This window comes from Coregonus lavaretus (genome assembly GCF_964263955.1).
Source record: "Coregonus lavaretus genome assembly, chromosome: 15".
Classification (NCBI taxonomy): domain Eukaryota; kingdom Metazoa; phylum Chordata; class Actinopteri; order Salmoniformes; family Salmonidae; genus Coregonus; species Coregonus lavaretus.
Window position 1 is genome coordinate 35,007,186 of NC_140002.1, and position 144,179 is coordinate 35,151,364.

General features: G+C 44.3%; 3 protein-coding genes and 1 pseudogene across 4 annotated transcripts in view; all 4 read right to left on the minus strand.

Moving 5' to 3' along the window:
* LOC311142135 (neurofibromin-like) overlaps positions 1 to 31,566 on the minus strand; it is an 87,235-nt gene extending 55,669 nt beyond the window's left edge. Inside the window, 31 exon segments of the mRNA XM_084177721.1 lie at positions 3,990 to 4,148; positions 5,361 to 5,423; positions 5,732 to 5,867; positions 6,175 to 6,278; positions 6,516 to 6,677; positions 6,920 to 7,131; positions 7,424 to 7,605; positions 7,746 to 7,862; positions 7,989 to 8,072; positions 8,223 to 8,345; positions 8,592 to 8,731; positions 8,939 to 9,400; positions 9,402 to 9,506; positions 9,627 to 9,700; positions 11,171 to 11,417; positions 13,241 to 13,364; positions 13,519 to 13,598; positions 13,713 to 13,826; positions 14,181 to 14,306; positions 15,705 to 15,836; positions 16,574 to 16,648; positions 16,812 to 16,940; positions 17,078 to 17,251; positions 17,335 to 17,492; positions 17,587 to 17,662; positions 18,236 to 18,303; positions 18,452 to 18,558; positions 21,990 to 22,180; positions 25,706 to 25,789; positions 25,908 to 26,051; positions 31,486 to 31,566. Of these exon segments, the coding sequence (XP_084033847.1) occupies positions 3,990 to 4,148; positions 5,361 to 5,423; positions 5,732 to 5,867; positions 6,175 to 6,278; positions 6,516 to 6,677; positions 6,920 to 7,131; positions 7,424 to 7,605; positions 7,746 to 7,862; positions 7,989 to 8,072; positions 8,223 to 8,345; positions 8,592 to 8,731; positions 8,939 to 9,400; positions 9,402 to 9,506; positions 9,627 to 9,700; positions 11,171 to 11,417; positions 13,241 to 13,364; positions 13,519 to 13,598; positions 13,713 to 13,826; positions 14,181 to 14,306; positions 15,705 to 15,836; positions 16,574 to 16,648; positions 16,812 to 16,940; positions 17,078 to 17,251; positions 17,335 to 17,492; positions 17,587 to 17,662; positions 18,236 to 18,303; positions 18,452 to 18,558; positions 21,990 to 22,180; positions 25,706 to 25,789; positions 25,908 to 26,051; positions 31,486 to 31,545 (4,212 nt within the window). The 5' untranslated portion in view covers positions 31,546 to 31,566.
* A 6,546-nt stretch (positions 31,567 to 38,112) lies between these two features.
* LOC311143122 (galectin-9-like) lies at positions 38,113 to 52,248 on the minus strand (annotated as a pseudogene). Its single transcript has 12 exons — positions 52,159 to 52,248; positions 51,892 to 51,900; positions 41,214 to 41,287; positions 40,843 to 41,054; positions 40,563 to 40,688; positions 40,166 to 40,207; positions 39,877 to 39,954; positions 39,498 to 39,536; positions 39,255 to 39,287; positions 39,046 to 39,134; positions 38,457 to 38,612; positions 38,113 to 38,259 (listed from the first exon to the last, which is right to left on the minus strand). The product of its transcript is annotated as a galectin-9-like (transcript).
* Positions 51,006 to 102,428, minus strand: LOC311142873 (kinase suppressor of Ras 1-like). Its single transcript, XM_084178574.1, has 20 exons — positions 102,006 to 102,428; positions 68,309 to 68,449; positions 62,025 to 62,172; positions 61,266 to 61,767; positions 60,237 to 60,424; positions 59,354 to 59,423; positions 59,147 to 59,230; positions 58,920 to 58,981; positions 56,845 to 56,954; positions 56,555 to 56,717; positions 56,087 to 56,128; positions 55,633 to 55,681; positions 55,476 to 55,533; positions 55,080 to 55,358; positions 54,732 to 54,928; positions 54,546 to 54,642; positions 54,289 to 54,422; positions 54,043 to 54,174; positions 53,772 to 53,907; positions 51,006 to 52,430 (listed from the first exon to the last, which is right to left on the minus strand). Exons 1-20 carry the CDS (start codon positions 102,213 to 102,215, stop codon positions 52,284 to 52,286), a joined length of 2,949 nt encoding a protein of 982 aa, XP_084034700.1. The 5' UTR covers positions 102,216 to 102,428; the 3' UTR covers positions 51,006 to 52,283.
* An 11,800-nt stretch (positions 102,429 to 114,228) lies between these two features.
* LOC311142207 (CUE domain-containing protein 1-like) lies at positions 114,229 to 119,741 on the minus strand (the record flags this gene model as incomplete). The annotated part of the gene is made up of 10 exons (XM_084177800.1): positions 114,229 to 114,285; positions 114,383 to 114,452; positions 114,621 to 114,682; positions 115,556 to 115,649; positions 116,071 to 116,160; positions 116,409 to 116,480; positions 116,749 to 116,995; positions 117,118 to 117,280; positions 117,757 to 117,893; positions 119,418 to 119,741. Coding segments are annotated over 10 exons (1,260 nt in total). The 3' UTR covers positions 114,229 to 114,284.
* Between the last annotated feature and the right edge of the window lie 24,438 nt (positions 119,742 to 144,179).

Genomic DNA, 144,179 nt, shown 5'->3' on the forward strand with positions numbered 1-144,179 from the left:
AACACCTACTCATTCAAGTTTATTTATTTATTTACTATTTTCTACATTGTAGAATAATAGTGAAGACATCAAAACTATGAAATAACACATATGGAATCATGTAGTAACCAAAAAAGTGTTTAACAAATCAAAATATATTTTATATTTGAGATTCTTCAAATAGCCACCCTTTGCCTTGATGACAGCTTTGCACACTCTTGGCATTCTCTAAACCAGCTTCATGAGGTAGTCACCTGGAATGCATTTCAATTAACAGGTGTGCCTTCTTAAAAAGTTAATTTGTGGAATTTCTTTCCTTCTTAATGTGTTTGAGCCAATCAGTTGTGTTGTGACAATGTAGGCGGGTCTACAGAAGATAGCTCTATTTGGTAAAAGACCAAGTCCATATTATGGCAAGAACAGCTGAAATAAGCAAAGAGAAACAACAGTCCATCATTACTTTAAGACATGAAGGTCAGTCAATAAGAACAATTTCAAGAACTTTGAAAGTTTCTTAAAGTGCAGTCGCAAAAACCATCAAGCGCTATGATTAAACTGGCTCTCATGAGGACCGCCACAGGAATGGAACACCCAGATTTACCTCTGCTGCAGAGGATAAGTTCATTAGAGTTACCAGCCTCAGAAATTGCAGCCCAAATAAATGCTTCACAGAGTTCAAGTAACAGACACATCTCAACATTAACTGTTCAGAGAATGCATGAATCAAGCCTTCATGGTCGAATTGCTGCAAAGAAACCACTACTAAAGGACACCAATAAAAAGAATAGATTTTCTTGGGCCAAGAAACATGAGCAATGGACATTAGAACGGTGGAAATATGTCCTTGGTCTGGAGTCCAAATCTGAGATTTTTGGTTCCAACCGCCGTGTCTTTGTAAGACGCGGTGTGGGTGAACGGATGATCTCCGCATGTGTATTTCCCACCGTAAAGCATGGAGGAGGTGGTGTTATGGCGTGGGGGTGCTTTGCTAGAGACACTGTCTATGATTTATTTAGAATTCAAGGCACACTTAACCAGCATGGCTACCATAGCATTCTGCAGCAATACGCCATCCCATCTGGTTTGGGCTTAGTGGGACTATCATTTGTTTTTCAACAGGACAATGACCCAACACATCTCCAGGCTGTGTAAGGGCTATTTGACCAAGAAGGAGAATGATGGAGTGCTGCATCAGATGACCTGGCCTCCACAATCCCCCGACCTCAACCAAATTGAGATGGTTTGGGATGAGTCGGACCACAGAGTGAAGGAAAAGCAGCCAACAAGTGCTCAGCATATGTGGGAACTCCTTCAAGACTGTTGTAAAAGCATTCCAGGTGAAGCTGGTTGAGAGAATGCCAAGAGTGTGCAAAGCTGTCATCAAGGCAAAGGGTGGATAAAATAAAGAAAAACACTTGAATGAGTAGGTGTTCTAAAACGTTTGACCAGTAGTGTACATACATACTAAACAAAAATATAAAACGCAACATGTAAAAGTGTTGGTCCCCATGTTTCATGAGCTGAAATAAAAGATCCCAGAAATGTTCCGTACGCAAAAAAAGCTTATTTCTCTAAAATGTTGTGCACAAATTTGTTTACATCCCTGTTAGTGAGCATTTCTCCTTTGCCAAGATAATAGGTGTGGCATATCAAGAAGCTGATTAAACAGCATGATCATTACACAGGTGCACCTTGTGCTGGGGACAATAAAAGGCCACTCTAAAATGTGCAGTTTTGTCACACAACACAATGCCACAGATGTCTCAAGTTTCAAAGGAGCGTGCAATTGGCATGCTGACTACAGAAATGTCCACCAGAGCTGTTGCCAGATAATTTAATGTTAATTCCTCTACCATAAACCGCCTCCAACTTCATTTTAGAGAATTTGGCAGTACGTCTAACCGGCCTCACAACCACAGACCACATGTAACCACGCCAGCCCAGGACCTCCACATCCGGCATCTTCACCTGCGGGATGGTCTGAGAGCAGCCACCCGGACAGCTGATGAAATTGTGGATTTACACAACTGAAGAATTTTTGTACAAACTGTCAGGAACCGTCTCAGGGAAGCTGATCTGCATGCTTGTCGTCCTCACAAGGGTCTTGACCCGACTGTAGTTCGACGTCGTAACCAACTTCAGTAGGCAAATGCTCACCTTCGATGGCCACTGGCACGCTGGAGAAGTTTGCTCTTCACGGATGAATCCCGGTTCCAACTGTACCAGGCAGAAGGCAGGTATGGCGTCGTGTGGGCGAACGGTTTGCTGATGTCAACAGAGTGCCCCATGGTGGGTGGTGGTGTTATGGTATGGGCAGGCATAAGCTACAGACAACGAACACAATTGCATTTTATCGATGGCATTTTGAATGCACAGAGATAACGTGATGAGATCTTGAGGCCCATTGTCGTGCCATTCATCCGCCACCATCACCTCATGTTTCAGCATGATAATGCAAGTCGCCATGTCGCAAGGATCTGTCCACAATTCCTGGAAGTTGAAAATGTCCCAGTTCTTCCACAGCCTGCATACTCAAGACATGTCACCCATTGAGCATGTTTGGGATGCTCTGGATCGACAGCGTGTTCCAGTCCCCTTTGTTTTTACACTGCTGCTACTCGCTGTTTATTATCTATGCAGTCACTTTACCCCTACCTACATGTACAAATTACCTCGACTAACCTGTACCCCCGCACATTGACTCGGTACCGGTACCCCCTGTATATAGCCTCATTATTGTCATTTTATTGTGTTACTTTTTTATTTTGTACTTTAGTTTATTTAGTACATATTTTCTTAAAACTGCATTGTTGGTTAAGGGCTTGAAGGTAAACGTTTCACGGTAAGGTCCACACCTGTTGTATTCGGCGCATGTGACAAATTTGATATCCAGCAACTTCGCACAGCCATTGAAGAGGAGTGGGACAACATTCCACAAGACACAATCAACAGCCTGATCAACTCTATGCGAAGGAGATGTGTCGCGCCGCATGATGTTCACACCAGATACTGACTGGTTTTCGCCCCTACCTTTTTGTTAAGGTATCTGTGACCAACAGATGCATATCTGTATTCCCATTCATGTTTAATCCATAGATTAGGGCCCAATGAATGTATTTAAATTGACTGATTTCCTTATATGAACTAACTCAGTAAAATGTTGCATTCATATTTTTGTTCAGTGTATAGTCTCCTGAGTGGCGCAGTGGTCTAAGGCACTGCATTGCAGTGCTAGCTGTGCCACTAGAGCTACTGGTTCGAATCCAGGCTCTGTCGCAGCCGGCCGCGACCGGGAGACTCATGGGCAGCGCACAATTGGCCCAGCGTTGTCCAGGGTAGGGGAGGGAATGGCCGGCAGGGATGTAGCTCAGTTGATAGAGCATGGCGTTTGCAACGCCAGGGTTGTGGGTTCGATTCCCACGGGGGACCAGTATAAAAAATATATAAAAAATATTTTTAAAAATATATGTATTCACTAACTGTAAGTCGCTCTGGATAAGAGCGTCTGCTAAATGACTAAAATGTAAAATGTAAATGTATTTATACAAAATGTGGGGATGCACAAAACAATTTAGGCAACAGGGATCTTGATCCAGGAGGGGATTGAATGTCACTGCTGTAACCAAGAAGCTTAATCTTGACATCTTGCCACTTAGCAAGCAAGTTAGCAAACCAAATGCATAGCTGGAGGCCTGAGCTGGATATAATTGATTTGATATATCTTAGATTTATTTATAGTTATAAGCAGTGGCGTAGCACGCACCCCTGCAGCTTCCGCAAGGCATTGGTGGAAGGCAGTGGTGCGAGGCAGTGGTGCACCCCCCCACAAAAAAAGACTATTTAAACGTATTGAAAATCATACCATCTGTATTTCGAAATACACCGGTATACGGTATATCGCCCAAGCCTACCTTTCTCCCTACATAGATCAGTGCTTTCTCTTTCACTAAACTAGGTCACATATTATTAAGTCATTTCATATATGTGGCCTGGGTATCCAGTCCTCTTACCTTGGACATGAGCTTCAATCCCCTCTCTATCCTGGGAGGAGGTTTCTTATCCAGGATGCCCGCCTCGTAGGGCGACACTATGGCAGGGTTGATGAAACGTAGGAACATGGCACTACCCACCGCCCCTATGCTGTTCTGGGGGAAACGCTGGCTGACCACCTGAATGTGAGGTGTTGGAGGAGGGATAGTAAGAACAGGGGATGATTCATTATTAGAGAGAGGGAGAGGAGGAGAGGGCTTAGGTTGGAGAAGATAGTGTAGAAGGAGACAAAGTATTCCGCAGGCTAGAGGACATAAGATGGCCACATTACCACCAAACCACATTCACACCACTAGGCCCACTTCAAAACTGAGTTAGAGATAAAAAAGGAAAGCAAGGAGCCTGGAAATCTTGATAATAGGGAGAGGAAATTCTCAGACCACTCCTAACTACTAGGGTAGACTTGATACTGTATGCTTATGAAAAAACACCGGGCAATGTTCAATTAAATCCATCTCCTGAATTGATCAAACGTTCTGCATGTCTGCATACAAAAATGTAATCAGCTGTAACACAAGTGTGTTTTAATAGGGAGATTGCAGCAGTGGAATTACTAGACTGTAAGATAATGCAGCCTCATGAAAATAATTGTTTCATTACTGCTGCAATAACACAAGCTGTTATTAACAGCCTGCAGTAGTAGATTGCTTTGAAAGGTCAGCCAATTACCAGGCCTCTACAGCTTACTCATCAGTCCCATGAACACAGGATATTGACCGCTAGCAATATTAACCATGATGCCAATACGACATCTCAACCTACGAAGGAGGCACAACTACTCATGATAACAGGCTGCTAGCTCACATTGTTCATTTCAGATACAGTAAATGCAGTAGGAAGAACTGAGGGTGTGGTCATCAGATCATCCCTGGGGTGGAGGTCTTTCTGCACTGCGAAACATAGCTGGTAATGAACTGCACAGAAAGCCTTAGGTCTTCACAAGAGTTCCAAATTCCAGGAGAGCTTTTCAAAAAGCTGAGCGGTCCCAGGATACAGAGTCGCACCACAAAACTATTTGCCAAAGTGCTCCGTGACCTGCAAAACAAGCCCCTTATCATAGACCCCCAAACTCCTTTGAACACCAACCCCAAAACCCCACACCAGTAAAAGCCCAGAGGAGCAGTGGATAGGAATACTGTAGCTACAACAGTGCCACCAGTTTGTGGTGAGCGTACATTGAAATCGAGAGAAACTTGTTTGGAAGTAAAAGTATTAGTAGTGGGATTTCAGGTGAGGATTGTAAAGTAGTTTAGGTGATGGAACAGCAAGAGGGTGAATGACTTTCCCTTTCTTTCAAGAGAGTGGCTAGGGAGAACGTTCTCTGAACTTACTGCTTTTTTGCTTTCCTTTTTCTCTTTAACTGTGGCTTTATTCAGTAGAGAGTGGCAAGTTGCCTACAGAACAGAGATGGGCACAAAAAAAGTCACGACAAACACACACACCACAAACACACTGCACAAATACTACTACATTCATATACAGAACCTGCACAAAAGTGCAAATGATTCCTATGCCATCAAAGCTTACCTTGTGACGTAAATGTACCTAGTTCATAATAACCACCTTGAAAACATTGTGAAAACATAAATGGTGGCCATTGCAGAAAAAGCTAAGATAATTCCTCAAATAAAAGGAACCCTGTCAGTCAGATGGGGGCTTCCAGCCTGGGTTAGAGTTGGGAGTTGAGGTGTCTAATATGTACCTGGAACAGGCAGTGACAGACACTGCGCAGCTGAGGGGGGAACTCTGTGGAGGAGTTGATGATGGCCAGGAAGAAGCGGTTGGTGATCTGCAGCAGGTTCCTCTGGTTCTCCTCCAGGATCTCACTCTGCTCCAGCCTGCAGCCGGAGACACAGAACCAGTCACAACCACAGACACAGCCGGAGACACCGAACCAGTCAGTCAAAACCAGAGACAGCAAGAGAGCATGGGACAATGCAACAGGTCAGGTAGCATACAACACTTCTTCCATGTTGCTGAAAATCTTATAATTTTCTGAGGGGCCTGAAATCAAAACAAGCAGATGATCAGTTAATTTATTAGCAGTGCAGCCTTGGTTTAAATAGTACAGCTGGAAAACAAAGTGGGTGATTGAGTAAAATAGTGTTGGTGTGGTGTCTGTGGGGTCAGGGTGGGGTATGGTACCTGGTGGGGTCCACCTCGAAGCTGATGAGCTGCCACTCTGGGCCGGTGATGACCCCTCTGAGGAGAGGTTCTAGAAGCTTCTGCAGGTACGTGGCCCCGTACACCTGAAACACAGCAGAGGGAGGGAGGGGTGGATACAGACACGCAACAACACACTGACAATCTAAACTAGAACTCACAGAAAGCAGGCGCCATGCTTCCTGGAAAGCCTAAGACCACATAGTGTGTCATGGCCTTTGCCAGAGAGCAGGTATTTTGCATAGTTGTAAAGACCTCAACCACACTTTCATGCCTTGGTTGATCAGGACAGGACTGGGCACCCAGCCAGTCATGTTGTGTACCTTAAAGCAGAAGGTCATGATCTTGCTGGCCAGACTGTTTCCTCGGAACAGAGTCTGCATGGAGTCCGCCAGCTCCACCTCCTTGGAAAACATGTTCCACAGCAACTGGTACAGGAGGTGGCGCGAGTCAAACAGAGTCACCAGCACCCGCGCCAGCTCATCCTGACAGGGGACAGGAGGGGAGAAAATCACTGACAGAGATCACACCGTTACTGACACAGCTCACACTCTGACACCCACAGTCACTAACACAACACTGACACATTCATTCATATTCACACCTATGAACAGTATGAAAACATTTGGATTAAAATGTTATTCCATTTACACCCCCAGATCTAACACCCAGGGTCAAGATGTCAGGTCACACAGAAAGGACAGGGGGTGGTGAATAGGCTACATACCCACTGGGAGCAGGGCACTACGTTGGCCAATGCCATGGCAATAGGCAGCTCTCCCTGGTCTCCCATCATGGTGACCAGCTCCACCAGCCTCTCGAAGCGGTCAGCCAGCACCGTCTCTGCCAGCGTGTCAAACTCTGTCCCCTGCTGCAGGATCTTAGTCAGCACCTCCATGAAGGTGGCCCGCGTCTGCAGGTCCTTATGGTAGCCCAGACCTACACACAGAGAGAGAGGGGGGGAGATAGAGAGAAATGTATTATAAATCTTACCTAAGTGGGACAAGAGGGAAGAACATTGACCGTGCACAGGCAAGTATTGTTTTAACGACCCTACACTAATGAGGAATTAGATGTAATTAACAGAGATCCCATTAAAGCCACTTACACTGTTACTTTTCTTTCGCATGTGCAGTTAAGCACTTTAAACAGGGACACATGAAGCAGCCAACCAAAGAGCGAGCCTAAGCCTCATTCCTGATAAGTTCCTATGTTAGGTTTCCAGACTGACCGATGGAGTGCATGAGGCCACTGTCCACGTTAGCGTTGAGGAGGTTGGACATGGCCAGGACGGTGCAGTGTCGGAGGGAGGCCAGGCGTCGAGACATGCCCCTCTTCCTCCCTGCCACCTGCTGCCCATCATCCTCCACCTCACTGCAGTCATTCAGCAGGTTCATGAACAGGGTGAAGTACCTAGGACGAGGACACACACAATCACTACAAAGCTAGTGGGAGTAATGATGTGAAATGCCAGACTTTGCTTTCTGTATAACTGTGATGTACATTTCATAAGTAATAAAGTGCAATAGTAATGGAGAGGATATCTGTCGTACTTGAGGAAGAGCTGGGACTTGGCCTCCATCAGTTCCACTCCGTCTCCCTCCTCAGGCTGGAGGGGCAGGCCAGCTAGCAGGGACACCACCGCCTCCATACTGGCCTGGTCCAGGTCCCTGTAGATCACACAGCACAGGGCATAGGTCAGGGGTTAGAGATCAGAGGTCAGGGGTAGAGGTCATGGTCAGATCAGCTGTGTGAGGGGGGTACAATCCAAGCAGGGGGTGGTAGCAGTACAGTACCTGGTAAGACACTTGACATCATCATCAGCCGCCTGGTTTGAGGTGCCCATCACCCAGTCTGTCAGGTACTCCACCATCTTATTCCTGCCAGGGATGCATGGACATTCATTTACAGTTTGTAAACTAAATGGCATGGTCTTTGTATTACTCCGTATCACTCGATATGTTGCAGTAAACCTGGACAGTACAGTACATGTTTGACAGACAGTCAAGACTCCAGGAGGACATTCTCACCTGAACTTCATCTCCTGGCAGAAGGACAGGTCGTCTCGTCTCTCCATCATCACCTCCACCAGCTGGCACAGCTTGGTCTTGATCTGGATGGCATGCACTATGTTGCCTAGGATACGCACGTACCTGCCAACACAACACAGGGCATGGGGAGGATGAGAGTGGGCAGTGGGCTCACAGCAGCTCACCAACAGTCTCATGGTCCAGGGTCGGCATAGAGGGGAGGACAGGAAGGGTGGCATTTACCTGACCAGGTTGAGCATCATGGTCTCTATGCTGGTCTGTCCCAGGTGCTCTGAGCTGCCTTACCTGACCAGGTTGAGCATCATGGTCTCTATGCTGGTCTGTCCCAGGTGCTCTGAGCTGCCTTACCTGACCAGGTTGAGCATCATGGTCTCTATGCTGGCCTGTCCCAGGTGCTCTGAGCTGCCCTCAGTGTGGTTGTCCAGTAGGTTCTTCATGATGGCAATGGTCTGCTCCACAAACTGGGTGTTAGTGTCATTGATGGGGACCTAAACAGACAGAGAAAAATATATTTTACCACACAGGCTAACAAAGAGGCTCTAACCGTCTCTATTCCTTCAGTGACTTTGGATATACAGGTACAACCCTTTTCAGAAGCAAGAGTGCTCACACCAATGTGATTATACTATGACAAACAGATAACAGATGAGGTTTACTCAGCGTGCGTGTGTATGTGTTTGTGTGTGTTCTCTCACCGGCCCCTGTGCGTCGAAGAAGCGGCTGATGCTGTTCTTGAGTTTGTTGAAGAGCATAGGGTATAGAGCTGGGCTGAGCTCCAGGCCCACCAGGTCCTTAACATTAGTCCGGATCTGAACACCCTTCTCATGGCTGCACACCATGAGGGACAGCAGGCGGTCCAGGAAGCGGCCCAGGGGCGTCTCAGTGTTCCCCTCACAGGAGCCCATGGAGATCATGGAGCTCTTCCTCTCACTGAGAGGCCCCATGGGGGGGCTGTAGGTGGCCAGGCCTGGGACACTGCGCTGCTGCAGACACACACCTCCCAGAGCACACAGGAAACCAGTCATGTTGATCCACTCCTGGACACAGAAGCAGAGAGAGAGGACCAATGAGAGAAGGCAACAGAGAGACAACATCAATCCACAACCAAATAATTTGTGAAGTGTATTTTGATGTGCATAACTAGAATGCATAACAACAAGCTACTGGGTGTCTGCTTGCCTGGCCATCCTCTAGCTTAGTTTTGGGATGGGTGAGGATTAATTTCGTTGCCTGCTCCCATTTTGCATGCGTGTCTTCCCATGCCTGTGGGGAAGATAGTAAAACAAATGCTGAGTTGATATGAATATCGTGCTTCACAAACATCCTTCCATTATTGAACCATCAGGGTATGAACAGTAACACAGCAGCAGGCCACTCTTTCACCTCTTTGTTTCCTGCAGTAGGGTGTTCTATCCTCCTCAACAGAGCCATCACTCTCTTCTGCAGGGCTGAGCGGCCTGAAAACACACAAACACACTATGACAGGAGCCTTCACCTCTCTGACAGCCCCAGCACACACACTCACCGCTACTGTCTACATTTACATTACATTTACATTTGTCATTTAGCAGACGCTCTTATCCAGAGCGACTTACAGTGCATGTCTATTATCTATCCAGTTGCCTGGTCACTTTACCCCTACCTATATGTACATAGCTACTTCAATTACCTCGTACCCCTGCACTTCAACTCGGTACTGGTACTTCCTGTATATAGCCATGTTATTTTGACCCGTTATTCACTGTGTATTTATTCCTTTTTATTTTATCTTTAACTCTGCATTGTTGGAAAAGGAACATTATTTCACTGTGACAAATATCATTTGATTTGAGCTTCTGAGTTCTCATGCTGGGACTGCCCTCTATAGCAGTGGAGGCTCCTCAGAGGAAGGACCATCCTCCTCAGTGAATTTCAGACAAATTAAAATAGTGAAACATTACAAAGGTTATCCTTTTTAGATAAAACTACACTAAATATATTCATTTCACCAAATAATTTATTAAAACACACTATTTTGCAATAAGGGTCTACAGTATCCTCAACAGCACTCTGTAGGGTAGCACCATGGTGTAAACGGAGGGCAGCTAGTTTCCGTCCTCCTCTGGGTACATTGACTTCAATACAAAACCTAGGAGGCTCATGGTTCTCACCCCCTTCCATAGACTTACAGAGTAAGTCGTCCTCCAACCTATCAGAGCTCTTGCAGCCTGAACTGACATGTTGTCCAACCAATCAAAGGATCAGAGAATAAAATCTAGTACTACAGCGAGCTAGCACTGCAGTGCATAAAATGTGTTGAGTAGTTGACTCAAAGAGAAAGACAATAGTTGAACAGTTTTGAAGACATTTCTTCAAAAATGAAGGAGACATGAGAGAGAGAGAGCTAGCTATATTTCGTTGTATTTTTTTTGACTTTCACTTACTTAGCTAGCTAGTTTAGCCTACTCAAACATCCGGCTCAAACAGAGAGGGTTGCTATGTTAGCTAGCTGGCTATGGCTATCCAACACTAGAACTCTTCCAAGTCAGCTTTTGGTTTTATTAATTTATTGCCACCGGGGCCCGCCGGTGTAACTGCTAAAGTGCTTGTACACTGTACTGCATGATTGTAGCAGGTTTACTAACGTGTTAGTTCTAGTAGCTATGTTGACTATGACCTTAGCTAATATGGTGGCAACGATGTAGGCTGCAGCTAGCGGTTACCATATGAAGGTTTGGCTTGGAAAAGTTTTTCTGCCTGGTCACACACAGCTGATGTGTTGTGCACTGAGGTCCACAAGTGAAGTGAAAAGGTGAGAGGAGGAGAGCGCGTAGATGCGAGAAGGAACTATACAACGAGCAGATCATTATGTTTGTATGTGGCTGCTATGAAAGTGAACTGTGTGAAGAATGTTTAGGAGGTCATTAGCGCGTGCGTTCACTACTAACCTGTGGACATCATGTTGCTGACGGAGGCAAACTCGATGAAGGTGTTGTAGTTGGGCAGGATGGTCTGCACCGGGACCTCGTCCATGCCACAGCGGACCTCAGCCTCCTCACACAGGTGTCTGAAGCAGGACATGGCCACCAGAACGGCCTCCATGTCAGGGCTCCACAGGAACATGTAGAGACACACCTCCAGCTTGGTCTGGGCCTGTCTGCAGATGGGGATGCCACTGCCCACTATGGCCTGCTCCTGGGGGAGGAAGATAGGACAGAGGGGTTAGAACAATGGAGATCTAGAGAAGGTCACGTTCAGGAGGGTGTTCAGAATGTATATATACAGTGAGGGAAAAAAGTATTTGACCCCCTGCTGATTTTGTACGTTTGCCCACTGACAAAGACATGATCAGTTTATAATTTTAATGGTAGGTTTATTTGAACAGTGAGAGACAGAATAACAACAACAAAATCCAGAAAAATGCATGTCAAAAATGTTATAAATTGATTTGCATTTTAATGAGGGAAATAAGTACATGACTTAGTACTTGGTGGCAAAACCCTTGTTGGCAATCACAGAGGTCAGACGTTTCTTGTAGTTGGCCAACAGGTTTGCACACATCTCAGGAGGGATTCTGTTCCACTCCTCTTTGCAGATCTTCTCCAAGTCATTAAGGTTTCGAGGCTGACGTTTGCAACTCGAACCTTCAGCTCCCTCCACAGATTTTCTATGGGATTGAGGTCTGGAGACTGGCTAGGCCACTCCAGGACCTTAATGTGCTTCTTCTTGAGCCACTCCTTTGTTGCCTTGGCCGTGTGTTTTGGGTCATTGTCATGCTGGAATACCCATTCACGACCCATTTTAAATGCCCTGGCTGAGGGTAGGAGGTTCTCATCCAAGATTTGATGGTACATGGCCCCGTCAATTGTCCCTTTGATGCGGTGAAGTTGTCCTGTCCCCTTAGCAGAAAAACACCCCCAACGCATAATGTTTCCACCTCTATGTTTGACGGTGGGGATGGTGTTCTTGGGGTCATAGGCAGCATTCCTCCTCCTCCAAACACGGCGAGTTGAGTTGATGCCAAAGAGCTCGATTTTGGTCTCATCTGACCACAACACTTTCACCCAGTTCTCCTCTGAATCATTCAGATGTTCATTGGCAAACTTCAGATGGCCCTGTATATGTGATTTCTTGAGCAGGGGGACCTTGCGGGCACTGCAGGATTTCAGTCCTTCACGGCGTAGTGTGTTACCAATTGTTTTCTTGGTGACTATGGTCCCAGCTGCCTTGAGATCATTGACAAGATCCTCCCGTGTAGTTCTGGGCTGATTCCTCACCGTTCTCATGATCATTGCAACTCCACGAGGTGAAATGTTGCATGGAGCCCCAGGCCGAGGGAGATTGACAGTTCTTTTGTGTTTCTTCCATATGCGAATAATCGCACCAACTGTTGTCACCTTCTCACCAAGCTGCTTGCCGATGGTCTTGTAGCCCATTCCAGCCTTGTGTAGGTCTACAATATTGTCCCTGACATCCTTGGAAAGCTCTTTGGTCTTGGCCATGGTGGAGAGTTTGGAATCTGATTGATTGATTGCTTCTGTGGACAGGTGTCTTTTATACAGGCAACAAGCTGAGATTAGGAGCACTCCCTTTAAGAGTGTGCTCCTAATCTCAGCTCGTTACCTGTATAAAAGACACCTGGGAGCCAGTAATCTTTCTGATTGAGAGGGGGTCAAATACTTATTTCCCTCATTAAAATGTAAATCAATTTATAACATTTTTGACATGCGTTTTTCTGGATTTTTTTGTTGTTATTCTGTCTCTCACTGTTCAAATAAACCTACCATTAAAATTATAGACTGATCATTTCTTTGTCAGTGGGCAAACGTACAAAATCAGCAGGGGATCAAATACTTTTTTCCCCTCACTGTAAATGTCATGCATAGAGCTGCCATTTTTCTTTACTCTGCATGACAGAAGTATATATCCATTATACAAAAAAATATTTCTGAACATGATATAATGTTGTGTCTTCCTGGATGAGACACACAGGGACTACATAACACACCGTAACCTACCTTGTTCCTGAGGAGGAACTTGTTCCTGCATATGAGGATCTCCCTCAGCCACTTGAGGATCTCTGTGCTATTGATCATCTGGTGGCCAACCAGCTTCTTACAGATGAAGAAGAGGACCTGGGAACTACAGGGAACAACAGCCAATCACAGTCAAACTGGGTGATCTCCATTTGTGCTAACCAATCAGCATCAATGAACACTCAATTTCACCTGGCATCTAATGTAGAGGACCATGCATAAGCAAAGGTGGTTTTTAAAAAATGGGGCGTTTAGGCTACCTGATGTCCCAGAAGGTCTCAATGGGAGCATCTGGGTTCCACAGCTCTATGGTCTCAGGTTGATGCAGGACCAAGAGGGCCTACAAAAGGAAGAGAACAGGAGGAGTATCTATTAACCACTGTGTGCAAATGTAACCATAATGGAGAAAAAGGGAGAGAGAGAGAGACAGAAAAAAGAGAGAGATTGGGCTCACCTCCATGGCCTCCTGTGAACACTCTCCCATGTTGGCCAGAGGCACCAGCTGCACCAGACCGGTGATCAGCTCTGCTGTACTGCTCTGGATCTCCTGACCCTGCTTACCCGGATTCTGACACACACACACACACACACACACACACACACACAAAGTAAACAAACACATGTACACGACCACACAGCCATGTACAAACATGCCAAGAGTGGCTTTTCCGGACCAGTCTTCCGAAAAGTCTTTGCAAATCCCAAACCAGCTTAAGACTTTCTAATCAGTCTCCAACCAAACACTTGGCTAATTTGTCTAAATCTAACCCTGCAAGTGGAATTAACCACGATGATCCCTTAACCCAACACAACAAATGTAGAATTAAAAGGATAACTACTGTGTTACACAGACCATCCTCAAACAGCAAAACACACATTCTTTCTGGCCAGGAGAGCTAAAGTAAACAGAGTAAACACTAACATGCAGCATGAGTTTGGGGTCAGCGTGAATGAGCTTGACCAGGGCCAGCAGGAGGCTCCGAGTGTCCAGGTCTGTGGTCTTCTCCTTGAACTTCAGACTGGTCATCTTCTCCTTGAAGGTCAGACTCTGAAGGAAACAAACGGTAGAGACTGCCGTTAGTAAAAAAGGAAAACGTGGAAAAAGAAACTAGAGGAGACAGAGAGAGAAACAGATGCAGAGTATCTCTCCTGCAATCAGACAAACAAGTTCCCACCCTCTGAGCAGAGACCCACAGCACAGGGATCAGGAGAGCCACCAGGAGAGAAAGGATCAGGGGTCAAAGATAGAGAAAGAGAGACTGTTTCATGAGGGCCCTTCATGGGTAGACCATGAAACAGGAGGTGGGCAACCAGACTGACAGACAAACAGACAGGAGCATGGGGCCATGCCTAATCCATCATGGGCTGGCCACCATGAGGGAGTCAGGCCCACACACAAACACACAACACCAGGACACGACACACACAGATAATGGATGAGGAAATAATAACCAACTCTAGTGGAGTTTGAAGGAAATATTCAACTATGCACCAACACAATCTACAGGCCTCCCATTCCTTCACTGGTGATGAGAACCCAACGAAGTATCCATCCACAGAACCTAGTTTGAAGGTATGTCAACACTGTGATCATATTGAGATACTCAATTTAGAAGTTAAAATAAAGGAGATTAACAATCCAAAGACTGTGTGCAAGTGTGCAAGTGGAGGACCCAGCCTCAACAGGCTGAGAAGCATGCCCCAGGAGTTAGCCTAGCAGACAGATGAGATGGAGTGGAGGGAGGAATCGGAGGCAGGCTCACTTCAACCAGAGCACGGAGGTGGTGGAGGACGACAGGGACTCTCTCTTATCTGTGGTAGCCTGAGGGTGGGGTTAAGGGTTAGAGGTCAGGGGTCAGCTGCAGAAGGTTCAGGAGGAGGAGGCTTGGGGAGTGGAAGGGGTGGCAGTTATACTTACAGCGACAGATGCCCACTGCAATGCAAAACAGTGACTGTGACAGGTTGGCATCTGAGTGAGTGAGCAGCAGCCAGTTCAAAATGAAGAAGGGGAAAAAAGGAAAGAACGGAGCAAAAGGAAAAGAGAAAAGAAGCACCACTGAGTGAGTGATGTCAGAGAGCTCCCTCTGCAGTCCTCCACCTCCACGAGATGACTGAACCAAACACACTGATGACAGCGAGATGACACACCCATACACTCACGCAGTCATACAAAAGGACAGGGAAGTGAGGGGTTATGAAAGAGTTATCAGAAATGTTCTCCTGCAAGTGGACAGGAGGATTTGTCTCCGGTTGCTGTGAATCTCCTGTTCTCCTCTGTAAAACCATACACAGCCACTGCAGTCTGACATTCAATAACATCTCAGCTCATCCCAGCAATACTGGGGTTTGTAGAGTATGTTTTTGTTTCCAAGAGTGTGTGTTGAGTTGTGTGTGTGGTCAGTCCGCCCACAGACGGCGAGGGTGTTTTGCTGTGTGCGTGTCTTACCGGAGTCATACGGAGGGGAGCGTGTGTACTGCAGCCTCTCATCACGTGGCCCAGTGTCTCAGAAAACATGATCCTCAGCTCTCCTGAGTAGCAGTACACAGTGTCAATCTTAGGCCACCAGTCCAATGGAGACTGCAACAGAGGAATGGACCAAGGGTTAAACTCAATCCTTTAGGTTGATTATGGTGGGTGCTTACAGTGTTATCCAAATCAAAACCTTCTAAGATAACACGGGGCCTTCAGCCGTGTAGGATTTGTTGGGGTGGAGATGGACTTCTCCAGTTTGCCTGGAGGGGAAGAACGATGGCAGCTGTCCTCTCCTACTCTATTTGTTACCCACCCACCCAGACAGACAGACAGACACACACAGGAACAAAAGCAGCCTCTAACTTCTGCTCACAGACAGGAAGTGCTTTGGGTAAGGGGGGCGAGAGAGAGACCGGTAATACTCTCACTCCATCTCTCCTACACACACAGACACACACAGTCTCTCAGGCACATGGAGAGCTAATAAAAGGGTCTCTGTATGAAATCTGCCCTCAGGCACTTCCCATTGAAACACACACACACCACATAAGTGTCTGCAGCTCTTCCTCTCCCTGCATGGCTCAGCCAGAGTGAGATGGTAGTCCATCTAATGCCTGTATAATAAAGCCCAGTGTGTACAGTATGTGAGCCATTCCTACAGTAGTGACATCATATGCACCGAGTCACCACAGATAAGGTTACCACTGGTCATTGTAGACGTGCACTGTGTGCCCACAGCATTGGTCAGTTTTATATACTTTGGATGGTGGCACTGGACATTGGTATTGGGTGTGTTGATTGATCCCTTGACTCAAAGTTGGGCAATGACACCACACACTTACATTAGTGATGATTCTGTGTAGGGAGTTGACCAGGACAAAGTGAAAGGTGGGAGGGGAGGATGATGCCAGGCAGACCTACAGTGGGAGAGCCAAATAAATAGAGAGACGTTGAACAGAGATCACACAGTCCTTACTTCAACACACCAGTACGTGCTTAACATCAGTTAATGATAAATGTGTATCAACATAAACATTTCTATGCAATACTATACTCCAGAGGTCCACAGGAGTCCCAGACCTTAAAGTGATGGTTGTTATGTGGATTGATGCGGAAACAGGAGACAAAGCAGTCGATCATGAGGTCCACGTCTGCGTTCTGACTTCCCGCCCCTCTGGAGAAAGGCTTGGCTGGGTTGAAGAGCAGGGCCTGACAGGAGAAGGGAGAGACAAGGTAGATAGCATCAGCTGTGACTGGTTATCACTGGTGACTAATACTGTATACTATGATTATAATACTGTCCCATAACAGTGATAATCAGAGGACCATCTGTGGCTGGTGCTCACCTTGAGGTCCACTACGATGGACTGCACCAGGAGGAAGATGACAGAGTGGTCCTCCCAGTTGATGTAGGTGGAGGCCTTGCAGAGTTTGACACAGGCGATGGCAGCACTCTCAGTCAGCTGTTTACTGCCCCCATGGCCAGCCAGAGCCTTCCTCAGGTTATCCAGGAACAGTTTCTGTTAGGCAGACAGAAGAGTACTGTATGAGAGGAGAGGAAGACATGGCTGATTAAAACACTGGTGTCTGTGTTGTGTCTGACCTTGTTGACCTTGGTGTCCTCCACGGTCTCTCTGGAGAGTTCCTGTGTGATGTTGGGACAGAGGATGAGGAGGATGATCTGCAGGGGCCACACGGCTGCCTTCCTCTTGGCGCTCTCAGCAAAACTGTCCACCAGGTCAAACAGCTTCTCTGCACAGTCTGGGAGAGACACAGCCAAGCAACAACACAGTCAATAACACAGACATAGGATGAATCTCTGATTGTAACATTAGAACTGTAACAGCATCCTCACCAGACATGTCTGTCTGTGGCCTCTGGTATAGCATGGTGAACTCATCAGGGTAGTTCTCCACCCAGTTCCAGAAGGCCTGAGGGGGGAGAGAAGGGGGTTACATCAACTGCCTGGAAAGCACTGTCCTTATCCTCAACTCACAGAGAAGATTATTGACAACACACCAACTTGCAAGAATGTTTCCCTATCCTCAGCCAACTGAACTATTCAGATACTAATGTCACGCTCTGATTAGGAGAGATAAAAACTGTTTAAATGTAAAACTTCATAAAACAGTTAGTGTGTTTACTCGTCCTCTCAGTGGAGCCACACTTCAGCTTCATGACTGGGGCTTCTGGTTAGCCAGAGACAGTTAGTGTAAACACTAGTGTCCTGACTGCACTGAAGTGTATCCAGATGCCTGAGCAGCTCCACGTAAACTCAACAGACACTACAGTAGAGCAGGAGGAGAAGGGCAACAAGAGGAGAGAGGAGGAGAGACACCACTAGGTGGAGACAGTGAGTCTATAGACAGACATTGCAGAGAGAGAGAGCGACACAGAGAGCGAGACAGAGACAGACAGCGAAAGCGACAGACAGACAGAGAGCGAGACAGAGAGACATAGACCGACGGACAGACAGAGAGCGAGAGAGACAGTGAGAGACTCACCTTCTCTAAACTGTTGATGACACTTAGCTGGGCAGGCTTCTTGAGGGCTTTGAATTTAAACACAGTCTCTGCAGAAGGAGATGACAACCAATAGGAAGTCCACACTGAACATCAACAACGGTGCACAACTCAAAAGAAACAGAACTGTAGCTCTATCAAAATGTGACGTCTGTTGTCCTAAATAAAGCAACGTGACTGATAAGAATAGGTGTATACCTTGGAGCAGTTTCTTCAGCTTGGCACAGTCCACATTAATGTACTGGATGAGCTCAATGTCATGGACGTCCACTGTGTCCTCCGTACACACGGTGAGCTCCTGCAACCTGAGGGGAAACACAGCAAAGATTTATTAAAGATGATCCTTTTCATCTCATCAAATATTCACACTCAATAGCATCACATCATCACTACAAAGCTGTAGATAAGTAGCATTAGAGTATCATCATACATATACTAATCATCATCATACATACATACATACACTAGCCTATGGTGAAAACCAAACCCAATGGGAAATTGAATAATTAAAATCAGGTGGTTCGGTGAGTAAGACTACTAAAGCCTCAAAGAACTAGGGTTAAGTAGCAAATGATGGGTCATATAGTGCTTTGCCTTTGCGTGGTACTAACTGACATCAAATAGTTTGGATGACAGGGCAATGCTTTTAAGGTAAAAGCTCTGAAGAGCGAAAGGTGACACTTGGGAGTGGTTGAGGTCAACATTCTTTCCCTGTCCTAACATCACATAACATAACCTCATCCTCAGTCCTCATGTTTTAATAACCTGCTACTTCATCAGTCTGAGGCCTGCAAGTCATGGACCAATCAGACCACAGCACAGCTGGGTTAACAAGTGCAGACTGCGACTCACAGACACGATAGATACACGAGCGGAGCAGCACTCTTCTCTTCTGCCTCAGAACCAAATAGTACACCAGTGCAAGGAGAAGGGAGACAAAAGCTGTGCTTTTCTAAACTTCCACAAATAATTCATAAACCCTAGTGGTTAATGGTTAAACCAGATGTTTTCTCCCACATGCACGTCTTGTTCAGGCCCAGTGCCCAGATTCACAAAACCTTCTTAAGAAGACATTTCTTCTTAACTGCCCTTTTCCCCGTAACTATAGACTTAAGACGAAAATTAAGCAAAGTTGCTATTCCTCAAAAAGGTTATTGGAAATGTTTTACACTATTTCTTATGTTTCTCCTTAAGCAAAAAGTTAAGAAGAAATCAGATTCTTGAAAATAAAGTTATTGGAAATGTTCTTCATTTCAAGATAGCTAAACCCTTGTCTTAAACTCAGGGCAGTGAGAGTAAAAGCAATTGAAAGCAATTGAACACATTTAATTCACTCACAAACTTAATCTGAAAGTTTCAGTATTGATTATTTTAAACCAAAGAACATGTTTTAGAACTGTAATCTCAGGGTGTGTTTGTAAATAAATTCTGGAGTGCCAGATAGCACTCAGAGTGTGCTCTGGGCGTTCGTAAATTCAGAGCGTTATCAGATTGCCCGTTCATAAATTCAGAGTGTTTCGCTCTCGGAGCGTTCAGAGCGCACACTGGACGCTCTGGCCGAGGGTTGATCCGAGCGTTCTGACCTCACAACGGCAGTCAAGTACCCAAGCTAACTGGCTAACGTTGGCTAGCTTGCTAGCTACTTCCAGACACAAATGTAAGAACACCTCACTCTAACCATTTTACTTTACTCACCCTAGCAGAGCTGATTAGGCTGTTTTCATGTTATCCAGAGCGTTGGTAACTGTGCTGCTGGCAACAATTTAATTATGCTTTTTTGCCTACGTTTACTGACACCGGCCATATTCAACGGGTGTTGAGCGTTCGTAAATTCGAGATTGCTCTGAAATCGGAGTAGATAGCCAGAGTGAATTTACGAACGCACCCATATGAATTCCTAAGAACATTTTGAGGAACTGCACTTACGAACTATCTTATGAACGTTACGTTTTTTCGTTAGTAGTGTTTTGTGAATCCGGCCCAAGGTCCTTATTGGGCATGGTGCTCACAGTGGAACATTACTCCATCAGACCCAGACAAAGACACTCTTTATGAAGGCTGCTGACAGAGACTCCCTTTATTCATCTCCCCTAAATTTACTCTATCTATCTTAGGTGGGTGATAGCTCGATCTTCTCTCTTCCCCCTCGCTCTCATCAATCTACACACAATACCCCATAATGACAAAGTGAAAACAGGTTTTTAGAAATTTTAGCAAATGTATTCTAAATACAAAACAGAAATACCTTATTTACATAAGTATTCAGACCCTTTGCTATGAGACTTGAAATTGAGCTCAGGTGTATCATGTTTCCATTGATCATCCTTGAGACATTTCTACAACTTGATTAGAGTCCACCTGTAAATTCAATTGATTGGACATGATTTGGAAAGGCACACACCTGTCTATATAAAGGTCCCACAGTTGACAGTGCATGTCAGAGCAAAAACCAAGCCATGAGGTTGAAGGAATTGTCCGTAAAGCTCCGAGACATGATTGTGTTGAGGCACAGATCTGGGGTAGGGTCCCAAAACATTTCTGCAGCATTAGAAGTTTGGAACCATCAAGACTCTTCTTAGAGCTGGCTGCCCGGCCAAACTGAGCAATCGGGGGAGAAGGGCCTTGGTCAGGGAGGTGACCAAGAACCCGATGGTCACTGACAGAGCTCCAGAGTTCCTCTGTGGAGATGGGAGAACCTTCCAGAAGGACAACCATCTCTGCAGCACTCCACCAATCAGGCCTTTATGGCAGAGTGGCCGGACGGAAGCCACTCCTCAGTAAAAGGCACATGACAACCCGATTGGAGTTTGCCAAAAGGCACCTAAAGGACTCTCAGACCATGAGAAACAAGATTCTCTGGTCTGATGTAACCAAGATTGAACTCTTTAGCCTGAATGCCAAGCGTCACGTCTGGAGGAAACCTGGCACCATCCCTACGGTGAAGCATGGTGGTGGCAGCATCATGCTGTGGGGATGTTTTTCAGTGGCAGGGACAGGGAGAATAGTCAGGGTCGAGGGATAGATGAACGGAGCAAAGTACAGAGAGATCCTTGATGAAAACCTGCTCCAGAGCGCTCAGGACCTCAGACTGGGGTGAAGGTTCACCTTCCAACAGGACAACGACCCTAAGCACGACAGCCAAGACAACGCAGAAGTGGCTTCGGGACAAGTCTCTGAATGTGGCCCAGCCAGAGACCGGAACTGAACCTGAAAATAGCTGTGCAGCAACGCTCCCCATCCAACCTGACAGCTTGAGAGGAGAAGAATGGGAGAAACTCCCCAAATACAGGTGTACCAAGCTTGTAGCGTCATACCCAAGAAGACTTAAGGCTGTAATCGCTGCCAAAGGTGCTTCAACAAAGTACTGAGTAAAGGGTCTGAGAATACTTATGTTAATGTTATATTTCAATTTTTTGTTGTTGTTTTTTTTACAAAAAAAATCTGAAAACCATTATGGGGTATTTTGTGTAGATTGATAAGGAAAAAAACAATTTAATCTATTTTGGAATAAGGCTGTAACGTAACAAAATGAGTAAAAAGTCAAGGGGTCTTAATACTTTCCAAATGCACTGTACATTTAGTAACCCATCCTCTATGTGCATCCTTAGTCCTTCCATCTTGGCCTGTCCCTGCTCAGAGCAGGTTGGGCTGAGGGGAGAGTTGTGTAGTGTTAATACTCCATTCTGAGCAGGTTGGGGTGAGGGGAGAGTTGTGGGGTGTTTATGGTTAATGTCACCTGGTGGAGATGCGGCTGAACACAGCGTTGAAGTTGTTGCAGCTGAGGGAGAAGAGGACCCCGGAGGCGGAGTTACGGAGCTCGGCGGCGTGCTGGTGGCCCTCGCGGTACGTGTGGATGAAGTGACAGATCTCTGGCAGCAGCTGCTTCACCAGCATGGTCTCGTCCAGACGCATGCAGTCCTTCGGTTGCTGAGGGATGGAGGGAAGGGAGAAGAGAGGAGGAAGGAAAGGTTAGAGGTCAACAAGAAGAAAACCTTTCATCAATGTCCTCACTGCCCTCTTAACCCAGAGGAGAGAACCAACTGATAGCTGGGGATGAGGACCAAAACCATCCCACAAGGAGAATGGTCAGTCAGGCTCCAGTCACAAGGCTGGCATCCCTGAACAACACACCATGGACAGAGCCGAGCTGAGCACCACAAGAGCAGAGAGAGAGCTCTGCATAAATATTAAGTGTTTTCTCAAACGCCTACATTTTCCACTTCATAAATGAACTAGGATTCTTTTCATTGAAACGTTTCAATTCCATAGTCAGAAGAGTCTGTATAGCCTTCTCCCGCTAGAATGAACGATATACAGTACATCTTCTAGTAATCTATTGAAAGAACAGGCGCCTGTCAGTCACAAGGTGAGTGATGACAGGGAAACTGCTGGTTTGTCAGTCTGCTGTCTGTCCTGCCTCTCGGTACCCGTGTTATTTTTGTGCGCTGTGGTTGGCTGCAGTCAAATGTATTTTCACGGAGCAGGGAGAGCATGATGCTTCTTCATCGTCCCTGTGAGTGAATTTACATGTCCCATGTAATGTAAGTGGTAACAATTAGTTGAAATCCACTTAATTATTGTTTTGTGGCACATTCATTTAATTTATTTTGCGTGTTTCATATAGCCAGCCAAGGAGTCAGGGCGCATAGGCTATTTACTGTGCTTTAATTGACGACCGAAAAGTGTTTAACAGCAGACTACTTTATAAAAGGTGTCGAACTGAATGAATAAAGTCAATCTCCTATATCCCTTTGCTATTCATAAATCATACAACATAGTTAAATGTCCATGGTATCACATCGGGACAAGTCAACAAAATATCTTGTTTGTATTTTCCTAGGATTCTAAGTCCATGTCGAGACTTGCAAGTGACCGCTAAAGTGACTCGTCAGTGTAGCCTAGTGATGGGTTGTTAGCAAACAAACAGCTATTTTTGAACAGATCTTTTAAGTGAACGTCGGGACCGAGTTGGTGAGAGAGCTGTTCATTTGGCTCCCTAATCTACATACTGGTAGGCTACTACTGCTTTTTGGCGATTATTTGCAGATAAATTATGAAAACATTTGTTGAATATGTTGAATCCTCACTGCAGGAACAATAAGTATTGGAGAGAGAGCCTCATTCTGGTCCAAAATACTGCTGATGCCTTCTGTGTAGCAAAGCCCATGTTTAACCTGCTTCATTCTTCAAGCATACCTGTAGGTCTATAATGGGCCCCTGACTTTGTATAAAAATGGGGGTGCACAATCTGTGGGCTTTTTTTAAAATCCTGCAATTCTGTATTGTTTCTCAACAAGGAATCCATGTTTACTTTACAGAACATAACCTTTTTTCTTAGGTTTTTGCCACAATAAATTGAAAGAGTAGACTACACTAGTTTTTCTGACTAATCTACTGCCTTCCCTCAAAGTCCACCCACAGTGATTGATTGACAGGTTTGAACCCCTACCAACTATGTGACTCACAAGCAACCTGCTCCCTCCCCTGACAATCCCACCCACAGTGATTGATTGACAGGCCAAACTGTTAAAGGGATAGTTCACCCAAATTAGTGTCCACAGTCACAGAGCCAATAAAATACATAATTTTGAAGAACAAACATAATTGTGGCAATTCATATCTTGCAGTAAAACTGCAATTATATATTTAATCTCAAGAGAAGACAGGTTTAATGTTAAATAAGGTTATCTTATTAGGGCCGGGGCGATACCAGTATCGCGATACTCGTTAGTATCATGGCAAGGAAACAAAACAAGAAGCGGATTTCACTTCTTTAGGAAAACAGCCCTAATGTTGGAAACAAACATCATTATGTTGTCATCCATTGTCACATTGATTTATTTTCCAAGCTATAGCACACAATATTTTGCATACAGCAGGTTTTTAAAGGACCAGATCGTCACAGCCCTAGAACATATAGGCCTAGACCATATCCAAAACAACTTACAACACACTGAATTCATATATTTTCAGTCATTTTAATTGTAAAGTCATGTATTTCTACTTAATACCACAACTCATTTTCCCAATCTAGGAGGTAAAGTCGTTAAAGTAGTCAATAATTTAGCTGTGTATTTCGGATAGAATCAAGGCATTAGAATGTAGGCCACCAAAATAAGAGTTTGTTCTGCATTTTTCCCCCTGGGATCTGTCATTACCCCAGCACACCGTGGGAAGACTGGGGACAGAGGGTTCTACTTGGGGACAGTAGTGGTGGATCATTAAGTAAAATATTTCCTTGAAAATATAAGGATTTTCTAATTACTAGTAAGGGTTTAATATGTCATTATTTTAAATTGACTGTCAGTGACATGGGCAACTGAAAGAGGAAAGCCGTATATTGAATTAATTTAAAAGAACACTAATATATAGGGCTGGCACAGTTTCCGTATAAATGGTGTAACTGACGATTATGAATGAATACCTTCATTTAAAGAAAACTGCCATAACTGTAAAAAAGTACATAATCAACAAACAGCTGACTGAAGACGGGACGGCCTGGTATGAGTTCGTTTCCGCGGTAACATGGACTCTTTACAACGTGATGAAATTTGGTTGCTCCTTGCTGAAACAAGCAAGGTGTTGTATAAAATAAGTATTTGGTTGCCTAGGCAGCGCCCTCCTCCCTGCACAGCAGCACATGCAGTCAGGAGCGGAGGAGTGTAGAAAATGTGCTTTAACAAAATACTAATGTTTTGCTATTCAAACTATTAAAACGATGACCGCGGTCATTTGGCTGACCAATATCCGTCAACCAAAATTCCATGACCGTCACAGCCCTATGTGTCAATAACCTATCAACAAAGCAAAAATAGTTATTAAAAAAGCGTTCAGATTTCAATAACAAGGAGGACTTGAAGAACCCACTAACAGCTGTCCTCCATCCGCTAGCTCCCGGTGATAAAAAGAGCCAGAAACTTGGAGGCTGCGAATGTGAAGTCAAGATGAGGATGCACCTGGAAAAGCAATCTTCAGAAGTGGGCAGTGAGCACATCTTTACTGAGGAGAGGAGAGGAGGGAGAGGAACCAGGGGAATATTGGCTACTAACAGAGTTCCCTGAGCCTGAGAGAGAGAGACAGGACTCAAACACACAGTTAATTTGTGTGGGGAGGGGAACGGGCCCAGATCCAGAGCAAAGGCCTCTGGCCCAACTGAGACAAACAATCTCAACCACAGACAGCCCACCACATCCTATTGTGCTATGCTGATATCCAATGGAAATCTACTGATAAAAAAAACATAATACTGTCTTAGGACAGCATGCAGGGAGAAAGGGAAACAAATCAGGAAAGAGACATAGGGAGGAAAGAAGGATGAAGGGAGAGAGAGAGAGACTGAGAAATAAAAGCGACATGCATCCATTATTTAAAAAATATATATTAAGGGGAATGTCTAAGAGAAAAAAGAAAACAGGGTAGAAGATGTAGAGAGCCTTAAGAAAAGTTCCTCACCCCAGCAAGGCACTTCTCCAGTGTGTCCAGGATGATGAGCTGAGAGAGATACAGGTTCTTCTCCGCAGCCTCCCCAAATATTCGCTAGGGGAGAGAGAGGAGAGGGAGACATGGTTGAGACATCTGCAACACTGTACATGTCTCTATAGGCTACAACTGATGTTGCTTGCACACACACACACACACACACACACCCACCCACCATGTTGTTCACATTCTTCAGTATGTTTGTGAGGCCACTGATCACCAGTGAGAACTTATACTTGGAGATGTTGATCAGACATTCCTTGTTGTGCTCCGTGCTGACTTTGGTGTGAGTGTTCTGTTGGCCCACTTTAACTGGAAGCTGCAGAGGCGGGAAAAGGGAGAGAGTTTGCTTATACAGTGTGTAAATCCTTGATGTTGGTGCATTCATTGAAGTTGGTAACTTCGCTTTGCGTCCAATACACATAACCTTAACGTTAACCCTAACCATACTGTCAAGAGCATGGAGTACAGGAATAGCCAAGTGTTGTGTATACCATTTCCTGTCAATAAGTTCATCAGAGTGCGGCTACATGCACACAACAATACGATTATTGTGGATAGTCAGATTAATATAATAGTTTGTTTAATATGTTTACATGCCTTGCAAGAAGAATGATTTCCCTAATAATCCTGTTTACATGGACATCTGAAACCAGGCTACCTGATGGCACTTAAATAAATGCAAAAAATCGCCAATCAAAATAAACATTCTACAACAGAGACCATGTTATTTTTGCAAAGCCTATTTGATTCTGAGTTCGGACATATAAAGTTTGTATGTGAAAAATATTTCAAAGATGCATACTTTCAGTTTTTCCGAACTCACTTCACTCGCGCATACGCCTCGATCACACCGACAGCATCATTGCATTTTGGTACACCAGAAGTACATTCATTTCCAATGGGCCGCTGCGTTTGCCTTGCTGCATTGCGTTGCAGAGGCAGTTGCATAACGTTCTGTGTGGTGTATAGTTGGATTTACCGAACGTATGCAACAAATTGTATACGTAGAGGGCTTGACAGAAATGGTAGCAGAAGGTGAATGTTGAACTTTTGTTGCACACACATCCAGATGATGCTACATACCATTTTGCGCAATGACACTGTAGGTGTGATCGAGGCGTAAAGAGGGAGGCTTGCGCTACCAGTGCTGGCACATGTGCAGATCAAATACATCATTGGAATGCTGTTGTAAGCTGTTTACATGTCCTAATAATTCAAAAAATGTATCAGAAAAACAGGTGTTTTAATTGGCGTATGCTTACTTCGATTTTGACCTTTTGACCAATTTTGAGTGAAGTGGTTACATGACTATTGCCATACTCGGCCTAGTGCCATAATCAGTTTAATATCGAATTAATCAGTGTGCATGTAAACGTACTCAATGTTTTCAAGGAGGCCTATTCTTACATGTACTACTAAAGTTAAAATAATATAATAATATAATAATATGCCATTTAGCAGACGCTTTTATCCAAAGCAACTTACAGTCATGTGTGCATACATTTTTACGTATGGGTGGTCCCGGGGACCACCAAAGCATTGGATTGGTGTAAACATTGGCGAAAGTTTATTTCCATCATATTTTTTGGCGCCAGGATCGCTATTCCTTTTAAATCTAAGTCGCATTGAGATTGACGTTATAATTCTAACTAAACCTATGACCTGACCCATCACCTAAGGTAGCCTATTACTTCCCCCGAGTGGCAAGAAGTGACATCACAAATACACTAAAAACACTAAAAACTAAGCTCCTAGCCCCCCCACACATGCTTTCTGTCCCCAACACTAAAACTGAAACTACGTCTACATAATACAAAAACAAAATAACACATATTTTTAAACAACTAAAACTAAATTAAAAACTAGCAAATCAGGTCTGAAAACTGAAACTAAACTTCAAATATAAAAACACAGAGCTATAACAACCTTGAGTAGAAGAGACTAAAGGGATAGGGAGGAATGTCGAGTACTGGGGAAGCCTGGAAGGTGGCCCCTCCCTGAGTCTATAGTACTACACACACACAGGGGGTGGATGGGCTGAGCTGAGCTCACAGACACCCGCTACGGGCCATGCTCCGCTCCGTAGGAACAAAGAGGCCTTTGGCGCTGCGTCGCTCCCTTTTGGGCCACAGCTGCACACCTGCGGCAGTCTGCTGCTCACCCACATACACAAGCATGTGCGCGCGCACACAAGCACACACACAATTCACAAGTAGGACTACTAATGCAAACAAACTTACTTAGTCTGCAAAGTGCAGAGGAAGTCAAACTTGACCCTGTTTTGTACTATGGCTTCTTATAAGTACGCTAAACAAATAAAGGTATGGAGATCTGAGGTTGACACACCAATCCCAACCATCCGACAGGTCCAGAGGAGATTCCTCACCTATAGCAGGAGCAGGACCTAATACCCTGTCCCCCGGCCAAGGCCAGAGGCCACCACAACAGACCAGGGAGGGGCTGCTCCTCTCCTCTCCTGGCTCAGAGACATGTGCATGTGGGGATGGAAATGAGAGTCCCGAGACTTAAGCATCTTCCCTGCGAACACACACACACACAGAGTATGGCTTGTTGACATCCATATTCAGCCCAGGCCAACAGACACAGGGCCACTTTGTTTCACTTGCACAGTCTGAAATTCCTCTAAGGTCAATCCCTTTCCTTATGAGTGATTTGGCACCCAACAGGGCACTGAACACAATGAGGGGAGAGAGGAAGAGTACACTTCCCTTGTCGACGTAACGGCAGAAGATACACAAACGTGGTTTAAGAAATATTTTCTGAGTGCTGCCAACATAGAAACACTATTTAGGCGAGCACAGAAACACCATTAAGAGGTTGGGATTGTTGTGAATCATGGAGATATTTATGAGCTTTCATCCAAGATACCATCTAAAAAAGCCATGGCTCTTCTTCACTTGGCTGAGCTTCTCTTTCCAGGTCAGGGCTTGTAAGCAGCATCAGAGATCAACATCACATTTTCAATGAAAAGGTCAGAAAGATTTCATCCGCTTTCCTTAGGAGCTTTGGTGTTACAAGCTCAAGCACAACACATGCAAGCACTAGTATAAGACAGTATTATTAGATAATAATAAATTATAGGGCCTAATGTTGGAGCTAGGAACACAAGCATTTCGCTACACCTGCAATAACTTCTGCTAAATATGTGTCTGCGACCAATAACATTTGATATATTTTTTTTATGTTGTTTACACAATAGGGGAAAACAATCTGCTTTGACTGGAATCCCCTTCACACCTTTACACACTACATTATCATTGAATTACGCACGAGGAAAGTAGCCTACCTATCATTGGATTTAGAAAAGTGAGGGTTGGATTATTTATACGGTAATAATACCCAATAGTCTGCTCTGGCCTCGATGGGTCAAGCTCAGGTAATATCGCCTAACCTATAATGTCACAGTTGAGGGTTGAGCTGCTACTCTCAAAGCTGATTCTGACAGAAAGCAGTCTCAATCCCACCATAAGCCAACATACAAAATCCTCTTTAATGATTACAAAGCGCTATCAATAGGCTTAACAGCAAATTAGGCCTAATCTCCATTAAACCTTCATCAAAGTGCAATGAGCCACACCCAGCCACTTGGCCTTCCAAGCCAGAACAGTGAGCTAATGGATATCTGCTACAAGAGACAGGTAGGCCTATCGGCTTGATCTTAGGTGGAATAGTCCTCGGACTCTCCCAACCCTGGAAGACGGAGATTACTGGGGACATTAGACTAGTTAGGACTATGCTACCACAGACACTGTCAAAACTATGAATAGCGGATCTCAGAAACGAAGTATTGTGATAATGTCTCAATAACCTAAACATCCGGCCTGTTGCATACTGTCTATCCTCCTCATGTCATGCACTGTATGAATATGTCATTGATGTGTTTACCAATAGCTTAGATAGAACTGATAAGATTAACCATACATCCGATTAGCCTGCCCTGCATGGAGGTTTGAAGTAACCACATCCCCAAAACCAACCAACTTGGACACAGTAGCCTAAACAGCCACAATTACTAATCTCTCTCATATCCACTGAGCTTTTATACTAAATAGATAGTTGATAGTAATTGAATGTGTAAATAAATTAGAAGTGTTTGCCAATATGCCCACACAAGTCACTTTCCTCTTGCAACAATGAACAGGAACAAAAACGAATGCTCCCAGGGCTGAGATTTCCGGTTCGCTAATTTGTCATTTGATAAGATTCATTAGCCTATATTTATTTTTACATATGAAATATATGGAATTTCCCATTCCATAGGTTCATCATGTAGGCATAACATATATACACTGAGTGTACAAAACTTTAGGAACACTTTCCTAAAGTTGCATCCCTTTTTGCCCTCAGAACAGCCTCAATTCATAGGGGCATGGACTCTACAAGGTGTCAAAAGCGTTCCACAGGGATGCTGGCGGGAAACAATTGAGCTTGAAAAACCAAGCAGCATTGCAGTTCTTGTCACACTCAAACCGGTGCGCCTGGCAACTACTACCATACCGTTCAAAGGCACTTAAACATTTTGTCTTGCCCATTCACCCTCTGAATAGCACACATACTCAATCCATGTCTCAATTGTCTCAAGGCATAAAAATCCTTATTTAACCTGTCTCCTCCCCTTAATTTACACTGATTGAAGTAGATTTAACAAGTGACATCAATAAGGGATCATAGCTTTCACCTGGATTCACCTGGTCAGTCTATGTAATGGCAAGAGAAGGTGTTCCTAAACGTCACTGATCATAATTACATAGACATACTAGGCCTATACATTAGAAATGTAAATGTCAACATGTAAAAGCAACACTGCTTTGCATACAAGCTTAGTACTGTACAACCATAGCCCATATTGATACTGCATCATGTAGGCTAGCTATGATGTACAACAAGGAGAATGAAGATATTTGTGAGATTTTGTTTGTCAATGACATCAGTGAAGGGAGCAAAGTAGATCATTCATTCAGAAACAAGATTCGATACCCATGTTTCCCAATGCAATGGATGAGACCTGACTGTCAGTCTGCATTGAAAAGTCCACACACACATTGTAGGCTAAACAGACTGGACTCAGCTAAAATAACACAGGATGACTAGTTAACAGCTACTGTAATAGCTAACTGGCTATAAACAAACAATTTGTAGTATAGACAAACAATTTGATTTGTAGTCCAAGGTGAGTTACTAGGTAGGTAATGGAAATTGCATTTACAAATTAATTACTGGACACTAGTTTCAGGTGGACTAGCAACAAAGCTCGCAGTGGCTAGCTAGCTAACTATAGTTAGCACAGTGCTACTGGCAGAAGCTGAATGCATTGCTAACCAAGCTAACAATTCGCTGCCCAATTCTACATCTAGCTAGTTCCTCCTTCTTGACAGCAAGAGGAGTGCTCTGTCGACTCCTTTGTTTATATATTGAGAGTACATCCTCGTGGTATTATCCATATGGATTTTAAATGGTATCTCAAATGTTGGGGACAAATTTGCCCATGTGTTATTTCGCCCTCTCTGTCGCTGTCACTTGCTCCGGAGTACAGTGTGTGATGCGGCTCTGCAGGAGTGGTGTTGAGCAGGCGAGCTATTCATTCTAGCTAGCTAGCTAGATCCGCACAAAACACACCAGTCATGACAGTGCAGCTTTCTTCAAATGATCCCGTCGCTAAATGCACGACCTCCATGATGCTACTGGGAAAAAGCAGAGGCACAATGTCTGATACGATGTGTTATTCTTACCTGCTCGTCGAATCTACTAATTACGGCCTGAACCCATTCCACGGGTTTATGCGCCGCCATGGCCGGCCGGGTGCGAGCCGCGATGGGCCACTTGAATTCTCCGTATAAATAATGATTCCTCTGCAATTTGCAACCAGTTAATGATCAAATTCCGATGTTGACCAGGGATGGGGTTATTTTTCTTTATTTTAGCAGACACACCACCATGTCGCCATGACAGTACCGGAAGTTTGAATCCTCCATCTCAATGAAATGAAGCAGGCACTGATGCTGCTTTGAGAAACAGCTAACATTACTGCGCGTGCGTTGCAAGAATCTTTGCGGCGACTAGTATGAATATAAAAACGGGGGATTGGACCAATGCCGTGTGTTTTCATCAATGACAGGCTTTAGATAACAAACCGGTGATGTCACACTGCCTTATGATTTTAGATACAGAAGAAACAGAACCATAAACATTTTGCAGTTACATTAAAATACAAATGCATGACAACAGTAGACCAGATAGCCATTGGATGTGTGTACATCATCACTTGTACAATATGATACCGTAATATGTGCTGGTATTCTACGCTGTTGTTTAACCTTTTTCTCGTGCTATGTCCCTCCCTACCTCTTTTCTCCCAGGAAATAATTCAATGTTAATATTTAAGAAAGGACATGGGCTTGCCTTTAAACCTATGAATGATCTCTTAGCAGATTGTCCCTTAGAAAACATATTTTTCCCCATTCACCTTTCAGATGAGCCTTTCGTTCATACAGTATGAATAGAGTAGCCCACTGGCTGCTATTTGTGAATGTGTCTGTGTCTGTGGAGTGAGGAGGGAGGGAGTTCCTTAATAGCCAATGAGAAAGTCGGAAGTTCTGTATCTAGTGTTAGGTAATATACATAGTATTTCTTATGACAACCTAAGGGCACAGTCTAATCCATTGCATAAGAACAATTATTGTTTTACTATACTGAACAAAAATATAAACGCAACATGCAACAATTTCCTTTAAGGAAATCAGTCAATTGAAATAAATTCATTAGGCCCTAATCTATGGATTTCACATGACTGGGCAGGGGCGCAGCCATTTTTTTATTTGTTTTATTTTTTAAATTTTATTTCACCTTTATTTAACCAGGTAAACCAGTTGAGAACAAGTTCTCATTTACAACTGCGACCTGGCCAAGATAAAGCAAAGCAGTGCGATAAAAACAACAACACAGAGTTACATATGGGGTAAAACAAAACAAAGTCAAAAATACAACAGAAATAAATATATATACAGTGTGTGCAAATGTAGCAAGTTATGGAGGTAAGGCAATAAATAGGCTATAGTGCAAAATAATTACAATTAGTATTAACACTGGAACGATAGATGTGCAAGAGATGATGTGCAAATAGAGATACTGGGGTACAAATGAGCAAAATAAATAACAATATAGGGATGAGGTAGTTGGGCGGGCTAATTTCAGATGGGCTGTGTACAGGTGCAGTGATCGGTAAGGTGCTCTGACAACTGATGCTTAAAGTTAGTGAGGGAGATAAGTGTCTCCAGCTTCAGAGATTTTTGCAATTTGTTCCAGTCATTGGCAGCAGAGAACTGGAAGGAATGGCGGCCAAAGGAGGTGTTGGCTTTGGGGATGACCAGTGAGATATACCTGCTGGAGCGCATACTACGGGTGGGTGTTGCTATGGTGACCAATGAGCTAAGATAAGGCGGGGATTTGCCTAGCAGTGATTTATAGATGGCCTGGAGCCAGTGGGTTTGGCGACGAATATGTAGTGAGGACCAGCCAACAAGAGCGTACAGGTCACAGTGGTGGGTAGTATATGGGGCTTTGGAGACAAAACGGATGGCACTGTGATAGACTACATCCAATTTGCTGAGTAGAGTGTTGGAGGCTATTTTGTAAATGACATCGCCGAAGTCAAGGATCGGTAGGATAGTCAGTTTTACGAGGGCATGTTTGGCAGCATGAGTGAAGGAGGCTTTGCTGCGAAATAGGAAACCGATTCTAGATTTAACTTTGGATTGGAGATTCTTAATGTGAGTCTGGAAGGAGAGTTTACAGTCTAACCAGACACCTAGATATTTGTAGTTGTCCACATACTCTAGGTCAGACCCGTCGAGAGTAGTGATTCTAGTCGGGTGGGCGGGTGCAAGCAGCGTTCGGTTGAAGAGCATGCATTTAGTTTTACTAGTGTTTAAGAGCAGTTGGAGGCTACTGAAGGAGTGTTGTATGGCATTGAAGCTCGTTTGGAGGTTTGTTAACACAGTGTCCAATGAAGGGCCAGATGTATACAAAATGGTGTCGTCTGCGTAGAGGTGGATCTGAGAGTCACCAGCAGCAAGAGCGACGTCATTGATATACACAGAGAAAAGAGTCGGCCCAAGAATTGAATCCTGTGGCACCCCCATAGAGACTGCCATAGGTCCAGACAACAGGCCCTCCGATTTGACACATTGAACTCTATCTGAGAAGTAGTTGGTGAACCAGGCGAGGCAGTCATTTGAGAAACCATGGGTGGGCCTGGGGGGGCCTGGGGGGGCATAGGTCCACCCACTTGGTAGCCAGGCCCACCCACTGGGGAGCCAGGCCCAGCCAATCAGAATTAGTTTTTCCACACAAAAGGGCTTTATTACAGACTCAGTTTCATCAGCTGTCCAGGTGGCTGGTCTCAGACAATCCAGCAGGTAAAGAAGTCGGATGTGGAGGTCCTGGGCTGGCGTGGTTACACGTGGTCTGCGGTTGTGACAAATCAAAATATATTTTATATTTGAGATTCTTCAAAGTAGCCACCCTTTGCCTTGATGACAGCTTTGCACACTCTTTTGTATCTACTGTGTTTAACACTTTTTTGGTTACTACATGATTCCATATATGTTATTTCATAGTATTGATGTCTTCACTATTATTCTACAATGTAGAAAATAGTAAAAAATAAATAAAAACCCTTGAATGAGTAGGTGTGTCCAAACTTTTGACTGGTACTGTATATCAAAGCAAAAGCGAGATTTGCTCTGACATACCATGTCTATTGTCACACTGTGTATAGGATATCAGTCCTAATGTACTGACTGCAACGTGGTCTAAGAGCATTTTGTATTATTCTGTACATAAATGTTAAGGTTAGGAGTTAGGTTAAAGGGTTAAGGTTAGGGTTAGGGGAAGGATTAACTAAAAGGGTTAAGGTTAGGGGAAGGGTTAGCTACCATGTTAAGTAGTTGCAAAGTAGATAAAAAGTAGTAAGTAATTGCAAAGTTGCTAATGAGCTAAAATGCCAAAGTTGTCAGTGATGAAATTTGAACACCCAACCTTTGGGTTGCTAGTAAGTAAGTAACCTTCTATCTTATGTAACCACACCTAACATAACGTACTAATTTGAGTGTCCCGGATTTACGTTTACTATGTTACTAGTCTATTAAAATCAGAGGTGCGTTCAGTTCGCTTGATCGTTTGCTACGTTGCAGAACGGTTTGTACTGAACGACACGTTTCCCCAAAACGTTCTTGTACATTCTTGAACAGACTTTGAGGTACATTTGCTCCGGTTTGGTGGGTGTGGCTTGAAACAATGAGTGACGTATTTAAAGGGAAGTGGCCATGCTGACAGAATTCCCCAACCTCCCTGTTTTTCAACTGGTAGTTCAGTACAGCACCGTTTCCGTATATTTGACTACTTTAGCAACGTCATCGTATTTCCAGGCACTATAGTTTCATTTAGACCAGGGTTTCACAAACTCGGTGCACGTTTTTTGAGTTTTTGCCCTAGCACCACAGCTGATTCAAAAAATCAACTCATCATCAAGCTTGGATTATATGAATCAGCTGTGTAGTGTTAGGAGTGTTAGGAGAAAAAGCAAAAACGTGCACCCCTTTGGGAGCCGAGGATCGGGTTTGGGAAACGCTGGTTTAGATTCAACAGTAGCCTCCATCCAGAATGACTGGGCTTTTCACCACTTTAGGGCACCACTATGGTGCCACCGATAGAGGGCAGCTTCAGAACGTTCATAATAACCGCATGACGTGACCGAGGTGCAACCTATAGACTCTTTTCCAGTACACGACACACTGACATCACGCACAGATGCGCGCGACTCTTGGCGGCAGTAAGAAAGCCATCGCCATCTGTGCCCATTCAACATATCCTAGATTAAAATTTGTATTACTTCTAAACAAAATATTTTTTTTGCGTTCTCATACCCTTACAATTATGTTTTGACTCTTGCTTGAACAGTGGCTAAGATTATATTTGGTTGTGATTTTTGCAAAATAACTATTTTGGATGCAGCAGTTGTTATTTAGAATGCTAACACTCATTGACATTATAGCGAAAGCCATTTTACTGGTTGAAGTTGAAATGTTTTTAAAGTATAATGCAGTTGATTTGCGATGATGAGACAAACATTATATTAAGCAGGACATTCATACCAGCCTTAAAATCCAATTATAATCCAAAAGAAGTGTGAAATGCACTCATAAGCAACATGTAAATAGAGCCTTTTTTTGCTGCCATTCTATAATGATGAGTGAGAATTTTACAGACGAACAAATATCCTATCGCTCCAAAAATGATAACCTCCACTGTTATTGTAATGGTGAGAGGTTAGCATGTCTTGGGGGTATGATATTTGTGCATCTGTAACTTTCTCACTCATCATTATTCACGATTCATTCAGGACTATCCATAATCATGGTAGCATCCACATGAATGTAGAAGTGTTTAGAAACATATTCTATTCTTATTTACAATAAAAGTGACTCCAAAATGACACAGTACATTATTTATCATTCATTTCTATTGGGCACAAAATAATCTGAAACACAAGCAAAACAAACAGCAAATGCATCCAACAAGTTTGTAGAGTCATACGCTTGATGTAATCATTGCATGCTAGGAATATGGGGCCAAACACTGAACTTTTGACTACTTTAATACACATATAAGTGAATTTGTCCCAATACTTTTGGTCCCCCTAAAATGGGGGGACTATGTACAAAAAGTGCTGTAATTTCTAAACAGTTCACCCGATATGGATGAAAATACCCTGTACTTTAACCTCATAGTCATTGTATCATTTAAAATCCAAAGTGCTGGAGTACAGAGACAAAACAACACAAATGTCACTGTCCCAATACTTTTGGAGTTCACCATATCTACTGCTGTACATATCATTCTTAATATTTTGTGTAAATTAAATTAAAGAAATGTCAGAACGAATCTAATTAACAACCCAAATAGCACTGTAATAGTATTATTTATTTTTATTATTTGTGTACTTGATTGACATTGTACTGCATTGTTAGGAGCCAGTAACATAAGCATTTCGCTGCACCCGCAATAACATGCGACCAGTAAACTTTGATTTGACTGACTTACTTTGTCATCCAAATTTGTTGACATGTAATGTTACCATGCTTTGATCCTGTGTGAAGGGGCTCTTTGTGAATAAGATGCCATTTTGGACACCTCAGAAAGGATATCAAATCACATGCTGCAAAATGAACTAATTTCACTCATCTAAAGAATGTTGCATAGACATCTGTTTTAGAGAAAGAAAGGCCAACTTGTGCAGCACTGGTCTACATCATTTTGGTACAACCAGGCAGTCATGGGCAGCTCCAGGGAGGGGCAAGACAGTACTGAAGCCCTGTCAAGAATAGGCTTAGCACCCCCAAGAAAGAATGTATTTGTACATGCACGCATGTACACCATAGAAAAATGAAAAATGTATGCACTCACTAACTGTAAGTCACTCTGGATAAGAGCGTCTGCTAATTTACTAAAATGTAAATGTAATAGATTGAAAGCACCCCTACGCAACCACTAGCCTACCTCTTAGCTAGCCCAGTGAAAAATGACTGGTGCCGCCACTGCAGGCAGCAAGGATGGAGGGCTGCCAGGAGGACTACAGGTGAAAAGGATGGCTAAAAGGTAGTCTTTGTGAGAGAAAAATATATATATAACCAATTGGCCTCTGATTGCTGATGGCTTCAGATTTGTCAGCTTGCTTGTAGCAGCAAGTGAGGGGAATCTATAGGTGATGGATCAGACATCCCAGCCAGAGCAATCTGTCGACCGGCCTACCAGCCTATTTCAAACAACCTGGAACTCCCAGAGTCATTTGAATAATTATAATGATTCACAGCACTGTTAATGTCATCAGTATTTACCTTGTCAAAATCTTCAGAATTGAGCTTTTAATAAAAAATCCGAACCATCCCACTACAATCTAAACCAGGACGAAGTTAGTAATTTTATCAGAACCTCTCTGCCCCCTAGCGGTGATGTAGAATTATGACAACATCTTATTATGAATTATGACAACATCAACATTGTCGGTACAGAGGGAACAGACATACAGTAAGTATCAAGTGGGCGGTCTGGAATTGGATCAATAGAAGACTATATTTCACAGTGTACTCTAAATTAAATTGTTTATGAAATAGATAAAATATTGATGAAAACATCTTGGCCAACATAGCAAAATGGCACCATTTTTTCAACACAGAAAATGTCCACACACAGAAGGCATGATTTCTCACACATCAGTCTTTATAATGCCCTGATCAGATCCTACTACCGCTCACCTTTGACCTCAGTGTATGTAACTCAAACCAGAACAGAGTCATTACTTAGACCAGCACAGAGGACAGGCTCACGTCCCCTTCCACCTCCAGGATATCTATCTGCTGGAGCAGGAAGTGGCGGTGGTTGTAGCTGAACATCTGGGCTCCGTTCACCATCACCCTGTAGCACTTGGTGTCACACATAATGGTGACCTGAAACACAGAACCTGACATGAGTGCTGAGTTTATCCAAGGAAAATAATACGGTACCATTGCAGCTAAAACACATTCAGAACTAATTTTAGCTCAAATTGTTGTCAATGCACAAAAAGTCAAAAATCCCAAATAAACGTTAAAATATAGCTAGCTTCCATACTACAGTATACAATCAGGTATAATGTAGTTTATACCGTAAAAGGCTGGCCTCTGTAGAAGGGCATGCCCCTGTCCTCTCCTCTGGACCCCACTGTTCCTTCAGCAGACTATTACGCACTACAACGTTCTCATTAAACCTGGGGTTGAAGTGGAGCGCCAACCCCGAGTCGAAACGCAGGTTGACGCAGAACCTGGAACCATAAAGACCATGATCATGGTTATAAGGCTTGACCAGGAATGTCAGGTTAGTTTACTAAATAAATTAACGCTCTGTGGTAGATACAGGAAAGAGTGTACAAAGGTAAGCCTACAACGAGTATCACCCTTACCTATGTCGGCCATTGATATGCTGAAGGAATGACATAGTACTGTATAGCTCTGTAATGTTCTGTTTCTATAGAGGGAGAACATTGCTGGTGGTGAGTGTTACACAATCGTGAAAGAAAAATTATACAAATAATTTGGAGGGCGACAGACAAATCTAAAAAGGACCTATTTCCTTATTATCTATCTGTATTGTCTGTAATGTACAGGTACACGATTCATAGTACCAACTTTGACCCATAGCAGGTGACAAGCAAATTAATGATGCAAGATGTGTTTAAATGAGTAAGTGTTACTTACTTATCAGCGTTGTGGTTGACCACACCCTGGATGATGATGTTTTTGCCTTGGTAAAGTCCACCTGCCATTATGTTTTTATAAGGCACAACCTGAGAACAGAGGATCCATAACATCACCATATCACCCTAACAATCTGTTTCGATACTACATAAATTAATGTAATTGTTCAGTCTGCACTTAAGTCTGTAGGTTAAAGAAGGGGTACTTACGAAGGATGGCTGGGGGGTGTATGGAAGGGGTGTCTATAAAATAAACACTGTACATTACCATCTGAAGAATAGCACCTTTCAGTACAGTCTCTAAACTACTTTAACCTTGTCAGAGCTTCATATTCATTTCAGCTTTATTAATTTATATAGATCAATGATACAACTCCAATCAAATTCCTGATGTTGGCCTCTACTCTACAAATTCTGAACTCTAAAAAGTTGATTCATTTGAATGCAACGCACCTGAACAAATCCTGGGGCACAAAATGCAGCCGAGAAAGCCTACAAAACAGACAAACAGCTGTCAAACAAGTATCAAATTAAACAAGGAAAGCATTAAAACAAGGAGATCATCCCTCAAAGCTAACATTGACTGAATGGAATGAAATGCAGTCATTTTATGGTCCCGTGTAGCTCAGTTGGTAGAGCATGGCGCTTGCAACGCCAGGGTTGTGGGTTCGTTTCCCACGGGGGGCCAGTATGAACATAAAAAAAAAAAAATGGTATGCACTCACTAAGAGCGTCTGCTAAATGACTAAAATGTAAATGTAAAAACACCCACCACCAGAAAAAAATTCTCAATACACCAAATTAGCCTTCAACCCAGCATGCTATAATCTACCTGTGTGGCATTACACAATTGAGGAGGAGTTTTGGGACCTGATTTACTTTGACGAGATCTATTTCGGTTCCGTTGACCCTGTAAACAAAGTGTCTATCTTGGGTTATGGCCTATGCTACTGTTTTGTGAGGACACAGATATGTAGTAATGTGCTTAGTAGTAATGTGCTTACTACTAATTACAAGTGTTTCCATACAACTGCAGGCCTTATGTAACTCCAAATACCAAAAACATTTCTATAACTAAGAATCCTATTGATCAGTATGTCTGTCATATGGAGAATACTCACACTGTGTGGATGGCCAGGATATCCTGGTTGGGGAGGAGGTAACTGGAGAAAATAAAATACATCACATTAAATTTTGCTGTGTAGGATATGGACAGACTCTCTTGGTTAACACATGTAAGTCTGAATACTATTTATTTAATTTATTAAAGTAGGGACTTTGATTTAAGTAGGAACTGAGGGAACTACTTATTTTGGATGCTAAAAAGATGTCCAAAACATCCTTACAATCATTATACACTCCGACCATGACAATTGCAAGTTGCAACCTGTTTTGCCAACTGGGTGGCATTCCAAACAACTGGCCAAGATAAGCAAATATGTCCTTGTTCAAGGTTGATCCTTTGGAACGCAAAGGTGTACTGTATTCTCCCAAACGGAGGACCTGTCAGATACTCACTGTCACTGCAGGGTTGGAGAAGGCAATGGATTGGATCTCCACTCCCCCATCCACGGAGATGGTGTCCACTCTGGAGAATGACAGCCGGTGCAGGTACTCCATGAAGTGGGCACCACTCACAATCATCTGGGATAAGACAGGATTTAGGAGAGACAAGAAATCAATGGCACATGGAGGAAAAATAATGAATAAGGGTTTGAATATGTTTTGCTCTCGAATAGAGATAAGATTCAATTCAATAAGTCCACAGTAAAAAAAAAAATGTGATAAGTCTCCTGACCGAATATGAATCTTGGTTGACCAGGAACATGAGGGTAAAGTTGGCCCCCCGGGTCATGGGTGCAGGGTATCCATTCATGCTCCTCTGAGCCCCACTTAGAGTGCTGCATGGTGTTGCAGATCACAACGTCTAGGAAGCCGTCATATCGGGGGTTGAAGTGGAGGGCTACGTCGGGATTTCCTCTTGAGCCACATTGCAAATTCACATGAAACCGACACGGAGTACAGAGAGAAGAAAGCGGGCCATATTTTAAAGTGATTCGGTTTAACAAGATCCCCTTCTGTGCTGATAGTGAGTGACAAGATTGAGCTAAAGGAGATTTGGCTGTCCTACAGTGAAAAAGAGATGCATGTCCTACTAGGTAGGTCTACCTCTGGGCTCCTGGCAGGACTCTCCCTGTCACAGTGATGGTCTTCCCCTCATGCAACCATGGCGTGTTGACACACTGGTGGTTTGTTGTGGCCGAGTATTGGTGCTAAACCGTGTTGTTGGAGTCCGGCATGCTAGCTGGCTGTGGCGTCTTATGACTAGGTGCCCTGGACGATTTTCACGGAAGAATACTGTACCTAGTTAGCTAGCTGAATAAACTAAGTTAGTCTATTCCTAGAAAACATTGAGCCGCTGTAGTTTACAACAATTATAGTTTCTGAGGTGGAAGTTGGGAGAGTTATATTTGGGTGTTGTGGTGAGGGAGGCCCCGCTCTCTCCTTTCCCAGATGTTTAGTTCATTTCATTCCGATCTCCTTTGCATTATTGTAGCCATTTTCTGCAGCCTGTCAACTATGCCTCTGTCTATCCCTGTTCTCTCCTCTCCGCACAGGCTATACAAACGCCTCACACCGCGTGGCTGCTGCCTCTCTAACCTGGTGGTCCCTGCACGCACCACCCACGTGGAGTTCCAGGTCTCAGGCAGCCTCTGGAACTGCCGTTCTGCTGCCAACAAGGCAGAGTTAATCTCAGCCTATGCTACCCTCCAGTCCCTCGACTTCTTGGCGCTGACGGAAACATGGATTACCACTGAAAACACTGCTACTCCTACTGCTCTCTCCTCGTCTGACCATGTGTTCTCGCATACCCCGAGAGCATCTGGTCAGCGGGGTGGTGGCACAGGAATCCTCATCTCTCCCAAGTGGACATTCTCTATTTTTCCCCTGACCCATCTGTCTATCTCCTCATTTGAATTCCATGCTGTCACAGTCACTAGCCCATTTAAGCTTAATATCCTTGTCATTTATCGCCCTCCAGATTCCCTTGGAGAGTTCATCAATGAGCTTGACGCCTTGATAAGTTACTTTCCTGAGGATGGCTCACCCCTCACAGTTCTGGGGGACTTCAACCTCCCTACGTCTATCTTTGACTCATTTCTCTCTGCCTCCTTTCCACTCCTCTCCTCTTTTGACCTCACCCTCTCACCGTCCCCCCCTACTCACAAGGCAGGCAATACGCTTGACCTCATCTTTACTAGATGCTGTTCTTCTACTAATCTCACTGCAACTCCCCTCCATGTCTCCGACCACTACTTTGTATCCTTTTCTCTCTCGCTCTCCTCCAACACTACTCACTCTGCCCCTACTCAGATGGTAATGCGCCGTCGCAACCTTCGCTCTCTCTCTCCCGCTACTCTCTCCTCTTCCATCCTATCATCTCTTCCCTCTGCTCAATCCTTCTCCCTCCAATCTCCTGATTCTGCCTCCTCAACCCTCCTCTCCTCCCTTTCTGCATCCTTTGACTCTCTATGTCCCCTATCCTCCCGGCCGGCTCGGTCCTCCCCTCCAGCTCCGTGGCTTGATGACTCATTGCAAGCTCACAGAACAGGGCTCCGGGCAGCCGAGCGGAAATGGAGGAAAACTAGACTCCCTGCGGACCTGGCATCTTTTCACTCCCTCCTCTCTACATTTTCTTCATCTGTTTCTGCTGCTAAGGCCACTTTCTACCACTCTAAATTCCAAGCATCTGCCTCTAACCCTAGGAAGCTCTTTGCCACCTTCTCCTCCCTGCTGAATCCTCCTCCCCCTCCCCCCTCCTCCCTCTCTGTGGATGACTTCGTCAACCATTTTGAAAAGAAGGTTGACGACATCCGATCCTCGTTTGTTAAGTCAAATGACACTGCTGGTCCTGCTCACACTGCCCTACCCTATGCTTTGACTTCTTTCTCCCCTTTCTCTCCAGATAAAATCTTGCGACTTGTGACGGCCGGCCGCCCAACAACCTGCCCGCTTGACCCTATCCCCTCCTCTCTTCTCCAGACCATCTCCGGTGACCTTCTCCCTTACCTCACCTCGCTCATCAACTCATCCTTGACCGCTGGCTATGTCCCTTCCGTCTTCAAGAGAGCGAGAGTTGCACACCTTCTCAAAAAACCAACAACTACAGACCAGTATCCTTTCTTTCTTTTCTCTCCAAAACTATTGAGTGTGCCGTCTTTAGCCAACTCTCTTGCTATCTCTCTCAGAATGACCTTCTTGATCCAAACCAGTCAGGTTTCAAGACTGGTCATTCAACTGAGACTGCTCTTCTATGTGTCACGGAGGCTCTCCGCACTGCTAAAGCTAACTCTCTCTCCTCTGCTCTTGTCCTTCTAGACCTGTCTGCTGCCTTTGATACTGTGAACCATCAGATCCTCCTCTCCACCCTCTCTGAGCTGGGCATCTCCGGCGCGGCTCACTCTTGGATTGCGTCCTACCTGACCGGTCGCTCCTACCAAGTGGCGTGGCGAGAAGCTGTCTCCGCACCACGTGCTCTCACCACTGGTGTCCCCCAGGGCTCAGTTCTAGGCCCTCTCCTATTCTCGCTATACACCAAGTCACTTGGCTCTGTCATATCCTCACATGGCCTCTCCTATCATTGCTACGCAGACGACACACAACTAATCTTCTCCTTTCCCCCTTCTGATAACCAGGTGGCGAATCGCATCTCTGCATGTCTGGCAGACATATCAGTATGGATGACGGATCACCACCTCAAGCTGAACCTTGGCAAGATGGAGCTGCTCTTCCTCCCGGGGAAGGACTGCCCGTTCCATGATCTCACCATCACGGTTGACAACTCCGTTGTGTCCTCCTCCCAGAGTGCGAAGAGCCTTGGCGTGACCCTGGACAACACCCTGTCGTTCTCCGCTAACATCAAGGCGGTGACCCGATCCTGTAGGTTCATGCTCTACAACATTCGGAGAGTACGACCCAGCCTTACACAGGAAGCGGCACAGGTCCTAATCCAGGCACTTGTCATCTCCCGTCTGGATTACTGCAACTCGCTGTTGGCTGGGCTCACTGCCTGTGCCATTAAACCCCTACAACTCATCCAGAATGCCGCAGCCCGTCTGGTGTTCAACCTTCCCAAGTTCTCTCACGTCACCCCGCTCCTCCGCACACTCCACTGGCTTCCAGTTGAAGCTCGCATCTGCTACAAGACCATGGTGCTTGCCTACGGAGCTGTGAGGGGAACGGCACCTCCGTACCTTCAGGCTCTGATCAGTCCCTACACCCAAACGAGGGCATTGCGTTCATCCACCTCTGGCCTGCTGGCTCCCCTACCTCTGCGGAAGCACAGTTCCCGCTCAGCCCAGTCAAAACTGTTCGCTGCTCAGCAAAAAACAACACTTGACCAGGCTAGGTCTGCCTGATAAGATTAGGGACTTTGCAAGAGACTTAGTTGAACACTTTAAACGTTCACAATGGCCACATCAAGCATTTTGTAACCAATAACAATCTAAAAGGTTATGGTATCCTTTCTTCTTACCTTCTTTCATTAATTATATCAATCACTTAAGTTTTTAGGTGTCAAATTTGGATATGAAAATGACAGAAAATATAGACAGACCTATTCAATGTTTTTCAGTCCTGTTCCTGAGGAACCCATTTTTATTCTAGTCCACTAAACTCATTACATTTACATTTACGTCATTTAGCAGACGCTCTTATCCAGAGCGACTTACAAATAGGTGCATTCACCCTAAAGCCAGTGGGATAACCACTTTACAATATCTTTTTTTTATTTTTTTTTATCCTATCATCACTAACATACCCATTGCACCTGATTTTAGTTGCATCAGATGTGCTGGTGGGTGCTGGGCTAGAATAAAAATGTGCAATCTTGGGTGCTGGGCTAGAAGAAAATGTGCAATCTGTGGGTCCCGAATATAAAAATATAGTGGAACATTACACCAAAAATAAAGTACCAAAATGACTCCCGAAACTCACATATACTGGGGCCTGAAAAAAGACATGTGAATAATGTCGAAGTAGAATTCTTACCGGATTGTAAAACGGTTGCTGACAAGCCATGCTTCAAAGTGGCTCTCATCTGTCTGTTCGATTTTTTGGCGAATCTAGAGTGCAGCACGCAGACGTCTGGCAGTTCAATTCTACCGCGTTCAAAACAACTGGGAATTCGGAAAAATACGAGGTGAAATCATGACGTCAGTGATCTTCAGGTCGGGAAGTAAGAGCTCTAGGAGGCACAATTTCCCAGTTGGAATTCCGAGGTAGTTTTTTCCCCGAGTTCCCTGTTGTTCTGAACGCACTGAAGTCGGAAGTCAGAGATTTCCGAGTTCCCAGTTATTTTGAACGCGTCATTCGTAAATTATTTTGTTTCCTCTTGCATAAATTTCGCCATCCGCGATCCGCTCTTCAGTTTCCTCCTGAATTTTTGTGCGCGAATACACAATACTTTACGGTATCGCGTATTTTCTGGTAGGGAAACTGAGTCGGATGCACTCTCGTGCACAGATAGAGACGATAGCTACAAATAATTCCAAGCAAACAGTTTGAATCACACGTATTCAATCTTCCATAATCAAAATTATACCAAATCGTTTATTTCATTTTCGTGCCTTATCAAAAATTACTTTGATATCACAGGTGAGGTTTACAGTCATGACAAAACACAGCACGCACACACAGCGCGCGCACACACACACACACACACACACACACACACACACACACACACACACACACACAGCTTCACAGCAAGATCTAAGTGAGCTTGAGTTGACCCTTGTATTAATTGTTTTATTTTTGCACCGTCTCTATGCACACTCACTGGACTCTACACACTCACACACACAGACATTCCAACACACACATAACATTCACACGTATTTATACTCTACACACGCACAGTTGCACACAAACTCACTTACAATCATCATTTAACCTGCTGCTACTCTGTTTATCATATATCTTGATGCCTAGTCACCTTACACCTATATCTACCTCGATCGCTCCAGTATCACTGCACATTGTAAATATGGTATTGGAACTTACCGACTTGGAACTGAATACTTGCCTTTGGAAAGTATTAAGACCCCTTGACTTTTTCCACATTTAGTTACATTACAGCCTTATTCTAAAATGGATTAAATTGTGTTTTTCCCTCATCAATCTATACACAATCCCCCATAATGCAAAGCAAAAACAGGACTAGAATTATTTTGCATATTTATTTAAAAAAAGAAGGAAATATGACATTTACATAAGTATTCAGACCCTTTACTCAGTACTTTGTTGAAGCACCTTTGACAGCGATTACAGCCTCGAGTCTTCTTGGGTATGACGATACAAGCTTGGCACACCTGTATTTGGGGACTTTCTCCCATTCTTCTCTGTAGATCCTCTCAAGCTCTGTCATGTGTGGCTCAGTTGGTAGAGCATGGCGCTTGCAACGCCAGGGTTGTGGGTTTGATTCCCACAGAGGACCAGTACAAAAATGTATGCACTTACTGCTGTAAGTCGCTCTGGATAAGAGCGTCTGCTAAATGACTAAAATGTCAAAAAATGTTGGATGGGGAGCGTCGCTGCACAGCTATTTTCAGGTCTCTTCCGAGATGTTCGATCTGGTTCAAGTCAGGGCTCTGGCTGGGCCACTCAAGGACATTCAGAGACTTGTCCTGAAGCCACTCCTGCGTTGTCTTGGCTGTGTGCTTAGGGTTGTTGTCCTGTTGGAAGGTGAACCTTCGCCCCAGTCTGAGGTCCTGAGCGCTCTGGAGCAGGTTTTCATCAAGGATCTCTCTGTACTTTGCTCCGTTTATCTTTCCCTTGATCCTGACAAGTCTCCCGGTCCCAGCCGTTGAAAAACATCCCCACAGCATGATGCTGCCACCACTATGCTTCACCGTAGGGATGGTGCCAGGTTTCCTCCAGACGTGACGCTTGGCATTCAGGCCAAATAGTTCAATCTTGGTTTCATCACACCAGAGAATCTTGTTTGTCATGGTCTGAGAGTCGTTTAGGTGTCTTTTGGCAAACTCCAAGCGGGCTGTCATGTGCCTTTTACTGAGGAGTGGCTTCCGTCTGGCTACTCTACCATAAAGGCCTGATTGGTGGAGGGCTGCAGAGATGGCTGTCCTTCTGGAAGGTTCTCCCATCTCCACAGAGGAACTTTGGAGCTCTGTCAGAGTGACCATCGGGTTCTTGGTCACCTCCCTGACCAAGGCCCTTCTCCCCCGATTTCTCAGTTTGGCCAGGAGGCCAGCTCTAGGAAGAGTCTTGGTGGTTCCAAACTTCTTCCATTTAAGGATGATGGAGGCCACTGTGTTCTTGGGGGCCTTCAATGCTGCAGACATTTTTTGGTACCCTTCCCCAGATCTGTACCTCGACACAATCTACGGACAATTCCTTCGACCTCATGGCTTGGTTTTTGCAATGACATGCACTGTCAACTGTGGGACATTATATAGACAGGTGTGTGCCTTTCCAAATCATGTCCAATAAATTGAATTTACCACAGGTGGACTCTAATCAAGTTGTAGAAATGTCTCAAGGATGCTCAATGGAAACAGGATACACCTGAGCTCAATTTCGAGTGTCATAGCAAATGGTCTGAATACTTATGTAAATAAGGTATTTCTGTTTTTTTATTTTTAATCAATGTACAAACATTTCTAAAAACCTGTTTTCGCTTTGTCATTATGGCGTATTGTGTGTAGATTGATGAGGAAAATGTTTTATTTAATCAATTTTAGAATAAGGCTGTAAAGTAACAAAATGTGGAAAAAGGGAAGGGGTCTTAATACAGTTACAGGCACTATAACTGCTCCCCGTGGGCATATAATATTAAGGTATGGAGGCTTTTACGCACATCCAAAATAATAACGGGAGCAGGCTAAAATAATTATAAAAAGGGGATGTCCGCTCACTGTTTTGCTGCTCCCAAATTTGATGTTTTAATAAAGCTTTGGTGATTAAGATTTATTTCAAAGCGGTCTCACGAGCCAAACCCTTTATTGATGATAGGCTGCTATTTGGCGATTGCATTGGGCAGGATCCCCAAAAAACAGCCTTCATTGAGGGGAAGGGAGGGGAGGCTATGCTTTGTTTTTAATTAAATGAAACGAAAAACAAAAATTCTGTTTTTTAAAACAACTACCATATTTCTAAATAGGATGGGGTCACTAGTTTATTGTATATTACAGTGAATTTAAAAAAATTTTCTCAAAAATTAAATACAAGGGTCAGCTCAAGCTCAGTTAGATCTTGCTGTGAAGCTGTGTGTGTGCATGTGCGTGTGTTTGTCTGCCATGACCGTAAACGTCTTGCTTAAACCATTTAACATTTGCTAAACAGCACCCCCGTTAGGCTAGTGCTGCCTCACTCTACCCGTGATATGAAAGTATTTTTTGATAAAGCACGAACATGAAATAAACGATTTGGTATTATTTTTATTATGGAAGATTGAGTAAGTGTATATCTGTGCATGAGTGCATCCGACTCAGTTTCTCTACCAGAAAACACGCGATACCCACAAATTCAGGAGGAAACTGAAGAGCAGTTGGCTTGACACGGTTTTGAAAATGTCAGCTCACTTGACAGTAGTAATTGAAACCGTGACGCTCAGATAAGAGAACAACTGACACCTTCTATGCAAAGTACACCTGCAGTGTGCAGCGGCCTTTGCTGACTGGTGATTGCCATTCACTTCCATTTAAATGGTTCCGTTCCCTTGTATCCGTTCCTTCGTGAGAATTGCTAGGTGAATTAATATATTACTTTCACATAAATCACTCTAGGACCAGAGGTATTTAAGGAATTAAAATTGGAAAAGGATTGCATCTAATCTGAAGGCCACCACATGGGTTTATCTTGCTTCCCAAGTGCCCATTTGACACCAAAAATTTTTTGGACAGCCCTGGGCCTCTTTGTCTAGCGAGCCCACCCTAGAACCTGCATGGCCTCTTTGGTCCATGGCAGCCTCAGCGCCACATCCTAGGTGTTACCTCATCATATTACCTACATTTCTATCTGATTAGATTTTGTAGGCAATGTGTCCTCGAACATAGTCTTTGGTGTCCATTATCTATAATAATAAAAAATTATACTATGTGTATTATCTCTGTTGAATTGGGCAGACAAGGGATGGCTACAAACTAAAACTAAATGAAAAAGTCATTTCAATAAAACATACTACACTAGTTTCCAGACATGTTAATTCATTTAGATATTTGTTTTTATGGCCTTATGTTCTTACTCCTCATCATATCTTTTGAACATATTATGGCATGGGCACAGCGTGACCAGCGGCACTAACTGTAAATATAACTGACTGTAAAAGCCCATAACATAACTGAAATACTTTATTAAATTCAGCTCAAACTAATTATGACATAACAAGCTTCATTTTATTCTTTCAAGGATGAAAACAGAAACTGTGTTCACATAATGGTAGCCACATGCAATACAAAAATATGAATTTTTACATGACATAAAAAACATGAATTGACCCATTCAAAAAGAAATGTACAGTATTTTTACAGTATTTTGTACATGAAAAAATATAAAGATATATACATCTGTAATAGGGGAGAAGTACCTATTTAAAAATGCAATGATGTATTGTACATATAAAATGTTTGTACAAATATTAAAATAGTTAATTAGCTGTACATTAAATAATGTATATACATGTATATCTTACATACAATTGATATCATCAATACATTTACTGCAGTCTTTCACTAAATCAACCCTACATGTTCCAATACAATACACTCACAAACAAACACACAAATACAAGCACACCAACTGAAGCTGGCCATCACTAATGTAATACACACAAGCACGCACAAGAGGTAATGTTTAAGGAGTAAATTATAGGACACTTTTGTGCCAGGTTCCTGTTCTATTTTTTTTGCGCTGTAAATGAATGTACTAAGCTATTGACCTACCTCTCTACACCACTCATAGGCTGAGAGAAGGCATCCCTGCTTCTCCGTGGCTCCCTCTTATGCATTTTAATAATCAGGGCACTCGCTTCATTATCAAATACCTTCATAAATAACCAACATGATTCCATTCCCAGTGTGTAGTGAGATGAGAGGAAGGTCACATTGCATGCTGACACCTCTTAACTGTGGTTTCAACATATTCATTCTTCATTTTTGCAATGAGCTGTTTCAAATGTATGGTTTCATCAGATTCTACTCAGACAAGCAACTTGGAGACAAGAGTCAATTCAATCATGCTCTCCCAACTCCTGAGAACTGTCCTTTCAAACTTCATGGAACAAAAAAATAAACACTGCGAAAATGATTACTCAAAATAGGAACCAACAACTAAAGGTAAATGTTTGTATCTTATAGTTTTTTCTCCTGTTGAAATAATGTGTAGAGGTCGTGAGCAGGAGGCAGACAGAGGGCAACACGGTGACAGTGTCGCAGCGCATGCCATTGAAAAACTGCAGAGAGCTGAAGGGTAAGAGTCAAGAGGCAGTTGGATTACATCACTCAAGCAGCCCGAAGCTTCAAGACCACAATGAGAAAAGAGGAGTAGGGAGTGAATGCAGTGGTCCATTTAGGATAGGAGTTAAAACCATTGTTTTGGTCCAGCAAGTGTCTGGGTCGCGTCGTCTGGGAGCCCCCCTGGGAGCCCCCAGTAGGAAGAACCACATCACAGCAGCACAGACAGGAGGGAGAGCAGGGCAGGCTGCAGACGGAGCAGAGCACAGCAGAGCAGCCGTCAGGCTCATGCCACAGTACACCAGTCAGTCTCAGCACAGACAACACACGCCAGTTATTCACAAGCCTCACATAGTCCAAAAAGCAACAGTAGAAAAGAATGAAGGCAATCTGTTTTGAGACGAAGGAAGGAAAGTTGAGGGGAGGTAGTGAAGTACTACCCTTGGCCTCCTCAGTCCAGCACCCTTCTCTCCCACACAACGAAACACTACAGTTTAATAGATATGGAAGATCAGGCTGTGGGTTAGTTGAAGCAGTGTCTGTATCAGACAGAGTCAATGCTTTGATCAATCCTAAAAGTTAAGGATTTCAGGAGCATGCAAGGCAGACCCAGGCTTTGTTTTGCATTGCTTATGTTTCATAGTGACGGCTACAACCTATATTAGGAAGAGAGAAAACAGAAAGAGAGAGAACATAGGAAACATGGAGGTTAGAGACTGTTAGTGAAACTATAATAACAGGTTAACATTAAGAGATAATGATTTGAGAAGAAGACCGGTGCAGTAGAAGAGACAGGTAAATACTTCAACATGAAACAAGGGGCCAGATTTCTGCATCACAGAAAGCTCAAATGAGCCTCAAAAACCTCTTTCAGGATTTACAAGCCCATGCAGTGTCCCAACAGACCATAGCAAACACCATGCAAGCTGGTAAGTGCTTCTCTTCCCATTCAAATTCTGGCATGCTATGCAGGCACACTTTGTTGGGGCATCAGTGGCATCATTACTGATAGTGTTGGCAAAGGACAGCTTGTTTGAAAACAAACAGAAGACCAGTAGCTAGCTCCACTAGCAGAACATTGTTGAACTGGTAGGGGCTGTTACTGGACAAGTAGTTAATGCGAGAGAAGACTCCACCCATGAACCTTTGAGTAACAGGCATGCAGTATGTAGTGAATGAGGAGTGACAGAGAGCTAGCAGGAGAGATATGGTAGGAGAGGAGTGAAGGTGGAGAGACAAATCTGGACCAGGTACTGTGTATCTAACATATGAGAAGAGGAGAGGGGTGGGGAGGTGTAGGGGTACAGAGCAGGTCAGGAAAATGTCCAGGAAAGGTAGGGACAAAACAATGCTTTTAAACAGAAAAGTACACTCACAGTCACATCCTGGAGGAGATAGAGTTTGGGAAACAGAAGATAAAACAGAAAATTCCCTTAGCATCACATATAATGGTTAATTTCTAAATGCTTCACCATTAGAAACCACCGTCCCTCATATTACAGCGGTCAACGTATCTGTAATGGACCGTCAAGAGGGTATGTGGCTCATGACTATCATGACTATAAACTACTACCTAGTCCCCATCAGTTTGACATCTGTGGCCCTAATACTGCACAGCAATCTGGGGGTCATCCTTTACATGCCTTCAGCTGTTTCATACACAAGTCCGTTCTAGACGAATCAGAACCCAGTGAGGGGTCAGAGTGCATGGCAGGGCGGGGCAGGCAGGACATGTCTTACTCCCATGCCTCCACCTCTACCTCCACCTCTAGGATACGTACTCTGCAGACTTCCAGAAGTGTCCAGGGTGGGACAGTCTCCGGTTGAGTTTGGGCAGCTTCTCCAGCATGTCAGCCAGCTGGGTGAAGGTGGGTCGCTCCCTCAGGTCATAGGCCCAGCAGGCAGACAGGATCTCCTACACAGACATAGACAGGAAGGATTAACGTCATCACTTCATGCCAACACAATGCAGAGATGTATCCTGTACTTAGCTTTAATTTCTTCTCTACTCTATCAAGGTCATCCCTTAAAAACATAGCATTAGCATGAGCAAATATCCTCACTTACCCTGCTAGGATTAAGAAAGATGCAATATCCCCCCAAATGTATGTGCATAGATTTCACCAGAGCATGTGAGCGGAGTTGAGCAGAGGAAAATCCCGCTCATTTGCTCATGGAGTGGTGCTTGCGCACTGCTCTGCCACTCCATGTCCTTTCCAACCGCTCCGCTAAAAACTGCTCCGCGCTCATAGGAAAAAAAACTGCCGCTCCAAATTCACTCCATTCATTACATTACAATCACAATTTAACCAACACCCATCTATTTTTGTGCCTACCAGGACCTACCATTTGGTTTTGAAGTATTGAAACCAAACCACATGGATTTAAATGAAAAGTATTTGAATAAACATGAAAAGGTGAATGAAAGAAGCGCACATCATTTCAAATAGGCTACATATCATATTAAACAGCATATAAACTCTAAAGGCCAGTCTGTGGCTTCAGGCTCATGCGATGGTGCCTGGAGAGCAGGCCAGCAGCGGAGAATATCCTCTCCACACTCGCAGAGCCACTGGGGATGCTAAACACCCTTTTGGCCACTCTGGGCAGGCAGGGCAGAGATGCAGAGTTTTTTTTCTTTTTTTCTATAGGTAGGCCTAAAGTTTTTAAGCAAAATAATCCAATCAAAACGGAAAGCTCCTTGACTGTGGGAATATGCCAATATCAATGATTGCCTATTCTATAGATAATAGAATAAAAATGAAATAAACATTTAAGAGATCTGATTTTTAGTTCATAAATACTTTGCTACAATGACACACTTAGTTATCTACCTACCTCATTCCTTTCTTTTAGCATGTGCACGTAGTAAGTACACCATAATGCCTTCAGGATACGTGTCTTTTCAAATTCCACAATGATTCTTTAGTTGTGGACATTATATCACCGCACTCCCTCTTTATCAGTTTCTTTATGAAAATATTTTGCGAACTCCATGACAGTAGCTAAAGCAAGGGGCTATAGCAGCACACAAGTAGACTACAAATGCATCCTGGGCCGGGCATGCCCTGAGTTTGTGAAGTGAGCGCTACTGGAGCGAAATTGGAGCGGGCGAGAAGGCCGACTCTCCAGGCTTTGGGAATCTCGCTCCGCGTTCCAGTCAAATTGGGCACGCTCCACTCCTTGCTCCGCTCCAGCTCCAGCTCCGCTCACATACTCTGTCTGGCACACAGCAGTGCTTCCCCCCTCCACTCACCGTGACCTCCTTGCCCAGGCTGATCTCTGCCAGGACCTTCTTGATGCCCTCGCCGCTCCCCACCTGCCAGATGGTAGCCTCCACAGGCTGGTTGGTGATAGGCCAGTCCCTAGCTTGGAGCTCGTACCAAATGGTGCTAAAAGGGGGCAACCAGCAATATGGTCATTCCCCAGAGCCAGTTAACTGTAAAGTGAAGCAGTCTCAAAGAGAAAAACTATTGTGCTATCAAAGATAAAGAAAGGGTACTTCAGAATGTGCTTAGAGAACGTACCCAAAGGCGTAGACGTCTGCAGCGTTGGAGAAGGGCAGGCGGTCCTCGTTGTTTCCAGGGCTCATCCTGCGTACGATCTCTGGCGCCAGGTAACAGATCCAGCCATGTGGAAGCTTCAGCTCGTTGTCTCGCCTGTGAAGGAAGACACACACACACAATAAGAAACCACTGTTAGGAGAACACAGACCCACTCAGCATCCACCAGCTGAGATGATAGCTGTAGGAACCAATATGCAGAGTCCATACCTTCCCTCCTGAACCACTCCAGATATCCCAAACAGGCCAAAGTCTGTAATAATCACTTTATTGGTGTCATGAAAGACGTTCTTCGACTTCAAGTCCTTGTGGACAATGCCTTTGGCATGCAGGTAGCCCATTCCCTGTGTGGATTGAAGGAAGGAAATACGGACATACAGAAAATATATATTACACATACTGTATATGTCAACATTACCGATTTACCTGTACAAATCTGAAAGGACTGAACAGGAATAGAAGTTCACCTTTACAATTTCTTGAGCAATTTGCCTCGTCTTGTTTATATCCAGTGTGTTTTTGGTGTCCCGAACGACAGAGTATAGTGTCCTCCCTTTACAGAAACTGGAGAGAAACAAGTAAACCACAGCTGTGGTGGACTGAATATACCAAAGAGATATTCATTCTGGATGTAAGTTATCCCCTCCCCCTACCTGGTGATGATGGCGAGGTGGGGCGGGGCCATGCAGGCTCCCATGAAGAGGACCACGTTCTCATGACGGGTCTGTCTGTAGTTCATCACCTCTTTCTTAAACAGCTTTAGGTGGTCCTGGTTGTTCCCATCTATCTCCAGCAGCCGGATGGCCACTTCTCCATGCCAACGGCCCTTATGAACCTTGCCCCAACGGCCCTGGAGTGAAGGAGGGAGTCATTTAATGACACTTTCAGAAACACACATTCAATGGCTTTGAACAGAAAACACTGATAGTTTGATGCATATGTAGCTCGATCATTGAAAAGGTTATCTCCAGTGAAAAAAGTGTGTTCTATTGCCCTCTTACCTTCCCAATGAGCTCTCCCAGGTCCAGCTGTTCGAAGGGAATGTCCCACTCCTGGAGGTAGACACTGGTCTGGCTGGCCTTACGGGAGATGGGTCCTTTCCAGCGACCTCCCCGTGAGCTGGGCAGGTCATCCAACTCATCACCATCACACTCACCGTCCGAACCCCCATTCAGCCCACTCCCACTCCCATCCCCATCATCATCTTCATCCTCCTCATCTTCCTCCTCCTCTACTGGGTCTGGGTCAATCTCAGGTTCAACCTCCTCCTCCTCTTCCTCCTGTAAGATATTCATGCATGGTCAATGTTTGGTTTTGGGCATGTGTCTGCACATATGTTACAGTTACTTTGCACACACACACACACACACACACACACACACACACACAGTTTTTACCTCTCCGTCCTCATCCTCAGCCAGTTCAGCATGCATGTCATCTGCTGGTTCAGTCTCACTGTTGGGACAGGGTAAACCACAGTCACAATGTCAGAGTGTGCTGAGTATTGCACCATTAAAACACTATTGATAAATTAAATAGACAAGCGAGCCTTACACTGTGTCCTGGAGGGCTTCAGAGTGCAACATAGTGGAACTGGACACATCTGGGAGAAAATAATACAAATATGAAGTATGCAATAAAAGTATTTTTGCTTGTAAAGCCAAACTTGCATCCCTCATGCAGTTTCTTTGCCCACTTATATTGGCCCCTTGCCATAGCAATGTGTTGACAACCACCACCACCACAATATGATAACACATGCAATTCTGAAACTCCCCAGCAGGTGGCACAGAGACCCATCTCCACATGAGATAATGCAGTCTAAATATCACACAGCACAACACATTGTTCCAAGGCATTCACAAATGCACCACTTGGTCATATAATTCACTAAGCCTGTGAATACATGCAGGAGATAGAGAGAGTTGACAGGGTTGGTTGGGGCTGGGGATGTGGGCAGGAGTGAGCGCCGCACAACAGTCTGTCTGGGACTGTACCGTAAACTCACCAGGGAAGATAAACTGCTGTCTATGCTGAAAGTAGCAGGCAGCTTAGGGAAAAGAGAGGGAATAACCAACAAGCATGGAGAGGAGAGAAGGACTCTGGGTTAGAGTAGCCATTAAAACAACCCTAGTCACACCCACCCACCCACAGGAGTTCTTCTGTGTTAGTGGTATTAATGTGAGGACGGCCACTGCTGTCCGGCCATTCCACTCCAAGTCAAGCATTCACTAAACAGAAAATGTGACTCAGGGAGACATTCTGTGTAATCAAGAACACAATGCAAGCATGCAACTTGATAGTGGGAGTATGCTGGCTTAACTGTGTGCAGTGGACATGCTTGTGTGGTTGTTTATATATCAGTGTGTGTATATTCATGTGTGTGTTTGTGTGTGAGAGCGAGAGACAGAGACTCCAGGTGATTGTGTGTATTTGGGTATTTGTATAGGTGTGTGAGTGATGGTCAGGGACCTACCTGGGAAGTGGAAGCGGTTCTCCCGGTGGCCCTTGGGCGAAGGGTTGGGGGGCGGGGTGGCACTGGGAGGGTTCTGGAAGGGGGCAGGGGAGGAGGGCGTGGAGGAGGTGGTGGAGGACGGATTACTGCTTGAGTCCAACTGGTTCAGCACAGGGGGGTGATCCTGAGAGAAGGAGAACAAATACACACTGATCAGAGTCAATAACACACCTGTCTGTCCTAACAGCATCATGCACATGATTATCATCAAAGCTGTGATGTAATATCTAAGCAGGTGTGATTGGCTCTACCTTTTTGGTGATGGCCTTTGGTAGTGTGCCAAACTGTGGTGCCTCTGATGGCCGGTCCACAGGGTTGTTGATGTCAGACGGCACAGACTCAGTCCTCCGGATTTTGGTGACTGGAAAGAAGAGATTGGGATCATAACCCTAATACTTGTTGAATCTATTTAGCAGGTTGACGTTTATTGGGATGAGTCTTGTCCTGGAGGTAGAACTGAGCAATTTCTGTTAGATGTGCCAGCTGCAAAGTCAAAATTGTCTATATTGTAAAAATGTATGAAAACAAAAATTAGCTTTTTTGTTCTTAATTTAAGGTTAGACTTTGGCATTAGGGTTTTTTATATTTTATTTTATTTTATTTCACCTTTATTTAACCAGGTAAGCCAGTTGAGAACAAGTTCTCATTTACAACTGCGACCTGGCCAAGATAAAGCAAAGCAGTGCGATAAAAACAACAACACAGAGTTACATATGGGGTAAACAAAACATAAAGTCAAAAATACAACAGAAAATATATATACAGTGTGTGCAAATGTAGTAAATTATGGAGGTAAGGCAATAAATAGGCCATAGTGCAAAATAATTACAATTTAGTATTAACACTGGAATGATAGATGTGCAAGAGATGATGTGCAAATAGAGATACTGGGGTGCAAATGAGAAAAATAAATAACAATATGGGGATGAGGTAGTTGGGTGGGCTAATTTCAGATGGGCTGTGTACAGGTGCAGTGATCGGTAAGGTGCTCTGACAACTGATGCTTAAAGTTAGTGAGGGAGATAAGAGTCTCCAGTTTCAGAGATTTTTGCAATTCGTTCCAGTCATTGGCAGCAGAGAACTGGAAGGAATGGCGGCCAAAGGAGGTGTTGGCTTTGGGGATGACCAGTGAGATATACCTGCTGGAGCGCATACTACGGGTGGGTGTTGCTATGGTGACCAATGAGCTAAAATAAGGCGGGGATTTGCCTAGCAGTGATTTATAGATGGCCTGGAGCCAGTGGGTTTGGCGACGAATATGTAGTGAGGACCAGCCAACAAGAGCGTACAGGTCACAGTGGTGGGTAGTATATGGGGCTTTGGTGACAAAACGGATGGCACTGTGATAGACTACATCCAATTTGCTGAGTAGAGTGTTGGAGGCTATTTTGTAAATGACATCGCCGAAGTCAAGGATCGGTAGGATAGTCAGTTTTACGAGGGCATGTTTGGCAGCATGAGTGAAGGAGGCTTTGTTGCGAAATAGGAAGCTGATTCTAGATTTAACTTTGGATTGGAGATGCTTAATTTGAGTCTGGAAGGAGAGTTTACAGTCTAACCAGACACCTAGGTATTTTTAGTTGTCCACATACTCTAGGTCAGACCCGTCGAGAGTAGTGATTCTAGTGTGGGTGGGCGGGTGCCAGCAGCGTTCGATTGAAGAGCATGCATTTAGTTTTACTAGTGTTTAAGAGCAGTTGGAGGCTACTGAAGGAGTGTTGTATGGCATTGAAGCTCGTTTGGAGGTTTGTTAACACAGTGTCCAATGAAGGGCCAGATGTATACAAAATGGTGTCGTCTGCGTAGAGGTGGATCTGAGAGTCATCAGCAGCAAGAGCGACATCATTGATATACATGGAGAAAAGAGTCGGCCCAAGAATTGAACCCTGTGGCACCCCCATAGAGACTGCCATAGGTCCAGACAACAGGCCCTCCGATTTGACACATTGAACTCTATCTGAGAAGTAGTTGGTGAACCAGGCGAGGCAGTCATTTGAGAAACCAAAGCTATTTAGTCTGCCAATAAGAATGCGATGGTTGACAGAGTCGAAAGCCTTGGCCAGGTCGATGAAGACGGCTGCACAGTACTGTCTATTATCGATCGCAGTTATAATATCGTTTAGGACCTTGAGCGTGGCTGAGGTGCACCCATGACCAGCTCGGAAACAGGATTGCATAGCGGGTTAGCAGTGTGGTTAAGGTTAGGTTTAAAATCTGATTTTATGACTTTGTGGCTGTGCCAGTTAGTGACCACTCTGCAGAGCTACCTCCAGTACATGAGTCATCCCAATAAATGCTAACCTGCGAAAATGTGAGGAAGGCTTACTTGGCAGAAATGAGATTCTACAGGAGGGAGCTTCTTTAGTACACTTATTATGGCACTTTAACCTGCAGACAGGAAACAACCAATCAGAGAACAGCACAGAAAAACTAACCACCAAAAGAGGATGAAGTTGTATTTTACTGCATTGTACAGCCACTCAACCTAACTCCAGAACATCTCAGAGAACCCCCCTCCCTCTCCTCCTCTTCATGTTTCCTCATTTCACTCACCTACAGTGTTTACACTTCACCCCAAACATCATGTTCTTCTGACACACCTGACATGTCTGGGACAGCCACGACTTGGTGGAAAACCTTCACACAGAATCATCAATTGCTTAAACCACCAATAGTTTTTTTGCTCTATCTACTGCCGATTGAAAGTATATTTCATATTTTTATCATGGTAGTCTGAGGCTTAAAGGTGTAGTCGCCAACCTGTGAGTGACGGCCAGGCCTATGTCTCTGCTCATTGCCTGTGGGGAGCTGCGGTGCAACCCCATGTTATCTGTAGAGAGACAGAGATGTCAAACACTAGTAGATAAACATAAACCTAGACAGAGGAGGATTTGTATAAACATTAAGTATTAGCGCAAAAACTGCAAATGTTCTTTGAAGTTTAGAGGCTAGTATCAAAATGAAATTAGTGGTGCTTAGAGAAATGCTAAATTTTGGTACCTTTCCCAAACTTCCCAACATTTCCAGAAATCCTGGTTGGAAGACTCCTGGAAGTTCCCAGAATTTTGCAACCCTAGTGCTGTTGCTTACCACTTGCTACTTTATGTGCCAAAACCAATTAAAAACATTTACTGTTTATTTTACAAGTTAGAACAAATTTAAATGAGACCTATTGACGTTGGTTCGGTAGGTGAATCACCTACACATAAATAAAATCAAAATGGAAAGATACGGATGCAAAAGCAGTCACACACACTCACACAACACACATGCTCAACACACACACTCAGTCAGTCGCTCTCACAGACACAAATTTGTGGGAGTATTAGATTTCTCTCTAAGCTGTCAAATGAAGTGGAGGATTAACGTCATCTCTACAAGCGATGAGGTCAGAGAACGCTCCCCCACATCACAGCCCTCAGATGGAACTACCCCAGCAATCTACAGACTGAACCATACACTGCATCTGAGCCAAACTGGGATGGCTACTGTGGCCCTACAGCCAGCTACTGGCTTAACAAAGAGCACACATACACAAATGGTCCATTCTATTGGAGTAGTTCACCATGCATTTACCAATCTACTTAAAGGAAGATTCCTTGCATAAAGCCGAAGTGGGGAAAGTAGACGTGTGTGAACTCACTCTTGAGGTGGGATGAATGCTCCTCCATCAGGGTAGGGGTGCCAGGTAGGGTGTAGGGGGCGGTGGCGGGGGCAGGGGTGGAAGTCCCGGGGGTGCGAGCAGACAGGTGGGGGGAACGGGAGGGTGAGTCCTCACAGCCATTCCCATTGATCTGAACGTTGAGGAACAACTTATTCTGCTTTGCACACCTGAGGGGAAAAAATAACACACTGGGACGTCAGTACAGTGGCACACTGCTGCCCCCACACCCTCATCTCAACACAGTCAACACTGGATAACTCAATGACAATCCAAAATGGCCACCATACAGATCACCAAATGTAATCATTTAATGGCCATACTGTACCAGCCATGTTATGCAAGTGGCAGAGAGGAGATGAGCGAGGCAGAGAGGCAGACAGGAAAGGAGGGAAGCAGTAACAGCAGGCCTTGGCACAACCTCCACCACAGCAGAGCACAGGCCAAAGGGCTTAACGTCCTCTGCCTGGCACTGGGTCAGGAATGCAGAGTGCTGATCAAGCAGCACGCAGCCCCACTGCCTTCCTGCCTGCTCTCTCTGGGCTCTATACACAGTGGAAAAGGCCTGTGTCTCCCTATGCCCCCGGTCACACTCATCAGTGTCCTCACAGGCTAGGTCTGTGGTCATACACTATATACTTTATATGGAAGTATACCGTATGTATGTATCATTAAGCTGTATTATCAGTCCTGTTTAAATACTTCTGTCTAGTCAGGTTCCATTCATTACGGCTGAGCTTTTCATCCCTAATGCTACAGTTACAAATGAACAGGATATTATGGATATGTTGTAGTACTGTATGTGTGTGTATGTATGTGTGGGAAAAGTGTGTGTGTGTGTTTCTGTGTCTTGCCCACCTTTGAGAATCAGGCTTTAGAAATGACTAAATCTCAGGGAATTAGCTCTGACGGTATACTGTACACATTAAGGCAGCAACGGGCATAACCTTTTACTCTAGGTCATAATGGACTGGACCTCTCACAAAGCATAGGGGACAGGAAGTGACCTACTTGTTGGTGGGCGGCTCCTCGATGCGGTTCCCCAGCTGGGACTCGTGGCTCTTGCTGCGGGTCAGGGTGATGTTGGGCAGGAGGTGCAGCACCTTGCGGGAGGGCGGCGGCGGGGTGCATGGGGGCTTCAGCCTGTGGCGCCTCTTGGAGGGCGGGGTGATGGGCGGGGTGGAGGTGTGGCCATAGAGTCGCCCCTGGCGGGCCGCAGAGAGGGGGAAGGGGTCTGTGAAGGGGCTGTCAGCGTAAACGTAAACGTACGCCCCATGGGCCTCGGGACCGGGCATTGTAGACACGGAGCCGGACCGGGGGTGGGCACAGGCGGTGCAGGGGGTGGAGGGAGTGGATGGGGTGGTGGGGGGCCGAGCTAGGGGAGAGGGGCTGTGGGGGCGCATCGGACCCCCCATTCCTCCCATCAGCTGGTCGGCAGGGAGCAGCAGAGAGCCACTGTCTCGCCGGGTGGGCTCAGAGAACCAGAGTCCCCCATCCTCTCTCAGCTCCCCATCTGTAGGGGAGACACAGAACAGGGTTACAGACCACTACCACACACCAATCGGTCTTCCACCCCACAACCCCTCAACCGAGTGTCTTCTGTCCTACAACATAACCTTACCCCGGGTGGCAGCCTGTTGCTGCTGACGGGGATAATAGAGCAGAACCAGCCTGGCACCGAGACCAACAGTCAGTAAAACCCCACAGAGACCCTAGACTGACATGGCAGATCAGGCAGACTCTCCAAGGTACAGCCAGACACCCACCCACCTGATTCAGTGGCACTCTTCAGGCAGGAGAGGGCAGTGCTGAGCCTGGCACTCTCCTCTGAAGTGGAGCCCAGTCTCCTCATGGTCTCCTGCACCTGAGAACCTGGCATCTGCAGCAAGGCATCCAGGGACAGCTTCACGGGCACCGCCTGGAGAGAGGAGAAGAATGAGACAAGGTCAGGAGGGGGTGAGTGATTAGTACCTCCACACAGTATCCAGTCACACCTCTCCATACAGTACAATGTGACAGAGCAACATAAAGACCGTATACATCTTACACTAGTACGCTAGAATCCAACTCGCCTATGCTAGACACAAAAGGTGATCATTGTTAATTCTCATAAACCAAAGCCAGCCAGCCCATATGTCTAGCTCCAGTTATGTCCACAGAGCAGGCCAAGACAGGCCAGGCCAGAACAGGCCAGGAGCAGAGACCAGTAAGTACTGACTGACTGACTGGCCAAAGCCCCCTGGAGCCTCCCATCCAGCCAAGAGGCCGGACAACAAATGGCACGAGGAGGAGGACACAGAAACTCAGAACAATGAGGGTATTTTAACAAACGCTCCAACTTCTGGCTGGAAATAGTGATTTGATTCCATTAGTAGGTGGTGGCACAGCAGCGTGACAGTTAATGTCACTGGCTAAGTGAGACAGAGTTTGTCTCTCTCTGGGGCTTCGCTCTCTGGAATAGGAATAGACCTGCTGGTATGGACCGCTTTAGTTTTAGCCTCTGGGTGTCCTAGAACTGCAGAGAGACCTCTTCCTTCTCTCAGTGTGGCAGTGGCTTAATGTAAAACCCAGTGGTGTCATTACTGAGCCCTGTGGTACTCCTCTCTGATGTGCGGTTAGGAGTTGAGAGGCTTGGCAGACAGACAAGCTCTGCCCACACCCATGCCATCGTTGTTCCGCATCTCCTCCTCATCCTGTTCCTGGACAGTCGTCATAATCCGTATCCTGCCTATTTGGGTGTTTCTCCCAGTCCAGACACGTGACCTCTTAGTGCATCTGTGCATCACACAGTACCTAGAGTCTGTGTGCACTTTAAAACCGCCTCCCAAATGAAAAAGTAATGCAAAATGGTGAGAATGTATTCAATGGTCAATAGAAGATAACTACTGTGGCAATAGTTTTTTAATTTAAATTATTCACAAGCCTGCGAGTTATAGCCTGTATTGGTTTCTGACTTTTGGTCACCTTCTTGAAGTGTGCAATTAGAGAAGTGTGTACCTGGAGTATGCTGTCTAACAACATTAGTTATGTTTGTACTTCAGACATACATTTGACTCCTCATCCTATGGGTTGACTACCTGCTATATTCCAGCCTATCTTACCAGCCACTCCCCGACCCACGCAATGTCTCACAGGTAAGCTGTACGCAATAACAATGTCCTCAGGACAAGCTGTGAGCATGTGTACAAATACAATGTTACCACAGCTAGGTGCAACCAGGAGACATGAGAAATGAGAAGAGATCCACTCACACAGCTGGGTCTAGTGCTTCATTCTGGATCACCACTGGCACAAACCAACCAACACTGCAGGCTGCCCAACACAGTCCTGGGATTTGCCTTCAGAAAGTATTCACACCCCTTGACTTTTTACATATTCTGTTATGTTACAAAGTGGGATTAAAATTGATTTATTGTACTTTTTGTCAACAATCCACACACACACACACAAGACTCTGCAATGTCAAAGTGGAAGACAAATTCTATGATTTTTAACGAATGTATGAAAAATAAAACACTAATATATCTTGATTAGATAAGTATTCAACCCCGAGTCAATACTTCAGAGTCGACTTCGGCAGTGATTACAGCTGTGAATGTTTCTAAGACCTTTCCACACCTGGATTGTGCAATATTTGCCCATTATGCTTAAAAAAAGTATTCAAGCTCTGTCAAATTGGTTGCTGATCGTTGCTAGACACCCATTTTCAAGTCTTGCCATAGATTTTCAAGCCGATTCAAATCAAAACTGTAAGTAGGCCACTCATTCAATGTGATCTTGGTAAGCAACTCCAGTGTATATTTGGCCTTGTGTTTTAGGATATTGTCCTACTGGAACATGAATTTGTCTCCCAGTGTCTGTTGGAAAGCAGACAACCAGTTTTTCCCTCTAGGATTTAGCCTGAGCTTAGCTTTATTAGGTTTTTTTAATCCTAAAAAATAACTCCCTAGTCCTTGCCGATGACAAGCATATATATCCATAACATGATGCAGCCACCACCATGCTTGAAAATATGAAGAGTGGTTCAGCGATTTTGTTGGATTTGCCCCAAACATTACACTTAGTATTCAGGACAAAAAGTATTTGTCAAAAATGTCTTTGGCAAAAAAAATTCCAGTATTACTTTAGTGCCTTATTGCAAACAAGACGCATGTTTTGGAATATTTGTATTCTGTACAGGCTTCCTTCTTTTAACTCTGTCAATTAGGTTAATATTGTGGAGTAACTACAATGTTGTTTATCCATCCTCAGTTTTCTCCTATCACAGCCATTAAACTCTGTAACCGTTTTAAAATCAACATTGGCCTCATGGCGAAATCCCTGAACGGTTTCCTTCCTCTCTGGCAACTGAGTTAGGAAGGACGCCTGTATCTTTGTAGTGACTGGGTGTATTGATACACCATCCAAAGTGTAATTAGTATCTTCACCATACTCAATGGGATATTCAGCGTCTGTTTTTCTTTTTCTTTTCACCCATCTACCAATAGGTGCCATTCTTTGCGAGGCATTGGAAAACCTCCCTGGTCTTTGTGGTTGAATCTGTGCTTGAAATTCACTTCTCGACTCCGGTACCTTACAGATAATTGTCTGTGTGTGGTACAGAGATGGGGTAGTCATTAAAAAATTATGTGAGTCCATGTAACTTATTATGTGACTTGTTAAGCGAAAACCCGCAGACACTAGGCCCTCCATGAAATGAGTTTACACATGCTGTAGATGAAGAGCTCTACCCATATTCCAGTGAGAGGATTCCACCATTTCCACAACCCTCAACTCACATGAATAACCCCACTATCCCTCCCTTCCCCCTTCTCTCCCTCCCTCCTCCAGTGCAGATCCAGGCACACAGCTCAGTAGCCAGAGACACAGAGAGAAGAGGCTGAGAACCTGACTGGGTGGGGGTTAGAGTGTGGGTGGGTACGACTCTACAGGGGGGGGCTACAGTCTGCCTGCTCCCCATAAAGTGCTGATGTCAGCCTGGCTAGCCCAGGGCAGGTAACTCACTGGCCAGGTCTAACCCTCACTCACAGTTCAACACAGGTGTGATCACAGAGCCAAGAGGAGATTAACACCCTTTTCACCCCCTACTGGCCTGAAGCACATTGTGTGGATGGGAATTAACCCTGTAACCTTACAGAGCCAAAATCATTGTCTCACCATCCTCAACAAGCTGAGAAGATTTTTCTGGAAATACTGTATCTAAGGCAAGAACATACTCCAGAAAGGTTCCTTTTCGAGTAACAAAAAACATTCACTTGCTTACAGATATGTTCGGCTATTGTTCTGGGTAACAAGCAATGTGTAGAAGCAGTCTCACCCAGTTGGAAGGTTTACAGGAGGGCTGTCACAAGGAGGCTTTTTGCATCACTTGCAACTACGCACATAAGATACACACAGACCTGCAAGAAGCTCCCAACTTGATATCCACAGATCGGCTGGTTATGTAACATTATGTACATAATGAACACAAAGAGACAAGCTCCTTTGTTGGCTGAGTACACCCCCAAACAGTGAGCATGCAGGCATGCAGCACTGGTGGATTCTAGGTCAGCTGTGCCTTCATGGTTCACACCATAGAGATCCTAGTATTGTAATTCCTAATTCTATGGTTCACACTGTCACTGAAGTGGGTCACAGCACCCAGGATGCAGCAGCAGAACTGCTGGAATGGCTGACTGATGGGAGTTGTACTGTAACAGTCCTATCAGTGATCAATCTGTTGCCATGCTAAAGTCATTTCAACGTGTTGGATGGAAGAGGACATCATAAAGCTTCACTATAAGCACAAAAGCCCGATGGCATCCCTGGTACTTAGTAGGCTGCCTTTCTGTCCTATCCTGCTTGCCGTTTGTTCACAAGGCACAGACAGACCACTCACTGGCCAATGACTAAAAATAGAGCAATGATGGTGAGAGCATGAAAGAGAGACAACAACGTAAGAGAGATGAGAGGGCGAGAGAGAGAGCATCAGAGAGACAACATGAGAGAGAGAGAGCACATAAGAGAGATGAGAGAAAGAGACAGACAGAGAGAGAGAGAGAGAGAGACAGAGACAGAGTCTGCACATTCTGTGGATTAGGGGTGGTGCCGTATCTGGGGTCCATCCAGAGTGTGAGGAATGTGACGGGAGCCTCTCAGTCAAAACAACGCTGGTAAGTGAACAACAGAGCACCACTCTCCCCTGCCCTGCCCTCTCCAGGCCTGGCCACAGCCTTGCCAGTATCCAGCCTGGCTGGCTGGGACTGCGCATGCCTGGGGGACTGGGGGGCCTAATTAGAGCTGTGGACATGCAGATACAGTAAAGCCTGGCTGGAGCAGCAGCCAACAGTGGTCTAGCCTCTCTGTATGGTCCCCTACAGTGGGTTTGAGACGTGTCTCTCTCTCTCATCTTCTTTATAAGGTATGCTGGTAATTTTGTGAAATACGAGAATCATTAAACATTCTTGGTTTGTGGTTTCAGAATTGAGACAAAATATGCAACCCTGGAAAGTTCTTTGTCTCTGTACGAATCTTCTGCCATTTTAAATTGCCTTTGGTTACAACAGTATAATTTCTTAGAACACTAAATTGCATGATTTAAGATTCATGAGGCTGCAAACCCATAAAAGTGCAGATATACTCTATACTTGCTATCCTTACAAACCATCCTTTCATATTTCACATTAAGAGTCAAATGTAGTCATGTCATCCCCCATACAGCATTCAACCAGCACATTTCATACCAAGATACAGCTAGAACTGAACAGACATAAAGGTACATACTGGATGACAAGAATGGAACGGATCCATCAGTGTCTGACTAGGCAGGGCAAACCAGTTTTGGTGATGATTTCTGGTAGATCATCAAAATAAATCAATCACAGCACGTTTTTGGACTCATTCATCAGTTTTTACTTGATTAAGTACAATACCATCGGAAATTATTCCTACAACTTAACTGGAAAATTATGCTTGCAATACATATTGATAAATATCCCAATGTCAAAACAAAGTTTGCGCTGTACACTACCACAACTAAAAAAACATATGAAAACTGGATATATTTTTACATCATTGGTTAGAGGACAACCTGCAGACAGTCAGCTATATTTTAGAATGTTGCATTTTGATACAGGGGTCACCAAAACAGAGAGAAACAACACTTTTTTGTCAATCACTCCTATCGATTATCACAGTGAAATCAATTGCTCGAGAAGGCGGAGATGAGGTTTCACGTCCTGTTAAATCGAACACAGCTAAAAAAACACACGGAATCTGGGAATAATGTGTACATCACTGGTTAGAGGACACTTTGTAGAAGACAGCTAGCAACATTTTGAAGTGTTACATTTTTATTCAAGTGGGTCATCGTGGTAAGTGTATCGCAACACTTTTTTTTGTTAATCGTCCATCGATATCCCGCTAAAATTAAGAGTACAGGGGGCAAACATTTGAGGTGTAGCGCTGTTTAAACTAACACTATTCAAAGGCCACACGGAAACGTGGAATAACCTATACATGGTTGGTTACATGAGAACTTGTAGAAGGCTTATGACTATATTTTGGAATGGTGGATGTTGATTTCAGGAGGCTGCCATCATGGAAAAGGGAAAAAAACACTTTCTGTTAGTTAACTTCAACGAATCACGACCCGCCATAACAACAGTGACAACGGTTGGCTGCTATTTAAATTATCTGTGCCATTTGAGAAATAAAATTATAGCTGAGTTCTAAGTCCTGCGACCCCAGCACGTATGGCAAAATCAACAGTACAAAACCAAAGATATTGATCTGTTTTAAGCAATTGATCTTGTGTCATCGGGTTGACTATAAACTTTTATACTAACATCACCAATCTGAGCTAAAAAGGTTGTGTTCCCCCCAATTCGATGTGGTCAAAAAGTCAGCTGGTGTAATGTAATTACACATACTGTCCATATGATGGAAAGTAGCGTAATATGCATTAATTAGATATGGTAAAATAACTGAATATCTTAATTTAAGATTATAGAAAAAGCAAACTCTGATTTTTTCAATAATCACATACATTTCACACACACACTTCTAGGACCTACCTCAATGAGCTCGGGTCTCAGGTTGATGGTGCGCAGCCAGTCCCCCAGCCGTGGGTAACTGTCCAAGGCCTGAGGCCTCTCTGTCTCCGGCACTTTCTGCTTACACTGCAGCTGTTTACATATGTACTTCATCAGCTTCACCTGCAGGGGGGCAACAGAGAGGACCACACAACAGATAAGAGAGGAGATGAGCCTGGATAAGCTAGCTGGGAGCAGGCCAGAACTGGGACCTGTAGGATATCTACTACTCTTCACTGTGTTGTTGTCAACTGTGTAGTTTAGTGTGAGGAAAATATAGGTGAATTGAAAAGAGCCATGTGTCTACTGGACAGTCGAACATAACTACAGCAATTATGGCCTGCACAATTTGTATGCACAATCGTTCTTTGCAGAAATACTACATAGAAAACATTAAATAACAGTGATACATTAATTAGTCATTTTAATCATTATTAATTATGCTCTGATTATTTGTTGCTGAATTCTTCTCTGTGTGTCATACTTCCATAAAAACTAAAAAAAACTAAACAGAAAACCTACAATAGACACTACAGTGAGGGAAAAAAGTATTTGATCCCCTGCTGATTTTGTACGTTTGCCCACTGACAAAGAAATGATCAGTCTATAATTTTAATGGTAGGTTTATTTGAACAGCGAGAGACAGAATATCAACAAAAAAATACAGAAAAACACATGTCAAAAATGTTATAAATTGATTTGCATTTTAATGAGGGAAATAAGTATTTGACCCCTCTGCAAAACATGACTTAGTACTTGGTGGCAAAACCCTTGTTGGCAATCACAGAGGTCAGACGTTTCTTGTAGTTGGCCAGCAGGTTTGCACACATCTCAGGAGGGATTTTGTCCCACTCCTCTTTGCAGATCTTCTCCAAGTCATTAAGGTTTCGAGGCTGACGTTTGTCAACTCGAACATTCAGCTCCCTCCACAGATTTTCTATGGGATTAAAGGTCTGGAGACTGGCTAGGCCACTCCAGGACCATAATGTGCTTCTTCTTGAGCCACTCCTTTGTTGCCTTGGCCGTGTGTTTTGGGTCATTGTCATGCTGGAATACCCATCCACGACCCATTGTCAATGCCCTGGCTGAGGGAAGGAGGTTCTCACCCAAGATTTGACGGTACATGGCCCCGTCCATCGTCCCTTTGATGCTGTGAAGTTGTCTTGTCCCCTTAGCAGAAAAACACCCCCAAAGCATAATGTTTCCACATCCATGTTTGACGGTGGGGATGGTGTTCTTGGGGTCATAGGCAGCATTCCTCCTCCTCCAAACACGGCGAGTTGAGTTGATGCCAAAGAGCTCCATTTTGGTCTCATCTGACCACAACACTTTCACACAGTTCTCCTCTGAATCATTCAGATGTTCATTGGCAAACTTCAGACGGGCCTGTATATGTGCTTTCTTGAGCGGGGGACCTTGCGGGCGCTGCAGGATTTCAGTCCTTCACGGCGTAGTGTGTTACCAATTGTTTTCTTGGTGACTATGGTCCCAGCTGCCTTGATATCATTGACAAGATCCTCCTGTGTAGTTCTGGGCTGATTCCTCACCGTTCTCATGATCATTGCAACTCCACGAGGTGAGATCTTGCATGGAGCCTCAGGCCGAGGGAGATTGACAGTGCTTTTGTGTTTCTTCCATTTGCGAATAATCACACCAACTGTTGTCACCTTCTCACCAAGCTGCTTGGCGATGGTCTTGTAGCCCATTCCAGCCTTGTGTAGGTCTACAATCTTGTCCCTGACATCCTTGGAGACCTCTTTGGTCTTGGCCATGGTGGAGAGTTTGGAATCTGATTGATTGATTGCTTCTGTGGACAGGTGTCTTTTATACAGGTAACAAGCTGCGATTAAGAGCACTCCCTTTAAGAGTGTGCTCCTAATCTCAGCTCGTTACCTGTATAAAAGACACCTGGGAGCCAGAAATCTTTCTGATTGAGAGGGGGTCAAATACTTATTTCCTTAATTAAAATGCAAATCAATGTATAACATTTTTGACATGCGTTTATCAGGATTTTTTTGTTGTTATTCTGTCTCTCACTGTTCAAATAAACCCACCACTAAAATTATAGACTGATAATTTCTTTGTCAGTGGGCAAACGTACAAAATCAGCAGGGGATCAAATACTTTTTTCCCTCACAGTATATTCACTGGTAAATGAAAGCCAGAATAAGACAGCCACTGACAAGCCATGTTTACAGTATGAAGGTCTATGCTGGAGATTTAGCAGATCCAAAGTTCTTTATCAAATATTGGACAAGGCCAAAAAAAAAAAGAATCCTATAAAACAAACATGGCTGCCCAAGAGACAACGAGGGAGTGTGCTTAGGGCTATTACGGTGACCGTATTACCGCCACACCGGCGGTCATGAGTCTTGACGGCAGTTCCATTTTGGCAGTCAAATTCCACAAGACCGTTTAGTCACGTAATTAGGCTTCTCAAAGCTCTGATGCTGCTGATGATCATTAGTAGCCTACCAAATGTGCTAACTGCCTGGTACTCAGCACTCTATTGTCCTTCTAATCACTTTGACATCAATGCAAATGTTTTCGAAATTCTAATCAAACAATTCATGAGAGCCCATGAGCTCATGTTTTGCAACATTTCTATAGACTATGCAATTGCGTGAAAAAACAGAGTTTTGATGGCCTCTATTAAAAAGAGGAGGATCCCATCAGCTTTCCACGGGAAAAGCGTCCTCCATTCGCTATTAAAGTGTATAGATTACATGTATTTTTTCAACTTTTGTACTATGGGGGATAGTAGATTGACATAGGCTAGTGCTTTTGCCGTTCGTTAGTCCTGCTCATCTTGTTGGCTGACTTAAAGTAAATGAGGACAGTTCTTCCAACATTTTCAATATGCGCCTCGGAATTGGATAAGGACGCGCGCAGTTGCGTGTCCGATGTGTCTGTCTTCACTTGTAGCCTGTGAGTAGGAGCCGATCACGTGCCGAGCATTGGCTAATAAGAATTGAGCTATTTGAGAGAGCCATGTGAGTGAGAGGTGCTTCAGAGCACACAGCCGGGAGAAGGGAATTCAAATTATTATATTCAGCCCAAGGGCACAACAGCCACTGGCTGCAAAAGGCATGGTTTTCTTTAGGGTGCATTACGGCCACACAAAGGGGATGCCGCCGGGAAATTTGAGGCATTATCAAGTCAAATTGTGAATGAGAGACTGATGAAGTGTGTGCAGTCTGCGCAAAAAACAAAGCAGAGCTCATGCCTTTCATGCAACTTTTTTCAAATTGCATCATGCAGCCTTAGAATGAATAAAAAATCTAAACATAAAGCCCAACGTTTGAATCACAACTAAAGTTGCATAAATAACTCTAAATTAAGCATATAGGAGGACCTGTTTCTTTGTTAACCGCTCAACAAAGAATAACAGCATGTGTGCACTCCCTCAAATCGTTTGGAGAAAATATCCTTTCTATTTTATTCAGCTACACTACCGTTCAAAAGTTTGGGGTGACTTAGAAATGTCCTTGTTTTCGAAAGAAAAACAATTTTTTTGTCCATTAAAATAACATCAAATTGATCAGAAATACAGTGTAGACATTGTTAATGTTGTAAATGGCTATTGTAGCTGGAAACGGCTGATTTTGTATGGAATATCTACATAGGCGTACAGAGGCCCATTATCAGCAACCATCAGTCCTGTGTTCCAATGGCACGTTGTGTTTGCTAATCCAAGTTTATCATTTTAAAAGGCTATTTGATCATTAGAAAACCCTTTTGCAATTATGTTAGCACGGCTGAAAACTGTTGTGCTGATTAAAGAAGCAATAAAACTGGCCTTCTTGAGACTAGTTGAGTATCTGGAGCATCAGCAACTGTGGGTTCAATTACAGGCTCAAAATGGCAAGAAACAAAGAACTTTCTTCTGAAACTCGTCAGTCTATTCTTGTTCTGAGAAATGAAGGCTATCCATGCGAGAAATTGCCAAGAAACTGAAGATATCGTACAACGCTGTGTACTACTCCCTTCACAGAACAGCGCAAACTGGCGCTAACCAGAATAGAAAGAGGAGTGGGAGGCCCCGGTGCACAACTGAGCAAGAGGACAAATACATTAGTGTCTAGTTTGAGAAACTATGTCCTCAACTGGCAGCTTCATTAAATAGTACCCCCCAAAACACCAGTCTCAACGTCAACAGTGAAGAGGCGACTCCGGGATGCTGACCTTCTAGGCAGAGTTGCAAAGAAAAAGCCATATCTCAGACTGGCCAATAAAAAGAAAATATTAAGATGGGCAAAAGAACACAGACACTGGACAGAGGAAGATTGGAAAGAAGTGTTATGGACAGAGGAATCAAAGTTTGAGGTGTTCGGATCACAAAGAAAAACATTTGTGAGACGCAGACCAAATGAAAAGATGCTGGAGGAGTGCTTGATGCCATCTGTCAAGCATGGTGGAGGCAATGTGATGGTCTGGGGGTGCTTTGGTGGTGGTAAAGTGGGATATTTGTACAGGGTAAAAGGGATCTTGAAGAAGGAAGGCTATCATTCCATTTTGCAACACCATGCCATACCCTGTGGATGGCGCTTGATTAGAGCCAATTTCCTCCTACAACAGGACAATGACCCAAAGCACAGCTCCAAACTATGCAATAACTATTTAGGGAAGAAGCAGTCAGCTGGTATTCTGTCTATAATGGAGTGGCAAGCACAGTCACCGGATCTCAACCCTATTGAGCTGTTGTGGGAGCAGCTTGACCGTATGGTACGTAAGAAGTGCCCATCAAGCCAATCCAATTTGTGGGAGGTGCTTCAGGAAGCATGGGGTGAAATCTCTTCAGATTACCTCAACAAATTGACAACTAGAATGCCAAAGGTCTGCAAGGCTGTAATTGCTGCAAATGGAGGATTCTTTGACGAAAGCAAAGTTTGAAGGACACAATTATTATTTCTATAAAAAATCATTATTTCTAACCTTGTCAATGACTACACTTCCTATACATTTTGCTATATTTCCTATTCAAGCTCATTTCATGTATGTTTTCATGGAAAACAAGGACATTTCTAAGTGACCCCAAACTTTTGAACTGTAGTGTATGTTCAATTGTATTCTTCATAATATAAAATAATGCCACAGAACTCTAAGTAAATCTTGTCTGCTAAATGAACTAGTGTAGCCCACAGCCATATGGCATAGCCAGATCAGGGCCTAACATAAGGACAACTCAGATTATGCTATTCTGTTCTTCTGAAATAGACTACATTGTCTTCATATCATGTTTCTTTAGACCTGTCTAAAATAAATAATGGATTCATTGTGATGGTGTAGGCTATATTACATGGATTTATTAGACTTTTTATAATGTAGATGTTCCAAAGGTCTGGATCAGTGGCTTGTAGGCTATGCGAGGAAGCCAGGAGATGCTAAATGTGTTTATGTTAATTAACGGCCAATTACCGTGAGACCGGCAGTTATTTGCTTGACAATCACCGGCTGACAAAATTTCATGACCGCCACAGCCCTAAGCGGGCTTTGATGTGTGGACTGTGGTAGAACACTGGGGAGATGAATCAGCTCCAGACACATGTAAGCACACCCACACCCACACACAATCCTTCTCCCATAACGTGAGCAGAGGCCAATCTGACACATAAATTACTCCAATCACGCAGACTCACATTTATTCATTCTACAACGTGGCGTTTTTTTTCCTCCATCCATGTTCTCACACAGGCAGGCAGATATCTGACTGGATTTTCTCTTACCCTCCCGCACTCCTTTTTTTGCTTTCGCCTCCAGCAAGCAGGGCTGTCAACTAGATATAAATAGCTGTTATTATATGGAAGGGAACAGCGAGCTGGCCTTCTCATGAGGGTGTCTGCACCGCTGGCATGGCAACCTAGTGTCATTGGAACATTGCAGCCGCTGAAGGCAGGGGCATAGTGACATCACAGTCCTGGAAGACGCAAAGTTCACAGCGAGGCTAGCAGACTGCCTCACAGCCATCACTGCACTGGCCCCCGACTAAACATACCTCCCCCTCAGTGACCATGTATCAACATGTCAGCCCATGATGGGCTTTTGTTTTTCTAGGTGCTAACCCAGGTATCACATTGTTCTTTCATCTGTCAGGACCGTGGGATCCATTTTTTTCTATTAAAAGACGTCATAGGCTGTTCACATAATAAACAAAACAGTGAGGATGCTTACATTGCAGAATGTGTGAAAGCACTCCACCATGATCATCTACAAACTAACAGAGCGCTGTCTACCACATTCATTTTCCAGCTCTGCAGAGAGGCAGGCTGGACACAGAGAGACAGGCTGGACACAGACAGGCGGCTAGGGGTGAGAGGATATGCCTCCTCTCCCCCGTCTCTATCCTTCCCCCTGCCTCTCTCCCTCTCTGAGAACAGGTAGTGGCAGTACCTCCGTGTTGTGGTGGCTGGTGATGACGCAGGGAGCAGGGCAGTCTGAGGGGAGAGGAAGTGAGGCCTGTGCTGCTGACACCGGGGAGGAGGGCTCGCACACTGAGACAGCCCTTTCACCAGCACCCAGGGCAGCAGCTTGCTGACGCACAGCAAGCCCTGTTACCATTGCGGCCGCCGGCCATTAAGCCAGTCATCCTTTTCACACACACACACACCCCCCCAGCCGCCTGTGTCTGCTAATCAGCACTTTAATAAGTGAAACCTCAGTCACTCGCATCTAGGCTCAGGGATGCCAAGTCCCCCTCACCCTTCACCACACACACACACACACACACAGAGCCCCCCACCTCCCTCCACACCTAGTGACTGCTAAGAGATATGCCCCCTCCCCTCCATTTGCTCCCTTCCCCCCCTCACCTGATATCTGATGTACTGATAAACATCACAAGCCCTGCTGTGTACCATCCAAACAGCACACCTGACACCACTGCCCTGGTGGTGATTGTGCAAATGAACACTGGGATATCAAGAGACTTTGTATGGGACATGACAGTGGAAAAAGAAAACAGATGAGAGGGAAGCAAAAAACTACGAGCAGGCTGGACGCTCATGTGTCATGTTAATGACAGTCTGAACATGGTGGTCTGTGATAAACACCTCAGAAGTTGTCCAGAGGATGACTGAAACTAGAGCATTACCACTACTTACTACTGTACTTTAATATAGCAACATTATGAGGACACAGCAGGCTCCACCCCGTCACAGCCTTCCCAGGCCACTACTAGATGAGTAACTCACAGAACTGTGGTATTAGTTTGCACTGGCCTTCTCAACTCTGTGCAGTGCTGGGCTCCAGTATAGTGTGTCTCCTTATCTCCCTCTGGGAGTGTCCATTACAGCAGGCTGCCTTGGGCTGCAGGCCGCACCGCATGGCCATGAGCAGCGCACCACCAGGTATCACTCTACTCCACCCACCAGTGTAGCCGCAGGAAGATGCATTTCACGGTCAAGTTGTATTGTATTTTGTTGTATTCGGCGCATGTGATAAATAAAATGTGATGTTTTGAGTTGGGGGTGCTGGAGGGAGGGAGGTGCGGGGGGAGAAAACTCCCCTTCATAATATAGCATTGCATGCATCTATAATCACATTTGAGTGGTGGCATACAATTGAGCATACACGTTTTAGGGGATTTCCACACATGCGATTATATAACATTTACATGATAGAAGACATTAGCAGAATATTTTGTAATACCACACAAATGGCCAAATGCAGGCTACTGTGCAACTCGCTATTCAGGTAGGATGCCATTTTTTAACTTTATTTTTTCATATTGATAATTTGTTTTATTATTATTATTATTATTATTATTATTATTATTATAGGCCTACTTATTAATCTAAACATGCAAAACATGTTGTTTCATTCTGTTGAGACATTTTCATTGGCTAAATTAAGTTAGATTTGTCTTTTAATTGTGCTCAGTATTTAGTTTAAGACAGGTTATAAGTAGGCCTTTTGTAAAATAAATATAATTAGCCTATTGCTGTCATTTGTTGGGTACGGTAGGCACTAGCCTTTCTTGGTAGGTTTAAACCAGTTTCCAAGTGTTTTGTTTGCTTCTGTTGAGCCATTGTCTTTGGCCAAATTAAGTTCCAGCTGTAATGTTGTGTTTGCTGTGATATAATATCCTGCTCATATTTTCTCGATAAACAATGGCTCGACTTACTTTTGATATGAAGTTTAGAAACTTTTGTGAAGGTTTGGTGTGGTGTGGCTATTAGCCTATTATACTGCAGGCCTATAATATGAAGGCAGTGTGCACCGACACTCCAACTGACTCCGACAGTTGAACTTGAGGTGAGGAAGAATGTTTTAAGCCTACCAGAGTTACTCCTATAATTGAACAATATAATATTTATCTTTATCAAATATATTGTGATCGAAAAATTGCGAATTAGACTCCTTATGTACGCCTATATATTAATAGCAGACACAGTAGCCTATCTGACAAGGATAAAGAGATGCATGTTGGTATCGTAGCATGCCGCCGGCATATCTCCATCTCTCTCTCTGGGGCTAAGCCTAAGCTTCTCTTCCTTTGTCTATATACTGAACAAAAATACAAACACAACATGCAACAAGGTTTTACAGAGTTACATTTCATATAAGGAAATCAGTCAATTTTATATATATATATATATATATATACACACACTGCTCAAAAAAATAAAGGGAACACTTAAACAACACATCCTAGATCTGAATGAATGAAATAATCTTATTAAATACTTTTTTCTTTACATAGTTGAATGTGCTGACAACAAAATCACACAAAAAGTATCAATGGAAATCAAATGTATCAACCCATGGAGGTCTGGATTTGGAGTCACCCTCAAAATTAAAGTGGAAAACCACACTACAGGCTGATCCAACTTTGATGTAATGTCCTTAAATCAAGTCAAAATGAGGCTCAGTAGTGTGTGTGGCCTCCACGTGCCTGTATGACCTCCCTACAACGCCTGGGCATGCTCCTGATGATGTGGCGGATGGTCTCCTGAGGGATCTCCTCCCAGACCTGGACTAAAGCATCCGCCAACTCCTGGACAGTCTGTGGTGCAACGTGGCGTTGGTGGTTGGAGCGAGACATGATGTCCCAGATGTGCTCAATTGGATTCAGGTCTGGGGAACGGGCGGGCCAGTCCATAGCATCAATGCCTTCCTCTTGCAGGAACTGCTGACACACTCCAGCCACATGAGGTCTAGCACTGTCTTGCATTAGGAGGAACCCAGGGCCAACCGCACCAGCATATGGTCTCACAAGGGGTCTGAGGATCTCATCTCGGTACCTAATGGCAGTCAGGCTACCTCTGGCGAGCACATGGAGGGCTGTGCGGCCCCCCAAATAAATGCCACCACACACCATGACTGACCCACCGCCAAACCGGTCATGCTGGAGGATGTTGCAGGCAGCAGAACGTTCTCCACGGCGTCTCCAGACTTTGTCACGTCTGTCACATGTGCTCAGTGTGAACCTGCTTTCATCTGTGAAGAGCACAGGACGCCAGTGGCGAATTTGCCAATCTTGGTGTTCCCTGGCAAATGCCAAACGTCCTGCACGGTGTTGGTCTGTAAGCACAACCCCCACCTGTGGACGTCGGGCCCTCATACCACCCTCATGGAGTCTGTTTCTGACTGTTTGAGCAGACACATGCACATTTGTGGCCTGCTGGAGGTCATTTTGCAGGGCTCTGGCAGTGCTCCTCCTGCTCCTCCTTGCACAAAGGCAGAGGTAGCGGTCCTGCTGCTGGGTTGTTGCCCTCCTACGGCCTCCTCCACATCTCCTGATGTACTGGCCTGTCTCCTGGTAGCGCCTCCATGCTCTGGACACTACACTGACAGACACAGCAAACCTTCTTGCCACAGCTCGCATTGATGTGCCATCCTGGATGAGCTGCACTACCTGAGCCACTTGTGTGGGTTGTAGACTCCGTCTCATGCTACCACTAGAGTGAAAGCACCGCCAGCATTCAAAAGTGACCAAAACATCAGCCAGGAAGCATAGGAACTGAGAAGTGGTCTGTGGTCACCACCTGCAGAACCACTTCTTTATTGGGGGTGTCTTGCTAATTGCCTATAATTTCCACCTGTTGTCTATTCCATTTGCACAACAGCATGTGACATTTATTGTCAATCAGTGTTGCTTCCTAAGTGGACAGTTTGATTTCACAGAAGTGTGATTGACTTGGAGTTACATTGTGTTGTTTAAGTGTTCCCTTTATTTTTTTGAGCAGTGTATATCTAAACAAAAATATAAATGCAACATGTAAAGTGTTGGTCCAATGTTTCATGATCTGAAATAAAAGATCCCATAATTTTTACATACACAAAAAGCTTAATTCTCTAAAATGTTGTGCACAAATTTGTTTACATCCCTGTCATTGAACATTTCTCCTTTGCCAATATAATCCATCCACCTGACAGGAGTGGCATATCAAGAAGCTGATTAAACAGCATGATCATTACACAGGTGCACCTAGTGCTGGGGACAATAAAAGGCCACTCTAAAATGTGCAGTTTTGTCACACAACACAATGCCACAGATGTCTCAAGTTTTGAGGGAGTGTGCAATTGGCATGCTGACTGCAGGAATGTCCACCAGAGCTATTGCCAGATAATTGGATGTTCATTTCTATACCGTTGTTTTAGAGAATTTGGCAGTGTGTCCAACCGGCCTCACAACTGCAGACCACACCAGCCCAGGACCTCCACATCCTGCTTCTTCACCTGCGGGATCGTCTGAGACCAGCCACCCGGACAGCTCATGAAACTGAGGAGTATTTCTGTCTGTAATAACGCCCTTTTGTGGGGAAAAACTAATTCTGATTGGCCGGGCCTGGCTCCCCAGTGGGTGGGCCTATGCCCTCCCAGGCCCATCCATGGCTGCACACCTGCCCAGTCATGTGAAATCCATAGATTAGGGCCTATGCATTTATTTCAATTGATTGATTTCCTTATACGAACTGTAAATCAGTAAAATTGTTGCATGTTGAGTTATATATATATATATATATATATATATATATATATATATATACACAGTGAGGGAAAAAAGTATTTGATCCCCTGCTGATTTTGTACGTTTGCCCACTGACAAAGAAATGATCAGTCTATAATTTTAATGGTAGGTTTATTTGAACAGTGAGAGACAGAATAACAACAAAAGAATCCAGAACAACACATGTCAAAAATGTTATAAATTGATTTGCATTTTAATGAGGGAAATAAGTATTTGACCCCTCTGCAAAACATGACTTAGTACTTGGTGGCAAAACCCTTGTTGGCAATCACAGAGGTCAGATGTTTCTTGTAGTTGGCCACCAGGTTTGCACACATCTTAGGAGGGATTTTGTCCCACTCTTCTTTGCAGATCTTCTCCAAGTCATTAAGGTTTTGAGGCTGACGTTTGGCAACTCGAACATTCAGCTCCCTTCACAGATTTTCTATGGGATTAAGGTCTGGAGACTGGCTAGGCCACTCCAGGACCTTAATGTGCTTCTTCTTGAGCCACTCTTTTGTTGCCTTGGCCGTGTGTTTTGGGTCATTGTCATGCTGGAATACCCATCCACGACCCATTTTCAATGCCCTGGCTGAGGGAAGGAGGTTCTCACCCAAGATTTGACGGTACATGGCCCCGTCCATCGTCCCTTTGATGCGGTGAAGTTGTCTTGTCCCCTTAGCAGAAAAACACCCCCAAAGCATAATGTTTCCACCTCCATGTTTGATGGTGGGGATGGTGTTCTTGGGGTCATAGGCAGCATTCCTCCTCCTCCAAACACGGCGAGTTGAGTTGATGACAAAGAGCTCCGTTTTGGTCTCATCTGACCACAACACTTTCACCCAGTTCTCCTCTGAATCATTCAGATGTTCATTGGCAAACGTCAGAGCATGTATATGTGCTCTCTTGAGCAGGGGGACCTTGCGGGCGCTGCAGGATTTCATTCCTTCACGGCGTAGTTTGTTACCAATTGTTTTCTTGGTGACTATGGTCCCAGCTGCTTTGAGATCATTGACAAGATCCTCCCGTGTAGTTCTGGGCTGATTCCTCACCGTTCTCATGATCATTGCAACTCCACGAGGTGAGATCTTGCATGGAGCCCCAGGCCGAGGGAGATTGACAGTGCTTTTGTGTTTCTTCCATTTGCGAATAATCACACCAACTTTTGTCACCTTCTCACCAAGCTGCTTGGCGATGGTCTTGTAGCCCATTCCAGCCTTGTGTAGATCTACAATCTTGTCCCTGACATCCTTGGAGAGCTCTTTGGTCTTGGCCATGGTGGAGAGTTTGGAATCTGATTGATTGATTGCTTCTGTGGACAGGTGTCTTTTATACAGGTAACAAGCTGAGATTAGGAGCACTCCCTTTAAGAGTGTTTTTTTTTTTTTTTTTTTTTTTTCACCTTTATTTAACCAGGTAAGCCAGTTGAGAACAGGTTCTCATTTACAACTGCGACCTGGCCAAGATAAAGCAAAGTAGTGCAATAAAAACAACACAGAGTTACATATGGGGTAAAAAAAAAAACATAAAGTCAGAAATACAACAGAAAATATATATACAGTGTGTGCAAATGTAGCAAGTTATGGAGGTAAGGCAATAAATAGGCTATAGTGCAGAATAATTACAATAGTATTAACACTGGAATGCTAGATGTGCAAGAGATTATGTGCAAATAGAGATACTGGGGTGCAAAAGAGCAAAATAAATAACAATATAGGGATGAGGTAGTTGGGTGGGCTAATTTCAGATGGGCTGTGTACAGGTGCAGTGATCGGTAAGGTGCTCTGACAACTGATGCTTAAAGTTATTGAGGGAGATAAGAGTCTCCAGCTTCAGAGATTTTTGCAATTCGTTCCAGTCATTGGCAGCAGAGAACTGGAAGGAATGGCGGCCAAAGGAGGTGTTGGTGTACTCCTAATCTCAGCTCGTTACCAGTATAAAAGACACCTGGGAGCCAGAAATCTTTCTGATTAAGAGGGGGTCAAATACTTATTTCCCTCATTAAAATGCAAATCAATTTATAACTTTTTTGACATGCATTTTTCTGGATTTTGTTGTTGTTATTCTGTCTCACACTGTTCAAATAAACCTACCATTAAAATTATAGACTGATAATTTCTTTGTCAGTTGGCAAATGTACAAAATCAGCAGGGGATCAAATACTTTTTTCCCTCACTGTACATACAGTTGAAGTCAGAAGTTTACATACACTTAGGTTGGAGTCATTAAAACTTGTTTTTCAACCATTCCACAAATTTCTTGTTAACAAACTATAGTTTTGGCAAGTCGGTTAGGACATCTACTTTGTGCATGACACAAGTAATTTTTCCAACAATTGTCTACAGTCAGATTATTTCACTTATAATTCATAGTATCACAATTCCAGTGGGTCAGAAGTTTACATACACTAAGTTGACTGTGCCTTTCAACAGCTTGGAAAATTCCAGAAAATGATGTCATGGCTTTAGAAGCTTCTGATATGCTAATTGACATCATTCGAGTCAATTGGAGGTGTAACTGTGGATGTATTTCAAGGCCTACCTTCAAACTCAGTGCCTCTTTGCTTGACATCATGGGAAAATCAAAAGAAATCAGCCAAGACCTCAGAGAAAAAATTATAGACCTCCACAAGTCTGGTTCATCCTTGGGAGCAATTTCCAAACGTCTGAAGCTACCACGTTCATCTGTACAAACAATAGTACGCAAGTATAAACACCATGAGCCGTCATACCGCTCAGGAAGGAGACGCGTTCTGTCTCCTAGAGATTAACGTACTTTGTGGCGAAAAGTGCAAATCAATTCCAGAACAACAGCAAAGGACCTTGTGAAGATGCTGGAGGAAACAGGTACAAAATTATCTATATTCACAGTAAAACAAGTCCTATATCGACATAACCTGAAAGGCCGCTCAGCAAGGAAGAAGCCACTGCTCCAAAACCGCCATAAAAAAGCCAGACTACGGTTTGCAACTGCACATGGGGACAAATATAATACTTTTTGGAGAAATGTCCTCTGGTCTGATGAAACAAAAATAGAACTGTTTGGCCATAATGACCATCGTTATGTTTGGAGGAAAAAGGGGGCACTTGCAAGCTGAAGAACACCATCCCAACCGTGAAGCACGGGGGTGGCAGCATCATTCTGTGGGGGTGCTTTGCTGCAGGATGGACTGGTGCACTTCACAAAATAGATGGCATCATGAGGAAGGAAAATGATGTGGATATATTGAAGCAACATCTCAAGACATCAGTCAGGAAGTTAAAGCTTGGTCGCAAATGGTTCTTCCAAATGGACAATGACCCCAAGCATACTTCCAAAGTTGTGGCAAAATGGCTTAAGGACAACAAAGTCAAGGTATTGGAGTGGCCATCACAAAGCCCTGACCTCAATCCTATAGAAAATGTGTGGGTAGAACTGAAAAAGTGTGTTTGAGCAAGGAGGCCTACAAACTTGACTCAGTTACAACAGCTCTTTCAGGAGGAATGGGCCAAAATTTACCCAACTTATTGTGGGAAGCTTGTAGAAGGCTACCTGAAACGTTTGACCCAAGTTAAACAATTTAAAGGCAATGCTACCAAATACTAATTGACTGTATGTAAACTTCTGACCCACTGGGAATGTGATGATATGGTGTGTGGTCCTCCCACTACGACTAGGCTACAGATTAAATAAGTTATGACGAACTTCACAGGGTGGTGAAAGTGCACGGCACTCGATGCTCCTTTCCAATAAATAAATATTGAGGGTCTTATTCTGGTGACATGATGATCAATGCTTGACTGACGTTTGACCAAAAGTAAAAAAATATCATATAGAATATTCACATGAAAATCTGTCGCCAATTGGATGGAAACCTAGTTAGTAACACTGACTCAACCAATGATGAAGATGAAGCATAGGCTACTCACCGGTGATGGCCAATGTGCTCATGCTAGTATCTAAAAATAAGCTACTTTGAAAAACAGTGCTGTTTGCTCAGAATCGCTCAAAAGTTGAGAAAGAAAATGGTTCACTAATACAGTCAGATTAGTCTCCTCTTTTCAGAAGTAGGCATTTGCTTTCCAAATGGTACGCCTACGTTTTTCTCGTGATTGTATTTTGACTTTTGTGAAAGGAAAACTGACAGCCGCAACCAAACATAGAAATATAATCCATAGATGGCAGTTCCCATTCAAGTCAGGACGGGAAGCCATTGCTAGTGTACCCATGATGTTAACAGTCAAAGTGGCAGGATTAGAGGTTCCAAAATCTTTCTATGGATTATATCGATGGCCACAACGCAACGATAGTTACCGGAGTTGTAACTCCAGTTCTATGAGTGGAGCGGAGCCCCATAGGGGAGCTCTGCTCCTATTGGTTTACCCCGCTGCCTAGGCAGCGAACAGCCCGAGACAAAATTATGCACACACCTGCAGCCAAGAGGAGTACAGGTGTCCCTATAAGAGGGGACGCTTCCCCTCAATCAGCCTCCCGAGAAATTATCTTCAGCGAGACTAGAGAGGGTCGGCAGGGCCTTAAGTCCTATGGGGCTCCGCTCCACTCATAGAATTGGAGTTACACTCCGGTAACTATCGTTCTATATCGTGGAGCTCCGCCCCATAGGGGAGCTCTGCTCCTATTGGTTTAAGGCGGAGCGCAATGCTCCAAAATGTACTCCCTGTCGAGCCCAACACTTCCCACTTAAATGAAAAGGTTGGGCCTAGCAATGGCTGCGACCAAGTCCCACGGTACTGTGACACACTGTGTCACAATATACTGTGTCCTCAGTACAAATCCGCCCCACTTAGTCCAATGGCATTGCCAATGTCTAGTGAGTCATACTAATCTGAACACGCAGATAGATGACGTCACAATTCAATCAAAAATTCGATGACCGGTCTAATAGTACCGTAACCAAAGTTACACATACTATTTTCCCTCATCATTCCGCCCCAACCCAGTTATGCACTGGTGGGCAGATCAATACATGCCTTCTACTGCACTGAACATGTCAGTCAGGAGTCATGCCATATATGTCTCTTCTATAAGGAGCGGACCTGAAAGAGACCAGTCTCCTCAGTCCTGCATTCTTCTCTCCTAGCTCAAGTCCTCCCTTCAGCCATGCTGAGTACAGACTGAGCCAAAGAGTTAGAAGACATATCTAAGAGATAGAAATGGATAAAAGGAGACGGTGACGACCATGACGCTGCTGCACAAATATCCTCTACCCCTGTTCCTCTGAAAAGGGCTGTAGAAGCCGCTACTGCCTCCTATGCCGTCTCAATGCCTTCACAAAGCCAATGAGACAGACGCTGTTTAGAAAGTGGTCTACCTAGAGCAGCCGCACCGTGACACACAAACAACTGAGGCGATGACCTAATCGCCGCCGTGCGCTCCACGTAGCATGCCAAGGCACGCACTGCGCACAGGCGATGGAGCCTCTCCTCTCTCCTCTCCCCATGATGAGGGGGAGAAAAGGCCCACAGCTCTACGATCTGTGATCTATATGAGCTCTTAATAACCTTAGGCATAAAAGCCGGGTTAGGACGTAACACCGCTCTGCTCAGATCGCCATTAATGGCGAGGCAGTCGGGTCTCGTCGACAGAGCGCACAAATCACTGACACGCTTAGCAGTGGTCAAAGCGAGCAACAGTGCCGTCTTCAAAGACAGCATCTTGAGGGGGATTTGATTCAATGGTTCGAACGGCGTCTCACAGAGCGCTTCGAGTACCAAATCCAAATCCCACTGAGGAAGCGTGGCTCTAATAGGAAACGTTTCACTAAAGGGTGGCTGAAGACAGTGTCTCTGCCAAACCCCTCATGACAAGCTGAAATCGGCGCTGCAAACACCCGACAGCACAAGGGGTCCACATTCTCTGTGACATACCACTGTGAAAACACGTTCCATTTACTGGCATAAACCCTGGAAGTGGAACCGGCACGTGAACCCTGTATGGTTCTGATTACTGAATCAGATAACCCCCGGCACTCTAGCCTGTCCCTCTCAGGAGCCAAGCCATCAGTGGTTGGCCGATTATGGGCAACTGCCCTATCGCGCCTCCCGCCTGATTCAGCGCGTCCCGTTGATGTGGAATTGGCCAATGTGGCGCAATCAACATCTGAATCATCTCCGCGAACCATGGAGCCCCTGGGCGATTGGGAGCCACCAATATGATTGACAGCCCGCCTGATCTCACCCTGGCTAACAGTGGGAGAATGCAGGACAGCGGTGGAAATGCATACAGGAGAACTCTCGGCCACGGTCGGTGCGCAAATGCGTCCCACCCCAGTGGCGGTTCGTCCTGATCTCGTAAAGAGAACCAGAGGGCAATGCGCGTTCACGTGTGACGCGAACAGATCCACCTCGGCTCTCCCGAACTGTTCCCAAATTTGGAGAACAATGTCCGGGTGCAGACGCCACTTGTCATCCCGAGGACCCCCTCGAGACATTAGGTCTGCCCCTACGTTCAAGTTGCCTGGAATGTGTGCTGCTCTCAACGAGCAAAGGTGCTCGTGAGCCCACAGTCACAATTCCTCCGCCGACCGATGGAGTGCAGGAGACCTGACTCCTCCCTGGCGATTTATGTAGGCTACTGTGGTTCGGTTGTCTGACCAGACCAGCACATCGCGACCCCGAAGGGTAGACGCGAAGTGGGTCAGAACCAGTAGAACCGTTTCCAACTCCAAGAGGTTGATGTGACGACTCGAAAGAGGCCAAACACCTCCTATCGCTTGGGTCTGACATGTCCCTCCCCATCCAGTCAGAGAGGCATCTGTAAACACTGGAATGTAGGAGGACACTTTGCCTATCGGGACTCCGTGCGTGAGAACGCGCGGGTCTCTCCAATAGTTCAGATCTGCTCTGAGCGAGGGAGGAATCACCACCAACTGACGACATTGACGCACTGGGTCTAGTCGTAGTTGGGCGAACCATCGCTGTAACCTGCGCATGCGCAGGAGTCCCAGCTGGACCACGAAATGGGCCGACGACATGAGACCCAAGAGTGACCTGACCGAAAGCGCCATTACTGTGTGATTCGGACAAAACCTTCGTAGGGATAGCAACAGGGCAACCCTTCGAGGATCCGAAATTCGAGCCCTCATCATTACAGTGTCTATCTGTATCCCCAGATAGACAATCTGATGACTGGGCCATGGCGTGCTCTTTTTCCAATTCATAGCGAACCCCAGACACTGTCTGTGTCGTGTGTGTGATCGCCAGCTCTGCTGACGGGGCGAGAACCAGTAAGTCGTCTAGGTAGGCTAGCGGCCTTATTCCCTGATGACGCAACGGTTCTATTGCCGCCTCCACACATTTGGAAAACGTGCAGGGTGCCATGGCGTACCCGAATGGCATCCTCACGAACTCGTACGACACCCCTTGAAAGGCGAAACGCAGAAACTTCCTGTGACGCGGCTGTACCGGCACATGAAAGTACGCATCCTTTAGGTCTATGCTCGTACAAAAGTCTCCCTTCTAGAAACATTCCAGTAGACGTTTTGTCGTTAGCATTCGGAAGGGCCGTTTGGCTACGCTCTCGTTGAGAATTCGTAAATCCAATATTGGCCTCATTCCCCCCGTCTTTTTGGGCAACAGGAAGTAGGGCGAATATAGCCCTCTGTTCCTTTGCTCCCAGGGAACTACTGTGAACGCCTCCTTCGCCAACAGTACCGTAATCTCTGCAACAAGAGCGGCTACTTTTTCTGGTGTTTTCATCACCGTCTCCACCACCCTCCTGAATGGGGGAGGGGTCCGATGAAATTGGATGGCATAACCCTTCTCCAGCGTCCGGTCTAGCCAGAGGGAGAGGGTACATCTTCGTCGCCACTCCCAATAATGCTGAGAAAGCGGAAGAGCGCGAAGCTGTGGTGCATTCAGTAGGAAGGACCTGTATTCCGACGGCCCTCGCCGCCACTGTTCCCTAACATTGAAGTGGTGGAACAGCCTAAGGCGGGCCCCCCAAGAAAGGGAGAGGAAACATGAGTTTTGAGAGAAACGGGGGCGCCGATACGTTGGTTATACTCGTAACCTCGTTATCCTGGCCCTCCGTGAACGCAGCACGGGTCTGAACTACACTGACTAAGGCGCTAGCCTGAGTCAGAGCGCCGTCCCCGAATAGCGATTGCGTCATCATTCCATTACCTGGCTGTGACTGCAGACTGCTATGTGAGACCTCCACTACAGCACTCCTAGAAGTCTGTGGTGTGAGGTCTCTATGAGGTAAAACAAGGTGGCGCCCTGTTACCTTTCTTACACCCGCCTCATGTGTGTGCTCAGCTACGCACCCCTGGTGGGCTGAGCTACACTCAGAGTGGTGAGAGAGAGAGAAAGAGAGAGAGAATGGAGGAACTCGAATGTTCTCGGATGTATCATGGAAAAGGGGCTCTTTTGTGATAAAGTCAATTGGAGCCAACTCTTTATTAAACACATCAACAAAAACAGTTCCCTCCGTACCCTCAACAGAAGGGTGGGGGGAATAGTGGGCACAGTCGGACCAGGCGCTGTGCCATCTCCCATTCTCACCCCCTCGCCATGTCATAGGCGCCGTCTCTTTTGGCCACCCTTCGGGTGCTTCCAGGATGACGCTCTGATGACCTCTCTTGTTGGTTGAAACCTCTGGCTCTGCAGGAGGGGCAGGGCCCACTTCCTTGCTGCTGGAGGTCGCCGCACGGCGCCGGGCACGACGCCTCGCAGTAGACCACGGTCTACTTGAGGCGGTGGAGCTCGACGGTCTCTTAGACGCAGGGCCAAGCCTCCCTGCAAGTGGCAGGTATCTAGCCAGCTGCTTCTTCTCCTCGTCGAGCTTGACGAAACGCTCCGTCGCATCTTTGACGGCGACCACAAAAAGGCTGTCATTGACAACCAAAGGTGTCGTTTCTGCGACCACCGAGGTGGCCATGGATCTCCCCGCACAAACAGCCGACGCCTGCGTTAAGTGAAGAATAGCGCCAGAAATTCTGGACGCCTCTTCCACATCCTCCTCTGTGAGCTCAGACTTACCCGTGGTTAGACAGGACAGAGAGGCTGCTAGGAGGGCAATATTATTTACCGCTGCTACGGCCTGGGCTCCCAACACGTAGGACTTCTCAACCAGCTGCGCTGTGAATCGGTCCTTCTGTGTAGGCAGAGTGGCTTTATTCGACGAGGGCCAGGGACTCGAACCCGGCACGAGGTACGCAGCCAAGGTGCTCTCGAGTCTGGGGATTCCCTTGGAAAAGCCCTGCTGTCTCCCCTCCACTCTGGTGAATGGGAGGTACGCCTTAGCTGGCGAACGCGTCGCCAAGGGTGCCTCCCATGAGCCCTCCACATATTTACTGAGCGAGGGCATGGTCGGTGCCAAAGGCTCCACCACCCTCCTAGGCCTAGAATAAGGGCCGCCCTCCATCACATCCACTTCCGTGTTGGAGGGAATGGGGGGCAGTTTAATCAGGAGGCGCTCAGAATTTTCAGAGCCCGTGTCGTCATCGCCCAGGGATGAGAACGACCTCGCTCTTTCCAATGGAAAGGGGGTCTTAAAAGTGTGGGTCAATGAGACGGACTGTTCCACTGGAATATCCATCTCTTCCCCAATATCCCTGTCATCTCCCGAATCAGCGCCCTCAGATGACGCATCAAAGCTGAGGCTAACACCGATAGCACATCCTCGAGAGGAATATCCTCCCTAAAAAATGCCTAACGCTGCTTCCTCTCCTTCAAAGAAAGGAGGGCGCAGCTGGCACATAGTAGGGGATCCATGAGGCCGTCCCTGGCGTGCTGTGACCCTAAACACACAAAACATAAGTCGTGGGAGTCGACAGCCGCCATGGAGGAACAGCAACATTGAGCTCTGAAAAGAGCTTTTGGGGGTGGAAAATCTCCTGGTGTGCTCATTGTAGGACAACGTCGATGACCTGGAAAATCGACTGCGTTTTCTTCGTCCTGAGTCTTCGTCTTCTATCGGCTTCTTCAGTCTAGTCCAGTCGCTGAAGATTACGGGAGGCTGATTGAGGGGAAGCGTCCCCTCTTATAGGGACACCTGTACTCCTATTAGGTGCAGGTGTGTGCATAATTTTGTCTCAGGCTGTTCGCTGCCTAGGCAGCGGGGTAAACCAATAGGAGCAGAGCTCCCCTATGGGGAGGAGCTCCACGATATAGAACAAGCTGTTCTATATTTGGTGTAGTATTTGGAATACTGTTATTAATGTCTGTTCAGACAGGAGTAACTAAAAACTTAATTTGGCCAAAAATATTTCAATTTATCAGGGGGTGCACCCCAGCACCCCAGCACCCCTACTTCCCGCGGCTATGCCCACCAGTCACCTCTCGAGTGCTGGAGCAACAATGAGCAAAGCATGCCTTTTCTCAGCTCATTCACTCACACACACATAGTACACACAGTATAGAAACATAGTCAGACACACTTTTGGCGAGAGAAAGTGCGGCCTTGGGATGTAAGCGGTAGCTTGGCTCTGCGGCAGCGGTAAACAAAGGCCTCTCCACTGCAGGCGAGAGGAGAGAGTAGGAGAGAGAAGGGAGCATAGAGGAAGAGAGAAAAGGAGGGAGGGCGTCTGGAGGAGGACCTGAGGAGGGGTCAGGTCAACTGTGGGGGAGGGGAGGCACCACCACACCATAGACCACTCCAACTCCTCGGCTGCCAGACAAGAGCTAATTGTACTGAGGGCATAGATCGCCCTCCTCAATAAAGCTCAATTTCCATTCTTCCCCTGGACGTGTGACTGGGAGAAAGAAACCCAGTCTACTTGATAATTTAATGAACTGAAAAAGTGTGCTAAAGAGAGTTGACTTGAAGAGAACTTGACATGATCTTTAGCAACGAACAGAAGGCCAAATATGAATGGGAAGCAGGATCTTCTTTGTGACTAGATTCATTGAAGCCTCAAATGGCACTATATCCAGTGAAGGTAATGGTATATTACTGAATTACTTCAAATACAGACTGTCTGACAGGGCTGGTTAAAGGGAGCCCTATTCTATTCTATTCATATAGGCTACCATGCCCACAACTCCTTATATTGACACAATGTGTCTGGACTTTGACCATTGTTCTGGGTGCAGGCATTTGACCTTTGAGGTTAGCCAATGAGAGGCCTCGTGCTGTGGGTGGACAAGAGGGCCAGTAAGCTTCTTCTTGCTGACAACAAGCTCTCTTCACTATCTGTTCTCTTCCTTTAGTGGAGAGACAGGATGTAAGCTTTACTTTATAAACTCAACATTCATTTTCCACAGAGCAGGAATGACACTACATTAATTAGATTTCTGTTAGAACTTCGCTCAGTGTAGCTTAAAGGGTCAGGAGACATTTTAACTGCAAAAACGATTTAACCATTGTAGTAGGCCTAAATAGTAACAGCCAACGTGACGATTTCCTCCTCATATTTTCCAAATGAGTTGCAGAGACAGTATTTTTCAATCTTATTGTGGAACATAATGTTGTTGTTTAGTTGGGCACCAGAGACATCCGTCACGAGAACCACACACACACACACACACACACACACACACACACACACAGGTAGATGGGGATCACTTAGGCAGCACAGTGAACAATACACTGGTCTAAGAGTGTTGTCAGGTTACCTTGCAACCATTGGTTAGAGTGGATTTTCCCATAGACATGAAACAGAAAATTTGAGACCGTACACCTCGATGTGGAATATCTGTTAAAAGGTACACCTCAGACTAGAGACAATTCTGCAGTTCTGCTAAATAAACACATTTATCTTATTCGGTAACATTTGAATAAGAGCACATTTTCTATAGAAAGATAAAAAGCTGGAGTAGCGTTGTACCATTCTAAAGACCCCACACATGTAACAGAGTTAGATTTACAGATCGATAGATATTCCATTCAGTCCTGTAATGATAGGTTAATAACAGGTCTGTGTTAGGTGGAGGATGGAACTCATGGACTCATATAGACGGGAGCCTGGTGGGGGATGGGGTAGCCTGACTAGCCTCAGATCCCACCTGTTAGTCTGAAAATGGAGATAAACAACACCATGGAAACACTTTAGTGCCTTGAGGAGATGAGTGACAGCCAATATGAACCAAGTCACCAGAGAGCAGCCAGAGAGACACCAGAACACCTGTCTGACACAGGGGACAAACTCCTACTGTTCCACTTGTTTCCTCAAGATTCAGCAGAAATAACCGTCTTGTACTCTCATAAACATTGGATGACAGTCTTACTTTGATGTCTTTGCCAATGACAGCATTGCCTCTCTGCAGGAGAATTGTGCAAGACTTCTTTCCCAGGGAAACAGAACTTACACTATGAAGAGGTAATATCAGATTTCTCAAAGATAAAACAATCAGTCATCTGTGGTAATAGAAGCCCCCTTCAGATTTACATGACTCTTGGCAGATTCTATTGTCACCTATTATGTGCCATTATCCTTTGGTCCCCTCTGAACTGTTCAGCAGTTTTGAAAGGCATCTGCCGTCTGTGGTCATGGTGGGCATATGACCCACATAGATTCTGAATCTGCCCACAGAAGCCCACACAAACTGCACTATTCCCATCTGGTATCATGTGCTGGTCCTCTGTAGCTCAGCTGGTAGAGCACGGCGCTTGTAACGCCAAGGTAGTGGGTTCGATCCCCGGGACCACCCATACACAAAAAAAAAAAAAATGTATGCACGCATGACTGTAAGTCGCTTTGGATAAAAGCGTCTGCTAAATGGCATATTATTATTATTATTATTATGTGCTGGCTTTTGTCTTCACAATTGTAAATCAAACCATGATCAATGCTCCATTTTCAAGAGCAAAATAAATGTTTAAGTGTTTAATTGTGTCTATATGAGTGTTTGTTTGATGGTTCTCTTCCAAAACAATACATTCAGTTTAGTCAGAAAATCATAATGTAAAAAAATTAAAATACATGTCTTTGTAACTGGAAGAGGTACAAGAACTCATCAGTACACAATATTATCACCATCAAGCAGACAAGACCATGTGACAAGGAGGCTTTGTTGTGTTTTGTCTTTTCGCCTATAGCCTCATCTGTCCTTATCTGCTGGCCCCATGCGGTCCATGGTTGCATTAATAAAATGTGGGCCTAAATGTTAACAAACGGCTGTGACGTGATGCCACATATTAAGCAGCCAGGTAATAACATGAATATGCCACAAATCACCACAGCCCACCACCATTGTGGCAAGATGGATGGAGGCACAGTGACGCGTGGTGCAGGGAGGGAGGAAGGGTCACATGTGCCACGGGGCTTTGTGGTGGGGCTGGGCGCCCATCGCCGTGGGGGACTGTCAGAGACAATGGCCCACTGCGCTGACCCCTCCGTCATCGCTGGCTGACCCCACAGGGAGGGGGAGGGGCTTGGGGAATGGCTGGCTGCTGCCACTAATCCTCTGTCCTTATGTTGTGTTAGGTTAGTCCCCGTCTGGCTTGCCCCAGCGACAGCCTCAGCTCCCCAACAACACACAGTACAACACAGCCTGGCCTTGCCAACACACACACACACACACCTTACAAAGCTCAGAAATGGCTCGGAATCTTAAGTGTGTGAACAGTATAGAAGAAAAGTCACACAATATTATAAGAGCTGCAGTGTGACAACCTACAACAGGCAAACAGCTCTATTCTGGGAGCCATTTCTAAAATGCCTGATAATAGCGAGCCAGAGATTTTTGCATGTTATCTCCTTTTTTTAAATGCACAGTATACATACAGCAGTGTCGGAAATTATTGATACCCTTGATAAAGATGAGCAACAATGACTTTATAAAATGAATAATATGAACACTGCTTTTTTGTACGCTCAGAAAATCCAGAGCGACTTACAGTTAGTGAGTGCATACATTTTTCATACTGGCCCCCTGTGGGAAACGAACCCACAACCCTGGCGTTGCAAGCGCCATGCTCTACCAACTGAGCTACAGGGGACTAATCCAAGACATGCTAACCTCCCCTGTTATTGGCAATGGTGAGAGGTTAGCATATCTTGGCGGTATGATCTTTGACCATCTGTAACTTTCTCATTCATCATTAACCACGAATAATTCTGGATTATCAGTAGTCTTGGTAGCATCCACATTAATGTAAGTGTTTAGAAACATATTCTATTCTTATTTACAATAAAAGTGACTCCAAAATGACACAATACATTATTTACCATTCATTTCTATTGGGCACAGAATTATCTGAAACACTGCAAATGCATCCAACAAGTTTGTAGAGTGACAAGCTTGACATAGTCATTACGTGCTAGGAATATGGGACCAAATACTACACTTTTGGCTACTTTATTTCTAAGAATCTTTAGGGCTGTCAATAATTTTGACCCCTACCTTTGAGATTTTTTTTTTATTACTTGTTAAACAAAATATCTTTCTCTGAGCAATTGTATTAGTATAAAATAATATTTCAAAAAAAATTTGAGTGCACAATATAGCTCAGTATTTTAATTATTTATTTTCTACAGTCATAATTGCTCATTTTTATCAAGCGTATCAATAATTTCGGACTCCACTGTACTGCCGTCTCAAGAAATACAACACAATAGCACAATTTAGAGATTGCAATTGCATCAAGGCCCTGAATCATTTGTAGCCTCATCACATCAATTCGAAGATTATTATTGAGTGTTTTGGGTTTCACGTTGACATGAGTCAGTTAGAACAGCACGGGGGCAGGCTAATGCGTGTCTTCTCCTGAGTTACATTTGAAACCAAACATGCATTATTATCTAACCAGGCAATTCCCATAGAACTTAGAGTAGGAGTTTGAGCTGGTGTTGCATCATTCTCTAAATCTAAATGGTCCCTGCTAATGGACTTTCTGTTACAGAGTGCAACACATAATTATTTAAGATGAAACTGAATTCAATTGAGAAACACAAAATGCTGCAAATACATTATTGTGTAAACATATTGTATATAGAATTCTTCTAACAAGAATGAGGAAGGCACTGTTCCTTATTCCACTTCAGTAATAATAACAAAAAATACTCAAGTCTGTTACTATGCAATTACAAAGCTATTGCAGTGTTACTACACAGGTATAGAAGCAACTATATGTAAAATGTTACCCAAATATAATATATCCGATCTGGAAATCGAATTATGTCATGGTCCTTGAAGTGCTCACTTCAAGGAAGGAAGGAAAAAAGAAAGAAAGGAAGGAAAAAAGGAAGTGGTAGGAAGGAAGGAAGTAAGTTTGAACAGGGCAAAGGAACCCCTTGTACTTTGCCATGTCATGCAAATCCTCCTTCCCTATTACACAAATACTGCAGACCTCAGAATTACCAGACGCAGAGCAACACTATATCCTCAACATGTTTAAGAACAGCTCAAAGGCTGCCTGCTGGGGTAAAACGACCATGATTTCCACACCATGCCACACCGACTGCTGGATTGGACCGTTTGCTTTCCCAATACAAAAAGAGGAAACGTGTGGATAATGCTGCAATGACTTGCTTGTGTTTCTTCTCTGGTGATGGCCATATTCTCCCCAGTCGGTCTCCTCCTAGGCCTTAGACAGACACAGCAGTTGCCATGTCATAAGAAGCAGCCCAGCTGATTGGCTTTGATCCCCCCCTTCTTCCCTGCTCTCCCCTCTCAGCACAGCCTCTTTGCACGTCATTTGATTTCCTTATTTAACAACCAAGCCTGAAAATGCGTAGGAAGAAAGACATCTAAATATAGGCACAGCTACAATAGCTCACACAACGAGCAGAGCAGCAAAACTCTTTCCAACACCATGAGAAGACAAAACAGATATGATGCATTTCTATCTGCTGATCATTAGGTAGGCTCAGGGATGGATTATCTGCACAGATAACATGGTGATGCATTAATCCAAAAGACTCACGGAAGAATATGTATATCAAGAGACACTACGCAAGCAAGATTCAAATGAGGAGTCAGAAGTCTGGTTGTTGTGACCAATAGAATATAATCTTTATCTTGTTATGTCTATATAGGCTAGGCTACATACAGTGCATTCAGAAAGTATTCATAACCCTTGTCTTATTCCACATTTTGATGTGTTACAGCCTGAATTCAAAATGGAATAAATATTTTTTTGCCTACACACAATACCCCATAATGATGAAGTGAAAACATGATTTTAGACATTTTTGAAAATGTATTGAAAATGAAATACATTTTTAAAAAGTATATATAATTTACATAAGTATTCACACCCAAGTCAATACATGTTAGAATCACCTTAGGCAGCGATTACAGTTGTGAGACTTTCTGTGTAAATCTAAGAGCTTTGCAAACCTGGATTGTGCAATATTTTGCACATTATTCTTTTAAAAAATTATTCAAGCTCTGTCAAGTTGGTTGTTGATCATTGCTAGACAGCCATTGCCATAGATTCCCAAGCCGATTCAAGTCAAAACTGTAACTAGGCCACTCAGGAACATTCCATTTCGTCTTGGTAAGCAACTCCATTGTAAATTTGCCCTTGGGTTTTAGGTTATTGTCCTGCTGAAAGGTGAATTTGTCTCTCAGTGTCTGTTGGAAAGCAGACAACCAGGTTTTCCCTCTAGGATTTTGCCTGTGCTTAGCTTCTTTCTGTTTCTTTTTATCTTACAAAAAAACTCCCTAGTCCTTTCCGATGACAAGCATACGCATAACATGATGCAGCCACCAACATGCTTGAAAATATGGAGAGTGGTACTCAGTGATGTGTTGTGTTGGATTTGCCCAAAACATAACGCTTTGTATTCAGGACATAAAGTCAATTTCTTTGCCACATTCTTTGCAGTTTTACTTTAGTGCCTTATTGCAAACAGGATGCATGTTTTGGAATATTTTTATTCTAACAGGCTTCCTTCTTTTCACTCTGTCATTTAGGTTAGTATTGTGGTGTAACTACAATGTTGTTGATCCATCCTCAGTTCTCCTGTCACAGCCATTAAACTCTGTAACTGTTTAAAAGTCACCATTGGCCTCATTGTGAAATCCCTGAGTGGTTTCCTTCCTCTCCGGCAACTGAGTTACGAAGGACGCCTGTATCTTTGTAGTGACTGGGTGTATTGATACACCATCCAAAGTGTAATTAATAACTTCACCATGCTCAAAAGGGATATTCAATGTCTGCTTTTATTTTGTATTTTTACCCATCTACCAATAGGTGCCGTTCTTTGCGAGGCATTGTAAAACCTCCTTGGTCTTTGTGGTTGAATCTGTGTCTGAAATTCACTGCTCGACTAAGGGACCTTACAGATAATTGTATGTGTGGGGTACAGAGATGAGGTAGTAATTCAAAAATCATGTTAAACACTATTATTGCACAGAGTGAGTCCATGCAACTTATTATGCAAATGTTTACTCCTGAACTCCATAACAAAGGGGTTGAATACTTTTTGACTCATGACATTTCAGCTTTTCATTTGCTATTGAAAAAAAATAAAAAATCTAAAAACATAATTCCACTTTCATATTATGGGGCATTGTGTGTGTGTAGGCCAGTGACACAAAACCTCAATTTAATCAATTTTTAATTCAGGCGTAACAAAATGTGGAAAAAGTCAAGGGGTGTGAACACTTTCTGAAGGCACTGTATAACCTGTAAGCAAAAAAACTCTGTTCAAGCTCTTTTAGAGTAACCTTCCCTGCACATACAGTATTTAATCTGTCCCTAGAGGCTGTTAGGTATAAAATTATTATTGGGAGTGGATATCATCTAATGTCATTCATTGCCAAAGTGTAACAGACATACTGATTCACAGCCACAGAGAGACAATGACAGGGAGACATGACAAAAACAGGCCAACATGGAGACAGAAAGACAGACAGAGGGGGTGTGTGAGAGATGTCACGAGTCAGACAGAGATTAGTGTGTGAAAACTGAAGCACCACCTTGCGGTACTCCACTTGGAGAGCAAAGCACCATTATCTTTTCACCAGCAAGGCACACTGTAAAAAAACAGCCATGGATGGAGTGCCATAATAAAGCTCTTTCAGTAAGAATATAATGCGAGTTCAAGCCTCTCTTGATTGCGCTCAAGTGCGGGTCTCTGGGAGAGACGCCCCTGTTTTGCACCACAACTGTGACAGACACTTTAACCCATCGCTATTCACTTCTCTCATTCATCACACAAATTAACTGAGCAGTTAGGCCATTTAGCTGGATTGACAATTGATATTTTCCACTCTGCTGTTATACACAGGACTCATGGGAACACTTGTGGACCCCTATGGGAGTGTCAAGCTGTCAAGCCTGTCAGATTTCTGCCAGTTAGGATTTCATGGCCAAGCCCAAGACAGATCTGGGCGACTTGTGGTTAACAGCTCTCTCTGTTCCAATTGTCACTATAATCTTCTCATACAAACAGATGGGGGTGATTCAACCCAGATGGTTAGGGCTTTTGTACCTGTGAAATATATGACTAAAACTAGCGCTTAAGTTTGGTGCTGTAATACTCCCCATATTCTTTCCAGCAATACCACATTTGACTGGTTCAGGGGGTGTGTGAAGATGGTATCAGGGTATATGTACGGCCTGGAGAAACGCAGCTTCGGAATGACCATTTCTGGTTGAATGTCTACAAGGCCGACCATAACGATCCAAAGGATTCCATTTTTGCAGTTTTCCTCAGTGATGGACATCCTGAACTAACAGTAAACCCCAGTGTGAAGGAAGAAGTGAAAGTGGCAGTTTGAGTGGTGGCAGTGATAGGCGTACTGTAGAGTGGGCATAGATCACCCACTCATTGCTTTATATTTCTGACACTCACTTGAAGTCTTTCTTTGTCCTGAAACAGGTTTACCATAACTAGTGTTTCAGTCCAATGACCACTCAAGAAGTCCGAACCTTTTCACAACTCAGATGTTGAAAATGTATGAAATGTAAAGAAAATGCACTCTTCAAAAACCCCTGAAGGGAAGAGTAATAGCATGTGCTTTCCTCAAATACAAACACAAACCTGAAAAGCTCATTCAAATGTGAAGAGCATGAAAGCATATCAATATTTTCATTTCATTTGCATAAAGAGTAGGTTATTGATACATCTTTGTGGATGTTGGTGACTGAATGCAGGCTGGACAAATGTCATGACAATGCATGACAGATGAGAATAATATACTGAACAAAAAATATAAACGCAACATGTTAATTGTTGGTTCAAATGTTCATGAGCTGAAATAAAAAATCCCAGAAATGTTCCACATGCACAAAAAGCTTATTTCTCTCAAATGTTGTGCACAAATTTGTTTACATCCCTGTTAGTGAGCATTTCTCGTTTACCAAGATAATCCATCCACCTGACAGGTGTGGCATATCAAGAAGCTGATTAAACAGCATGATCATTAGACAGGTTCACCTTGTGCTGGGGACAATAAAAGGCCACTCTAAAATGTGCAGTTTTGTCACACAACACAATGCCACAGATGTCTCAAGTTGAGGGAGCGTGCAATTGGAATGCTGACTGCAGGAATGTCCACCAGAGCTGTTGCCAGAGAACTGAATGTTCATTTCTCTACTATAAGCCACCTCCAACGTCGTTTTAGAGAAGTTGGCAGTACGTCCAACCGGCCTCACAACCGCAGACCACGCCAGCCCAGGACCTCCACATCCAGCTTCTTCACCTGCAGGATCGTCTGAGACCAGCCACCCGGACAGCTGATGAAACTGAGGAGTATTTCTGTCTGTAATAAAACCCTTTTGTGGGGAAAAACGAATTCTGATTGGCTGGGCCTGGCTCCCCAGTGGGTGGGCCTGGCTCCCAAGTGGTTGGACCTATGCCCTCCCAGGCCCAACCATGGCTGCGCCCCTGCCCAGTCATGTGAAATCCATAGATTAGGGCCTAATGAATTTCCTTAAATGAACTGTAACTCAGTAAAATCGTTGAAATTGTTGCGTTTATATTTTTGTTCAGCATATACATACATATACATACACACACACTGAGTGTACAAAACATTAGGAACACCAGCTCTGTCCATGACACTGACTAGGTGAAAGCTATGATCCCTTAAGGTCACTTGTTAAATCCACTACAATCAGTGTAGATAAAGGGGAGGAGACCGGTTAAAGAAGGATTTTTAAGCCTTAAGACATGGATTGTGTATGTGCGCCATTCAGTTGGTGAATGGGCAAGACAAAATACACTGCTCAAAAAAATAAAGGGAACACTTAAACAACACAATGTAACTCCAAGTCAATCACACTTCTGTGAAATCAAACTGTCCACTTAGGAAGCAACACTGATTAACAATAAATTTCACATGCTGTTGTGCAAATGGAATAGACAACAGGTGGAAATTATTGGCAATTAGCAAGACACACCCAATAAAGAAGTGGTTCTGCAGGTGGTGACCACAGACCACTTCTCAGTTCCTATGCTTCCTGGCTGATGTTTTGGTCACTTTTGAATGCTGCCGGTGCTTTCACTCTAGTGGTAGCATGAGACGGAGTCTACAACCCACACAAGTGGCTCAGGTAGTGCAGCTCATCCAGGATGGCACATCAATGCGAGCTGTGGTGAGAAGGTTTGCTGTGTCTGTCAGCATAGTGTCCAGAGCATGGAGGCGCTACCAGGAGACAGGCCAGTACATCAGACGTGGAGGAGGCCGTAGGAGGGCAACAACCCAGCAGCAGGACCGCTACCTCCGCCTTTGTGCAAGGAGGAGCAGGAGGAGCACTGCCAGAGCCCTGCAAAATGACCTCCAGCAGGCCACAAATGTGCATGTGTCTGCTCAAACGGTCAGAAACAGACTCCATGAGGGTGGTATGAGGGCCCGACATCCACAGGTGGGGGTTGTGCTTACAGCCCAACACCGTGCAGGACGTTTGGCATTTGCCAGAGAACACCAAGATTGGCAAATTCGCCACTGGCGCCCTGTGCTCTTCATAGATGAAAGCAGGTTCACACTGAGCACATGTGACAGACGTGACAGAGTCTGGAGACGCCGTGGAGAACGTTCTGCTGCCTGCATCATCCTCCAGCATGACCGGTTTGGCGGTGGGTCAGTCATGGTGTGGGGTGGCATTTCTTTGGGGGGCCGCACAGCCCTCCATGTGCTCGCCAGAGGTAGCCTGACTGCCATTAGGTACCGAGATGAGATCCTCAGACCCCTTGTGAGACCATATGCTGGTGCGGTTGGCCCTGGGTTCCTCCTAATGCAAGACAATGCTAGACCTCATGTGGCTGGAGTGTGTCAGCAGTTCCTGCAAGAGGAAGGCATTGATGCTATGGACTGGCCCGCCCGTTCCCCAGACCTGAATCCAATTGAGCACATCTGGGACATCATGTCTCGCTCCATCCACCAACGCCACGTTGCACCACAGACTGTCCAGGAGTTGGCGGATGCTTTAGTCCAGGTCTGGGAGGAGATCCCTCAGGAGACCATCCGCCACCTCATCAGGAGCATGCCCAGGCGTTGTAGGGAGGTCATACAGGCACGTGGAGGCCACACACACTACTGAGCCTAATTTTGACTTGTTTTAAGGACATTACATCAAAGTTGGATCAGCCTGTAGTGTGGTTTTCCACTTTAATTTTGAGGGTGACTCCAAATCCAGACCTCCATGGGTTGATACATTTGATTTCCATTGATAATTTTTGTGTGATTTTGTTGTCAGCACATTCAACTATGTAAAGAAAAAAGTATTTAATAAGATTATTTCATTCATTCAGATCTAGGATGTGTTGTTTAAGTGTTCCCTTTATTTTTTTGAGCAGTGTATGTAAGTGCCTTTGAACGGGGCACCGGTTTGAGTGTGTCAAGAATGGCAACACTGCTGTTTTACGCTCAACAGTTCAGTGTGTATCAAGAATGGTCCACCACCCAAAGGACATCCAGACAACTTGACACAACTGTGGGAAGCATTGGAGTCAACAAGGGCTAGCATCCTTGTGAAACGCTTTCAACCCATGTCCCGACGAATTAAGGCTGTTCTGAGGGCAACATGGGGTTAAACTCAATATTAGGAAGGTGTTCCTAATGTTTTGTACACGCAGTGTATATGCTCATGACCATGATATTGCTCTATAATAGGCTACAATTTCACTATTATATTATTACTTTGATATAATATTTTCCAAGTGAACACTACCATTTTATAGGCCTAAAGACTGGAGCCTATATGTAGGCCATCACCCTTTGCGCAATTTAAACACTGGTTCATCAGAATTGTTCGCACACGCTACTCAACTCATCCCCTACACGACTGAAATGATTTGGTTCACACAGCCAGGTGCAGGGAACGCATTAAAGATATATTGCCCTTAATTGACTCAAAATTATACTCAGGGGAATTATCAAGATTATTGGCATGAGGGGCATTTACCATTGCCAAGAAATGCTCTGTTATTTCATTTTGCATTTCGTTTTGTCCCCGAACTTGGCTTGTCTGATGCAGAAATGCGGAATCGTGAACATGAACAGAATTAAAATGTTTGGAATTTGGCCCGTTTGATTTCATCAGCACGCAATACATTGCTGCAAAATATCCGTGGTTTCCAGCCAAATATTTCACCTCGAGAAAGAGGTCACAGTAACCAGATCAACGTCAGTGACAATGTCTATTTATAGCTATATCAATAGTAACCAATAATGTGGGAAGTCACCGTGCATGTCTAAATGTAGGCCTATTCTTTAAATAATCATGTATAGCATCGCGCAATACAGCAAACAACTGCAATGTATTGTGCAAAACATGAGGAAACTGATGGAGCGCCTAGCTTAGCCACCAAAGAAATGCAGCCCAGGCAGACATACGTATACCTTCCCAGTTTGGACCGCAGTATTTATGCGTTTAAGAGTTAATTACCTCTAAAGTACGTATCTCTTGCTGTGTGAGGTCGTTGGACGCAGCGCATTTGGTCCGGAGCCCCTGTAAACTGGAGATGGATATTTCAATCATGTTCTGGATGAGTTCGCATTGGTGTAGTGCGGCCATCGCTGCGCCACCGCCACTATCCCTCTCCGACTGCTCATCACTCTCGACCATCTTTCCACCTTTATCAGACACACTATCCATTCCTCGGCATTGGGCACGGCTTTAGGGGGTAGATGCACTGTAAATGTTAAAATGCACATGCACCAGCGACGCAATATTATGGAACTTAACAAATGTCCCAAAATTCAGCAGGAAAAGCTCAAAATTCGGATATTGAAATACAAATGTTCGATATCAATATCCTGGTCCAAAGCAATCCAAAGTCCAACAGCGCTCGGGTTCTGTATTCTCCTTGGCGAGAGACTCTCTCTCCCTGCTGACAGCTCTCGCGTAGGCTTTTATCGTCTGTCAGCTGTTGGAGACATCATGGACCCGTTGCAGTTTGGGAAATGAAGTCCATTAATATGGCTGGGCATCCGCTTAATAAATACGTCAGTTTGGACATATTGTCCTGACTAAACGTCGCTGGTTCTTTAGCCTGTTTGAGAGGACCAACAAAAATATTTTCTTATAAATAAAGGCTTGCCAACAAATTATCCTCCCCCACACACACAAAAACTCAACTTGAGCTGAAGTATATTGCTCCAGAGAATAAGAAGGGATGATGCCGAGACCCACTGCTGTATACTACCCAGTCATATTAGGACAATAATACTCCACAACCTGTGAACTTGACAATTGCTGCTTGACATGCTATAACCTGCAGAATTAGACCAAACCACATTGTGTAGTGAATCAGTGTGAGGGCCAGCAATGTTCACTCTGGAACTGTAAGCACATGTGATGTGTCCCTGGAGTCCTCCATCCACATCACTTATCCCCTCTCCTCTCTTAGTTCTGACACAGCACTATGAAAAATGCCTTGCTTTCCTTAAATACACTGCCTGCATCCCACCTTAAATTAAATGACCAGGGTGCAGGGTTTCCCCCATAATGTTATGTTAACTCTGAGAGGACCAAAACTGCACGTGTGTGAGTGGGAGGGTGATAGGATAGGATAGGATCAGAGGCAAGGTTTGAGATGCGAGTCTGGTGCATGTAAGCCCTTATAGTGAGCCCTGTCCTGCATAAGCACATGCGGGTGCTTGCTTATGACTCCACACACTTAGACACTACATCGAGAGAGATCATTGCACAAAATAAGCTATTTTGCCATACAACTAGCGCTAAGAAGTAGGCACTCATCCTGATCCTCATATTTTTGAGTAATATTTTTAAATGTAGATAACAAGGTAACCCCCTCTAAGGTCCCACTCTCACCTTCAGGGTATGTGACTGCTCTCCTCTTGCTTTCTCAGCACCACATAGCAATGCTGACTAGAGACACACACTGACATCAACGTGTGTCCTGGCTTAGACTCAGGAGACTCTGCCACCTTTTACGTCATCTACACACTCAAAGACTAAGTCTAGTTTCCAGAAACGTGCTCTCCTTTTTTGCGTATAGGACTGAGCTTGTTACCGTCTTGCCAAGGGTAAGGCACGGAGAGCATCAAGGCAAGCAAACCAATTTCATGAAGTTAGAATTCCCCCAAATTCAGAAAGGCCTCATTTACAGAAAAGCTGACAACAATTTAGTCTGAGAGCAATAGGGCGAGGGAGGAAAGGAGGCACTTGTCAGCTTGTTGACATTTACATTTACATTTTAGTCATTTAGCAGACGCTCTTATCCAGAGCGACTTACAGGAGCAATTAGGGTTAAGTGCCTTGCTCAAGGGCACATCGACAGATTTTTCACCTAGTCAGCTCGGGGATTAGAACCAGCGACCTTTCGGTTACTGGCACAACGCTCTTAACCACTAAGCTACCTCGCTGAGCCGAGGGTAGACACACAGATCCTTTGCCATCCCACCCGGCCTGGCGGCCTCTTAGGCTGTCTGTACTGCAGCCCCATTGGCCAGCCAGGCTGCTGCATCTTATCATAAGGGCAAGCCTCCCCAGGCAGTGTTGCATCAGATTAAATTGGATTGTGGACAATCTGATTGCGTGTCCTTTTGTGGCGGGGATCTCCTGAGCCAACCCTACAGGTCTGAGGAGGGAGGATGAGCCCATGGAGGGCCACATTAGACACTGGGACTGCTGCTCCATAACAACACGGCCTGCCTGGGAGGACTGCTGCAGTGAAACAACTACATTCATACTGTTCTAATGTCTGCATTTTGTCCCCACAAGGCTTTTCTATCACAAGTTATTGCATTATGATCAAATGAAAACACTAGAAATTGTTAGTTAGATTGTAAAGTCTTGAGTGTGGGGTTCACATGTCTAGTTTAGACACATCCGCATATGTAAAAATGGACATTAAACATCCCAATCCTAACCTCGGACAGGGAGGGGGACACCAGAACCAGGCATGATCTAAGGAGCAGGGTGGTCAGTCAGTCAGGCAAGGCTAGGTTTAGATTAAAGCTCCATCTGCAGTCACCATGCAATTAGCAGCATAAAGGCCTTCCAGGCTTAATCACACCAACATGCATGTCACGCAGCCACAGCCAGCCATGCCTGCCCGGTTGCCACTACAACACATACAGGCTGGAGCCCCCTTCAGGACGGGGGTGGCAATGACTACAGAGGGAGGCCATGCAGAGACAAAGAAAGACTGACGGCAAGGGAGGAATAAAGGATGGAACTACAAAACAGAGGAGCCAAGCAAGGATAATCAAGATACTATGGGTAATATGGTAGAGATTAGCATGATAAAAAAGAGAAAAAACACTGATGTGTCATACTATCGGAAAGAGAGGCAATGAGGAAAAAACAGCACATGGGATGCAGATGCAATTAAGTTAAATACATCTGTGTAGAGCACCATCTACTGGGCAAAGTAGGTTTGCCGTTAGAGCTCAGTGGACCAAACTCCAACACCATTAAAGATCCAATGCAAACGTTTTGATCTCAATATCAAATCATTTCTGTGTAACATTTAAGTACCTTACTGTGATTGTATTAAATGAAAATGGTAAAAAATAAACTAAAACAGCTTCTTTGCAAAGAGCAATTTCTCAAGGAAGAATTTTGCTAGGACTGTCTGGGGATGGTCTGAGTGGGGAGGGGAAAACTGAAAACTAGCTGTTATTGGCAGAGAGGTTTGGAACTATTTCTTATTGCTTTATTAACTAATTTACCGCCTGGTGATGTTACCAGGCAGGCCAAAACTCCATCCCACCAAAACAGGCTGAAATTTCAGATGGTCTTTTCAAACACTAAAAGTGCATTATCATAATTTTCACAATTTCACAGTATTGTTCCAACCTCAGAGGGTAATACAGTCGTGGTCAAAAGTTTTGAGAATGACAAAAGTATTGGTCTTCACAAAGTTTGCTGCTTCAGTGTTTTTATATATTTTTGCCAGATGTTACTATGGTATACTGAAGTATAATTACAAGCATTCCATAAGTGTCAAAGGCTTTTACTGACAATTACATTAAGTTTATGCAAAGAGTCAATATTTGCAGTGTTGACCCTTCTTTTTCAAGACCTCTGCAATCTGCCCTAGCATGCTGTCAATTAACTTCTGGGCCACATCCTGACTGATGGCAGCCCATTCTTGCATAATCAATGCTTGGAGTTTGTCAGAATTTGTGGGTTTTTGTTTGTCCACCCGCCTCTTGAGGATTGACCACAAGTTCTCAATGGGATTAAGGTCTGGGGAGTTTCCTTGCCATGGACCCAAAATGTCGATGTTTTGTTCCCCGAGCCACTTAGTTATCACTTTTGCCTTATAGCAAGGTGCTCCATCATGCTGGAAACCTTGGATGGTTGGGAGAAGTTGCTCTCGGAGGATGTGTTGGTACCATTCTTTATTCATGGCTGTGTTCTTAGGCAAAATTGTGAGTGAGCCCACTCCCTTGGCTGAGAAGCAACCCCACACATTAATGGTCTCAGGATGCTTTACTGTTGGCATGACACAGGACTGATGGTAGCGTTCACCTTGTCTTCTCCAGACAAGCTTTTTTCCGGATGCCCCAAACAATCGGAAAGGGGATTCATCAGAGAAAATGACTTTACCCCAGTCCTCAGCAGTCCAATCCCTGAACCTTTTGCAGAATATCAGTCTGTCCCTGATGTTTTTCCTGGAGAGAAGTGGCTTCCTCGCTGACCTTCTTGACACCAGGCCATCCTCCAAAAGTCTTCGCCTCACTGTGCGTGCAGATGTACTCACACCTGCCTGCTGCCATTCCTGAGCAAGCTCTGCACTGGTGGTGCCCCGATCCCGCAGCTGAATCAACTTTAGGAGACGGTCCTGGTGCTTGCTGGACTTTCTTGGGTGCCCTGAAGCCTTCTTCACAACAATTGAACCTCTCTCCTTGAAGTTCTTGATGATCCGATAAATGGTTGATTTAGGTACAATCTTACTAGCAGCAATATCCTTGCCTGTGAAGCCCTTTTTGTGCAAAGCAATGATGACAGCACGTGTTTCCTTGCAGGTAACTATGGTTAACAGAGGAAGAACAATGATTTCAAGCACCACCCTCCTTTTAAAGCTTCCAGTCTGTTATTCTAACTCAATCAGCATGACAGAGTGATCTCCAGCCTTGTCCTCGTCAACACTCTCACCTGTGTTAACGAGAGAATCACTGACATGATGTCAGCTGGTCCTTTTGTGGCAGGGCTGAAATGTAGTGGAAATGTTTTTTGGGGGATTAAGTTCATTTTCATGGCAAAGAGGGACTTTGCAATTAATTGCAATTCATCTGATCACTCTTCATACCATTCTGGAGTATATGCAAATTGCCATCATAAAAACTGAGGCAGCAGACTTTGTGAAAATTAATATTTGTGTAATTCTCAAAACTTTTGACCACGACTGTATATATAAAACACCGGAAAATCACGTTGTCTGCACTGGGCCTTTAACTTGGTGGAAAGGGTACAGGCAGTGAGATGGAATCATTTTACTGAGCAGCATTGATTACTATCACAACTATCACAAATAGTCCTAGTCAAGTAATGACAACAGTTTACATTAGGCTTATTCCAGAGTAATAACCTGTGTAATTACGTTGTACCAGGCATGAAAGCACAGGTAGTTACATATCACTTCATCCCTTTTATTTCTGTTTTATGTCTGACATACCATATTTAAAATAGGAAGAAAACACCATATTATTAGGAATTATAATACTAATTCATCCTAGTAAATTAATAGGATATCTATGGTAAACGTAGACTCAAATAGAGCACTTAGAAGTAAACCTGCTAAAAATCAGTGGCAGTTCTCAGTCAGTGTTGATGTCACTTCCTTTAAATTAGGCATCTAAATACTGAGGCACGAGGCAACTCTGGGAGATCCTTCACTCACACTTAATGAGGAGCAACAGGAAATGGAGACAATAGAGGGAAGGGAAGGAATGTTCGCTCACAATATTATATTCTGGGAACTCGTCTTTTTACGGAGCATGGGAGCACACACTGGCACATACAAAACACATCAAATATAGCTATAGTAGGGCATGTTATATGTTGAGATAACATCTGGCACACAGAAAAAGACCAAGAACATGGGGTATAACACAACTGTATTATTCAAGTAGCAAACAAAAGCAGAATAAGAAAACATTTGCTTATGAAAGTTATCCTGAAAATGCAAAAGACAGAAGTGTATATTTTCCTCTTTTTGGATTGGGTTGAGTAGTAAGAGATTATACTATACTAGATTAGATCATTTCTCTAGATCTACACCAGCAAGTCTCTCACAGATACAAATCAATTGTACATGTCATAAAAAGCATTAACATGTATTTTTTCTTTAACCTGCATTTGATAACATGAATTGTAATGTAATTTGCTGAGAAGTTTCCAGCATATATGCTTTTTCAAATAGAAAAATAGAGGAATACAGTATAATGCTTACAATAAGAATCACAAATTAGCATTAGATACATTCTGTCTTCTGACTGGGTTGATGTTGAGTAATTCAGGATAACAAGCCCAAAGAGGTGCACTCTAAATGGTTAATGTTTTAATCAACATTGACTCTATACTGTACATTCATGTACCACACAATCCTTTGGAGGGAGCTAAGGTAACATGGAAGAAAATATAATTATATCAAGTCTCAGGTGCCCCCTGACCAACACACAGGACAATAGAATAATTAAACCATCACACAAACCCAGATAAAAAATGCTCAGACTGAAATGAAATCCTGATTTACATAAGAACATGTAACCCTCTAGTTGTAGTATGGTTGGACCATATCATATTTCAGTGTAACACAATCTATAAAGAGTTGCCAAGTAATCGAGCATGTATAGGGCTGATGATAAGAAGAAATAGTCATCTAAATTGCATTTGCTAAAACAGTATTTTCTTCAGGATAGGACTGATATTGAAAAGTATTGCCATTTGTACCGAATTGATGTATTCCAGAAAGGTCAACAGAGTTGTATCTTTTCTCTCTAGTATAGCCAGAGAATGCAGTAACAAACCAATTAAAATTGGTCGAAAATATCCACCCACAAGGACTATACCGTACTAGGTTACGGAACACTGCCGAATATATCATAACATTTTCAGCTGTGTTTAATCAGTTGGGGTAAATGGCAGTGAAGATGGTCAAACACAACAAGAAAATGGCGGCTGAGTAAGATTCCCTGAGCATTGATAATTTTTTTGCTAACTACAGCATATCTACATAGTTTATGGCAATGATATCCCCACGATCAGAAATCTTTTAAACCATTTCAATTTATACATATCTAGCTACATACAGTGCATTCGGAAAGTATTCAGACCCCTTACCTTTTTCCACATTTTGTTACCTTACAGCCTTATTCTAAAATGGATTAAATAAATACAAATCATCATCAATCTACACACAATACCACATAATGACAAAGGGAAAACAGTTTTTAGAAATATTCGCAAATGTATTTAAAATAAAAAACAGAAATACCTTCTTTACATAAGTATTCAGACCCTTTGCTATGAGACTCGAAATTGAGCTCAGGTGCATCCTGTTTCCATTAATCATCCTTGAGATGTTTCTACATTGGATTGGAGTCCACCTGTGGTAAATTCAATTGATTGGACATGATTTGTAAAGGCACACACCTGTCTATATAATGTCCCACAGTTGACAGTGCATGTCTGAGCAAAACCCAAGCCATGAGGTTGAAGGAATTATCCATAGAGCTCCGAGACAGGATTGTGTCGAGGCACAGATCTGGGGAAGGGTACCAAAAATGTCTGCAGCATTGAAGGTCCCCAAGAACACAGTGGCCTCCATCATTCTTCAATGGAAGATGTTTGGAACGACCAAGAATCTTCCTAGAGCTGGCCGTCAGGCCAAACTGAGCAATCAGGGGAGAAGGGCCTTGGTCAGGGAGGTGATAAAGAACCCGATGGTCACTGACAGAGCTCCAGAGTTCCTCTGTGGAGATGGGAGAACCTTCCAGAAGGACAACCATCTCTGCAGCACTCCACCAATCAGACCTTTATGGTAGAGTGCCCAGACGGAAGCCACTCCTCAGTAAAAAGCACATGACAGCCCACTTGGAGTTTGCCAACAGGCACCTAAAGGACTCTCAGACCACGAGAAACAAGATTCTCTGGTCTGATGAAACCAAGATTGAACTCTTTGGCCTGAATGCCAAGCGTCACGTCTGGAGGAAACATGGCACCATCCCTACGGTGAAGCATGGTGGCAGCATCATGCTGTGGGGATGTTTTTCAGCGGCAGGGACTGGGAGACTAGTCAGGATCGAGGGAAAGAAGAACAGAGCAAAGTACAGAGAGATCCTTGATGAAAACCTGCTGCAGAGTGCTCAGGACCTCAGACTGGGGTGAAGGTTCACCTTCCAACAGGACAACGACCCTAAGCACACAGCCAAGACAATGCAGGAGTGGCTTCGGGACAAGTCTCTGAATGTCCTTGAGTGGCCCAGCCAGAGCCCGGACTTGAACCCAATCTAACATCTCTGGAGAGACCTGAAAATAGCTGTGCGGCGACGCTCCCCATCCAACCTGAAAGAGCTTGAGAGGATCTGCAGAGAAGAATGGGAGAAACTCCCCAAATACAGGTATGCCATGCTTGTAGCGTCATACCCAAGAAAACTCTAGGCTGTAATTGCTGCCTCAACAAAGTACTGAGTAAAGGTTCTGAATACTTATGTAAATGTGATATTAACATATATATATATTTTTTTTATATATACATTTGCAAAAATGTAAAAAGTGTTTTTGCTTTGTCATTATGGGGTATTGTGTGTAGATTGATGAGGGGGGAAAAAACGATTTAATCCATTTTAGAATAACTTAACAAAATGTGGAAAAAGTCAACCGGTCTGAATATTTTCAGAATGCACTGTAATTGATGCAGATAAATACAGTCTAAACCAGCGTGAGTATTATCAGGAAGCACTCTGCATATTATTATTATTATTATTATTGTCAATAGAAAATTATGGTAGTCAAAATAAAAAACTTCTATCAACTCTTATTGGTCTCATTTACAGTAGGATCACATAAAGCCAGTGGATCATTGTGATATAGTCTTGAGCTTCCTTTCCTAAGCATCTACAAGCAACACAGGAGTAAAACAATTATCTTCAAATAATATATAAACTCAGCAAAAAAAGAAACGTCCCCTTTTCAGGACCCTGTCTTTCAAAGATAATTCGTAAAAATCCAAATAACTTCACAGATCTTCATTGTAAAGGGTTTAAACACTGTTTCCCATGCTTGTTCAATGAACCATAAACAATTAATGAACATGCACCTGTGGAACGGTCGTTAAGACACTAACAGCTTACAGACGGTAGGCAATTAAGGTCACAGTTATGAAAACTTAGGACACTAAAGAGGCCTTTCTACTGACTGAAAAACACCAAAAGAAAGATGCCCAGGGTCACTTCTCATCTGCGTGAACGTGCTTTAGGCATGCTGCAAGGAGGCATGAGGACTGCAGATGTGGCCAGGGCAATAAATTGCAATGTCCGTACTGTGAGACGCCTAAGACAGCACTACAGGGAGACAGGATGGACAGCTGATCGTCCTCGCAGTGGCAGACCACGTGTAACAACACCTGCACAGGATCGGTACATCCGAACATCACACCTGCGGGACAGGTACAGGATGGCAACAACAACTGCCCGAGTTACACCAGGAACGCACAATCCATCCATCAGTGCTCAGACTGTCCGCAATAGGCTGAGAGATGCTGGACTGAGGGCTTGTAGCCCTGTTGTTAGGCAGGTCCTCACCAGACATCACCGGCACAAACCCACCGTCGCTGGACCAGACAGGACCAGCGAAAAGTGCTCTTCACTGACAAGTTGCGGTTTTGTTTCACCAGGGGTGATGGTCGGATTTGCGTTTTTCGTCGAAGGAATGAGCGTTACACTGAGGCCTGTACTCTGGAGCGGGATCAATTTGGAGGTGGAGGGTCCGTCATGGTCTGGGGCGGTGTGTCACAGCATCATCGGACTGAGCTTGTTGTCATTGCAGGCAATCTCAACGCTTTGCGTTACAGGGAAGACATCGTCCTCCCTCATGTGGTACCCTTCCTGCAGGCTCATCCTGACATGACCCTCCAGCATAACAATGCCACCAGCCATACTGCTCGTTCTGTGCGTGATTTCCTGCAAGACAGGAATGTCAGTGTTCTGCCATGGCCAGCGAAGAGCCCGGATCTCAATCCCATTGAGCACGTCTGGGACCTGTTGGATCGGAGGGTGAGGGCTAGGGCCATTCCCCCCAGAAATGTCAGGGAACTTGTAGGTGCCTTGGTGGAAGAGTGGGGTAACATCTCACAGCAAGAATTGGCAAATCTGATGCAGTCCATGAGGAGGAGATGCACTGCAGTACTTAATGCAGCTGGTGGCCACACCAGATACTGACTGTTACACCCCCCCCTTTGTTCAGGGACACATTATTCAATTTATGTTAGTCACATGTCTGTGGAACTTGTTCAGTTTATATCTCAGTTGTTGAATCTTGTTATGTTCATACACATATTTACACATGTTAAGTTTGCTGAACATAAACGCAGTTGACAGTGAGGACGTTTCTTTTTTTGCTGAGTTTATATAATGTATTCTTCTTTAAATAACAAAAACATATCACTTGAGTAAAAGTTCTGAGGTGCAATGGGGTGTACAGTGTCCTCTGAGAGACATAGCAGAGACATTCACCAGCAAGATCACATGTGGTTGACAAAGACAATTCATTAAGAATGAAAATGGTAGGATATGAACATTGCAAGCAGAGTGAAATTTGAAAATAAATCCTCAATTCACAATTGAAGGTCTAACTGCTCTTCTGTTAGCAACAAAGATGTAGAGGCCACAAACAGAATAAGGAACTTCATAGTGTATCTAATAGGGGTGTAACGATCCATCTACTACATCGATGTATCGATTTATATTCCTATGATCCAACTACATCCATCTGTGCTCGGCGAGTTGGCCTTTTGGACAACATATATCAATCTAACATCGTTTTAAAATGTAATAAATCGATTGTATCGATACTAGGAAATAACCCATTGGATTTAAGCACGTCAGACTTTATATGGATGTTTTTTCTTAGCACTTTTAATGATAAAGGCTTTAAACATTACTCGATTCAGTCTGCCTATCCGTGACGTCATCGCCCCGCGCCAGCAGCAGCGCAAAGGCGCAAAGACAACAAAACATAGCATGGCAGACGACAGAGGAGAAGAAATTATCAAGCCACCATTGCGGTCCTTACAAGAAACAGGAATCTAGGAAACTTCACCTGCACTGTCCAGTATCCAGGTATTTATTTCAGTCACACTGGTTGAATTTTTGGCTAAAAGGTTACTGAATCGATTTCAAGTCACTGAATCGTTTCGGATCGTATCGTTCTAAATGAACCAATATCGTCCTTGAATCGTATCGACAACCACGAATCGTGATACAAATCGAATCGTTGTTAAAACGAATCGTTACACCCCTAGTATCTAATACTGTACTATAAAGGTGTATGAGAAACAGTAAATACATAATTTTCTAACTTACTAAATAGGCACATGCATGCTAAAGGAGGAAACCCTAGCCACATGGCTATTATTACTGTTGCACTGAAGGTCCAGATTTGAATTCAAACCATTGCTCTCTGGATACACTGGAAACAGTCTTCACCTACATTAGTCATCTCTGGGAATATACCATTTGATCAATGGGGAGAATTATCTGGACCTTGTTGTTGGACCTCAAGGCTGACAATTTGGTAGAGATTATAGTCTCAGATTGGGAGAATATAATTGCATTGGGGGAAGCATAAACTAGAACAATCGCTGTTGCACACACACAAACTCACATGGGGCAAGAAATGGACTGTTTGAATGGTCGGGAGCTAGACATGGTCAAATCCATTCATACGCAAGTAAAATGCGCTAGGGTGCTGAGTTGTATCAGAATTACAACTCCAGCTTTCACTGGGCCTTTACTGTATCACCCAACAATTATCAAGAATAATTCAAAAACAATTTTTTTTTTATATAGTATTTCTAATCATAACAACATTATTAATATTCACCATCAATAACAATACATTCTTACGTTTACGTCATTTAGCAGACACTCTTATCCAGAGCGACTTACAAATTCTTCATATTAAATGTAACTTAAATAATAATAAAAAAGAGCCCAACTAGCTAGTTTGATGATTTCTGAAACATGAAATCAAAAGAACAATATACTGCCTTCAAATTCTACTCAAAAGTGGGAAATACGAGGTTCCGACTGGGAAATAAGCACTTGAACGACCCTCCCAAGTCAGAGACAGAGAAGATACCCAATTTAAGAGTTGTGACGTTTCATCACTGACCTTTCATCTTTTCAACCATAAGATGATAAAGCAAATAAATGTTTGACGCTGTCAAACTTATCAGTGTGGATAATAGCTAGTTTGACCATATTGTCAAAGTTAAGCAAGCTAGCCAACTTTATCATTAGCAATGTTAGCTAGCTCATCTTGCTAGATGAAATCTCATTGGTTGAAGAATTGCTCTGACTTCTAAAACAGGACTTACGACTTCATAACTGGGAAATTTCCTGGTCCTGACAAGCATCTGAAGGGAGCAATATTCAATGGGACTTGGGACAGGCTGGTTCAGGTCAAGAAGGGGGTAGTGTGAGACATATTGCTCTTCCATTGTCACAGACGAAACTATATGAGAAATCTGTCAAAGAAATAGTTAAGATAACGGTTAGTTGAGGAAATCCAAAACATTTTAAAAAATGGTATGTTTTTTGTGTGCAGCGTTACTGCTCTCTCACCATGACAACACTTCCTGTTGGGGCACCTCCTCTTCCTGAGGGCCTGGTCTCTTGAGCATACTGTCCTCCTCTGTACATACACATGAGTTAGGTTCATACAAATTAGCATGTAGACCACATTCACCTCCCTGTTTACAGTTGGACTAGGCCTAAATGAAACAATCGACCAATCATGCCTCATACCATTCAATTAGGTTTCTTGATTAGAATGATATTAAAACAACATGGATAAATGTACCACTCAGGTGTCCAGCTTCTTCGTCTTCCAAGAGGTTGGCAGTGGAGGCAGCATTACCCAGTCTGGTAGAGGATGTTAAGGAGAGTGGCAGGTGTTTATACATAATACTAAGCCTGCCAGTTCAGAGTCAATGCCATGAAAGGACCTAATTCAGTACAGCCCTAATGGTACGAAAATGTATGCACTCACTACTGTAAGTCGTTCTGGATAAGAGCGTCTGCTAAATGCCTAAAATGTAAATGTAATGAAGCCCAGCATATGACCCGCCAGCTGGATACTAAACGGGACTTTCCCTGGAACTCAAACCTACTGACAACAATAGAAACAAAGGCAGATATTACAGCCACTCATCAACATGCAGGGAAGTCTCTGAGGGATAGTTAATTACATCTGTACAATGCAAGCGCATCTGTTCAGTTCATTTGAAGCTCACTGTCACTTCTGGCAAGGACAAAAGACACATTGGGCAATGACTCCTGAGCATGGAGGCCTGCCAGGGAGAGGATCGTCTTGAAAACCCAACCCTAGGCAAGGGTCTGGTTTCAGTGGCCGACTCTTTTGGCAACTTCAATAAGGGAAAGAAATCTGGGGTGGGTCCTCTCAACAAATCACAAGGCAGACATGCCAGAACGTCACGATTCGAAACCAAAGTTTGCAGGCAAAACCTTTGCAGGGGTTTTCATGAAGTTTGTTGATGCAAACTAGCCACTTGCGAAATGCACTCATTAAAAATAACCTCTGTGATCTTTATCTTGCTAGCTACTATTTTGTATTTTATTCAAGCGGATAAAGTAGTGACGTAGTTCCTCTATGCCAAGTCCGTCATTGAAACCAGACCCTAGTCACTGTTGCCTAGGGTGGAGTTTCCGAGACTAGGGAAAGGAGGGGGGAGGTGATGGGTGGTGTAGGGGACCACTGATGAAGTGGAAGGATACGAATGGTGTTTCAGGAGGGCTCGTCTTTTCGTTTTTCTTCTTCGGGTCTTTTCAGAGAAAGCTCTAGCGATTTCAAAAAGCTTATTCCGCGTAGCTGTGGAGGATTACAGGATCAAATAGAAAGTGTTTTTTAATTTAATATGATTGTTCTGATTTGAGAATGCATATGTCCATGAATACATAATTATATATTTAAAAAACATCTTATTAACATCTTATTCACTGATTCAAGTGCAGCGATGGTAGGAAAGTTGGTTTTCCTATAGCTTTCTGGAGCACTGACTGTGAAAGGGTCATGTCCTGCAAATGTGTGTTGATTTATCTCAATGATCTAGCTGTATATTGACAGCATCCATCATTTACAGTTCCACACACTGCTAGAACCATTTCATGCTAACTGGACATGCCCAATGTGGAAAGTTCTAATAACATTTTGAATTTGGGAGTGATAAAGACACACACATTGAGAAAATGATTTGGTTATGCCCCAGAGAGCGGAGATTGAGTGTTCTTACATTTGCCCATGTGCTTGAGTTTGTCACGGAACAAGGCATCATCTGTAACATTGATGCAGGCCTCCCCAGAGCCTGAGGCATAATTATATCCTAGAACACAAACAAGCAGTGTGAAATAGACCACACACAGAGACATGCAAGTTCAGAGAAAGAGACACAGAGACGCACACAACAACTGAGATGCACAACAAGTCACATTTCCTCTGTGTGCCTTCAAAATAAGGTGTTTCACTGCAGGAGCCTACACAGGCCCCACATGAAGAAACCTGGACCTTTTCAGAGTGAGCTGGAACGAGAATGTAGATAAATGCTATGGAGTGCAGATTAATGATATCTACCTGGAGAGGACATCCCCATGAAAGCTGGTGAATGATGGGACTTGGATGTCTTTGACTCATACTGCAGCCAATCTAAAACAGAGAGAGCCGATGTCTCAGCATCAATGGAGTTATAAGCATGGAGGCACGTAGCAGGACCTGGCAAGCCTTCCTTCATGCACTACTAGAGAAGAGGTGGAGGAAATGAGGAGGAAAGCACTGCCATGACAGAGACCTTCTTTTACTGACTCTTCATAGCTTGATTGCTTGTGATGAAAGCATAGTGATATCATCACTAAGTACTGTATAACGTTTCTATGTGTTACTGAGTGTGTGCCTGGATGTGTGTGTGTGTGCACACCTCTCTCAAGGGCGATGAGGAACTCGCGGTTGCGTTGCAGCTCCTTCATAAACTCCTCGTTCTGCAGGAAGAGGGCTATGCGCTCATCCTCCAAGAACTGCTTCAACTTCCTCTCCTGGTCCGTCTCCATGCCAACCTGGCCCGCCCTGGCCGCCGCCCCAGGCTCAACCTGCTGCGTCACGGACAACAGGGAGGAAGAGCAGGATGGCTGGGTCAGACTAGTCTGGGTTAGGCTACTGTGAGAGCGCTGCAGGAAGGGAGGGACCAGAGAGAACACTGTTAGACGTGTCAAAGTCCTATGTGGTCTGCAAGTGATGGGAGTGTGGGTTAATGGTCCATTAGGGGCGGCTGACCCATAAATCTACCTACTGGCAGACTGTCCAGCTGCTGAGGCAGGATCCGCAGGAAGTCATCAGGGAGGTTGCCTAGTAACGGTGGGTTCCAGTTCCTGTAACTTCCAACCTGCCTTTGACTGGCAGGAGGGGGTGGACCAGGAGGGGGCTGGCAGGGACGGGATTGACTGGCATCAAAGCTGGCAGAGAGATGGGAAAGGATATTGTTAGTCCCATAAACCTGTCTGTTTATCTTATTTCTTCTCACATGTTCCCTCCTTGGAACACATAAGATGGACTACATCTAACAAAAGTATCACTAGTATTAGGTCTACGTATCCACCAAAGTTAGGGCACAGTACAGAACATGGATTTCATAGCTGCTGCAGTAGCATTCATTAGACAGCATGTGGAGCATTGACTGCATCAAGAACCTCTTGGCATTCAAAGCACGCCATGAATCGCTGAGCAGCCATATCATGTATTAGATATTGAGAAAGCACCAAAGAAGAATATATGCATCTCATCACTCATGTAAATAATGGTTTAAGAGAAAATGCATTCATTAATTCACACTATCCTAGCCATCTATCATTCTCCTTTAAGTGATGAAATGAGTTAAGAGCCAGGCAGACAGCCATGAGCCCTCCCTCCTTCCCTCCCCTTCTTCTCTTGCCTGGGTGGTGGTGAGGCTGTAGGCAGGACCTCATCTGGGTACTTCCTGTCGTAGATGTGCATGTCATAGGAGGGCGGGGAGTAGACCGGCGGGGGCTCCTCGTCAGAGCTGTCCGGCTCCAACGTCCGCTCCAGGATCTACAGTTCAGGGGAACCATTGAGAATGTTCTAAAAGGTCTTGAAAATCCCATCAGATGGCACATTTGGACACTTCAAAGAGCAGATTAAATGAATAACGAATCTGTATTATAACTACTCATTGGCAATGCAGCACAGCCTTTCTGCCCTAAATTAGAGGCATTGTGAGCGCTTGGTATTGAGCTGTTTTATTCAACTCGACCAGCAGCACTCTTTGGTTTTTATACTGTATTTAATAAATGGTTGATATAAATTAACTTTACTTTGAAAATAACAGCCTAGCATGTTAGGTAGAATATGCTCCACTGAGTGTCCAAAACATTAGGAACACTTGCTCTTTCCATGACATAGACTGACCAGGTGAATCCAGGCGAAAGCTATGATCCCTTATTAAAGTCACTTGTTGAACCCAAGAAGGATTTTTAAACCTTGAGAAAATTGAGAAATGGATTGTGTATGTGTGCCAATCAGAGGGTGAATGGGGAAGCCAAAATATTGAAGTGCCTTTGAACGGGGTATGGTAGTAGGTGCCAGGCACACCGGGTTGTGTCAAGAACTGCAACGCTACTGGGTTTTTCACGCTCAACAGTTTCCCATGTGTATCAAGATTGGTCCACCCCAAAGGACATCCAGCCAACTTAACACAACTATGGGAAGCAATGGAGTCAACATGGGCCAGCATCCCTGTGGAACACTTTCGACACCTTGTAGAGTCCACGCCCCGACGAATTGAGGCTGTTCTGAGGGCAAAATGGGGGGTGCAACTCAATATTAGGAAGGTGTTCTTAATGTTTTGTAAACTCAGTGTAATTATTAAGTACAGCTCTTAATCTTCTCCTCTTTCTCTCTCAGGTTTTTCAAAATTATTTGGGGGAAATAAACAAAACAGTTAATATCCTATGTGGAGCATGGTGGAATACAGCCAGAGTGCACAAAGGCTAATAAAAACACAAAATATGTCTGGAACTGAGAGACCTGCAGTAATTTAATCAAATACAAAGCGAACAGCTTGCCAGTCCAATATTGCACTTGATACAATCTTGTTACTACTCAGCAAGAGTTTATGTATCAGCACAAAGGGAGTTCATGACTGTCCAAAGGAATGGCTAGTCTTGGCTGTCCACAGCAGTCACCCCATTGTACGAGAGACCATAAAGTGTGTACCTCTTGCTATTGTCAAGCTTTTGAAGATAGCTTATCAAAGCTTTCTGTCCACAATAGCAGTGCATAATCACATGCCCTCCAGAGAAATGCATGTCACCTATTACAGAAGCATATTAAGAGCAACATCAAATACTTTTCCCTCCCCAAGAACAACCATCTGGTTTGAAGAGAGGCAAAGAGGCAAAATACAATGAAATAAGGCGTATGAATGAATAATTAATATTGGGTGAAAAAGTAGTTAACAACCTTGACAAACATTTCATGATATGGTCTCAGACTATCTTAGGTTGTGTTCATTTAAATGTATCTGGGCTACCCACTAGTTCTCGTACCAGTGCCCCTGCCCCCATGCAGACGTACCTCAGGAGGGATACTGTCCTCTGAGTCGGAGCTGTCGTCAGAGCCGTCTCCGTCCAGGCTCATTTGGAGCAGCTGGTTGATAGTGGAGTCCACGGCTCCGTGGTTGGCCCGCAGCACACACTCTATCACCTCCTGCTCCATGCTGGGGAACATGGTCCTGAAGTCCTCCATAGCCTGGTTGAACTCCAGACACCGCACCGTTCGCCCACCCCCACCGGGATTACTGTTGTTGAGTTCAGCCGGGACTGGGCTGTCGCTGTGCGCCGACACATCACCATGGTTACCACTGCTGCTGCTGTGGCGGCGGAACAGGCTGGTCATCATCCAGAGAGCCTCCAGCCTCCGCACGGCGCCCCTCCTCCGTGCCGGCAACACCACCCGAGAAATGGTGGCTCCTGGTCCCTGGACGGTGGGCGCCCACCGCCTGCCTCCCCTCCCCAGGCCTGGCTCAACCCTGGCCTGCTGCTTCAACTGTGCCTGTCCACCTCAGGGCCCTCAGCCCCGCTATCCTCTCATCATCACAACACCACAGACAGCCATTCTCTCTTCTTCTTCCTCTGTTTTTGACCCAGATGCATCCAATGCTGTGAGGATATGGTGCCTTGTCTCCCCAGGCAGGCAGTGTGTGGAAGACACAGTGCTATGTTCTCTCTGAGCAGAGGTGGACTAGAAGTGCCCTAAGACTTACAGCCCACGCATCCCTTCAGCACCTGCAGTGTTGGGAACAGAAACAGGATGTCAGGAACAGCAGCCATGTTGTGGAGAAGCAGACAGACATCATGACTGAGCATCACAATGAGCAGCGGCGCAAATTGACAAGTTCCTCTCGAGCAATAGCCGAAGTGTGTGAGGTTATATAAAAGAAGGCTACACATTTCTTGATGACACACACAGAGAGAGAAAGCGGCGTTACAATGGCAAAGGTGCATAAAGATAGCAGCCCCCCATGTTCTTCCCACAAACGCCTCATTTGCTAAGTTCGCCGTATTGGTTCAAAACTTTTATAAAACATCACAGTACAGTTGAAAAATATATGGCAAATAGAAATCCTATATGGATGGTGTTAAGAGATAGATGGGTGGTGTTGAATGGAGTTGAAGGATGGGACTAATAACAACTAACAACAACTAATAACAAGATAACTAATAATGTAAGCATACTGTGTCCATAATAGGTATATAGGTTGTAGGTTGGGAGCTTTTGTGAAAGAGCACAGTTAGAAAGATATGGCATATAAAAGCAAACCGGATGGACATCATGAAAATGATCGGAGAGGTTGAGAGTAGAAGAAGTTCAGGATAAAAAAAACTAACAAAATATAATTATTGTCAAATTGACTGTGTCCATAAAATGTATATAGTAAGTATAAGCTGGAAATAGAGGCCTAAGCATTGTTGTTCACTAGTTTACTCCAATTAGGGAAAGGGTGGTGGGGTTGGAAAGTAATGAAGGGGAATATATTTTTTAAAAAGGATATGTATGTGTATGTATGTACAGTGGGGAGAGTATTTGATACACTGCCGATTTTGCAGGTTTTCCTACTTACAAAGCATGTAGAGGTCTGTAATTTTTATCATAGGTACACTTCAACTGTGAGAGACGGAATCTAAAACAAAAATCCAGAAAATCACATTGTATGATTTTTAAGTAATTAATTTGCATTTTATTGCATGACATAAGTATTTGATACATCAGAAAAGGAGAACTTAATATTTGGTACAGGAACCTTTGTTTGCAATTACAGAGATCATACGTTTCCTGTAGGTCTTGACCAGGTTTGCACACACTGCAGCAGGGATTTTGGCCCACTCCTCCATGCAGACCTTCTCCAGATCCTTCAGGTTTCGGGGCTGTCGCTGGGCAATACAGACTTTCAGCTCCCTCCAAAGATTTTCTATTGGGTTCAGGTCTGGAGACTGGCTAGGCCACTCCAGGACCTTGAGATGCTTCTTACGGAGCCACTCCTTAGTTGCCCTGGCTGTGTGTTTTGGGTCGTTGTCATGCGGGAAGACCCAGCCTTGACCCATCTTCAATGCTCTTACTGAGGGAAGGAGGTTGTTGGCCAAGATCTCGCGATACATGGCCCCATCCATCCTCCCTTCAATACGGTGCAGTCGTCCTGTCCCCTTTGCAGAAAAGTATCCTCAAAGAATGATGTTTCCACCTCCATGCTTCACGGTTGGGATGGTGTTCTTGGGGTTGTACTCATCCTTCTTCATCCTCCAAACACGGCGAGTGGAGTTTAGACCAAAAAGCTCTATTTTTGTCTCATCAGACCACATGACCTTCTCCCATTCCTCCTCTGGATCATCCAGATGGTCATTGGAAAACTTCAGACGGGCCTGGACATGCGCTGGCTTGAGCAGGGGGACCTTGCGTGCGCTGCAGGATTTTAATCCATGACGGCGTAGTGTGTTACTAATGGTTTTCTTTGAGACTGTGGTCCCAGCTCTCTTCAGGTCATTGACCAGGTCCTGTCGTGTAGTTCTGGGCTGATCCCTCACCTTCCTCATGATCATTGATGCCCCACGAGGTGAGATCTTGCATGGAGCCCCAGACCGAGGGTGATTGACCATCATCTTGAACTTCTTCCATTTTCTAATAATTGCGCCAACAGTTGTTGCCTTCTCACCAAGCTGCTTGCCTATTGTCCTGTAGCCCATCCCAGCCTTGTGCAGGTCTACAATTTTATGCCTGATGTCCTTACACAGCTCTCTTGTCTTGGCCATTGTGGAGAGGTTGGAGTCTGTTTGATTGAGTGTGTGGACAGGTGTCTTTTATACAGGTAACGAATTCAAACAGGTGCAGTTAATACAGGTAATGAGTGGAGAACAGGAGGGCTTCTTAAAGAAAAACTAACAGGTCTGTGAGAGCCGGAATTCTTACTGGTTGGTAGGTGATCAAATACTTATGTCATGCAATAAAATGCAAATTAATTACTTAAAAATCATACAATGTGATTTTCTGGATTTTTTTATGAAAATTACAGACCTCTACATGCTTTGTAAGTAGGAAAACCTGCAAAATCGGCAGTGTATCAAATACTTGTTCTCCCCACTGTATGTACAGTGGGGGAAAAAAGTAGGTATGGTGTTCTTTGGATGCAAGTAGGTATGGTGTTCTTTGGATGCAACTCAGCATTCTTTGTCCTCCAAACACGACGAGTTGAGTTTTTACCAAAAAGTTCTATTTTGGTTTCATCTGACCACATGACATTCTCCCAATCCTCTTCTGGATCATCCAAATGCACTCTAGCAAACCTCAGACAGGCCTGGACATGTACTGGCTTAAGCAGGGGGACACGTCTGGCACTGCAGGATTTGAGTCCCTGGCGACGTAGTGTGTTACTGATGGTAGGCTTTGTTACTTGTGGTCCTCTGTAGCTCAGCTGGTAGAGCACGGCGCTTGTAACGCCAAGGTAGTGGGTTCGATCCCCGGGACCACCCATACACAAAAAATGTATGCACGCATGACTGTAAGTCGCTTTGGATAAAAGCGTCTGCTAAATGGCATATTATTATTATTATTATTACTTTGGTCCCAGCTCTCTGCAGGTCATTCACTAGGTCCCCCTGTGTGGTTCTGGGATTTTTGCTCACCGTTCTTGTGATCATTTTGACCCCACGGGGTGAGATCTTGCGTGGAGCCCCAGATCGAGGGAGATTATCAGTGGTCTTGTATGTCTTCCATTTCCTAATAATTGCTCCCACAGTTGATTTCTTCAAACCAAGCTGCTTACCTATTGCAGATTCAGTCTTCCCAGCCTGGTGCAGGTCTACAATTTTGTTTCTGGTGTCCTTTGACGGCTCTTTGGTCTTGGCCATAGTGGAGTTTGGAGTGTGACTGTTTGAGGTTGTGGACAGGTGTCTTTTATACTGATAACAAGTTCAAACAGGTGCCATTAATACAGGTAACGAGTGGAGGACAGAGGAGCCTCTTAAAGAAGAAGTTACAGGTCTGTGAGAGCCAGAAATCTTGCTTGTTTGTAGGTGACCAAATACTTATTTTCCACCATCATTTGCAAATAAATTCATAAAAAATCCTACAATGTGATTTTCTGCATTTTTTTTCTCAATGTGTCTGTCATAGTTGATGTGTACATATGATGAAAATTACAGGCCTCTCTCATCTTTTTAAGTGGGAGAACTTGCACAATTGGTGGCTGACTAAATACTTTTTTCCCCCACTGTATGTATGTATATGTGTATGTGTGTGTATGTGTGTATATATGTGTATGTATAATATATATATATATATATATATATATATATATATATATATATATATAAAACATGGGGGATTGGAAGTGATGCAGACAATTACATTGATGGAAGTTCCAATCTATCTGCAATATTAACCCTCCCGTTGTCCTAGGGTCAAAATGACCCGCCACTGTGTTGAACCAACTTTATTTCATTTTTATATTTTTTGGATCATTTGTGAGAAGGAGGCAGTGATACTTTCTTTAAAGTCTCACTGCCTCCTTCTCACAAATGATCCCAAAAATATAAAAATTTAATAAAGTTGGTTCAACTCAGTGGCGGGTCATTTTGACCCTAGGACAACGGGAGGGTTAAGTTGATCTACCCCCTAAAAAATAAAAAAAATAAAAGTTTGCCGTATTGTACAGTGCACTCAGTTAATTCTAGCTCCAATTTGAAAAAACGAATGAGTAGATTGTGCTGATTTATTGGCACATGGAACCATGTTGCGTGTGTAGTTTAAAAACTCTGAGGATAGTGCTCAAACAACGTCATCATATTTTAATTTCTCTATCTTTTTTCTCCATTCAGCTGTGGGTCCCTCTCAGGCAGAGTCGCTGTCTGATAGCATTACTTTCCCGACCTCGACACCCTGCATCAGCCCCACCACCCTAGGCGTCCGCATTCCCACGGCAATGCTTGTGTCCCCAGGCACCATAATAGAGTCAGCCAGTGCCAGGGGAGGGCAGAGCACCGTGACCCAGAGGGCAGCCACATGCACGGCCTAAGTAGGTTACAGAGACACAGTGACGCCCAGGCCGGGCGGTGTGACTATGAAGCCAGCCTAGCCCAGCTGCGCCTCATCACAGTCAGTCAGTAGGCATTAGACAGTGTCAGATTAGGGCCAATAAGCGTTCGCAGAGGCACTGGATCAAGTATTGTTTAAATGCTAGTAGGGCCTGAGACTCGGAACAGGTGGTGTAACTGAACCTGGTACCCTGCTGCTGTATTAGAGCACAAGGAGAGCAGGCAGATTGTCCCATATCTCTGCTCTAGATCATACTGCACTGCCAGGGGAGGTCGTTTGAAAACATAATGGAGCACTCAGAATGAAATAGGGCAGTGTGACGTGAACCTGTGAATCACAGTACTGCACCAAGGACACACTGCTCTGCTCTGCACTGTCCTATGGATTGGCTGCGAACAGTTCTAAGAGTTTCTGCTCAAAAAAGTTTTCTAGACGTCATGGCACACCATTACCATATGATCTGATACAGAGAAGTGCCACAGTTCAGCAGAGGCCAGACAGTGACCATACAAAAAGAGTCAGAACATACATTAATACTTTCGCTTTAGCATAATTGATGTTAGGCTAAACTGAATGAAAGACAGGATTGACTTACAGCAACAGATTCACAAGCAGAATAACTCGTCAAGCTCTTCTTCCAGATACCTTTCTGGGATAAAATAGGCCTAATCCAACATCCTACAGGCAGACATCAATTGAAGCCAGTGAGCTGTCTGGGGGGAGAGAGCCCACGGTGTCAAATCAATCATCTCAGAGCTGGCTGAATTATATTCCCCACACACTGATCCCTCACGTTTCACTATTCAACACTAATCTGAACCTAGCGCCCAGCTATATTTAGCACCACAATCCACGACAGCTCTTTGTCCTCATGTAGGCTGTTGTAGCTGCTTACCGATATGGGAGCCAGGGGAGGACTGCTTTGCTCTTGTGAATTACACGCAGCATAGGGCTTTCTTACGTCACCCATTACTAATGCCTGCTATTTTAGGCCCTGAGCTGATTACATACAGTGGGGAGAACAAGTAGTTGATACACTGCCGATTTTGCAGGTTTTCCTACTTACAAAGCATGTAGAGGTCTGTAATTGTTTATCATAGCTACACTTCAACTGTGAGAGACGGAATCTAAAACAAAAATCCAGAAAATCACATTGTATGATTTTTAAGTAATTAATTTGCATTTTATTGCATGATATAAGTATATGATCACCTACCAACCAGTAAGAATTCCGGCTCTCACAGACCTGTTAGTTTTTGTTTAAGAAGCCCTCCTGTTCTCCACTCATTACCTGTATTAACTGCACCTGTTTGAACTCGTTACCTGTATAAAAGACACCTGTCCACACACTCAATCAAACAGACTCCAACCTCTCCACAATGGCCAAGACCAGAGAGCTGTGTAAGGACATCAGGGATAAAATTGTAGACCTGCACAAGGCTGGGATGGGCTACAGGACAATAGGCAAGCAGCTTGGTGAGAAGGCAACAACTGTTGGCGCAATTATTATAAAATGGAAGAAGTTCAAGATGACGGTCAATCACCCTCGGTCTGGGGCTCCATGCAAGATCTCACCTCGTGGGGCATCAATGATCATGAGGAAGGTGAGGGAACAGCCCAGAACTACACGGCAGGACCTGGTCAATGACCTGAAGAGAGCAGGGACCACAGTCTCAAAGAAAACCATTAGTAACACACTACGCCGTCATGGATTAAAATCCTGCAGCGCACGCAAGGTCCCCCTGCTCAAGCCAGCGCATGTCCAGGCCCATCTGAAGTTTGCCAATGACCATCTGGATGATCCAGAGGAGGAATGGGAGAAGGTCATGTGGTCTGATGAGACAAAAATAGAGCTTTTTGGTCTAAACTCCTCTCGTCGTGTTTGGAGGAAGAAGAAGGATGAGTACAACCCTAAGAACACCATCCCAACCGTGAAGCATGGAGGTGGAAACATCATTCTTTGGGGATGCTTTTCTGCAAAGGGGACAGGACGACTGCACCGTATTGAGGGGAGGATGGATGGGGCCATGTATCGCGAGATCTTGGCCAACAACCTCCTTCCCTCAGTAAGAGCATTGAAGATGGGTCGTGGCTGGGTCTTCCAGCATGACAACGACCCGAAACACACAGCCAGGGCAACTAAGGAGTGGCTCCGTAAGAAGCATCTCAAGGTCCTGGAGTGGCCTAGCCAGTCTCCAGACCTGAACCCAATAGAAAATCTTTGGAGGGAGCTGGAAGTCCGTATTGCCCAGCGACAGCCCCAAAACCTAAAGGATCTGGAGAAGGTCTGTATGGAGGAGTGGGCCAAAATCCCTGCTGCAGTGTGTGTAAACCTGGTCAAGACCTACGGGAAACTGATGATCTCTGTAATTGCAAACAAAGGTTTCTGTACCAAATATTAAGTTCTGCTTTTCTGATGTATCAAATACTTATGTCATGCAATAAAATGCAAATTAATTACTTAAAAATCATTCAATGTGATTTTCTGGATTTTTGTTTTAGATTCCGTCTCTCACAGTTGAAGTGTACCTATGATAAAAATTACAGACCTCTACATGATTTGTAAGTAGGAAAACCTGCAAAATCGGCAGTGTATCAAATACTTGTTCTCCCCACTGTATAGGGCCTACCGGTAGTAGACAAAGGACTGTTTGATTAAGCTCTGTGATGAAAGACAGACACAATGGACAACATGTGGTGATACAGTGGCTTGCGAAGGTATTCACCCCCCTTGGCATTTTTCCTATTTTGTTGCCTTACAACCTGGAATTAAAATGGATTTTTGGGGGGTTTGTATCATTTGATTTACACAACATGCCTAACACTTTGAAGATGCAAAATATCTTTGGGGGAGCGTGCATAACTATTCACCCCAACCAAAGTCAATACTTTGTAGAGCCACCTTTTGCAGCAATTACAGCTGCAAGTCTCTTGGGTTATGTCTCTATAAGCTTGGCACATCTAGCCACTGGGATTTTTGTCCATTCTTCAAGGCAAAACTACTCCAGCTCCTTCAAGTTGGATAGGTTCCGCTGGTGTACAGCAATCTTTAAGTCATACCACAGATTCTCAATTGGATTGAGGTCTGGGCTTTGACTATGCCATTCCAAGACATTTAAATGTTTCCCCTTAAACCACTCAAGTGTTGCTTTAGCAGTATGCTTAGGGTCATTGTCCTGCTGGAAGGTGAACCTCCGTCCCAGTCTCAAATCTCTGGAAGACTGAAACAGGTTTCCCTCAAGGGATGGTGTTCTCGGGGTGATGAGAGGTGTTGGGTTTGCGCCAGACATAGTGTTTTCCTTGATGGCCAAAAAGCTAAATTTTAGTCTCATCTGACCAGAGTACCTTCTTCTATTTGTTTGGGGAGTCTCCCACATGCCTTTTGGCAAACACCAAATGAGTTTGCTTATTTTTTTCTTTAAGCAATGGCTTTTTTCTGGCCACTCTTCCGTAAAGCCCAGCTCTGTGGAGTGTACGGCTTAAAGTGATCCTATGGACAGATACTCCAATCTCCGCTGTGGAGCTTTGCAGCTCCTTCTTTGGTCTCTTTGTTGCCTCTGATTAATGCCCTCCTTGCCAGGTCCGTGAGTTTTGGTGGGCGGCCCTCTCTTGGCAGGTTTGTTGTGGTACCATATACTTTCCATTTTTTAATAATGGATTAAATGGTGCTCCGTGGGATGTTCAACATCTTACATTTTAGTCATTTAGCAGACGCTCTTATCCAGAGCAACTTACAGTTAGTGAGTGCATACATTTTCATACTGGCCCCCCGTGGGAATCGAACCCACAACCCTGGCGTTGCAAACGCCATGCTCTACCAACTGAGCTACACGGGACTACACAAAGTTTCAGATATTTTTTTATAACCCAACCCTGATCTGTACTCCACAACTTTGTCCCTGACCTGTTTGGAGAGCTCCTTGGTCTTCATGGTGCCGCTTGCTTGGTGGTGCCCCTTGCTTAGTGGTGTTGCAGACTCTTGGGCCTTTCAGAACAGGTGTATATATACTGAGATCATGTGACACTTAGATCGCACACAGGTGGACTTTATCTAACTTATTATGTGACTTCTGAAGGTAATTGTTTGAACCAGATCTTATTTTATACATATGCACCCACCACTTTTCCTTCATTTATTTTTTGCATTTTTCCAAACAAGTTATTTTTTAAATTTCACTTCACCAATTTGGACTATTTTGTCCATTTGTCCATTACATGAAATCCAAATAAAAATCAATTTAAATTACAGGTTGTAATAAAATAGGAAAAACGCCAAGGGGGTTGAATACTTTTGTAAGGCACTGTAGATAGGCCTATACACAAATATTATGATCTTTGGCTAGATAGGCCTAGCCTAGATGTTTTGGATTTAGCCAATCAATATGAAAAGAGGGGATCTCTTACAGGAACCTCAAAATCCTCCTCCTGAGATAAGGTATCATTGTAGGCAGCGATGTAATCATATGATAAAATGACAGTGTAGGCTACATGGTATACATTTTGGCAGTATGGCCTCCTCTCCTGCAGTGAATAGCTCATTAGGACTATGACACTCCCCCTACCATTCTAATCATTAAACAATCCACAATCCTTTTCTCACCTTCCAATATTGCATGGATTGGACAATTGAATATGGCAAGGATGAATCAAACCACTGTATTTTTGATTCACCAATATACACTGAGTGTACAAAACATTAGGAACACCTGCTCTTTCTATGACATAGACTGACCAGGTGAATGCTATGATCCCTTATAAAAATCCACTTCAATCCGTGTAGATGAAGGGGATGAGACAGGTTAAAGAAGGATTCTTAAGCCTTGAGACAATTGAGACATGGATTGTGTATGCGTGCCATTCAGAGGGTGAATGGGCAAGACAAAATATTTAAGTGTCTTTGAGCGGGGTATGGTAGTAGATGCCAGGCGCACCGGTTTGAATGTGTCAAGAACTACAACGCTGCTGGGTTTTTTATGCTCAACAGTTTCCAGTATACCTCCAGCCAACTTGACACAACTGTGGCAAGCATTGGAGTCAACATGGTCCAGCATCCCTGTGGAACGCTTTCGACACCTTATAGTCCATGCCCCGATGAATTGAGGGTGTTCTGAGGGCAAAAGGGTGTCCAACTCAATATTAGGAAGGTGTTCCTAATGTTTTGTACACAGTGTACAGTGAGCTCCAAAAGTATAGGGACAGAGACAATTTTGTTGTTGTTTTGGCTCCGTGCTCTAGCATTTTGGATTTGAAAAAATACAATAGTGGAGGCTGTCAGCTTTGAGTGTATTTTCATCCATGTCGGGTGAACCGTTTAGAAATTACAGCACTTTATGTACATAGTCCCCCCATTTTAGGGGACCAAAAGTATTGGGACAAATTCCCTTATACTGTATGTGTATAAAAGTAGTCAAAAGTTTAGTATTTGGTCCCATATTCCTAGCAAGAAATGATTACATCAAGCTTGTGACTCTACAAATGCATTTGCTGTTTGTTTTGGTTGTGTTTCAGATAATTTTGTGCCCAATCGAAATTAATGGTAAATAATATATTGTGTCATTTTGGAGTCACATTTATTGTAAATAAGAATAGAATACGTTTGTTTCTAAACAATTCTACAATAATGTGGATGCTATCATGATTACGGATAGTCCTGAATGAATCCTGAATAATGTGGGTGAGAAAGTTACAGACACAGATACAGTGGGGGGAAAAAGTATTTAGTCAGCCACCAATTGTGCAAGTTCTCCCACTTAAAAAGATGAGAGGCCTGTAATTTTCATCATAGGTACACGTCAACTATGACAGACAAAATGAGAAAAAATAATCCAGAAAATCACATTGTAAGATTTTTTATGAATTTATTTGCAAATTATGGTGGAAAATAAGTATTTGGTCAATAACAAAAGTTTCTCAATACTTTGTTATATACCCTTTGTTGGCAATGACACAGGTCAAACGTTTTCTGTAAGTCTTCACAAGGTTTTCACACACTATTGCTGGTATTTTGGCCCATTCCTCCATGCAGATCTCCTCTAGAGCAGTGATGTTTTGGGGCTGTCGCTGGGCAACACGGACTTTCAACTCCCTCCAAAGATTTTCTATGGGGTTGAGATCTGGAGACTGGCTAGGCCACTCCAGGACCTTGAAATGCTTCTTATGAAGCCACTCCTTCGTTGCCCGGGCGGTGTGTTTGGGATCATTGTCATGCTGAAAGACCCAGCCACGTTTCATCTTCAATGCCCTTGCTGATGGAAGGAGGTTTTCACTCAAAATCTCACGATACATGGCCCAATTCATTCTTTCCTTTACACGGATCAGTCGTCCTGGTCCCTTTGCAGAAAAACAGCCCCAAAGCATGATGTTTCCACCCCCATGCTTCACAGTAGGTATGGTGTTCTTTGGATGCAACTCAGCATTCTTTGTCCTCCAAACACGACGAGTTGAGTTTTTACCAAAAAGTTCTATTTTGGTTTCATCTGACATTCTCCCAAACCTCTTCTGGATCATCCAAATGCACTCTAGCAAACTTCAGACGGGCCTGGACATGTACTGGCTTAAGCAGGGGGACACGTCTTGCACTGCAGGATTTGAGTCCCTGGCGGCGTAGTGTGTTACTGATGGTAGGCTTTGTTACTTTGGTCCCAGCTCTCTGCAGGTCATCCACTAGGTCCCCCCGTGTGGTTCTGGGATTTTTGCTCACCGTTCTTGTGATCATTTTGACCCCACGGGGTGAGATCTTGCGTGGAGCCCCAGATCGAGGGAGATTATCAGTGGTCTTGTATGTCTTCCATTTCCTAATAATTGCTCCCACAGTTGATTTCTTCAAACCAAGCTGCTTACCTATTGCAGATTCAGTCTTCCCAGCCTGGTGCAGGTCTACAATTTTGTTTCTGGTGTCCTTTGACAGCTCTTTGGTCTTGGCCATAGTGGAGTTTGGAGTGTGACTGTTTGAGGTTGTGGACAGGTGTCTTTTATACTGATAACAAGTTCAAACAGGTGCCATTAATACAGGTAACGAGTGGAGGACAGAGGAGCCTCTTAAAGAAGAAGTTACAGGTCTGTGAGAGCCAGAAATCTTGCTTGTTTGTAGGTGACCAAATACTTATTTTCCACCATAATTTGCAAATAAATTCATTAAAAATCCTACAATGTGATTTTCTGTAAAAAAAAATCTCAATTTGTCTGTCATAGTTGACGTGTACCTATGATGAAAATTACAGGCCTCTCTCATCTTTTTAAGTGGGAGAACTTGCACAATTGGTGGCTGACTAAATACTTTTTTTCCCCACTGTATATCATACCCCCAGCAAAAATGCTAACCTCCCTTGTTATTGTAATGGTGAGAGGTTAGCATGTCTTGGGGGTATGATATTGGTATGATATTTGTGCGTCTAACTTTCTCACTCATTATTGATGATTCATTCAGGACTATCCGTAATCATGGTAGCATCCAAATGAATGGAGAAGTGTTGAGAAACATATTCTATTCTTATTTACTGTACAATAAAAGTGACAAAATACATTATTGGGCACAAAATAATCTGAAACACAACCAAAACAAACAGCATGTGTATTAAAGTAGTCAAAAGTTTAGTATTTGGTCCCATATTCCTAGCACGCAATGATTACATCAAGTTTGTGACGCAACAAACTTGTTGGATGCATTTAAGTGAATTTGAAGTGGCGTGGCGAGAAGCTGTCTCCGCACCACGTGCTCTCACCACTGGTGTCCCCCAGGGCTCAGTTCTAGGCCCTCTCCTATTCTCGCTATACACCAAGTCACTTGGCTCTGTCATATCCTCACATGGCCTCTCCTATCATTGCTACGCTGATGACACACAACTAATCTTCTCCTTTCCCCCTTCTGATAACCAGGTGGCGAATCGCATCTCTGCATGTCTGGCAGACATATCAGTATGGATGACGGATCACCACCTCAAGCTGAACCTTGGCAAGACGGAGCTGCTCTTCCTCCCGGGGAAGGACTGCCTGTTCCATGATCTCGCCATCACGGTTGACAACTCCGTTGTGTCCTCCTCCCAGAGTGCGAAGAGCCTTGGCGTGACCCTGGACAACACCCTGTCGTTCTCCGCTAACATCAAGGCGGTGACCCGATCCTGTAGGTTCATGCTCTACAACATTCGGAGAGTACGACCCTGCCTTACACAGGAAGCGGCACAGGTCCTAATCCAGGCACTTGTCATCTCCCGTCTGGATTACTGCAACTCGCTGTTGGCTGGGCTCCCTGCCTGTGCCATTAAACCCCTACAACTCATCCAGAATGCCGCAGCCCGTCTGGTGTTCAACCTTCCCAAGTTCTCTCACGTCACCCCGCTCCTCCGCACACTCCACTGGCTTCCAGTTGAAGCTCGCATCTGCTACAAGACCATGGTGCTTGCCTACGGAGCTGTGAGGGGAACGGCACCTCCGTACCTTCAGGCTCTGATCAGTCCCTACACCCAAACGAGGGCACTGCGTTCATCCACCTCTGGCCTGCTGGCTCCCCTACCTCTGCGGAAGCATAGTTCCCGCTCAGCCCAGTCAAAACTGTTCGCTGCTCTGGCACCCCAATGGTGGAACAAGCTCCCTCACGACGCCAGGACAGCGGAGTCACTCACCACCTTCCGGAGACATTTGAAACCCCACCTCTTTAAGGAATACCTGGGATAGGATAAAGTAATCCTTCTACCCCCCCCTTACCCCAACCCCCCCCCCCCCCCCCCCTAAAAAAAATAAATAAATAAAAATAAACATTGTAAAGTGGTTATCCCACTGGCTATAAGGTGAATGCACCTATTTGTAAGTCGCTCTGGATAAGAGCGTCTGCTAAATGACGTAAATGTAAATGTAAAATTTGTCCCAATACTTTTGGTCCCCTAAAATGGACTATATACAAAAAGTGCTGCAATTTCTAAACGGTTCACCCGATATGGATGAAAATACCCTGCACTTCAAATCAAATCAAATCAAATTTTATTGGTCACATGCGCCGAATACAACAGGTGCAGACATTACAGTGAAATGCTTACTTACAGCCCTTAACCAACAGTGCATTTATTTTAAACAAAAAAGTAAGAATAAAACAACAACAAAAAAAGTGTTGAGAAAAAAAGAGCAGAAGTAAAATAAAGTGACAGCAGGGAGGCTATATATACAGTAAAATAAAGTGACAGTAGGGAGGCTATATATACAGGGGGGTACCGTTGCAGAGTCAATGTGCGGGGGCACCGGCTAGTTGAGGTAGTTGAGGTAATATGTACATGTGGGTAGAGTTAAAGTGACTATGCATAAATACTTACTTAACAGAGTAGCAGCAGCGTAAAAAGGATGGGGTGGGGGGGCAGTGCAAATAGTCCGGGTAGCCATGATTAGCTGTTCAGGAGTCTTATGGCTTGGGGGTAGAAGCTGTTGAGAAGTCTTTTGGACCTAGACTTGGCACTCCGGTACCGCTTGCCGTGCGGTAGCAGAGAGAACAGTCTATGACTAGGGTGGCTGGAGTCTTTGACAATTTTGAGGGCCTTCCTCTGACACCGCCTGGTATAGAGGTCCTGGATGGCAGGGAGCTTTGCCCCAGTGATGTACTGGGCCGTACGCACTACCCTCTGTAGTGCCTTGCGGTCAGAGGCCAAGCAGTTGCCATACCAGGCGGTGATGCAACCAGTCAGGATGCTCTCGATGGTGCAGCTGTAGAATTTTTTGAGGATCTGAGGACCCATGCCAAATCTTTTTAGTCTCCTGAGGGGGAATAGGCTTTGTCGTGCCCTCTTCACGACTGTCTTGGTGTGTTTGGACCATGATAGTTCGTTGGTGATGTGGACACCAAGGAACTTGAAGCTCTCAACCTGTTCCACTACAGCCCCGTCGATGAGAATGGGGGCGTGCTCAGTCCTCTTTTTTTTCCTGTAGTCCACAATCATCTCCTTTGTCTTGGTCACGTTGAGGGAGAGGTTGTTGTCCTGGCACCACACGGCCAGATCTCTGACCTCCTCCCTATAGGCTGTCTCATCGTTGTCGGTGATCAGGCCTACCACTGTTGTGTCGTCGGCAAACTTAATGATGGTGTTGGAGTCGTGCCTGGCCATGCAGTCATGGGTGAACAGGGAGTACAGGAGGGGACTGAGCACGCACCCCTGAGGGGCCCCCGTGTTGAGGATCAGTGTGGCAGATGTGTTGTTACCTACCCTTACCACCTGGGGGCGGCCCGTCAGGAAGTCCAGGATCCAGTTGCAGAGGGAGGTGTTTAGTCCCAGGATCCTTAGCTTAGTGATGAGCTTAGAGGGCACTATGGTGTTGAATGCTGAGCTGTAGTCAATGAATAGCATTCTCACGTAGGTGTTCCTCTTGTCCAGGTGGGAAAGGGCAGTGTGGAGTGCGATAGAGATTGCATCATCTGTGGATCTGTTGGGGCGGTATGCAAATTGGAGTGGGTCTAGGGTTTCTGGGATTATGCTGTTGATGTGAGCCATGACCAGTCTTTCAAAGCACTTCATGGCTACAGACGTCAGTGCTACGGTGCTACAATAACCTCATAGTCATTGTATCATTTCAAATACTTAGTGCTGGAGTACAGAGCCCCCCCCCAAAAAAAAGTCACTGTCCCAATACTTTTGGAGCTCACTGTATTTAGTGCGTAAAGGCTTTCCAAACCAGTTTCTTTTTTTATTCATGAATATTTTTCCTTACCCTAAATAATATACAAGCTCCGTATTTTTTTTTATCTACCAATTGGTGCTGAAAGTTTGATGAATATTAGGGCTGTGACGATACCAGTATCCCAATATTTCTTCCATGGCAAAAATGGAAACAGTCTTTGGTCCTCTAAAAACCTGGTGTATGTAGAATATTGTGTGCTATAGGTTGGAAAATAAATAAATGTGACTCTGGATGACAACATCATCCAGAGTCAAGCCCCTCACCACCAGAAGTTTGCATTCTCTACATCTTAATGTATGCAGTCTACTGCCAACAATAGATGAGATTTGCTTGCTCGCCAGAAAGAGTAATGCATGGGTTTTATGTTTCACAGAGACTTGGCTAGATCCTTCCGTCAAAAGATTCAGAAATAGAAAACTTCCTAATTACTCGAAAGGACAGAAATCGGAGAGGAGGGGATGTGTGCACCTATGTCAGAGCGGACATTAGTTTTAACATGAGAACTGATTTAAACCATGATCGCATGGAATCAGTTTGGCTAGATATACCATTACCTAAGAGCAAACACATTTTGGTAGGGCCTCTGTATAGACCTCCAGACCAGAGTGACTTTTATGAGATCCTTGAAATGTACAGTACCAGTCAAAAGTTTGGACACACCTACTCATTCAAGGGTTTTTCTTTATTTTTACTATTTTCCACATTGTAGAATAATAGTGAAGACATCAAAACTAACACATGTGGAATCATGTAGTAACCAAAAAAGTGTTAAACAAATCCAAATATATTTCAGATTTTAGATTCTTCAAATAGCCACCCTTTGCCTTGATGACAGCTTTGCACACTCTTGGCATTCTCTCAACCAACTTCATGAGGAATGCTTTTCCAACAGTCCTGAAGGAGTTCCCACATATGCTGAGCACTTGTTGGCTGCTTTTCCTTCACTCTGCGGTCCAACTCATCCCAAACCATCTCAATTGGGTTGAGTTTGGGTGATTGTGGAGGCCAGGTCATCTGATGCAGCACTCCATCACTCTCCTTGGTCAAATAGCCCTTACACAGCCTCAAGGTGTGTTTTGGGTCATTGTCCTGTTGAAAAACAAATGATAGTCCCACTAAACACAAACCAGATGGGATGGCGTATCGCTGCAGAATGCTGTGGTAGCCATGCTGGTTAAGTGTGCCTTGAATTCTAAATAAATCACAGACAGTGTCACCAGCAAAGCACCCCCACACCATCACACCTCCTCCTCCATGCTTCACAGTGGGAACCACACATGCGGAGATCATCCGTTCACCTACTCTGCGTCTCACAAAGACATGGCGGTTGGAACCAAAAACTCAAATTTGGACTCATCAGACCAAAGGACAGATTTCCACCGGTCTAATGTCCATTGCTCGCGTTTCTTGGCCCAAGCAAGTCTCTTCTTCTTATTGGTGTCCTTTAGTAGAGGTTTCTTTGCAGAAATTCGACCATGAAGGACTGATTCATGCTGTCTCCTCTGAACAGTTGATGTTGAGATGTGTCTGATACTTGAACTCTGTGAAACATTTATTTGGGCTGCAATCTGAGGTGCAGTTAACTCTAATGAACTTATCCTCTGCAGCAGAGGTAACTCTGGGGCTTCCTTTCCTGTGGCGGTCCTCATGAGCGGCAGTTTCATCATAGCGCTTGAGGGTTTTTGCGACTGCACTTGAAGAAACGTTCAAAGTTCTTGAAATTTTCCGGATTGACTGACCTTCATGTCTTAAAGTAATGATGGACCGTCGTTTCTCTTTGCTTATTTGAGCTGTTCTTTCCATAATATGGACTTGGTCTTTTACCAAATAGGGCTATCTTCTGTATACCACCCCTTCCTTGTCACAACACAACTGATTGGCTCAAATTCCAGGTGACTACCTCATGAAGCTGGTTGAGAGAATGCCAAGAGTGTGCAAAGCTGTTATCAAGGCAATTTAAAAAAAAATATATTTTACCTTTATTTAACTAGGCAAGTCAGTTAAGAACAAATTCTTATTTACAATGATGGCCTACACCGGCCAAACCCGGACGACGCTGGGCCAATTGTGCGCCGCCCTATGGGACTCCCAATCATGGCCGGTTGTGATACAGCCTGGAATCGAACCAGGGGGTCTGTAGTGACGCCTCAAGCACTGAGATGCAGTGCCTTAGACCGCTGCGCCACTCTGGAGCAAAGGGTGGCTACGTTGAAGAATCTCAAATATAACATATATTTTGATTTGTTTAACACTTTTTTGGTTACTACATGATTCCATATGTGTTATTTCATAGTTTTGATGTCTTCACTATTATTCTACAATGTAGAAAATAGTAAAATAATAAAGAAAAACCTTGGAATTAGTAGGTGTGTCCAACCTTTTGACTGGTACTCTATGTACTGCATACTGTGGCTTTCTAAACTCTGGAGTGATTCTCCTGGGTGATGTAAATACTGAGCTGCCCCCTGTATAAGGCCTTGTCTAACTTTTGCAAAACTTTGACTCAATGAGCCCACAAGAATCTGTGACACCAGTCAGACTGCTATTGATCTCATTATGGTATCAGATAATCACAGGATATCCCAAAGTGGTGTAATTGCATATGGAATTAGTGACCATTTCTTAATACACTGCACTAGGAAAGTGAGAAGAAACCTGGTAAATTGTCACAATACCATCTGGACCAGATCCCTCAAAGACTATGACAAAATAACAATTTAATAAACTGCTAGGACATGTAGACTGGTCTGATGTCAAAGAAAGTGAGGATGTTGATAGACCATGGAAACTCTTCCAAGGTAGATTTCTCATTACTGTGGTCAAGCTGGCACCCCTAAAAAGGACAGAACCCTGGATCAGTAGGGAAATCCTTCAGTCTATCACCTTGAGAAACAATGCTCTAAAAGACTGAGGTCAAAATTGCCAGATTCCTTCAATCAATACAAACACCTAAGGAATATAGTGCAAAGGCTAGTTGACGAAGTGAAACAGTCCTTCTATAAGAGTGAAATCCAGGACGATAAAAACAACCCCAGTGAGCTCTGGAAGACTCAAGGATCTAGGCACTAGCAACAAGCCAAAAACAGTCAAACAGTATTGGACTGAACATCAATGGCACTGTAACCTTTGACAGAGCACAGGTGGCTGATAATGATTATTTTCATTTTTTACCCCACTTTTCTCCCAATTTCAATTATGATCTTGTCTCATCGCTGCAACTCCCCAACGGGCTCGGGAGAGGCAAGTGTCGAGTCATGCGTCCTCCGAAACATGACCCGCCAAACCGCGCTCCTTAACACCCGCCCGCTTAACCCGGAAGCCAGCCGCACCAATGTGCCGTTCAACTGACGACCGAAGTCAGCCTGCAGGCGACCGGCCTGCCACAATGAGTCGCTAGAGCGCGATGAGCCAAGTAAAGCCCCCCCGGCCAAACCCTCCCCTAACCTGGACGACGCTGGGCCAATTGTGCGCCGCCCTATGGGACTCCCGGTCACGGCCGGTTGTGACACAGCCTGGGATCGAACACGGGTCTGTAGTGACGCCTCAAGCAATGCGATGCTGGGCCTTAGACCGCTGCGCCACTCGGGAGGCCCAGGTGGCTGATAATTTTAATGAATTTTTCACCACCATTGACATCAACCATGTTGGCCAACTCCCAGAATGCTCTGGCACCCTTGAAAACCATCCTTTTCAAACCTATTTTTCAGCTAAGGGCAACTCCGAAGGACAGTTAGCATTTTCCCAGGTTTCAATCTCAGATGTTACAAAGACTTACAGTGAGGGAAAAAATATTTGATCCCCTGCTGATTTTGTACATTTGCCCACTGACAAAGAAATTATCAGTCTATAATTTTAATGGTAGGTTTATTTGCACAGTGAGAGACAGAATAACAACAACAAAAATCCAGAAAAACGCATGTCAAAAATGTTATAAATTGATTTGCATTTTAATGAGGGAAATAAGTATTTGACCACCTCTCAATCAGAAAGATTTCTGGCTCCCAGGTGTCTTTTATATAGGTTAAGAGCTGAGATTAGGAGCACACTCTTAAAGGGAGTACTCCTAATCTCAGCTTGTTACCTGTATAAAAGACACCTGTCCACAGAAGCAATCAATCAATCAGATTCCAAACTCTCCACCATGACCAAGACCAAAGAGCTCTCCAAGGATGTCAGGGACAAGATTGTAGACCTACACAAGGCTGGAATGGGCTACAAGACCATTGCCAAGCAGCTTGATGAAGGTGACAACAGTTGTTGTGATTATTCGCAAATGGAAGAAACATAAAAGAACTGTCAATCTCCCTTGGCCTGGGGCTCCATGCAAGATCTCACCTCGTGGAGATGCAATGATCATGAGAACGGTGAGGAATCAGTCCAGAACTACACGGGAGGATCTTGTCAATGATCTCAAGGCAGCTGGGACCATAGTCACCAAGAAAACAATTGGTAACACACTACGCCGTGAAGGACTGAAATCCTGCAGCGCCCGCAAGGTCCCCCTGCTCAAGAAAGCACATATACAGGGCCGTCTGAAGTTTGCCAATGAACATCTGAATGATTCAGAGGAGAACTGGGTGAAAGTGTTGTGGTCAGATGAGACCAAAATGGAGCTCTTTGGCATCAACTCAACTCACCGTGTTTGGAGGAGGAGGAATGCTGCCTATGACCCCAAGAACACCATCCCCACCGTCAAACATGGAGGTGGAAACATTATGCTTTGGGAGTGTTTTTCTGCTAAGGGGACAGGACAACTTCACCGCATCAAAGGGATTACCTTTATTTAACTAGGCAAGTCAGTTAAGAACAAATTCTTATTTACAATGATGGCCTACACCGGCGAGTGGTCATTTGATTAATTGTTCAGCGGTCTTATGGCTTGGGGGTCGAAGCTGTTAAGGAGCCTTTTGGACCGAGACTTGGCGCTCCGGTACAGCTTGCCGTGCGGTAGCAGAGAGAACAGTCTATGACTTGGTTGACTGGAGTCTTTCACAATTTTTGGGGCCTTCCTCTGACACCGCCTAGTATATAGGTCTTGGATGGCAGGAAGCTTGAACCCAGTGATGTACTGGGCTGTACGCACTACCCTCTGTAGCGCCTTATGGTCGGATGCCGATATGGTAATGATTGACCTACAAAAAGCATTTGATACTGTGAACTATGATATTTTGTTCCACAAACTGTAAGCAATTGGTTTTGGCACCAACTTCTTATTATGGGTGAATTCATACCCAACTGATAAGGTCCAAAATGTGTATGTGTGAGTGACACTGTCTGACGCTAATGAGATAAACTGTGGTGTCCCCCAGGGGAGCATTTTGGGGCCTTTGCTTTTTTGCTCTACATAAATGACATGGACTTTGCCTGTTCATGCCCTCTGTTCCTGTATGCGGATGATTCTGCCCTCTTGGTTTCACATAAGAATAAGGAGACTGTTGAAAAGACCCTAAGCACTGCCACTATGACTATGCTTGTATCTCAAGGTTCAGTGGCATAAAACTTCAAACGGCCCAAAACAAACTAATGACAATTATACTCAAGCTCAGCCCTCGGACGCACATTGGTCCTAATAATTTCAGGGAAGTGAACTGGCTTACAGTTGATCTCTGGGTGGTGCAGATTAAACAGTTGGTTTTTAAAGTTATACATGACCTTGCCCCCAGTTACCTGTCTGGTTATTTTAATTTCATTAGAGACTCTCATAGCCATCACACCAGAACCAGTTTTGCCAATATCAGACCGTTGCACTATAGAAGCATGGCTAGAAAAAGCTCTTTCCATAACACTGGTGCAGAGGAATGAAATGGTATACCAAACCATATAAAATCCATCCCTACGCGAGGAAGTTAAGATAAACCTTAAGAAATGGTTTATGGGCAAAATTCTTTAAAACTGCACAGGCTTAAAGGAAGTATAATTGTTTCAATGAATGTTACTTTGTAATCTATTTAATTACTTTTACAGTTTCTTCCCTACTGATGAGATGTATTTTGTTTTCATGTTAATATAATAATCTTGTGTATGTTTTGTTTTAATGTATTTTCATGAGGAGCACATGAGGAGCACAATTTTTTGTGTCATCCTCAATGACTTTAATGGCATTGTACTTCTGATAACCAGGTGGCGAATCGCATCTCTGCATGTCTGGCAGACATATCAGTATGGATGACGGATCACCACCTCAAGCTGAACCTTGGCAAGACGGAGCTGCTCTTCCTCCCGGGGAAGGACTGCCCGTTCCATGATCTCGCCATCACGGTTGACAACTCCATTGTGTCCTCCTCCCAGAGTGCGAAGAGCCTTGGCGTGACCCTGGACAACACCCTGTCGTTCTCCGCTAACATCAAGGCGGTGACCCGATCCTGTAGGTTCATGCTCTACAACATTCGGAGAGTACGACCCTGCCTTACACAGGAAGCGGCACAGGTCCTAATCCAGGCACTTGTCATCTCCCGTCTGGATTACTGCAACTCGCTGTTGGCTGGGCTCCCTGCCTGTGCCATTAAACCCCTACAACTCATCCAGAATGCCGCAGCCCGTCTGGTGTTCAACCTTCCCAAGTTCTCTCACGTCACCCCGCTCCTCCGCACACTCCACTGGCTTCCAGTTGAAGCTCGCATCTGTTACAAGACCATGGTGCTTGCCTATGGAGCTGTGAGGGGAACGGCACCTCCGTACCTTCAGGCTCTGATCAGTCCCTACACCCAAACGAGGGCATTGCGTTCATCCACCTCTGGCCTGCTGGCTCCCCTTCCTCTGCGGAAGCATAGTTCCCCCTCAGCCCAGTCAAAACTGTTCGCTGCTCTGGCACCCCAATGGTGGAACAAGCTCCCTCACGACGCCAGGACAGCGGAGTCACTCACCACCTTCCGGAGACATTTGAAACCCCACCTCTTTAAGGAATACCTGGGATAGGATAAAGTAATCCTTCTACCCCCCCCAAAAAAAAAAAAAAAAAAAAAAAAAAAATTGTAAAGTGGTTATGCCACTGGCTATAAGGATAAGAGCGTCTGCTAAATGACGTAAATGTAATGTAAATGTATCCACGTGTGGTTGTATTGTGTTAAAACTGTCAAATAAATCAAACAAAAAAACTTTGGTTTCCAACATTTGGTCTGTTTCCCTAAATAAGTTAAATCCCCTTCGTGTTTTGTTTCCTTGCCACGATACTAACCAGTATCGTGATACTGGTATCGTCCCGGCCCTAACGAATATGCGTGTATTTACATGGCTTTCTTTCATTGATCCCTAATAGTTTCTATGTGAGAATTGCCAGAATAATCTTAAATACAAAAAATATTTTGCGGGCTACGCTGGCCTGGTATGGCCCTGTGACCGTGTGCACTAACAGGCACATCCAGAGCAGTACTGCAAATATATAGCTCTGGAAAAATTATAAAAGCCTACTACATCATAAGATTTATACAGTGCTTTTCTGAAACACAATGTGTTACAATAATGCAATAATACAATAGGGGGGAAATAAATGACAAAAATCAGCTAACATGATAAATAAGTGATTATAGCATGCAGATGCACCTGCCATTGAAATAGAATTGACCCCAGCCATGTACACCTGAGCCAGGAGCGGCAGCATAAGATCAAATACCCTGTGATTTCTCCTGCCCGTGGTGCACCCATGGTATGTGGCTAGTGAAGCACGGTTAGTGCTATCTTGGTTCCTTGGGATGTCCATACCCTGACCTTAACCCTCTTACATTTCAACTTCAATGGGGCGACGTCAGAGTTGGACGTCCCAAGAATTCCTGATAGCAAGTAGTACACCAGTGAAGCACGCGACTTCTCATCCCCCCTCTTTATGTCAGGCTAGCTTGTTGGTTATCTGCTAGCTAGCTGACGAGTTGACAGATAGTAAGCAGCAACATGCAAACCTGTAAAAACATCTATAAGATCTATACTACTATCTATAAGATACCTAACATTGAATAGCGTATTAGTATATAAAACAAAACGCGACACATTTGAATTTGTGTATATTTGCGCAATTGAAATGTATCTAGATAGCGTTTGTAAGCTACGGTACTGCTTTGCTAGCATGATGTGTGAAACGTAAACCCCCTTACCAGGTGAAGAGCGGACGAACATCTGAAGCTAGAAAAAGACGTTAGCTACCCCGTTCCTATTATCAACATTTAAAAAACAAAAGTGGTTTTGTTTTCTCTGGGCGCAAGTTGCAGTTGCGACCGAATGCTGTGCTGTCATTCATTGAATGATGGTCCTGACGGTGACTGGTGTCGTCTCCCTCTTACCACTTCTCTAAGACCGTCAAGCCATCACACGCAAATTCAGTTCGGCGCTGATAGCCTTGCTTGACCATGGATTTGGGCTTCAGACAGATGGAGCAAGAGAGGAGCCTAGTGGAGAAATATGTAAATCGCACATTGGGGCCAAAGGGCAACAAAGATACTTTTATCAGTGGGCGCGCGGGGTCTTCTTTGTTATTCGATTTTTGTAAATAAGGATGTTTGGATAGGGGAAAACAGCAATTATGCATCCTACGTCCCATTTGATTTTATGTATTTAAAAAAAATCATTAGCATAGCAAAATTGTAATAGCCTAATTTTGGCTGTTATATGTTATTAACTGGTGTTATATGTTAATTCATAATAGATTCACTGCAAAATAGTTGTCTTCATTCATGAAAACCAGATGGTTAACATGAGGCAACTCATATGTGGACAGTTGCCCTCTATGGGACATGAATCCTCTTTTGGAGAGGACACAGACAAAATGCTCGAAACAAAAAACACCCGCTTCTTACTTCAAGAGCTTGTTTTTCCTTTGGGGTACTCACAATTCAATTTAAACTGAGCCTCTAAGAATGGTCACACTTGAATGAAATTGGTTTTTCGGTTGGGTAAGTTATGATTGGCTCTCAGATAAATATTAAGAACATTTACAGCAATAAAACACTAATTTCATTTTAGCTGATGGTCAGCTGATAACATAATCCTGCAACAACAGAGAATATTGTCTACTGAATTATACTAACCAAATAATGTAGATATTTTCTAAATGAAAACAATACGCAATATTTAAGATTAATCTCCTTTATCTCTTCAAATATTTTACCATTT

Bases quoted from the DNA above. Each gene is read 5' to 3' on its own strand.
- LOC311142873 (XM_084178574.1), bottom strand. From the start codon at position 102,215: ATGGATAGTGTGTCTGATAAAGGTGGAAAGATGGTCGAGAGTGATGAG. The intron at 62,173-68,308 runs GTAGGTCCTAGA...TCCTCTCTCCAG, and splicing joins TGAGACCCGAGCTCATTGAG to GCGGTGCCCGTGAAGCTGTC. The intron at 55,534-55,632 runs GTAAGGCTCGCT...CTGTCCCAACAG, and splicing joins GAAGCCCTCCAGGACACAGT to TGAGACTGAACCAGCAGATG.